The following is a 121896-nucleotide window of genomic DNA, read 5'->3' as shown; positions in this document are numbered from 1 at the left end:
CCCTCTCCCACTTTATCACCCACGCAGCCGCAGTCGGAGTGGGGGGGGGGGGGTCTATATTATTGGGACCGCGGGCGCTGGATATCGAGGTGGGTCACGCGTGAGATCATTTCCCTGATCCCTACGCGCGTTTATCCTTGAAAAATACTCACAATTTGAACTTAAAATATCTCCGAGATTCATTTAAAACACCCTAAGAGAGTGAGATCACCTTTAGGTGTATTTCCTCTTTATGGCCTCGTTGCAATAAAGCTTAAATAATCCCGTAGAGAATTATAGCTTCTCCGTGCGTAATACCTTGCTGTAATTCCTGCTGGATATTATTTTTCCTCTGCGCTGCAATAACACCGATGGCCAGCGGGCTCGGTGATGGCGCTGTTGCTCTTCCGTGGCCGGAGGAGCGTGTCTCCAAAAAAAAAAAAAAAGTGTATGTATGTATATGTGTGTGTGTGTGTGTTAGGGGGTTCTTCTTGAGAAAGGAGGCAGAATAGAGCACCGGGGAGCCCAGAGGTCCGAGTCTGGGGGCCCCATCTGAAACTCAGAGAGAAGGAGAGAGGAGGTGCTGAAAGGGACTCGATACCAACCCCCTCCTCCTCCTCACCAAACTGGAAGAACTGCGCTCCGCCAGTGCGCCCTGCCTGCCCGCCCGCCCGCCTGCCTGCCTGCCTGCCAGTCGGAGAATGGGTTTTTTTTTTCTCCCATTCATCCACGGCCCCTTTTCCCCCCTCCTCCTCCTCCTCCTCCTCCTCCGCTGCTCGAACAAGCCAGTCAGTCTGTCAGTGCGCTGCGAGCATTAGGGCAAAGTCAAACCAGTGGGATTCGGAGGCAGATAGGCGGACGAGATAACGAATGAAGCGCTTTCCTCCGGCTGAACACCGACGCGCACGGCTCTCCATCGGCCCGGCCTCGACTATCTAACGCGGACCGGCGCTCCAAACTCGCCTCACAAGTTCCAAGGTGGCCTTTTGTGCGATTTATCATTTCTGTTAGAATGGAGATGCTTTTCTAGCTCTTTTGGGTTCTTCTTCTTGAGTACCCCGCTGCGCGTTAAAACAGACTCTTTGGATTTACCGTTTTTTTTTTTTTTTGGATCCTCCGCTTTCTTTCTTTCTTTCTTTCTTTCTTTCTCGAACGCCGTCGAATCTGTTGCTCAAGGATTAGCGGATTTTACAACCCATGCTGAACCTGTCCTTATTATTTTTTTTTTTTTTAAATATTTTTTCCTGTCCACAGAGGGAATAAGGATTCTAGGGGCGCACTGACTGAGCGTCCACGTTCGAGGATGGATCCGTGGACGGGGTTTTGAAATTTAAAACGCTTTTTTAATTTATTTTATCTTTTATTTAATTCCGTGCCCGCCGTCCTGTGTCTCCAACAGCATTCCCCCCTTTTTTTTTCTTTTTACGCTCGGCCCGAGATGTTCTGAGGTGGATCTTCTTGCAGAACAAGGTAATGGGAGAGAGACCACGCACGGTCGGCTCGGAGAACAAGGGAACGTTGTCCTGGAAAAGACAATCGGGGCATCAGAAATAGCTTCTTTTTTTTCTCCATTATTATTATTATTATTGTTAATATTATTAAAAAAAAACCCGGCTGCGACAAATTTCGTCAGATTCGATTCGGTGGAGTTGTGTCTGTGAGCGCTGCCTGGGAAAAAAAAAAGTAGGACTAATGAGAAATTAATGGGAAAGTCATGGGATTGAAACAGTCCGGCTGTGGACGGTGAAAGCAGATTTTTTTTTTTTTTTTTTTTGGAGACCCTGACACACGGATTGAACAAGTTCCCCCCTCCGGTTAGTTTTATTTTATTTTTTGATGGTTAAATTCTATGATTTTTTTTTTTGTTCCCTTTTTGTGTGGGGGGGATCCACGCAATTGCACAAAGCGGGGTTTCTCCTCACACTCTGACTGAATACCTGTGAGCACCCACTCCACGGCTGTAGCCCACGGTCACTGAGCCCCCCCCCCCCCCACACACACACCCTCCCTCGACTCAGAGAATCTTTCCTGCAGCTTTTAAAACAATCATTTCTCCCCCAATGTGGTTACACGCGATGAGCGTTCGGGTGGAAATGGCGTGTCGTGGAAGTGGGAATGGATTGGTGATCTTGCTGGTATTCTTACTGGATTTACTGGGAACGACGGCCAGCAATATGGAGCCCATCTACTGGAATTCCCTGAACGAAAGGTGAGGAACACACACACACACACACACACACGCATCATCTCGTGCACACGCACGTACACTTCAACATTTACACTCCGCTTGGCTGCACCGTTGAACCTTCACTTCAAGCATGAAGGAATAATGAGAGTCATTTGGCGACTTCTAGCGTCAAAACCAAACTCCAACATGACATAGAAAGCAGAAAGCAGCAGCTGGAGACCTGCTCCCCTCACGTACAATGTCAACATTTAAGAAAGAAATGAAAAAATATATAAACTGAATGCTTTTCCCTCCTTTCGGTTGCTTTGCAAAATAGCATCCTCGTTGTTTTTTGCAGGAACTTCAGTAGTTTCGGTACGAACCGTGTCATTTGACAACCGTATGCGCTTCCAGTTGTGGCTGGTCGCTTTGTTTCACAGCTGGTCTGAATTTGTCACACTCACTTTGATTATTGAGGATTATTCCAGCTGCGGCTCCCCCCCACACACACACAACCCATCCCATCCCCCTATTACTTTATTAAGTCTCCTATAAACTGCGGGTAAACAGACAAAAGCTCTGTCGGTGTCTGCGGGATGATAAAGATTTGCCCGATGTCGTAATTGCTGTCGCCGTGTGACCTTGGTTCTTAGGAGTCCAGGCCTCCCAAACTGCCGGGGCGAGCGGCAAAATCCTCCTTCCTGTCCAGCTTTTAACAAAGGCGATCAAGGAAATGTCATTTTTTTTTTTTTTTTTTTTTTAAAACACCTCCTAATGGCTGACAGCATTCTTCTCACACTCCTGCCAATCTTTGTGTGCTGCGGGGGGTTGGGGGCAGCAAGGTGGCTTGTAATGGAGGTGACACCAGGGTTCAATTTTGGCTTCCTCGCTTTTTTTTTTTTTTTTTTTCTCCCCTGGACCAAAGGCTGACAGGTTTTATGCTAAATCGGTGTTCCCGGGAAGCCACTGCCCAGCGTGTTTTAGATGACTCTGCTCCAACACAAGCTCTGCAGAAGCCTGATAAGGACCAATTCATTAGAATTAGAATATGCAAGGCAGTAGGTTGAGAAATTGTTGGGTATCTCGGGGGTGAACAATGCCCCGTGTACGTCTTTGTTTCTTTTAATTCTCTCGCTTTTTGAACCGCGCTCTTATAAGGTACGAACTGCAGCCCGGAGCTTCGCAACCCCACCTTCTGTTTTGTTTCTGGACTTTTTTTTCGGGAGTGTTTCTTTTCTTGAAGTCTTAACAGGTTTTTTTATTATTGCGTCCGCATGCTCTAGGCTACAGCCTGCCTGCTTCATCCCCCCTCTTCCCGCAGATGTGACTGTGCGTGGCCCCCCGCTGTGGAACGAGGCATGAAACCCTTAATGAGGGTTTTTTTTTTTTTTTTACGCCAGCAGTGGGTGTATTCACCTGACGGGGGCGGGGTGGGGAGGAGAGGCCGGACACGGGAGGGCGATTTTCACCGAGAAGCCGACCGCCCGGGCTTTTTGAGGCCTTCTAGGTGATTCCACGCCATTGTTTCCTAATGGATTTTAGTGTAACATGGGTTTGGGGGTTTTATTGAACGGGCCTGGCTGGCAGTTAGAGAGGTGGAGGTTCTATGACGCCAGGCGCCAAAGTCATCTCCACACATATTCAAAGCCTATTGTATATCACGAGGCTTTTTCACGAAGCTTACTATTCATACTTAATCAGCTTAGTCGTTCTTCCAGTTTACTTTCCGTGTCCCTTTGGACACATTCATGTACTTACCCCTCTGTTACACGACGAGAGGAGTTCTTAAGTTCAGTTGTCTCCGGGCCAAATGCACCATTTTTTTGGCCCGAACGCCGCGGCTTTACCAGGAGCAAACTCACGAGCCCCGCACACATCTGGCGTGTCCTTCCGAAACGGAGCGTAAAGTAAGCGGAGGCAGTAGCCTGTATCAATCAGGTGCAGGAGCGCATGTACGGTTCACGTCTCGTCCGCGCGCCAAACGGACCGTCGCGTTGTTAACCCCCCGGACCCCTGTTGGTTGTACCGTTTTGAAGTTTCCGCCGTCCACCCGCAGCTCTTCGCCACCTTTGCACCTCTTTCCGCCTCCGCGAGCAATCTCCGGCTCCTCTTCCACGCCGTCCGCCCTTCTTCTCTGCAAACTTCTCTCCGTCCGTCTCGCTCTACCTTGCTCCGTCGAACCCCCCCCCCGCGCCCCCCGGCACAGTGACCAGACGCAACAAATTGGAAACATGTGTCGCATCCCGCCGCTAATTATAGCGCCGCAGCAGTGGCTGATGCACCCGAAGATGCGTTCGGCGCGACAAGGGTGAAGAGGAACATCGGGCACCCGAGGGTGCAGTGAAAGATGCAGATGCTTTAGAATCTGTTTTGCTGCCCTTTTATTTACCCGATTAACTCCCCCCCCGGAATGCACGATAAGTAAATCGTCAAGATGGCGCGGGTTACTGTAAAATCTATTATGAAAATGCTTAGAGTCATCAAGCGCTGCGCCCACCCTTTTATCGACCGCTCCATCGGTTAAAATTACCGTGCGCGGGGAGGAATATAAAAAGAGACAGGTGCTGGGATGTGCAAGAGAAACAGAAACGGGCATCGGAGCGAGTCGAGTTGGGGAGGACGGGGAGGGGATAGACGAAGCCTTAACCCTAAGTAAATCAATACCGGTTAAGTCTCAAGTGCCAATACAGGTTCTGCTTGAGGAAGAGCAAACTGAACCAGAACGATCACCTTGGAAAGAGCTTCTCCCCGCAGACATACATTATCCTTATCTTAGCATCTCCTATTATCGGCCTTACACGGCTGCCTTAATGAAAGATCGAATCTTGCATTACTGCTGCAGAGGGCGGAGCCTGGGAAGGGAGGCTGCTGACCCACACACACGGGATCAAGGACTGCGGGTCAATTATGGGAACACACACACACACACACACACAACACATAGACGCGAAACGGAAAAAAAATCAAGTAGAGAAAATGTTGGCTCTGGACACTCCCTCGGTCCCACAATATGGGCTTTTGTAGTTTTTGGCCCCTTCACAACTTGGGATTTAAGTGAAAAAAAAAAAAACCAAACAAACAAAAAAAAAAACCCCTCATTCAATTTTCTCCCTTTCCGTACTTTAATAATCGACTGTAGATTATTGTAAATGGCTGCTAAGGGTGGGCGTCCCCTCGTTCTGCGCTCGCGGTGACTTGTAATACAACTATTCCCCCCAAGATCCACATTAAAATTTAATCCCCCCCCTTCCCGTTCCTTAATAATTCATTAATCGCCAGCTAATTGGCGCCGGATAAAAGACTAGCTAAGTAGGCTAAGTGTTTCTGATACAAAAAAAAGGAGAGAATAGACTCCAAAGGAGGAGTGGGGGGGGGGATCATTAGAAATCTCGACGAAGGCATCCTTGGTTTTTAATGAAATAAGTGTCAGTGGGTCGGATGGGGTGTCATATCAAAGAAACAGCAATCCAACACCCGTTTATTGATTGATTATATTCTCAGAAGACCCGGCACCACCCTTATGGAATCCACCCGTAGGTTTCCCACTCATGAATAATTCATACTTTCCTCGGCTTTTCTGGGCTGTGTGGATAAGTAAGCAGGAGCCGAGTAAGCCTACATGCGTCCTTAGGCTAAATGATTACTGAATATCCATTGGGAAGTTTGATTTATTTCTTTATTTTGAGAAGAGCGGGTGTAAAAAACAAGAGCAAGAACCTCGTCGAGAAAGGCTGCTTTTTTTTTTTTTTTTCTCCTCGGAGAAGCGGGAGAAGGCTCCCACCTTCCCTCCTGCTTTCGGTGAAAAAGGAGTGTGTGTGTGTGTGTGTTATAGAGAGAGTTTATGAGCTGAGAGGAACAGGAGCTGTGAAAAGAAGTTTCAGCTGATGTGGCAGAACAGAAAGGCCAGGGGAAGGAGGCGGCGACCAATCCACGGCCAGAGGACGGCTTTTCTTATCGTTCCTTTTCTTTTCTGTGCGGCGCAGGCGGGCCGGCGGACGGAGTTAGGACATGCGGTTATGGAAATCAGACACGCGAACAGACGGATCAATTGCTTCCGTGCACTCATAACAGGTGCACACACGTGTATATATACTCACAAACGAGCCTCGGGGGGCTCGACCTCCCCTCCCATCTCTGTTGGACGTGTGTGTAAAAGAGCGTGTGGTCCTAATGTATCTCTTGTTGTGCGCGCTGGTGAGTGGAGCACACTCCGAGGGAAGATGTGAGCACGCACGCACACACACACACACACACACACACACACACACGCAATCAGCAGAGGCATGAGAAAGAGAGGGTGAGGAAATTGGCAGGCGTCACGGCGTGTTGTTCCACTTGGAATTCATTCATTATTTTATCACTCGATTATAAGTTTATTTGGCAGGGGCCGTGGACATTCATCAACATCATAACAGTCATAAAGCGGCGTTGTAAATGTGCTGGGGTTAGCTAAAGAACTAATTTACTTCCCCGGTCCCCAGGGGCTTTAAAAGTGACTTTGGGATTTTGGTAATTGTTAAAAGTGCTGATGATTAGGATGAAGGAGATTAGAAGCGTGTGGCTGGCTGAGCTAGTTCACAATGTTTGAACACAATACGGAAACAAGCAAGTTACTGGGAAAAAATGCACCACAACACACACACACACACACACACACTGGAGGCAGACAATACACACGTACACAGATTGACACACAAATTCACACGCCGCGGTAACATTAATCCCGGTTGGCCAGTCTGAAAGGGTCACATGTGTCCCAGCATCACTGGGAAGATTGCCCTAGGTGTCTGAACTCAGAGGCCCCTCAGTAAAGACAGGCAGACACACACTCACACACACACACACACACACACACACACACTGGCCCCTCATTAGCTTGCTTCACAGCACAGGCTGCCTAAGCAGGATCATCCAATCCTCCTGGCAGCATTTGGACTAGGCCAGGTCAATCTCCTCCGCTGGGTGAGGGAGACAAACACACTGGTTGGGTGGGAGGCCAGTGGGAAGGTGCACGGACGCACGTGCACATTGACTCCGAAGGCCAAAAGGAAGCGTCGTGTCACGGCGTCCTCTCTCCTGCAGGACTTTCCGTTCTTCTTCTCGGCCTTCCTCCCCCTTCGCATCCTCTTCCCCGTTTTTTTTTTTTCTTTGGCTCTATATCACAAGGCTCCCAGCTCTGCCGCTCTGCAGATCCCCCTCACCACTGGGCTGGGCTCACATTGCAGCAGCGACTGTGGCTTCGGCATCATTCCAGATAAATGGGATAGCAGCGGGAGGGATTTGACGCTGCTGTCATTTCATGTGTGTATGTGTGTGTGTGTGTGTGTGTGTGTGTGTGTGTCTGCCTGGATGGCGGAATGTGACAGAGGATGTTCTAGTGTTTGCGCCTTGAATACTAAACAGTGTGGAAATATCACCAAGATGTCCTCTGTGTGTCTAATGTGCTCCTCGAAAATCTCCCTGGCATCAGGCCTTGTCAGTCATTACTGACAGCAAAAGTCAATAAAAAAAAGATTTTAATGCTCATTAAGGACAGAAATGGCCTGATGATATGTATTGATTGTATCAGCAGCCTTGAACTTTGACCTCTAGGGCCCTCTTGCTGTTAACGTATATTGGTCCTCAGGCAAATCTAGATTACATTGTATTTAAATTCTTTTTAAAATCGCATGACCGCCTAATTTAAATGACAATTTTTTTCATTTATTTTCTCGTAACTTACGAGTAATTTCTTGCAAATAGAGAGGTTGTTACCTGCTTCCTTTCAGATCATTTCCTGACAGTTGTTCCAGACGGTCAAGGCTCTGTCAAAGTCACCTTTAATTTTCTTCTCCAAATCACAGTGGAGATTTTGAGTTGTTAGAAAAAAAAAAAAAAGGCTTCTATGTCCCTGCTCACTTTTGGTGCAGAGTAATGATTCCAGCTTTAAAATCCTCCAGTGAGGTTTCACTAAATAGCTACCGCTCAAATGTCAGAGTGTGGAGAGGGAGCAGGATTTTTTTTTTCTTTTCCTCGCCACGTTGCAACTATCAGTGTTTTTCCACTGTTCAAAAAAAAAACAACAAAAAACCCAACTACGGCTAACATTGATTTTATTTAGCGAAGTCTCCAGACGATTGGCTGACACGGGCGGATTCACGTTTTTAAAAAGAAAATGTAATAAAAAAAAAAAAAAAAACTTGAAAAAATATTCGGCCACCGTGGGATTATCAAGTGAACCAGAAGGGAATCGGTAAATTTGCAGCTGCTTGTTCGTATCAGCGGTGTGTATTTTCAGGGTGAGATTTGACGCCGGATTCGGTTTCCCTTCTTTTCAACGTTCGTGGAAAAGCGCCGTAATTCGGCGACGGGGTTTCAGGGGGCGGGGGAGGGGCGCGTGGCGGCGCCTGGGGACCTTGTTCGTTCTTTTTCCGGGCCCGCGTTTCTCTGTGTGTTCTGCGATTTCACACCTGCTCTCCCTCTAAGCAACATCAAGGTGGAGTCCTATTTTGCATAACCCTACGCTGATTATGTAGACCTTGTAAAATGCAAAACACAAGACAAATACTTCGCACTCTTATCTCCCGGTTTCCCCCCTCGGAGGCCCGAAATCCCTCCAGCTGTAGCCTTTGTGTTTTGTCACTCTCATCAACACTGAAACTCCATCACTCTCCCCTCGCCTCCTGTCAATGTACGTCAACAAGGCCCTCCGATTGGATGCCGGCCCAAAACGGTATTGTAACCGACTGTTAAACGGGGAGTGTGTTTGCACATCTGTGTGTGTGTGTGTGTGTGAATCCACACAAGAGAGATAAATGAGCGGGTTTTCTTGCGGACAGCTGTGCCTTGTCACTTGCTGAACTTCTGGCAAATATTTCGGGCCGGTATGAGCAAGAGGGCAGGGCTGGGAGGAGTGGAGGCCGTCGGGGGAGTAGAGAGATGACAAGGTCAGGAGGGAAGCATGAAGGACGGCGAGGGGAGGCGAGTTAAGTGAGAGATGGATAGTTTTGAGAGCGCGGCCCGGTTTGACGGTAGTGCCGGTTGATGAGACGGGGGGGGGGGGGCGGACGGAGAGAGTGACAGATGATCTAGAGGTCACCGGCGTGACTAGCCACTTCCTGCTCACATACAAGCTAGCCGTCCTCTCATTCCTCATTACTGACACGTCCCATAATATTTATCCCCGGGAAGTCCAGCATGAAACCCGGTAAGCTTTAAAGGAATTCATTGAATTTTGGGCAGAACGAGCTCTTTGATCAACTTAGCATGAAGCGATTAGACGACTGGCAGCTGTTTCCTCACTCTGTTTTCGCTACAGCTCCTATGATAATCTGAGATGTTTCATACACACACACACACACACACACACACTTACACACACATACACTGTTCTTTAAACTTCATACATGGTAGGCAGAGATCCCAGAGCTAGAAACAAAGCCACATGCCTCAAAGCAGTCCACTGGACTGATTCGACTTGATTTGCCAAAAGCAAAATCGATGCTTTTTTAAAGGAAATCATTACGGTTCAGTATTTGAAGTTCATTTCGTTCCAGGATGAAGTAACTCAAACTGCCTTCACCAACTGCGTTCGGATTTTCTGCGTTTCACATAAAAGCATGTTTGAAAATGAGAAAATGATTGAGTTACGCAGTACATCGAAAAAAGCGGGAGTTTTCCCTCGTTTTCTCTAAGATGTCGTCTGAACCGGCCGTCGAGGCTTCGGCTCCGTCGATCCCAGCGGCTCGACGGTGTGAGGGAACCTCCTTAAAGCCAACAAAGATTTACTGTTGCTGAGATCAAGCAAACTAATCCTGCGAACAAAAAAAATAAATAAAACACAGTCGAAGAAGGAAATAGACATTTGAAACACGAGGCACTCGACTGCACGTAAGTGATGATGCGGTCACGGGTGGAGTTTTCTCCAGATATCCCGGTTTATGTATTTGGCGTAAGAACCTGTTAGCCAGAGATTTGCAGGAACTCTCAGAGCCGAAAAAGTAAGCAGACCCGAATCATCCAGCCTGCAAGAGCCTGGTGCAAGTTAGTGCTCAACTTCTGAACGATACATCACGTTTGTGTGTGTGTGTGTGTGTGTGTGTGCGCGTGTGTGTGTGTGTGTGTGTGTGTGTGTGTGTGCCCATGTGCTGCGTGTATTATGGATGGGATCCTGCAGAGGTTCGTTTCCTGTAGAGTTGCAATGATTAATGGATTAATTAGGGCTGGGCAATAAATCGAAACGTATCAGATAGAGACTAACTAACTATGATATGAAACTTTTCTTCTTTTTTTAATTGTCAAATTGTGATACACACTTTTGCTTTCTACTTGCAATGATGAATCATTGTCCAGTAAAAATCTGTTTTTTTTTTCACCTGCTAACAGTTCTTGTCTTCTCTTGTAGGAGAAAATGATTTATTAATTCCCGCTGATCTGCCATCTATCCTTTAGTCTCAGTAAATGGACAGGGTATGGTTTCTAAATAATCCTGGCAAAAGGACACAAATATATCTGCAATTAACCCCCCACTGAAAAATAAAATAAAATCGCAATATTTTATCATACCGCAACCCTGAGTGCAGGATAAGCGGTGTAGTTAATGACTGAATTAATATTATTCAATTAAAATCCGAGAGAAAAAAAATCCGGAAATTAGCAGGAAATTACTTCAATGTTCATTAATGAACATTGTTAAAACCAACACCAAAGAAGATTTGGTGATTCGATCCCCGGCTCCTCCTGTCTGCACGCTCGGGTAAGATACCGACCCTCCCGGTTGTTCCCGATGGTCCGATTAGTGCCTCGCGTGGCAGTTCTGCTCGGTGTGTGTAAAAAAGGTGAACGCTGTTTTGCGTAAAACGCTTGGAAACCGTGAGGCGACGAAAGTGCTATATAAACGAAGTCAATTTATGGTCCGATGGATCGAAGATGATGACGATGCGAAGATGCTCCACCTGGCAACGAAACCCTTCCCTGAAAAAAAACCAGACGGTATTACAAACAATTGTATTGGCGATGCCAGCGAGAGCAGGCCTATCGCCGTAGCGCGGATCTTTTGTTGCCTGGTGTCTTTGCTTCCAGCATCTTGATTATTTTTCCATGCTTCATGCGCTCTCCTCTGATGCTTGTGCAAGAGAATGAGTGGACATGTGTGTGTGTGTGTGTGTGTGTGTGTGTACACGCACGTACACGTAGTTCTAATTAGGAGTTAAAAGACCTTACAGTGAGTGTAGCCCATCTGGCTTTGGCATTAGCCCATCGTAGTTAGTCTTTTGGGAAGCTGACCTTGGCTAGCAGAGCAAGGAAAACTCATGCTTACGTTCTTCATTAAATAGAACCTGAGTAGGATTGATGTTAGATTTGCAAGATTAAGATGGAAATGTAAGATTAAGATTAATTCTTAATTTTGGAATGTTCTGGCCGCATGTGATGGAATCAAAAGTTACCTGTGTGGTTTTTCGGAGATTGCTTACGGAGATGGAAAGTCCCTTTTTTTTGGCCCGAATTGAAAAGAAATAATAATGGGTAAGCACAGTTAGGTTAAATTTCGATTTTTTTTTTTTTTTTTCCGCTTATTCTTCTCACGGATGTTCAGCAAAGGTCACGGGAGAAACAATTTGATTAGTATGAATTTCGCCCAAAATAACTTGTACAATCATTATGGAATGGTTAGATATTTTGGGAATCATCCCTCATCAAGTTCCTGCAGCAAAGGGATGAGAAGATTAAATGAAAGCTTGATGAAAGGCCTGGCATTTGCAGTTATTACAGACCGAAGATGTCGAGTGTCCTCAGCAACAAATGCTGTATTAGGTTTCTGCGAATGAAAGCCAAACTTTTCCGACCGCCCCGGTTCCAAATTAAAAGCATTGATTTGGCACGAGATGGCTTTTATTATGAAGCGGTCACAGGAAATGCGATTGGTTTTCCTGCCATTTTCACCACTGCCAGCTATTGTTCATCAAAATTGCTCCCACAGTGGTACTTTTATTTTTTAAATTTTTTTTTCTTTTTTTCTTGGTCAGTTTAAAATATTGCAGGCCGTAATAGAAAAAGAACTTAAACATAACTTGTCTGGAAAATGGGCCAATTATTTCCTGAAGTCCGTGTCAAAACGAAAAGTGTCTTCTGCCACTGAATTCCAAACAAGTCCTTTTAAAGAAATATTTACTCCCACTTTTATCTTGAAATTACATTAGTTCAAACTATACATAATTTTTTGTTTCTTAAATGGTGTGAATTTGTGTGTGAAATTCCACAACATGAGAATTGAATCATTCAATAGTATTTCATTTCTGTAATTAATTTGGTTTAGGACCTTTAGTTTTGGTTGAAGTATCAACATTTCATTGATTTAAAAGTCTTTTTTCAGAGTCCGGTGTCGAAAGTAAAAGTAATAAAAGATATTTAGCATATTTTGGATCTAAACATTGTCATCGTACTGACGGTTGACGGTTGTTCGGCAGCTATCGCAGCCGACCGTTCAACCAAATATCAACATTTATCTTGTCCCGTCAGGGGATAAGTCACAACGCAAAAATGACAAGATGATTATAAATCTTTAAACATGCCCTCAGCACACGCACAACCACTTATAAAGTTGAAAACTAGCTGTAGAAATAAGTTTTCCTTCGCTAAAATATTGATGAGATAAGCTAACGTTAGCCGCTGTAAGCTATAAAAGAAAAGAAAAAAATCACACCTGCCCAAGTAAACCTGCCATACCGCAAATGATATGAGTGTACGGAACCGAGCAAAGCTTTTCCCTAAAGAGTTTAATCTGCGAGACGGCAAACTGCGCACTCAGTCGAAGCTTTATGCCGTTCTTTTTGGCAGATTGTGTTAGAAGAGGATCCAGCCTCGCGGGTTTCAAATCTGGATCGCGTAGACTCGAAAATGAACGCTTGTCATACTCAAACGAGGGTTTATCTCTCTTGTCCCGACATCGGACGCGCCCGACGGACCGTTTCACCTGAAGCGACGATTTAAGGCCCGGCCCGAAAGCAAAGATTACTCGGCGATGTTGGCGTTTGCGCGGCATACGGAGTCTCCAACTTTTTTTTTCGTCATCCCGGACATGGAGGTCTAACAATATCCATCTTACGTAAAACGTGCAGTGAAGTGGATCGGCTGTTGACCGTCTCCTTTTTTTTTTTCCAACCCTTCCACCGTGTCGCCCTGTCGCACAGTTAGCATTAACGCACTCCAGCAGCCGCGCACACACACACGCACACACACACACACACACACACATGCACAGATGAGAAATATTATTGCTGCCAGAGCTGGAAGAAGTCCAAGCAGAAGGTTGAGTTTCTTGAGCGTGCCCCCCCACACATCCCCACCCCCCAACTGAAGCATATCCCTCACTTCTTCTCCACTCTCTCTTTCACTTCATCCTCCTCCCACCGCTCCCCACAAACAAAAGAGCTGCCCTCCCAGAGCTTCCACTGAAAGCCCTCACACACACTCGTCTCTCTCGTCGTCTGTAAAAAAAAAAAAAACAACCCTCTTCTGCGCGCTAATCCCCCACTTCATATCTTTTGTCTTTCACGTTCTCTCGTGTCGCCTGCAACTTTCCTTTCTCTTATTATCATGTCACAGCTCGTCGTCAGACAGTAAACTTCATTGCTTTCTGCATTAGATCTCTAATCTAATGCTTTTTTGCCCCCCCCCCCCCCCCCCCCCCACACACACACACACACAACTCCTTTTGTTCCTCATCTTCTTTGTGGGTGGTTTTTTTTTTTTTTTTTTTGATCTGCTGGCTCCTCACTCGCTCATCGGCGTCCAGCAGTAAATGGGCTCTTCTGTAGTGAAGACAGGATGAATAATCATGATTGCACGTCACTGCAGTGTTAAAGTAATTTGCCAGTCACATGTCAAGCGGCGCGCCGACACACACACACACACACACACGCGCGTGCACATACACACAATCTGAACAGGGAATCAGGAAACCATTCCCCCATTATCCACCTCGTCGGCTCACTTTGAAAAAAAAACTTTTTTTATCGGCCTCCGCCGGAGTGCAGATGTACTGCAGGTCCTGGAGGGTCGGGGTAGGGGAAGGAGGAGAAGCGGGGATGGGGGTGGATCGAGCACTCTCCTTTTTTCCCTTTCTTTCTTTCCTCCATCCATTCGTTCCTCCCCCTCTCCCAGAAGAATGCTCCTTCACCAGGGGGGCAAAAGCCTTTCCTTTCAACAGCCTCTCTCTCCCCTGTGTTCTTTGGTTTGCAGTGATGGATGAGCGCTAGTGCGGGTCACTTTGCACAACATGTGCATTTGTCTTCTTCGTGGATTCGTGTGCGTGCAGATTTGGGAGGGATGCCTATTTCGGTTATGATAACTGTGTGGTCCTGTGTTTTGGACAACGTTTGTGTGTGTGTGTGTGTGTGTGTGTGTCTTCTCATATGCACACAGCTGCTATGCTTTTTGCACTTCACTGCTTACCTAACCCTGAAGAATGATGGATCTGTTCATGGAAAATACAGTAAAAAGTCCAAATATCCAGAGGTGTCATCTGTATTCATCGGAAAAATTTATTTTGAAAGAACAGGAAATGACCGAAGAAAATGAAGAAATTAATTCTCACTGTGTAATAGTTACTTGAAAATAAATCGGTCATAAAGAAAGAAGAAAATTCCTTCCAATTACCGAAATCGTGATTTTAAGGGAGCGCCACAATTGATAAAGGTGCAAAAAGTCAAGCTTTGCCATGCAAAAACAAAAACAAACCAAAATAAAAAATCAAAATAGTGATTAACTTTTTACACTGACATGAAATATGAACAAGAAAACCACTTAGAATTTTAGAGGAAATCTACCAAAAATCCCTTCATCACAGTAGTGGAAAACCATGAAATAATCTTAAAAAATATTGTAAATAGGCAAGTCTTCGCTTTCATAGTGCTTTCAAAATCACTTAACCTAAAAACCAGTGGGGGGACAATTGTTATTATTAATTAATTTATTAATATTAAATAATTACGCGGAACAATTTAAAAGCCTCCCGACAATTCGTTAGGAAACAAATTTAAAACAAGCAAATAAGTACAAAGCGTCCAGGTCGCGGTTGAAACTGACATGACGACGTCTTGGAATGTAATTGCAAGAACCGAGTGGGAACCTTTGCTAACCCATCTGGAGCCTCTGAGTCTTGGGTGGCCGCTGAATGTGTGTGTGTGTGTGTGTGTGTGTGCGCGCGCGTGCGTGCACCTGAGCACTGCGGCACGTCCAGTCGTGAATGTGTTGCATCCTGGCACTTTGTAAATCAAATGCATTATCTTTTCTCGGAGCTGCAGCGGAATCAGTCCAAACTATACTTCTCCTTTGCATAAGTGGTATGACTCAGCTATATTTGATTTTAAATCTCATTTTAATCAAAACGTTTGCTATCCCTTTATGTCCCCCGGTTAAATTGAATCACTCATGTGGCGGACAGCTAACTCTGTTAGGTGCCACTTAGCTTGCAAAAAAAAAAAAAAAAAAAAAGAATTTCTTCAAGATTTTATTTAAGTGCTTCATGATGCCCTTGTGTACTGAATAGCCGTGTATGTGTGTGTGCGCTCACTTGTTTGTGTGGCATGTGTCATGCGTGGGCGCGTACATTTGTGTACATGGCCTGCGTGGGTTGGCGTATCCCCCCCCCCCCCCCCCTCCTCCTCCCCGTGGCATTAAGTGTTATTCGCAAAACAACACAATCACGCCGCACAAAGCAAGTTTTCTGCGCGAGCGTGAAAAGAGAAGCGTAAACACAACAGAATCCGGCCAGCGCCACTTGACCCCGCCGAGGAGGGAGGGGTGGGGTGATGAAGTGGTGATGAGGTGGTATGGGGGGGTGGGGAGGGAGTTGTAAGCCAACGGGGAGATAATCCCTTCAGTCATGACGTTCCCCCCACCGCGCTGGGTCTCTAATGCGGCACGCCGGGCTGTCAATCACTCAACAAAGCTGTCTGTAAGGGGATTATGAACCAATAGACCCTCCCCCTCACCCCTCCTTATTCCGCCCATTGCCTTTTCACCCTCTCATAACTCATTCTTGTCATTTTCCCCTCGTTTTCTCCCGCCTTTGCCCATTTTCCTCCGTCGGGCCAACCTTGTCCCGCGTCCTCTCGCTACAAAGTCCGTCTCCCCACCAGCACAAATTTTGTTTTGCTGACTGAAGCTTAGTTTATCTCGGACTTTCCATCCGTCTTACATCCATCCACCCTCCGTTCCTGTCCTCCCTCTGTCCCTAAGCCCCTGTTTCTTTCTCTCTAAACCCCTTCTTGCTCTTACTCTATCTCTTCATGCCACATGTCCGTTATTTCTCACCGAGACAAGAGACAGGTGTTTGTGTGTTGTTAGAAAGGAGGTTGAACAGGGGTCCCACACACACACACACACACACACACGCATGCATGCACGCGTACGCAGAAAAAGTGAAGTTTGTCAGCACTTTCTCAAGTCTGTGTCAAAAGAGATGATCTTTTCAGTTTATTCCGGAGATACGAAGCACACAGTCCGTAGATCTGGCCCCCGAAAAACCTTATATATATGCAAACTTCTAAACTTATGTAATCAATAAAAAGATGACAAGAGGACAAAAAGTTATAGAAGTCACGTGGTTAACTGGCACTGGCTGTTTTATTTTAACAGGACAGATTATTTAAACAAAGTGGTGTTGAAAATGAAAGGACGAAGAAAATAAATTCAAGTGTGACAAATATTCAAGAACTGGAACGCATTTCATTAGATATATAAGAGATCACTATCCAAATTTGATTATATTGTGATTTTTGTCATTTTCTTTCTTCAACCAGACAAAGATCGGCGTTAAATTTCAAAAACAAAAGCAAAAAAAACAAGACTTGACATCGCTTGTTTTTTGTCATCCGATCACAACCTGAGCTTATTAACTTTTATTATTGACTAATAAGTTCACCCCTACCAGAGATAAACAACCTCGCATCCGCGTAAACACGGTTCAAGATTGTTTCTTTTTTTTTTTTTTTCTACAAACAAGCCACCATCCGCCCATTTAAAAACTTTTTGTCCTTTATCTCGGCTTTTGCGCCCTTACAACACACGGGCGCTCTCATCTGGCTAAATGTCACCTCTCCCACAAATGTGAGAAATGGCTGGCGGCCCGCTCTTATCTGTCCTTAACCACGCCACTTTAAATCAGACCGCAGCTCCCATTGGCTGCTGCGGGTGCTGACAGAAGCCCCGCTCTGTGGCGGCCTCCATTAATTCCCGGCCGACTATCTCTCCATCTCTGTCTGTTCAAAGTATGTTTAGTTTAAACGCCTGTCAATGTTCGGACCAGCTTTCACTCCTCGACTCCGATAACCGCTTCGCCCACCTGCGGTCCGGCTTTATCGGTCGCCTCCTTTTTTTAAATTTTTTTTTTTTTTTAACGTCACTCTCCAGCTTCGCTCCCCTCTTCTCCATCTCCCACGCTTCCTGGCTCAGAAAGGATCAGGACCGGTCGGACCAGTAGGTCGTGGTTCGTTGCAGGATTTTAACTGCTTGATCCGCCCCAATCCGTCGAATAATCTGGCAACTTTAATCTGACACCCCTGGGAGGAATGTGGCTCCATCTTCAAAGAGTCCGGGGGTTTTCACGGTTTTGGCCTCTTTATTGCTCAATTTGGAGTTGTCTTAAAGATTATGTTATATTCAAATTGGTTATAGCTTTGATTTACTATTGTAAATTCATTTTAATGCATAAAAGTCCTCTCTAATTTGGCATCAGGTATTTAATCGTGTTCTTTGGCAAAAGAGCGACTCTCTCTCTCTCTCTCTTCTCTTTCAATCTATTTTTCCCCCAGATTTAATTTTATGTTTTTGTACCACAATTTCAAATCTCATTTCATTTTGTCCGAAAGTGTTTTTCATGGCTCCAGTCGGGCTCCTTGTTAATGTTAATAACCCTGAAGGAGACTGAGATGCAAAGAGACTTCAATTTGGATGGGGAACAAAAAAAAAAAAAGAAAAAATAACAAGACGAGATGCCGAGCTTTAACAACCATTCATTTTACCATTAAGTCGGCAAGATTACACATTGACAGGGAGTAAAAAGCGAGGCAGAAATGGAAAGAGAGAGAGAGAAAGAGTGACTTAATGTGGGTGACAGGGTTGTTATCTCGCAGGCGGCTGATGGTTTTAACAGCTGTATTATCTCGTGTATCTCGCATTGGATTAAGCTTCATTCTCTTCCGTGCAAGGCACTGTGATTGACACCCCGATTAAAGACATCCACTGGCAGGAGAGTGACGCTGAGGGAAGGGAGGCGGGGCGGGAAGCGAGGGCAAGGAGCGGCGCTCGAATCGGGGCCAAAACTCATTGATACATCAATGATTTTCCCCCAAAGCGACCGGGAGGGGGTTGCAATTTGGTGTTGGAGGGTATGGAAGGAACCTCTGGAAGAACATAACACAGAGTGATCTCCTATCCAGATGGGATTGATATGGGGTAGATGTGGTGTGTAAAGCATTGGAGAAAGACAGGTTGGACACACACACACACACACACACACACACACACACACAAGCGTGCACACACATAAAAGGGAGAGGAGAGGAAACCAGAAACACAAGGAGGAGAATGACAGGAGGTGAGGCTGAATCTCCTGGAGGATCCAGATTCAAAACATCTGGAAATGGCACTGACAGCCAAGGTGCGTGTATGCACACACACACACACACACACACACACACACACACACACACACACAGGCGTACGACCACTCCGTTTTAGCCTGCGCTGCCACTTTCATGTGTTTCCTACTCAAATAAGCCACAAGGGTTCCAGCAAGCCTGTTAGCGAGCAAAGAGAGAGCTAGGATTTCTGCTAACACCTCCAAAGTTCTCTAACCGTAAAGTGAGTGACTGCACCGGAGCCAGCAGAAAATTTGTGCGCATGAAGCACTATTAATATTTTCTATTTCGCATCGGGAGCGCTCGCTGCGGAGCACAGACCTTTGCCAGTAGCGATGGCAGGTGGGGTGGGGTGGGGCGTGGGAGGAATGCTGTTTTTTTTTTGTGTTAAATGGATCTACCCGCAAATTTAAAATGTGTTCCTCCTTGGCTGGAGCTACTGGGGGTAATCCTGCTACCAGACAGAGCAGACATGGGTTGAAAACATAACTTTCTTGGTGAAGGTAATTATGGGTTGTTGTAGAGGAGATAGGAATTAGCAAAGGGGGTCATATGAGGGAAGGTTCAAATCGGGAAAAAAAGGTTTTCACTGTTATTAAATATATAACATAAAAAGTACGAACGATTTCTGCAACCAGGTTGAATGATAATTTTGGATGATATTCCTTGGATGAATTACAAGATCTTAATCATCTATATTTATGACCCAATTGACATTCTAAGCAACTTTTAACAGAAATTTATCAGAATTTATCATTAATCAGAATTTTTTTCAAAGCGGTTACATCATCAACTGTGGTCAGTATCTCCATCTCAGCACCGATATCGACCGATATTAGTAAAAAGACAAGGCTGTTCTCATGCCGGGATTGTAATATAACAAACTAATTGTATAATTTACACATATAATATGAATCAGATTTTTTTAGTGAGACATGATCAAGAAAACACCAGGAAAGACCAAAAGTTTTAAGTAGATAGTTGAATTTAAGATATTTTGGATATGATGGATAAAAAAGGACCAATAGTAAGTTTAGTTTAGGTTATCACGCCTCTGCATAGACCTCCCTCTCAACCCCCACCCTTTATTTTCTCCATCGTCATGTTTGCGTCCACCTCTTGATTTCCACACCCGTTCTCTCTTTCTGCTCTCACCAGCAGAAAAAAAAGAGTAATAAAAAAACTTGTCAAGCTCAGTTTGGTTTACATTCACACACACGTGCACACACGCACATACACACACACACACATATATACTATAACTCAAGCATACAACCAAGGGAATAATAGAATCAAGGAATACTCAGAGATAAAGCGGGGAAGGGGGGGGGGGAATAAAGGGATAAAGCAAGCTGAGCGGGATAGAGAGCTTCATATTATTAATTTAGTTGGAGAAAGAAAAAGAGAGGGAATTTCTTTCACCCCCCCCCCCCCGCTACCCAATCCACCTCACCCGCCGCTGCTCTATAGCAGCACACAATGGAGAGATTGGGGGAAGAGGAGGCGGTGTTGGGGGAAGAAACAGAGAGGTAGAGATAATCCATCCCGTGGCATTAAAGCATGGAGTTAACTGTTTCATAGCACCGGCTTGGCCTGCTTTTATTCCACTGTCATCGCACCTCCCTCTCCGGTTTCCATCTGTGTTTGCCCGTCTATCTTTCATTTACGTTTTCATCTGTTTCTCACTCCCTTCTTCTTCATCCTCAGCCACTCCATCCTTCCAGCAGCCCTCCTGCTTCTCCATCTACCTCTCTGTGGGCCCTTTCTCTAATCCCCCTACATTTCTTCCAGACCTATAGACCAGAATAAACCTGCCTACATCTAGCCAAGTGTGTGTGTGTGTGTGTGTGTGTGTGTGTGTGTGTGTGTGTGTGTGTGTGTGTGTGTGTGTGTGTGTGTGTGTGTGTGTGTATGGGGGTGGGTGTAAAGACACACACGAACATAAACTCGTACATCTATCCTTGTGAGGACACTCCTTGACATACATGCAAGGGCTTGATGGTTTGGCCTAAATATTACATGTTGTCATTCCATGCATATAAATTTATCCTTAAATTCTAACTTAACTCTTTCTGAAAGACTAAAGCACCGGTGGGCCATCGTTATTCTCTTAACGGCGATTTAATGGTTTATTTTGCAAAGAGGGATGGGATTTTGAGAACACTTTTCTGTTAAATTACAGCAGAAGAAAAAAAAAACTTAAGTTGAGTAACGTCCATCTGAAAAACACTTCAGTGAAATAAAAAAGAAAAATCAAGGAAGTATAAAAACTGGCTTTAGCTACATTAGGACAAGAGGTTTCTTTCCTTCAACTCTTTTACCGTCGGGACCTCCTTTGGAAAAGGCAGGAGAAAGTCATGTCTCACTTCCAGGCACACTGTTGGATGGTTCACTTGACCTTTGAGTGGGACGCGTTCTTTTGCTTTTGCCTCCAGAATGTGTTTTGCTTTATGTGATGGGAAAGAAAAAAAAAATATTCTTGCATTGCCACTCTTGCAATTGCTCTCTGTTTACATAACAGATCATAGTGACTTTATTTGTTAATATTAACCGTGATTGACATTGCGGGGAGAGGGTCGTCATAGCGCCGTATCCACCTCCGGTGAAACAGCTTTGTCACATTTTACAATTTTGTTGCGTGGTGGGCTGACGTCAGGGCAGGGTCCTGCGGTTTCGTTCGGACGCAGTGTCACGTCGGCGTGTGTGCACTTTTTCACCACAAATGCTCTCCGCTCCGAGAATATCGATACTTTCCATTTAGTATCCTCCCTTCTTGTCAAACTGGTCCTCATAAAAATAGCCTTTCGAGCAGACCACTACCACACACACACACACATGCGCGCGCATACAAACACACACACACATCTCTTTGTGTCCTATATGCACGCATCACATGCCAGTGTATGATCCCAATGTGTGGCTGCGAGTGTATGTTTGCATTTGGCAGCTCACTTGCCCGTCGAATTTGGCAGAATATCTCCTCATCTGGCACGGGAAGAAGGCAGGGCATCCCATAGCGAGGGATTACACAGACTTACACACACATCCATACACACATCTATTGGCACAAATTTCCACATTAAGAAATGCAAAGCCCCCGTGCTTTTTAGCCACACACAGGCATCTTTCGGGTGGCTCGCTGGTGTAGACACTAAGATATCGGTTTCCATCAATGTAGTAGAATGTATAATGACCTGAAAACGATTCGAAAGTCCCTAAAAATCCCATTATGAAGAGAATACATCCTCCAAGCTCGATACGTCGGGCGAAAGGGTAAATATTTTCATCCGTGCTGAGAAAAGGAGTCCCCGTTCCTTTATGTTACCATAAAGCGAGCCGTCTCCGCAGGATACGTCTGGCATCGCGGAGCCGGACGAGAAGTGAAATGTCAGTGAAATACATTTCCGTAATGGGTCCCGCTGACGGTGCACCGGCTGCAAGCACCGGGAGGAAATAGTCTCCAGGAGCCTGCGACTGTACAGTGTTTCTTTGTCTGGAAGGGAGGATGGAGGGAGCGGCGGCGGCGGCGGTGGCGGCGGCGGCGGCGGCGGGGGAACCAGACCTGGCCCCCTTTTGTATGAACCTGATTGATAGGTGTGTCTGACCTTTAGCACCTCTACAGAAATCCAACAAGTCATTCTCTCACCTTATATTTAGTCCCTTCTGTAACTGCTACACACACACACACACACACACACATAGACAGACACACACGTAGACTTTCAGACAGGCCCCGTGCAGAAACCTAATTCTGTCTTTTCTTTCTCTCCTTTTCAAAAACCCTCCCAATTACAGCCACTCCATTCTCCCCTTACCTTCCTCTCTCCCCGGTCTGCCCTCCCTCCTTTCTTAACAAGCAATCTCGTTAATGTCAGAGCGCTTCCCCCCCCCCCCCCTTCTTTCTCCCTCTTTTTCTCTCTCTCCTTTCAATGCGGACGAATACAGGGCGAGATGAAGAAGTAGAGATGGAGAAATCAGAGTTCAGCTGAAAAGAACAAGTGCTGAATGAGAGAGGTTGAGGGGAAGGTGTGGGCAGAGAAAAGCCAGCGTCTCTGTAATAACGGCCGGAGAAGTGTGTTAGATTACCGCCCTGGTTTCAGGGAGGGGGACGTAATTATATGTTGCACTGCCTGTCAGTAAGAATGAGATGAGAGGGGCTGTATTTAGTGATGCACCACTGAGAGATTGGCGAGGCGAGGGCGATGACTAAATCTTCACTACTGTCCAGACTGTCCCAGACCTGCGTGTCACACCGTGTGTTTGTGAGTGTGTGTGTGTGTGTGTGTGTGTGCACGCACCGGCACACATAAGATGAGTAATGCTAAGCCATTGAATTCTGTAAATTATTCAGAGGCTTCATGCATGGAAACAGTATAATTCCATGTTTGAGTGTGAATTACCCTCCATTTTGCCCCCAGGCGCATTTCTCACTCAACCCCGAGGCCTCATGGGAGATTAGAGGGAGTAAATACTAAAGAGGCTGCTAGACCGGCCTTCTAACCGCACCGAGCGTCCCGAAATCTCACCGGGATACGGTACCCTAAATGCGCCGTAGGGTCCATTGGAACTGAATCTTCGTGTTTTATGATCCAAATAAAAATAAACGTGTAAAGATAATACTGTAGACTTTATAAGGACCCGTGATGCCGCAGGGGTTCCTGTTGAAATTGGCTCCTTTTTTTTTTTTTTTTTTTTTTTCCACATTTTAAGGGATTTTGATGAAATCCCCCCCCCGACTCCAGCAGAAATTATGCATTCGAGATTCGAATTCACTGAGGTCAGCACAACCGAGAGCAGTAGCTGAGTCTCACTCCGGTGAACTAAGTTTTCATTTTCTAGATGTTTTATTAACCCATTTAAGGCCATGACAGAACTTTGTGATTTTCCTCGGGTCCGAGTGTTCTCCGGGCTTCTCTTGGCTTACCTGAACCTCGAGAAAAAGTGTGAAATCGGTCCAGTAGTTTTGGAGAAAAGTGTGTTTTTCCCTTCAGTGGACCACCACAGCATCGCATAAGGATTAGACTCCTCTCTCCAGGCGGAGCGGCATGTTGCCTGCTGTGGAGGAAGTGCAGGAGGTTTGCAACTTCCGGGTTAAATCCCTCCAGCGGGATTAAAGATTAAAATACTCCTGCAACCTGTTTTGACTTTGCTAACAGGTGCATTGGAAAAAGAGGAAAAAAGTCCCACACACTGTATGAACTCTTAGATTGTGCTGCGTCTATTGGACAAATGACAACGTTTTAATCCTCATGGATCTTCCTCAGGTCTGAGGGATAAAAAAAAACCTTGTCATTTATCCAATAAAACAGCGCTATCTGTGAGTTTATTCAGTGTCGGAAACTTTTCAGCTTTAAATGACAGTGAGAAACAGCTCCAACGCTTATTTCGAATCACTAGACTTGAGACGATTATATTATCATATATGTATGAATGTATGTAGATATATATGTATGTAAATATATTTACATACACAGACATATATATACAAACATACATACATATATGTGTAAGTATGAGTTTATTTTTAAATAAAAATGAAAATGTAACATGGAGAGTATGTAATATACAATTTTTTCATTCACTATTTATTAACAAGTTACAGACCTGTAAGCCTTTACTCTGCAAAAGTGTTTAATGAGATCAATCAGAAGAGATATTATTCTTTGAATATATCCTTTAGATTTATGGCAAAAAAAGAGTCAACCAGAGCCCAGGGTACCCATCATGAATGGTTAAATGGGCTTTTATTTTTCTATTTTATTTAATTCTTTTCTTTAACCTTTTTTTGCCCCTTTAATGGGTTTAAAAGGGGAAAAAAAAGTTGATCAGAACTGGTGAGTCACTACCCAAATTTCAGCATGAAAATCTCTCAAGCAATCAGAAACCCTCAAATTATGTGAATAATAGCAATGATTGACCTGAAAATTCTCAATATAAGTTTTGAATTTTGGCCTTTTTGCTAGTCTAATAATGGCTGAAGATAATTACATTAAAATGAGCAGGACGTGTTTTCAAAATTTTCAACATATTGCATGAATATCACCTGATGTTATTGACGTTATTCTTAGTGTTTTGGAAGGAACAGGAATCAGAGAGAAATTTCTAATGAACGAAACGGGATACGCAAAAGATCAGCGATGTCGTGTCTGACTCCTTTTATTAAAATCCCTCTGAGTGCGATGCTCAGCTGATGTCCAAAGCCCATTCAAACCCTTCATTTCACGAATACAGGCGCTGTTAGATAATTACCCCGCAAAAAGCGACAACTGCCTTTCATGACAATTTGTCCGACGCTGATTGCTTAATTTGACACAACACAAGAAAGTCCATCTGGGTTCGCTGGAGATATAAATTACAACACGACACATGAAACATCCCAGACTGTTCTCCTCTCCTGTGCAGCTGCTTCGTCAAACCAAACATATTGTCACCTTTTTCATCGCAAGCGCCTTCTTCTTTTTTTTTTTTTTTTTTTTTGTATTTTTCACTCCTTAGGATCAGAAGTTTGGATGAAACAGGTGTGCAAAGGCTGTGTGTGTGTGTGTGTGTGTGTTTGCGTATAAATGCTGGGTATGAGTGGGAGGTGAACTAGCATGTGGCATTAGTTCTGCATGAGCTGATGTGTTAATTAGCCAGCCGGGTGCATAGATAATTAATGAGAATCATGATTAATGACTGTACAGCGTGTGCGGCGAAGGCGGAGCGCAGCGTACTGATAAGGCGGAAGGAAGAGGCGGAGGAGGAGGATCGGTGGCTATTCACCCTCTGCCGAGTGCCCGGCAAGGTGTGTGCGCGCACCCGTGCCGGAATGTTTGCCTGGAAGTGTTTGCACATGTGACTATGTGGATCTGACCAGTGTGTGTGTGTGTGTGTGTGGGTGTTGCCAGGCGTGGGTGTGGATGCCAGTATGAGTTAGCAGGCCTGGCAGTCAGTTGGTTTAATAACAGACTGCAGTAGGTCAGGGGGCTTTTAACACTTCTAAACACACTGGCAGGGCTGCCCACCTCCGCCGGATTACAGGAAAGACTTCACACGCGACTAGACGACATGCCGAACGTCGGTCCGATGTTATTCCTCAGTCCCGATCCGGGTTCTGTGTTTCTTTCTTGCGCTCTTAATCTGCTTACCGATCTGGTTAGAGTACCCTACTCCTTTAAGGAATTAGAAAAAATATTTTTTTCTTGCTTCGGATGATTTGATTTGACGAATGAGAGCCGATACGTTTCTAAATAGAGTTTTCATATTGGAAACGACACTGGAAATATACAAGGGAAATTATATCGACGCACAAAGTTCTATATCGGTTTGTTGTCGGTTTATCTCTGTTCACGGCAGCTGATCAATACTCCTCGAATGTAAAACATAATATTATGGGCTTGTAGATGTGTGTGTTTGGGGGGGCGAGAAAACTGTTAGACCTTTTGTTTTGGGTTTTAATGTTACCCAATGTCAAAACATTTAACTTTTTAAAGTCTGCTTCACATAGAAAAAGCCGATGTTTGTTTTTTAAGACATTAAGTTGTGTAGTTAACTGACCAAAAATCCAAAGTGTCCTTAACCTCCTCACGTTAAACCTGCCACATTTTGAAGTTCAGTTTCTAACAGTGTTGATTTTGTGTAGATTTTCAGTCCCGGGGTGGAGTTTGTAGTAGAACTGGCTTCAATTTCAACATCTGTACAACATCTTTGTGATGTTAGATGAAAGTTTGGTGCCAGCTGGATCCTTTGTGTCTGGCCCCTCTATTCACTTCAAATGGTACTCGTCACTCAATGAGATAATACATATGCATATGATAGATAGAATACTAAATGAGGGCTTTTAGTCAAGTACTTATGTGCTTTCACTGAAAAAGAATATCAATACTTTTCAAGATTTTTCAAACTAAAAATCCTGTGTCAGTCTACCTCCCTGTTTTTTTTTTCTATTATTTTGAAATAAATCCACATGACATAAGGGACAGATTGCGGATTCAAATGGTAATTTTAAATTCATTTTTTTTTCCATCAGTTTTAAGGACTCAGTGACATAAACGTCTTGATCAGCTGGAGATCACTTATTGTAAATGCAACACTGGGGTCTGGCAACCCTTCTAATCCTACTCAAACTTATTTGCTGGCTCTAAACAGATTCCTGAAAGGTTAGAGGAATTAATTAATTTGTCACTTGACAGATCATTAATCTCTTAATCAAATTAAATAAAACTGCTGCTGCCTCTTCTAAGTGAGGATTTTCTCTGCTTCTATCAATTTCCCGTCAGTCAGCACTAAGAGTTTGGCCCGCTTGACCACGGTCGCTGTCTTGTTAACAGAAAAGCCAATCCCTTAAGTTGCGGTTGTTGGGTTGGAAGTCAGAGTATACAAAGTGTGTTTGCTTGTTATCCTTTTTTTTTAAAAAAAAAATCTCATTTCTAAATTTCCTGCCAGAGGGGGTCAGACTGATTAACTGAAATTAATTTCAAGTTTAACTCTGCCCAGATAACATTCCTCTCCCTCTTATTGGGTTTCAGTAGTGAATTGATTTGATATTATAGATCCACGAGTGGCACTTTGCCCCGGGAATCACTTAGCTGCATTTAATATGAACTCTGATCAAAGTGCATTTAAATCGCCGACATAACGGCGTGGGACGAGGGAGAACCAACACAACACGTCAAGACGCCCACGGCGTTTATCTGCAATTTGTTGGCTATGAATACTAAGGCCGCGGTGACATCACCGTCCCCGACAAGCGGGTGTTTGACCACTGACCGCACGCACAATCGGGGCCGTGACCTCCCATTGGTGCAGCTTGCAACATATGATACCACCTCACCCAATGAGGTTGAGGCCTGGGAAACGGGCTGCGAGGGGAGGGCGGTAAGGGTGACATACCGCCGCTCACCCCGGCTGTATGTGTGTGTTAATCTGCTTTGTCTGGTTCCGTGCACCATCAGCACTCAAGCGTGACCCTTGAACTCTAACCTCAAATAGTGCAGATGGGGTGGGAAGGTCCCCCCCCCCCCCCTCCGGACGCCTCTCAAAACCCAGCTAGATTCCCATTACCAGCGACTTAGGGCTATTTAAATGTGCGGCATGCCGAGGAGAGGCTGGTGGGAAAGCGAATCAAGATTGAGGAGACGAGACACAAGCGAGGAGGAAGAACAGCGTGTTCTGTACTTCGCTCGCTGCTTTCTGATGAGGAGACAAATGGCTATTGTCATCTAAGAGATGCCGGAGAAAGCGGCTCCTCCTTTCGCTCGCACTCACGCTGCCTTTGTCTCCCGGCTCTGTGTTTGAGATGCGATGACAAAGGCCATTTTCATGCTCGGCGTCTATCTCTGTCACCTCCTCCTCCGCCTTTCTCTCCTTTCGCTCCTAAACCTCTGTCCTCCTCTCCTTTTTTTTTTTTTTACCTCCATCTTTCACGCTGAGCCTGCCAGCTCTTTTGGTCATGGCTTCGCCTTTTCTTTCTTCGTCAGTTTCCCCGTCATGTCGCAGCAAGCGTCGCCTTCAACCTTTCTTCGACTCACCCCTCGCTTTCCCTCCAGTCTCCTTTTTTGCTCGACACACTCCTCTGCCGGGGGGGTCAGCTTAATTATTCCTCACTCATCTTTTCCCACCAGTTTCTCCCCCCCACGACTCCTCGACTCACACCTGTAACTCAACATGACTTCCCGCTTTCTTTCATCCCTCCCTCCCTCCCTCTTCATCTGCATCTCAGAACGTTCTTCGTTTAATTCGCTCCCGCTCGGTACGTGTGCGCTCATGTCTGCGTGTGTGTGTTTGCGTGTGAACGCGCGTGCGTTTCTCCCCGCTTCGTTTCTGATGTTGCACCTGTTTTACGCGCCGGCTGCCTGTCTTTCACGCCATCTTCCCCTCAGCTGTCAATCAGCAAGTTTTGTTTTTAGCCATGCGTAGAAAGACGGACCAAAATTCGAACCGATTGCACTCAATACGGGTTTCTGTCTTTGAAGACACCGGTGTTTCAATCCGGAGATTTGGCTGGTTGGAGAGGGAGATGTTTGTGAAAAAAAAAAAAAAAGCGTCTTTCTCCTCCTCACTCTTTCTCTCTCCCATTGTCAGCCGGTAGTCTCCCAGGAGTTCCCCTGAAACAAAGGGAGGGATAAAACAGTATTTTTAGACCCTTTTATTTTTTCATTACCATAATGATTTGGGCTTTGTAGAGTCTTTTCATGTATATTTGACTGTGTGTTTATGTTTGCGTGCTCAACAGGGTGTGCAGGGTATTTCTTTTGCAGCACCGCTGCTCTCCCCACTCGGGAGCCCAGAGGTTGAAAAAGAGAGGGCGTGCAACACACACACACACACACGCACACACACACACACACACACACACATTGCAAATCAGTCATACTCATCCCCAGCCGTGCCTCCTGTCTATTTATTCCTCGATTCATCCAATTCTTTATTTATTTTACACGCTGCTTCCTAATGCAAATAGGTTTGTCTGCTCCCTGCTGAACTGTTGAGCAGCAAGGGAGAGTGTGTGCTTGCTTGTGTGTGTGTGCGTATGTGTGTGCACAGGTATGTAAGTAAATCCATGTGAATGGATGGTTGATACAATAGATAATATATATATATATATACATATTTTATATATATATATATATATATGTGTGTGTGTATATGTGTGTGTGTGTGTGTATTGTGTGTGAATGTTTGTGTGTGTGTGTGTGTGTCTGCAAGACCCAGCGAGTAATAGAGCCAAAGTCCTTATCTGTCACCAGAGAGCTGCCTGGCTCTCTCTCAGCTGTCAATCATCCAACCCTAGAGACAAACACTCCGCTTCAAACACTGTGAGAGGAGAGAGAGAGACAGAGAGCGACAAAAAGAGAGATGGAAGAGGTAAAGGAGAGGAGGAGGGACATGGGGAGAAGAGGAGAAGGGGAATATATCCAGATATGAGAAAAAAGATGGAACGGAGGAGAAAGAGGGACGGGGGTAGCGGGAGGGGTGGAGAGGGACAAAGGAATAGAAATTACGAGGAAGGTGAAGAAGAAGCTGCCGGGCGTTCTCCCGGGTGCCGCAGGTAAACGGGGGAATGCGACTTTAAAACACTTCACCTGCATGAATTAGACAAGCCCCTTGAAAATACCCGGGCAACTTTTGAAAAAGCCACTCTATAGAAAATAAAGTGGTAGAGAAGAGGCGAAGTACGCTCACGGACACATTGAAGCACACACCCACATGCTGCCATGTGATTGCATGTGCGTTCACACACACACACACACACACACATGCATACACACACATTCCTGCTAAGCTATCTGCACTGGAATATTAGCGTGACATACTTCAATATCCTGACGGGAGTGAATAGGATTTTTGATGACCCGCAGGCTTTCACTATTAGCAGGTTTGATTGTGTGTGTGTGTGTGTGTGTGTGTGTGTGCGTGTGCTTGCGTGCACACGTGATTTTACCTAGATGTCTGCATTTTCAGAGGAGGCCCACAGCCAGTCCTAGACACCAGCTGTCCTACTTTCGTGGACTCTTCCCTTCCTTTCTTGCTGTTCAGACTTTGCTCCAGCGGCAGGATAACTGTTGATTTTACCGCGAGGCTCCACAACCCCCAGGTCGAGCCCGCACTGCCGCTCCAGCGCTTTTGCCTAAGCCCTTAAAGCTTCCATCAGCCAAGAATGGGAGGAGGCATTTCTTTTGGTTAGGGGTTTGTAGTGCAAAAGAAAATGGGGGGTAAAAGAGAGCAAGCGGCGGAGGGTTTGAACCCCAAATCGCTTCAAGATGCGTTCCACTGGAGTCAGAGTCGTAGGGAGTGTGGGAGTTGGGTAGCTACACAGGGCCTGTGGGGAAATGGAATGGAAGCCAGGTTCCCATTTCAGATGGTGGATTAAGCACCGCTGCAGATACACAAGGACCCTGCTGGGATACACACAGCAAACACACATCTGTTGACTTATATTGAGGTTTTTTTTTTTATTTAGCTAGTGTACTGCAAGCCTAGGAACTTGCAACCATAAAGTAATTTGGAAAAAAAAAAAAAACGTCATGCAGATGTACTATACACACTTTAAGTGCATACACCATAGAGTCTGTGAGAAAGGTGGGAATTGAAAAAAAACGCCACGAATACGCGTTCAGACAACTGGGAGCCCTTTCGAACACATCGCCATTCACATTACATTTGTTCAGAAATAAAGCGTCAATGTGAAATAAAGTGCTAAATTGCAAAAAATACCAAGAAATAAGGCGACGCAGACAAAAGACGTAAATTCTGAAATATAATGAATCTAAAAAGAAAAAGAAAATACTCTAAAAAACCCAGAATCAACACTGAATTATTGAACTGGTTCTGTAGTTGTGAACTGTAGTTCATGTTTTCTTATCAACCATAAAGCTCATTATGTAACAGATAAACACTTAATTAGCTGCGCTTTGAGTTACTTTAACCAAATGTTCCAGTGACTGGTATTTTTAGAGCATAACTGAGCCTATTTTTTAATGATATGACCCATATTTTAGAGTTTTTATCAAAACAGCAGGATCCCAGACTGGCCAGACTCAGACTACCGCATTGTTGGATTTGTACATTCATGCGATTCGTTATCCTTTAAAATCCAAATTGAATAGATATTTGCAAACAAGCAAACACAGACTCACTAGTTGCAAGCTTTTTTTTTTTTTTCACCCACACAGCACATTGATTTGAAAAAACATCCCAGGGGCCATGCATACTTGTTGGCCCCCTGGGACCCCCTATGGATTACACTGCTGCTGACACCATGGCCCGGCTGGGCTTGAGTTGAGTCACCTTTAGCTAAAGTTTCAGCCTTTCTGCACCCCTGTGGCCTCTCTGGTGCAGAGTTGAACGTGCACACACACACAGAGAGCCGGCCCTCATGGGTAACACAAGTGGAGAGGGGACCTCTGTGTGTGTGTGCGTGTGGATACGCTCAAACACACATGCATTGATGAAGGAGCTTTTGGAAATGTAGGTGATCCATGCTGGTAGGTCAGCATCTCACCTCTCTTCTTCAGTCCCAGTGGGACGACTATCGGATAGGTGTGTGTGTGTGTGTGTGTGTGTGTGTGAGTGTGTCTTAGAGTGGGAGAGCCACTCTAGAGCCTTGGGTGACCTAATTAAATTAGAGAGGTAGTTGGACTGAATGAGTTGAATCTAAGAGACTTCACACACCAGGTATAAACACCAGCTGCCACTATACATATAACCTTTGCGTGTGTGTGTGTGTGTGTGTGTGTGTGTGTGTGTGTGTGTGTGTGTGTGTGCGTGTGTGTCATTCTGAGCTCCATACTTAAACTCCAAAGACCTTACTGGGCGTTTTATTTGGTTTGTTGTAACATTGCTATGTGTGTGTGTGTGTGTGTGTGTGTATATGTGTGTGTGTGTGTGTGTGTGTGTGTGTGTGTGTGTGTGTGTGTGTGTGTGTGTGTGTGTGTGTGTGTGTGTGTTTGTGCGTGTCTCTCAAGGGTCTCCTCTATCCTCTGTGGGTAGGTATATCCATTTGTGGACGGGAGAATCTACTCAATCTGTTACTCACACACACACACACACACACACACACACACACACACACACACACACACACACGGGATCTGTCAAGACCAACAGCGCTCTGTCACCACACACCTCCACGAGACCACCTTAATGGGACCAATCCAGACTGCTGCAAATCATCCAGAGTACATGCTGAAAACTGGGAGAAAACGGAGGTGCTGGGAGACGGAGTGAAGTTACAGAAGTGGGAAGAAAAGTGGGAAGAAATGGTGGTTTCAAGGTTTAAGAAGGAGTGAGGAGAAAGAATACTTTCAGGGAATACTGTAGCTGTGAGGAAGGAAGTCAAAAGTATGATTTTAGGGTTGCATGACCACCCAGAGGATTGCTTTGGTTTCAGTGTGGAACAACACCAAATGACTCTGGATACTAAATGTCTCTACTGTGGCTTTGTGGCTGCTGGATTTTGCATGTCATCATATTCACGCTAAGACAGAATCATGAAACGCTGCCAATATTAACTTAACTGACAGATTTAAGAATAACAAAACATTTGAAGTCGAAATACCGCGCAATAGCTCTGGCTGCAGCCATTTCTGACAGGATCAATAAGTGTCATAATCAGTAATTCATTTTTAAGGGGGAAAAAAATCGTCACATTTTCTGCTTAAAACCTCAAACGTGAGATTTTAATTGCTTAATGTGATTTCAATTAAAGACATTTGGATTCTGTCACTTTGAAAAAAGTACTAAATTTGAAGCTCTGTAATGATGACAGTCCCTCCCTCCCCCAGGCTCATTTAATGAATATTGATTTTTAGGGTTTTAATCCAAAATTAGCATTTATAAGTGAAGACATTCTAGAAGTTTGGTACATGTCATGAAACGGTGTTTGAGTTTTTAGTGTCGGGCAGAACATCTCAGCGTAAAGGAATCATCCATCAATCTTCTGCCACTTATCGTGCACTCAGGGTCGGAGGGGCTGCTGCATCCTATCCCAGCTGTCATCGGGCGAGAGGCGGGATACACCCTGGACTGGTCGCCGGTCAATCGCAGAACCACATATACAGACAAACAATCATTCGCTCACACATTTGGGGCAATTTTCCCAATCCCAATTTTTTTTTTTCCAATTTTCAAAAAGTGCAGCATGTTTTTGGACCGTAGGAACCCACACAAATGCGTAAACTCCTCACACAAAGGCCCCCTTGTCAAAATTGAACTAGGGTCCTTCGAGCGGGGAGGCCAAAGCGCTAACCACTGCGCCGCCATGCCGCCCGTAAAGAAATCGATGTAGTGAAATCAATAAGTGAGGGATCAGTGGGGATCTGGCTCCACAATCTAGATCCGACTTGCATCCGCACAGTAAAACAAGGAGTAAATCATAGATGATTTCTCATTCATTGTAAATCTTTACCGAAAAGAATATACCGATCAAAAATCAAAAGGCAAATTGCAAAAAGGATCAAACTGCTTGGCAAAATAAATAAAAACAATGGTATCAATATATCTGATGCCAGCAAGAGAGAGGAGGACTTTGAGTGGTCTGTTAACAGCATGGATTCGTCTCCGGCTGTCAGTGTTCAGTTTCCATTTGGATGGAATTTTAGAAATTGAACACTAAGACGTGCAAATTAGTGTGTTTCCATCCAGTCGGCTTAGTTGGATTTGGCTCTTTTTCTTCCTCTTTTTCTTTTTTCTTTTTTGTTTTAGCCAGTTGCCATTTATGCTGCAGAAGAGGAAGAGGCTATGCACAAATTATGTGTTTAAAGTACAAGATTTGGTGCCCACACCTATTAAATATAACAAATATAGCATTCAGCAGTTTTATGTCTTGAAAACTTTCAAGTTTTTTTTTCCGCCCAAGTGTTTTGTCTTTTTATTTTTTTTTCCTAAGCACGATTAAAAAAAAAGTTCATCAAACTGGGTAAATCTTAAATCAGTGACAGTTTCGCTTTATTAGCCCAACTGTGTTGTGAATGTGTTAGTGTGTGTACCGTTAAACATATCCGAAGTAACAGGTGTCTCATGTGTTGCTTTTCGCGTGGAAAAGACGGCAGAAAGAGAGCAGAAAATCACCGCTGTGTTGCTGTAACTGCAGAAAGAAGGAGGAATTGATAGTTAACTGTCAACTAATGTAGGGCCATTTCATTAGTGTACCCTTTGCAGCGGAATACAAAAGCCAGATGTCAGGGAGTGTTGAAAGAACTTAAGAGTGAGACAAGTGAGGGCGACATATGGTTGGAAAGAGAGAGCGAAAGGAAGGATGGGATGGAGCAAAGGCAAAGGCTTACAGAGGTGGGGAAATGAGAAACAGAGCGATGGGGGAAGGCCTGGTGAGAGACAAGATACGGAATACAGAGCAGTGCTCTCTTCCAGTGACTTTGAGGGAAGTCGAAAAGAAGCCGTGAACGAAAATACTGAGCTTGGAGACGCAGGAGCAGCGACATAAAATACGATGAGGAAAAAGTATGTAAATGAGAAAGGCAATGACGACAAAGGGAAGAGGGAGATGTTTGCACAAGAAAAGTTTCTGTTGACCTGGATATGGTTGCGTTTGTTCAAACAGGAGGGAAAGTCTGTCTCCGCAGTTGGTTAGTTAGTTGTAGTTTCTTTGGCGGAGCTACAAGTTTCAACTTAATACGACACGCTCATCTGCTGCATTGTATCCAGTGGAATGTATTGAACCCAGCAGGAGCTCAGTGACAAGGGAGATGAAGGGTTTGTGCGCGTGTGTATGAGTGCGTGCGTGTACGAGTGTGTGAGTGCACGAGTGTGTGTGCATGCGCATGCTCCTGCATGGCCCCATCCTGCCTCTCTTGTGTGACTTATAGTGAATGTGACATCAACACAGCAGCATCCTTGGCTGCCCCTGGATAGCTGTGTATGTGTATGTGTGTGTGTGTGTGTGTGTGTGTGTGTGTGTGTGTGTGTGGATGTGGATACATCGGTGTTCCTTTTTATATTCCATGATGTCAGTTAACTAATTTTACTACCCTAACCCTAACCCTATTCTCTTAGCCAAGTACTTTCTTTGACATTTGTATTGTATATGTCCTGATTATTATTTTTCTATATGCTTATGAAAAAGTTCTGAGTGATCCAGTTTTTCAAACAGTCCTTTCAAATTTTATATGTGTAATTTTTACTCGTGTCATAATGATAATGTGATAACGAGAAATTGAAACTGTCAATTTTTTGGGGTCCCTTTTTCCATTTTTACAATATTCTGTGCTGTTGTAAGGCAGTTGTTTTTGGATGATTGCTTCTTTTTAGTAGATTCTTCCAATATTTGACATCAGTATTCCAAGATTTTGTTGATTTTCAAAATTCAACTTTAATTATTCATGACGTGATAATTAGAATTTGGAGCCGGTGGATTGACTACGGAGTAGAAGGGGATATATGTATAGGCAATAAAATGATGTGCTTCATCCCGGTCTCTCCACCTTTCTCTCCTCCCTCCCAACCCCACCGCCCCACCACATGGAAACTATTAGCGCCGTTGTCATTTCTCACCACCGACATTCCTGAGGGCTTTGCAGAGCTCTCTGACTTTACATCAACCTTCTGCTCTTCTCCTCTTGTTCACGCTGCTCTTCAAAGTTGGCGTATCTTTCATTCTCTCTCGCTTCATGATCCCCCTTAACCCCCTGACACCCACTTTTTCACGTTGAAGTTCCTTTTGAGTAGGTTTAAGGTCAGATATATCAACTTGTTCCACCCAGGCGGTATCATGGCCGGTCTTTTATTGAAGTTATATGATGTTTCAAACCCGAGATATTTTTTTGGCCGAAGGCGCTCAATTTCATCACAACCCATCAATGTTCAGCCTTATTTGGTATCTTTGGAAACTTCGATTTTTGAAAAATGAAGTGCAAGTTGAGCAGTTTGGCTGTGCCGCGTGAGTTTGTGACTCATCCACCTATGGGAATGCAGTCGAATAAGCGTCTTGCGAAAATCTATAAAAACTTTGCTGTTTACTTCCACCTTCTCTGGTGACGCGGATGGTAATTCACAAAACAGAAGTTCTCAGACGGAAACTTTCGCCGCCCCTCGTCAATCTCACATCCATTTCACTCGCTCATCCATAATAGAAACGTTTTGAGGTATCTGGGCCATGGCTTCTAGAGAGACTCAAACTCTCATCAATTTACATTATAACTCTATTTTTCCTCCTCTCTGTCTCTTTCGGTCCGCTCTTCGTCTCCCTCCATCTCATACAAATGTATCTCTATCCCGCGCCAGCTCTATACACACAGTCAAAGACCACTTCTGCAGTTCCTCTCCAGGGTATATGGTTCTTTAATGAAGACAGTAATAATGGTTATGGATATTTAAAACCGTCTGTCTGCCCTGCGCACTAATGGAAGCTGAGCTGCGCCCTCTACATGCAAAGGGTCCTGTCAGAAGATGCTGCCTTTCAAATAATTAAATTATGATCATTGATTATTTAAACAATTTAGAGGGAGAGATGTTCCGGCAGAAACGAGAAGACTTGCTCCGACTCAAATGTTACAGATGTACCCGGCAATCTGCCGGCTTTGAAATACGATTTCATTCGGTCGATTTTAGAAATCCGTGGCTCGATAGTCGAGGGACCTCACGCAGGGTGACGATGATGATGATGATGAAGAAGGAGATGTTTTTGTCTTTGTGAGACTCAATGAATTTCCCTAAAGGGACATTTAAGAAATTATAATAATGACTAAAATCTAAAAAAAATACGGAACAAAGCAGGTACCAGTTTGCAATGGCTCTGTGTTTTATTCAGTTGATCATTTTGCTAAAAGCAGTAACCTTTTCTCATGTGAAGTATCTTCACAGATTTTTTTCAATATTCATGAATCTTTTTTTATCAAGTTGTTTGGCTGATTTGCAAAAAAAAAAAAAAAAAGAAACAAGGAAGCACTTGTTGATCAGTTTGACGGGTAAAAATGTTATAAAATATGGCAAAACGTTTCTTTTGTTACTCACTATGTTACATTGGCGGATCCTTCAAGAAAAAAATGGACCAAAAAATATGGTTCAGTCAAATGCCAAAAACTTAAACGATTCTAAAAAAAAAACACAACATCAATTTCTTTTCCAGAAATCTTAACACAGCCGCTCAAGATAATCCCTTGACCATGTTCGCAGTTACATGTAGAAACTATTGGCTTTCAATTTAAATGATTTCTCAGAGAGCCTACACGAGACTGCTTGTAAAAAGTTAGTTACTTGGACATCATTTCTGGAAAGTTGAATTTCTCAGGCATACATTTGGGCTTCAACCACGGTAAGAAAGAATGAGAGAAAAAAAGCCATTCAATTTTATTATATTAGGATATTTCTAACACACACCAAAACGATGTAGCAGGATATAAAAAGCGCCACAGGGAGCTTTGGGATAAAATGTCTTTTTATACAGACAAGGGCCGACAGAGAAATCCCTCTCTGCTCGGGCCCGTCTTCTAAAGGTGAAGTCGAGGGAAACATGCAGATGAATAACGGTTTTATTGAGAAGCCATCAGACGGAGCGGCGGGGGGCGGTTGTAGGTGGGACGTCGGGTCAGTTGGATGGAACTGCTGCTCCTCAAATCCCGTGTCAGAGACAGATTGCACATTAATTGAATTCATGCTCTCTTTATATGGTTGCCACCATGTGTTTTACATTATATATAGCTGGTGTCTCTGTGCGGCATATAGGGGGACTGATTGCAGCAGCAGAAAGCTGGAAAGTGATAGCTACTGCAGCCTCTCGGCTGAGTGGCTGCTCTAAAAAACCTCCATCGTCGTAAGTGATTTAATCCAGCACAGAACCCTGAAATAATATTTTTCTTAAAGAAGGTAAAACAGTCTGTCAGTGGAGCGAGATAACTTTACATTTACCGTGAATCATTTGCTTCATGTAAAAAGGAGCATTTTTTTTCTCCAAAGTTTTCGACTTTGTCTAATGGGGAATTCATAAGAGTCAAAAAAAGAAAAAAAAACAACAAAAATGAACGTTAATTATGAAGCAAATTGGCTGAAATTTTCACTTGTATCATGTGACGTGAGGTTTGAAGATTATATACGAGCTAGGATTTCAGCTGAGTGTGTGTGTGTTTGCTCATTGTGGCCTTCTTTGGAAAGCACCTCTCCAATAAATGAGACCCAGCGGATTTACTTTGGACAGCTACTAGATGGCCTGCAGGTGTTGCGGCTCAGCGGGCGGGTGTGCGTACGTGTGTGCCTGCGCCCGCGCCTGTCCTAAGGTGTGTGTTCCACCCCGTAGCAGATCGGTTTGCTACTTTTTAACGTGCCTGCTCCCCTGCTGCGGGTCTGACAGTGTGTGTACATTAAAAGTGAGGAGGGATCACTCAGAACCCCTGTGTGTGTGTGATTATGCTGTGTATACCATGAGATTAGTGCAGACAGCTTTATGCGAAGGGACCATCATAAATCTGCCCTGCCACAGAATCGAATACCGCCCTCATTTATTATTCCCTAATAGATCGGTCCTTTCGCAGTTCCTGCTCACACCGGGTTGGAAGTTAGTTCAAGGACACAATGGTTAGAGGACAGGTCAAACTTGAGGTGGAGCTACGAGTAAATTCTCCGTCCTGGTTTCCTTTCACTTTGTGCAACTGTCAACTCCAGTGACCTCCTCCTCTACCTCCTGCTGGCGGTTTTTTTCTTTGAAAATTTTAGCCAATCTGTTCATCTTCATGCACTCCCGTTTGTCTTTAGGTATTTGTTTTGATGCCGTGCCTCTTTTCACCCCTCTATCCCCTCCGACTCCACATCTCGGAATCTCCTGTCTTTATTTGTCTTTTTCTACCCCCCACCCCCCGTTGCCCCATACTCTCATGTTCGCACAGACACACTCTAACACACACGCACACACCCTCCCTTGTCTCCCCGGCTGGCTGCACCTGTGTGCCCGGCTTTGGCCCGGACACAGCTCGGGTTGCCTCTGTGGAATCTGGGAAATGTTGGCGCCATCCAATACTCTGCTCAAAGTCAGGTACAACAGCAGTGCATATGCAGATGGACAAAAGAGAGGGTTTAAAAATGGTAGTTGATGGAGACTGTATAACAAATCTTTTTTGGCTATGGCAAGACTCTTGCAAGAGGGAGTTAGAGTGAGAGGAGGGGGAGCTGAGGGAAGTGTAAGGAGTTGGGGGCTTAGGTCAGGGAGGCTGACACTTGAGTCTTCTCAGCTTGGTGCGGGGGTCATGGCGGGGCAATGCTCGGTTTGAGAAAATGATGTTTCTCCCAATATAAAAGAGCTGCGGAGAGGAAAAGAGAGGCGGGCCGGTCCCCTTCCGACCCCCCCCTTCCCTGTCCTCTCCTCCCTCGCCCAGTGTCACCTCTGGCCCCCGACGCACCCCCCGCCGTCCCCCTCAAACCATGTTTCAAAGTGTGGCCACATGAATGGCTCTATTGTTTACGGCTGAGAAAAAGGGAAGGAGCGAGAGTGGTCAGCAAAGGAGATTAGGAGAGCCGAAAAAACAGAACGAGGGGAAAGGGTAATGGTGCTGGGGGGCCACGTCTGAGCTTGATTTATTTAGATGTGGTCACCAATGAACTCCACGAAGATGTTTAAAAGTTCAGGTTCTCCCCTTGTTTTTCATCTCTCTCGCTTATCTTTAGTTTCCTAGAAATGAGACTCAGCTACTTATGAGGCCACTATCCGTCACATTCACACCAGACCTTTTATGGGGGGATGAGGTGGGGCTCTGTACAAAATGAAAAATATAAAACTATGTAGTCGTTGTCTGGAGAGAGACTCTAATTTCAGGTAAAAAAAATGCAGTACTGATACATTAACATAAATAAACTGTAAATAACATAAGAACACCCCACTACTATGCTAAGTAAAAAAAAGTTTGAAATGTAGACCATAGATTGTGGAATCCCCTCCCCCCCGGAAAAAGAACACTTATTAATAAAATTTGAATAAGAAACTTCTTAAAGCTTAGCCTAACACTGCAGCTCAATAAACTTGCTACTCTGTACTGTTGACTTTCTGCATCATCCATGAAAGCTAAAATGGAAAAGGGAAATTTCAAGTATACGTGACACTGGTGACCTTGATCTAAAAGACCATCACAATTGATAATTCTAACTTTACGTTTCTCTTTAAAATTTTAATCGAATGGGAAATTTGATCTAGGGGGAAAAACACTAAAACATTTCCTTAGTACAAATATGACTGTCCAGTTAAGTAAGAGAGTATGCCAAGATGGCTAAAAGTGACCTTGCTGTCCCGTTGTTTACCTTGAAACCAGAAACTGGCCCTTGCGTAATGGTGTACCCAGCTATTTGAATGAAGTCCAGCTTTGTTTGTAGAGGGTGTTGCAAATAGATAGAGCAAAGAGATAATTTGCGGGAAACACGGTTAAATCGGTACAAGGTCTCGACATGGTCATGCTTACACTCCAAATGTTTAGTTAAACACACAAGGTTAACAGCAAATCCGACACCTGAGCCCATCAGGAAAAGCTCCCGTTAGTATCTTTCTCCTATTGCTCTCCTGGATTTTTTTTTCCTATTTTGTTTACCATGTTACATCTCCCCCCACCCCCCCCCCACCCCCCTTGCCCCACTGTGAGTATATTCCCTTTGTCTCACTTTTCTTTCTGCTGGCTCGCAGCATTTCTTTGTTGTTGCTACATACTTTGCCTGACATGTTCAATATTTTCTATTCCCCTCCCTCTCTTACTCCACCGGTTCCTCCTCTTTCTCTATTGCTCTTTTTTTCAGGCGCCACTTGCCCAGTGGCATTTTTACTTGAACGCACCGTCCTTCTCGACTCGCATATGTACACGCGTCTGTGTGTGTGTGTGTGTGCGTGTGTGTGTTTGCTTGTCTGCCGTTCTGCAATGCAGTTCGACTGTGACTCAGGGTACCTTCCAGATACCGCTCTTAGACGCATCACACAGGAAGCAAAAGGTGCTTGTTTTTATGTGTGTGTGTGTGCTTGCTAAATTGTGTCGGTGAGTTTCAGTGTTCATGTTTAGGAAACTGAACCCGAGTGTTTGGATGTGGGTGGATGTGTTTGGACAAACCTTTTTGTGTTTAGCAGGAGGGCATTCATACGAGTTTTGAATAGATTTTTGTCTGCGTGTGTGTGAAGACTTGGCTCGGAGCACATCCACCATGTTTACAGTTCTTACTGTATAAATAGGTGTATGCGCTCTCCTGTCTGGAAGGTGAAATGTGTGTGTTTGCATTGAGAGAAGCTGAGGGTTTAACTCTCAAGGCTAAGATAACCCCGAGTGACCTTGCTAATGAGAGGTGAAAGAGTGGCTTCCCAGCAGGCCTCTGGGTTCGCCTAGCCAAAGTTTCCCCCTTCGGTGGCGGCCCACGCCAACGGCCTGACACGCCACCGCATAAAGCCCATGTCTCCTGTTCTGAGTACTTGTAAGGCTGTTTGCCCGCAGTGCTAAAACACAGACTTAGCCATCATGAAAGGGAAGATGTCATCTGAGATTTAAAGGTACAACATGCAGACACTCAAAATCCCTCCGTCTCCTCCTTTTTCAAGCTCTAATAACTTGTCAAGTGAAATCACATTAAGTATTTTGTCGCATAGTAGAGGTATTTAAAACACTGTTGTGCTGCAAAACCCCCCTGAAACTCCCTAGCCTCATTGAAAGCAACCCATAATGCTTTTCTCACAGAGTATGTGATCTGTTCACATTAAACACATTACTTCTGTCAGCAAATAACTAAAGGATGTTTGAGACTAAATTATTTGATCGATGATCTCTGAATAGTGTATCATACCAAATGCCATAGGATAAAAATATAGAGAAGGGAAATTAAAATAATTTCACCCCCCCTTTCCTCTGATTAACTAGCATGACTGAGCTAACAAGCTAATAGTAGATGCTAAACACAAGACAGACTTGCGTCTTAATGCAACCTCTGGGTTTTTGTTTCAGTGAGTCAGCTTGTAGCTCTATCGACAAAGTCGAAAAAAAAAAAAAGTTACATTATAATACATATATAAGGTTTTAATTCCATCTCAATCCTTCAGCCTATTCAGTCCTTTTCTCAGACAGGCTATCATGACTGAGCTAACAAACCAAGAGGAGATGGTATACACAGAACTATTATGTCTTAACCCAACCTCTGGGTTTTGTTCTAGGCAGATTGCTTGTAGCTGTCGTGACAAAATGTGAAATAAATGAAGTTTAATAATTAATGCAGAACAAAAACAGAAGTACTAAACCTTTCTGCCAGACTATCAAGATTCTTTTGGAATCCTATGGACCTATCTTCGTGGATACTTTCTAATGAATACGTTTGTCACAGTTAATATCAACTCTGTGTAAACAGTGTAATCTTCTGCAGATTTGGAGATATTTGTAGTCTTTCTCCTGGGGGAAAAATAACCCAGGCAGCGCCGCAGTGATGCCGTGGATGTTCTCTCAGTTTGGAAGCTTTGCAAGTTTATTGGATGTGACTGTCACTAACTGGTTTGGCAAACTGGGTGGAATTGTTACCGAGCGAAGATGCTATGAAGGAAAGAAAAAGCAAACCCCCATTGCATTGATTTGCATTGATGGGAGGCAGAATCCATGGATTTTTTTTGGGGGGGGGGGGCTTTAACCACAATAATTCGCTACACTTCACTGATGGACTATCCTTTCAGTTTGCACAGCTGAACTTAATGAGAAACATCCATTAAAAGAGAGGTAATGTTTTTTTGCAGATAAAGGAAAAAAAAACCATTAATTACACAATGTTTATCTACACTGTTAATTGACACATATATCAGTTGGGTTCCAAATTACAGTGAAGCCCAAACAGTGATTTATACTATTTGTACAGTTGCGGACAGCAATTAGACAAATATCACCCGAGAATTCATTTAGTCTTTCATGGCAGTCGTTACGCAACACACCTAATAGCTTAGTCTGTTTGTGCTTTGCGATTGTTTAGTGTTTATTTTTAATGGACAAACAGTTGCCTGACGGCAGATGAAAGAGAATAACTGAGCAGGTTGGAGTGCTGCGACTCCCATGCGCTCCCGCGGATTTGCTGGAAACTGAAAGAGAATCTGAGGCAACGGAAAAAAACGGGCTGCTTAGCCTTACGCCGATCCGCTTCCTCCCACCTCTACATCAAAGTGTCACTTAACATTCGGCGAGAACGCTAAAAGTACAGAAGATCAGCCGCCAAATCTCTCTCTTCAATTGAACCATTACTACTATAAACATATTACCCCCCCTTCCCCTCCTCCCCCCGGTTCAGACATTTATTTTAACCTCGGATTAAGTCACATTATGTGGACCGCTTTGTGTTTTCCCACTGTTAGCCAAGCATGCTAGCATAATCACTCCTGGCCTCCGGAGCTAAAGTTGATAACTCCCAGTGTTTGGCCTTATCAGTGGGCAAGGACCATACAAGGGGGAATGACAGCTACTGAATCATATGTTAAGTTTATTCTCCCCAAACTGTTGCGTTCAATGTCCTTGGCCCCGCTGACAACTCCGAGTCGTACGAAACCCTCCCTCTGCCCGTTTTGACGCCATGCATCGAATATCTCATCAGGCCCTTTCAGTCATTTCACAGACAAATTCTGCACTGGAGGCAAGAATGAATAAATAAAGAAACCAAAACACAAGCCTTTTTTTTTAATCAGTCCGTTCCATTTGAATGACTTCAGGCTGCAATTTTCCCAGAGATGGAAGGTGTCAAATTGTCATTTAGACTATAAACAAACAAAACTGCACACCAGTCTGATAGCAAAGAAGCATATCAGGAGTCTTATAGACATCAAGACAGGTAATTAGCAAAGTAATTAACTGTACATACCTGAAATCTGGCATCAGTGATGTTGTTCTGCTGATCTGTCATATTTCTCTGCCTCACTGACATGCTTCAGTTCCTGGGATCAAAAAGTTCGATAAGAAAATTAACATTTTGCAGATAAAAAAACTTTTTTTTTTTAAATAGTCTCTTTGGTGTTTGCAATCTTTTGACGTCTTTGTCGTCTAGCCTTCTGATTTTCTTATATTTCACTGTGCACACATGAGCATCCTTTGTTTGCAGTGACGCCTTCTTCTCAGTTTGGCCTCGAGCGGCAGAAGATAAAGACAAAGAATTGCGCTGTAGACTGTTTTTCCCCAAAAAAACCCCAAAAAAACGTTAGGGCATGATATTAAGGTCAAATACATCTTTCTCTGGCTAACTTTGTTTTCCTTACTTATGCTCAAACACATTAAATCGTAAGAATCTCTTTGACAAACGCATGCATTAAAAGCTAAAAGATTTCGCTCGACACTAATTTCCTTTATACCTACTGACATAATTTCAAATTTTCTTTGGCAAAAGTAGGAAAATTTATCATCACATAAACCCTTAGGCATTGAACTGGAAATCATGTTTAAAAATAAAATAATTTTAAAAATAAAAAAACCAACAACCTTAAAACCTAACATGCAATTCAAGTTTCGCCCACTAGGGAGTTCATGATTGATCTCATGGCTGCAAGTCAGGAGCAGCTGTTTTTTTTCTCTTCTCCACAGCTTCCTCTCAAAAAACATGTTGTTTGTAGTCATGTTTTCCCTCATTTCTGTAATACACACATTTCTGCTAGTTTCGACTGGTTCAGAGCAAGACAGCCAGCTAGTTGTGTTCCGGTTCCACTCAATTTACACGGTACAGGATCAGTCTACTGGAACTCAGATCGGAAATAAAAGGGATACCTTTCCTTTTATACATAACTCAGTGGTCCATCAAAATAGAGTTGCAACTATTACTTTAAGCTAAAAATATGGTATGATGCTGCTCTAATGGCTGTTTAATAATACCTTTGGTATTGTTCATGTTCCAGCACCGCTGCCTGAAGTTCTCTTTGCTTTGTATTCAACTACCGAAGCAAATGTTTGATATTAAAATGTGTGAAACATCTTATACCTGAAAATACTATATGAGAGGAGCTGCAAAAAAAAAAAAAAAAAGGAAAAAAGGCATAAATCTTTTTCCAATAACTGAATTCTTCTCGACTCGATGTGGGTATTTATTTTCCCAATGTGGATCATTAACTGGTGGTTAAATTTTCCCTACACTTTTTCCTCACTGCTTTGGGTCAGCAAGGGAATGTGAGTGCTTGTGTGGTGGAAAAAAAGCTGTTTGTGCTGCTGAATATAAAGTAGTTCCTCTGTAAAGGCACCTGTTCACTGAGACGAATGGAAAATAGGAGCAGAATAAGAGATATAAGAAAGCTGTATTCTTATCTAGCATGAATGGCATGTTTGTCTGATCTGCTTGGTTTGATATTGGAAGATTTAAATCCATTACTAAGATAAAGAAATTAACATAATGTATGTTTTTTCGTCTTCTTTTCAGGTTCAGGGACGACAAAGGCTATGTTCTCTACCCTCAGATTGGGGACCGGCTGGACCTGATCTGTCCCCCGCTGGACACAGTGAGGTCCACGCCGGAGTACGAGTTCTACAAGCTCTACCTGGTGTCATCACGGGAACAGGCGGACCGCTGTGAGGTGAAGGGACCCCCAAACATCGTTCTGACCTGTGATGAGCCCACCCGCGAGCGTCGCTTCACCATAAAGTTCCAAGAGTTCTCGCCCAACCTGTGGGGTCACGAGTTCAAGAGCATGCACGACTATTACATCATCGGTGAGTCCACCAAGTAGAGCGAACTCTGGATATGTCATGTATGAGTTTGTGAATGTGTGTGTGTGTGTGTGCCTGCCTGTGTGTCTACTGAAATGAGCATCATTTCTGTGTGTGTGTGAGTGAGAGAGAGGTAGGGGTAATGTTGTTGTGATTGCACGGTGGATTTCTGATTGTGTTGGAGTGAGTTTGTTTATTCGATTGATGACACTCATGATTGTCTGGGTTTGTTGAGCATTATTAGCTTTAGGGACTTGCATGTGACCTTGTCTGCTGGCTGATGCGCTTCAGGACAGACAAATCAAAGTTTTGTCGAAGTTAAATTTTAAACTAAATCACCTTCATCTTTTAACAAATGGCTATAATTTCTTAATTATTATTAAAATGTTGTACTAATTGTTTTTATTTTTAGAGCCCCTAAAACTTTTTTTTTTAATCTGTTGCAAGATAATATCATACTTGAATTACTTTTGTGAACCGCACATTATCTTTCGGTAACACATTACACTCATTTGGGAAACGTTACATAAGTTATAACTTCAACTGGAATGGTCAAGAGTATAGCTGAAAGTGCTAAAATATATGCATATGATTTGGAAAATATACCCTTTCTAGCATTTGTTATTTCAACCTGTTTTTTTCAAGGTTCAACCGATGTCAGAGAACAAAAAGTCAGCTGCTGTGCGTCCATGGATTTGTCCTGCTTTACTACTTATGTGGAATTTTGTTATTGGGTGTCTTTTGAGAAGGAGAGAAGGCGTGTAAGTGTGTGTGTGAGTGTGTGTGTATGTGGGTGTGTGTGTACTGTGTCATTACTTTGTCTTTGCCCTGTTCAGCTGCTGTGCCTTGGTGCCTGTTTGTTGTTCCTGCCAGACTCGTGGTGACCACAAATGGCACAGCACAGTTTGTTATGGTTTATTCAGAAGGTTTGTTTGGAGTTAGGCAGTGTGAAGACCTCATGAGGTCATCAAGGTAAGCCAGGCCAAGCATTTGTATCAGACAGAGCAATCGCCAAGTAAAGGTCACGTCAGATGAAACCTGTGGGTTGTTTTTAAACACGGGCCGAGCGGCGGAGCCAAGAGAATTCCGCGCTTGCAAGTCGAGCGACTCGTGCAACGGGCGCACACATAAATGTTGAAGGGGAGCGTGCACACATGCACCGATGCACACCCACGTGTTTTTCGTACAAACACAGGCACTGCAAAAACACCTCAGGAGTGAGAGAGTGAGCGGGATATAGACAAAGCTGTTTGACTCCCATAGCTCTCCGCCCACGCACCTGTGAGCTCTATTCACTCAGGTGTGCAAATGCTCTTTTCGCATCTTTTCATCTGCCTGTGGAAAAAGAAACCCTAAAAACGACAGAAAAAGCAGAGGCAGGAGGAGTAGGAAGCTGGGACGGAGATGGAGAGACTCAAAAAGGGAGACAGAAAGAGACAAAGAGAATATAAAATCTGTCAAAGTCAGTGAAATCCCTCTTGCCTCTTTGTGTTCTATATTCGGCCACTGGTTTCAGGTGTGTTCGCTATCGGTCCTCATACTCGCCTTGTCTGTGTGAAAGGGGTGAGGCACCCATTTCTCCCGCTCTCTGCATCATTATAAGCATACAAGTACTTCATAGATTAGATACGAGTAGGCGAGGCAGCATGCAGTGGTGCAGTTAAACTTTCGTGCGTATGCATGTGTGTTTACATACGTTGGATGTGCACCCATGGATTGAGTAATTTCAGTCTGATAAGTAGGGAAGGGAAATTAAATCAATCTGATACCGGATTTTATGACTGACTGGTTAATGCAGCGAGAGAATCTGACACCAACAACAGAGTCCCCCGAAAGCAAAATTAAAGCTATGCACGATCGTGTATTTATGTAGAAAACTCTAATCTTTTAATATTAGTGCAGTGGAATTATGCCACTGTGCTAATTCTGGCTATATAGTGTTTTAGAACTATATCCCAGGGAAGCATTAGTATGCATTTCTAAGTCCATTTAATTAAATTGGCGTGCTGCTACTGCAAGGCTGCATTGATGGCTGCTGTGAGGTATAGGACTTCTTAATGTAGCCACCCAACATAGCTGTCAATTTCTCACTGGCACTTGAGATTTTTAAATAACAAATGCCGTCGAACCCATTTTTACAGTCATGGGTTTGAAAAGGGGCAAAACTGGGTCTGAGGCCATTGAGATGATTTAAGCGACAATCTCTTCGCACTTTGGACCTCAAGACCAACTCATCATCTGTTGACTTGGATGAATTGTTTGGGTTGATACGTCCTGATCAGGATTAACAAAGGTGAATAAGAAAATTGTACATTTCATTTTTTAACACCACATGATTACCTTTTATTAGCATTTATGCCCTTGAAATCAATTACAACATCACAGTGGTATGCAATGTCATCCTTTTTCTTGTGATGTTTTTTTTCTTTTTGTGGGCTATTGGGTAATTGTTAACTCATCATGTATTTCCCTATTAAATATCAGTGAGTGAACTTATATCTTTTGCTTCATCAGTGACATAGCTGATTAAATCAGCCTATGAATAGACACACACAAAAGATAACTTCACTGTTAACCTTAGTCCTTGAGTTACAGATTAAGTGGGGTTGTCAGTGTTATCCAATCCAATATCAAGTCATGGTAAAGTTGTCATACTTTTTATGAAAAAAACGGCCTCGATGCAGTCAACAGCTATGCATGAGACAGATGTTGAAAAAAAAATATTGACGGGTAATTCAAGGAAGCTCAGTGGATTTGCCCAAGATAGGCAGTTGACGGGATGTGTCTGACACCAGTCACTAACTAGGCAAACGTGTGAGATGAGAAATTCAACATGACCGGATCTTGATGGAATGCCGGGTGAATTCTTGTCAGGCTGACTCATTTGTGGCAGACTTAAACACATGACCCCAATTTGTCACAATGAAACAAACACAATCTCTAGATGACTCAGCCTCAAACCTGTTGTTGTGTTTATCTGAATTATGGATGCCTGAGAGGGAGGATTTCTGTAATTCTTGACAAATGCTTATGTTTAGCTTTGCAGAGATTGTGATATTTGCAACAAAGTGTTGCAATCAGATGTTTGTATTCAACTATTTTGATATCAGTCAATTAAATACATTTATGTTGAACCCTGTGGGGGGCGAACTGTAAAAGTAAGAGGCCCAAATGTGAAGCTCAATCTCCAGTTTTGAGCACCACATTTGAGTCGCTCCACCTGGTAACTGGAGTGTCCAGAGATAGAAACACCTTTATCTCCACGCACACAGACCCAGACCGATCGATCGACAGCTCCCGCCAAATCAATGATGACTGTAGCACTAGGTCACACACACACACACACACACACACACACACACACACACACAGTCACATATATTCAGACTTTAAGAGGTGAAGGGACAGGGGAGTAGCTTAGAGTGGAGAGCATTTAGAGCTGATAACTTACTGAAAACTTCACCAGATAGCCTGTGTAGTGTGCATTTTAATGAAGAACGCTTCTTGTAGGCTCTTGCTCGAGCGTGTGTGCACTTAATGAGGCTGCAAGATAATTAATAACAGTTAATCTGACGGCTTGTTTAGAGCCACATATCTACTAAGCTGAAATGACCACTTGAGAAGGATATTAGACAACTCTGTTGAGTATTCCGTTCCGGAATTTAGTCACTGCAAATGTATATTTGTTCATGTGTGTGTGAAGGCGCTGGCGTATGTGCAGTCTTGGGGGAAATATTGTTTTAATTAACCTATAGCACAGTGCGGTTTAATTTGCACACTGCGGATGCACAGCATATACGCCAGGAGCATGTGCGCAGTGAACAGCAGGAGGAAGCAATGCAGTAGAGAGTAGAGGTTAATTTCAAAGTTAAATCCATTACAGATTAACGCTAACTTGCTTAGAGTCCACGGGGTAATCTGTTTGCCACTACAGTGTGTAAACTGAAAACCTCCCTCTGATGTCATTGTCATGCTCCACTGTGTTTTATCACCATTGACAGATGGAGATCATTGAGATCAAATCTTGGGAAAATGACACATTTCTTTCTGAATACTTTGTTTTCACTAGGCTCAAATGCATCACAGATGCCCCTGCTTTGTAATCAGATTACTTGAATCCCATTAAAACTGATTCTTTTCTTCCGAGCCCTGGGGAGAGAAGAGAAAGAGGGGGGAAAATTGATTAGTTATACTCATTGAGTGATGTTTTCATTCATAACATAAGGTCAGAGTTTATGTAAACCCATTTCCCTGTCACACACTCATGGTATCTGGTTTGGCTGAGCCCCCCATCCGCCACCCCACGCCCAAACCCCCCGCACGCAGCGCACTAACTCAATCCACAGATCAAGTCTTTCACTGCTTTTAATAAATCTTTTAATGAATGAAATTTGAAATCAGATGCCTGTACGTGTAATACATACCCATTGCACGCGTGCATGCACAGGCACACACACACACACACACACGTTCACCACCATCAAAGTATGGTTTTGATCTGTCTTCTTTAATGAGAACTGAAGGAGCCCATGTCCAGCTGATCTGCCCTAAATGCATAAAGAGAACAGAAGTGTTTTTGTCAAAACTGGGCTGGAATCAGCTGATCTTCAAGGGTCAGCACAGTACTGGTATGGAAACCTGCGGATCATTTTTCGATTTAAGCACCCTGGCGTAAGACATTTTCCTCTGCCCCCTACATCATTGTTACTGAAGTGATTTTGTTCACGATGCATGTGTGACTGCATCATGTGACATGGCGTGCATTGAATTTCACAAATGGCACGAATATCCTCGGTGAAGGTTCTGTCTTTGATTGTTGTGACTTTGTGAATGCCTTCCGAGTGTCAGTTGACACACAGATAGTTTCTTTCATCTGCTGTACGGCGCTGAATTCAGTGGGGTCATTTGCAGTCACTGCTTTTCCTGTCAAGGGAAGGCAACATAAACATAGACACACACACACCCATGCATGCTTGTACACCAAGTCATCAACCGACACTTCCCCAAGTGCATAGTGACGGACTCAAATTCTCCACACATCTATACATTTAAAGCAAACACACAAGCACTCACAATATTCACTCCCGTTAACATATGCAGGCTCACACCACCATGCACAGGGGCATTCTCATGAATATATGCACTCACACACATTGGCACACAAGAAATCTTGTGATTGTAAACACACTCAAAGTAGGCTTAACACACACACATACACACACACACACACATACACATAAAGTTGGTGGGATGTGTTGTCATGAATGGGTCAGTCGCAGAGGGATGCCAGTGTTGTTGTTGTTCCATACTGAGACAGATGGCTGAGTGTGCGCACGCACAGATGCAGGTATTACGCAGACATTGTGCGGTTGATGATGCAGCTGGCGTGTGCATGTATGGTCGTTGGGTGGACATAAATGTATTTTCTATGTGAGCGCATGAATAAGTCCCAGTGGTGTGTTTATGGAGCAGGGCCCCCGGGGCTTTGCAGAAAGCCTGGTGCTTGCCGTCGCACAATAGTGGAGATAAACAACCCCTCCACCCCTTACTAATATGAATAATACAAGAGCTGACTGGATCCTAGAACCTAGCCTACCTTGAAAAATAGCTCAACATGTTAGCATGGGCAAGTCTTTGCAGGAGCTGATGGGATTTTGGAGAAAGTTAAAAATGTGTGCATATGTGCTGCCTGCTGGTTGTCATTTGCACACTTTTCAACAAACTCTATTTTTCTTCCAGCTGACAGGCTATTGTTTCCCTCCTCCCTGGCTCTGTTTGTCTTTTTCTGTTCAGTCTCATTTGCAATTTGCAAGTTCAGTTTTCACACATTTATGTGTACATTCAGGAATCCGAGTGTCGCGCTTTCCATTCCTTGTAACATGTCGGGTATCTTTCGTACATCCATGTGCATCCTTGAACAAGGTGTGGCCTGTGTGTGTGTGTGTGTGTGTGTGTGTGGTCTAATTGTTCGACAGCACAGGTCGGTGCAGTGCGTGCAGACAGCAGTGTCATAGTTTTAAATAATGCAGAGGTGCTTGCTGGTTTATTCATTAGGGTTAAGCTGAAATAAATGACACAGAATCCAGATACGACGGGAGGCGAGGGAAGAGGGAAGAGAGCAAAAGAGGGAACAAAATGGTGAGTGACAGATGAAGAGAAAGATGGAGCGCGACAGCGAAACCAAGAGTGCAGTAAATGAGAGAGAAAAGACAATGGAGGAGAGGAAGCGGGGAGAAACGCTGCACTGCAGCCGAAATGAGCTGCACCTCTCCGCCACTCTGCGTTAGTTTATGATTCTCCCTGTGCATACTTGCGTAGCTGTGAGTGTGTTTATGTGCATATGTGTGTGTCTGAGTGACAGCGAGAGAGAGAGACAGTCAAGCTAGGGGCTGCAGTGAGGGAGGAAAGTGAAGGATTTCAGCAAAGGACAGACTCTGAGATGGAAGGATGGAGAGCAGCAGGATGGAAGAGGTGTGGGATCCTGTGAGTGTGAGAAATCTATATCTGCTGAATATTTGAACAGGTTTAAGCCCTCTGATTTGAGCCTCCTGCCAGGCTCTAAAGCAACCTCAGGCACAGGGGAGAGAAAAGGAAGGGCCACAGGAAGGAGAGAGAGAGGAGATTGAAAGAGGGAGTAACAAGACAACCACAGTCAGGGACAGGGGTCTGTTCTTGCACTAAAATCTCCTCTGAAATGGAATTAATATGTGCGACTGTATAATCCATCATTTTGTCTATCATAGATAAAGTCGTACATCTATAATACCAGACATTTGTCTCCTATTATCTTATCTTAGCGCTGTTAAATAGCAACCACTTTACAAGCAGATGCTTCTGCACGAGCTGGAAAATTACATAATGAAGCTGAAAATCAGATCTGAAGCAATTTAAAGATTCCAAACATTTCCCAATTTTGTCCCTGTTATATTTAGAGCTGCAGGTCAACAAACCATTAGTCAGTAAGAAGAGTCTCATGCTTGCTTCATGGGTTTCAGAGCTTTGGTTAAAAGACTGAGCTGAAGCAAATCGGACTAAATATCTTTATCCATTTTCCCAAAAAGGGAACAAGACTTAGTGAAACCAGCAGGAGGAAAACTGTAATAACATGAACCATTGCGCACCAAAGCTGTTGTTTATGACATCCTCTTTTAGAGTGGAAAACTTGTCGCACAGTCTTTGTCACCAATTATGCCACCTGCGAGGTGTGCACATGAAAAAAAGAAAGGGTTCGGAAACCATGCAGATGATTGTGTTGTACACAAAAACAAATTTAGCATTTTGTTCAGGGAACCAAGCTTGGATTGATCGCTGGAGGTTAAAAAAGGAAGTGCAGCTAAGTCATTCATTAAGTCAAGGAGAGAAAATGTTTACATGGTTGGGCCTTTGACTTATTAGACAGAACATATGTAGGGCAAGACTTCCAAAGTCATGTTAAGAGGATAAGGACAAGCCCATGGAAGTGACATGCAAGGGAGGGCACTTTATCTTTTAGTTGACATCAATCATGAATTACAGATCGTCCTCGTAACTGAACATTCCTGGTTCGATACCCGGCTCCTCCTGGTGTGTTTAAGTGTTGTTGAGCAAGACACTGGACCCCCAAATTCTCCCCTGGCGCTGATACACAGCGGCCTCTTGCTCGTGGTTCATCCATGATGGGTTAAACGCAGAGGGATTTTCCCCACGAGGAGTTAATAAAGTATAAGTTTTAATAACAAAACATAATTGTGCTTTAGCCGCTTTGCATGACCACTTGCTCCGGTGTTAGATCACGTAGATAAATATGCCTTATTAGGCTTACCCAACTGTTTCTGAAGACCCAGGGAGCTAAATCACCAAGCTCACTGCACGGCGAACAACAACTGCAGAGATGATGATTCAGCCACTTCTTCCTCACACTCCACCCAGGTAAAGTCACTAAAAACACACAAGAGTAGATATTGCTGTCTTTGTGGGTACACGGCTTTGACAGTGCTTTATACCATTAAATCCGAACAGAGAGGCAAAAAACCCTATGTATCAGCCCCACTATTAGTGGGTTAGTTTTGGACCCCTTAGATAAAGACGCACACACTCGCAAACACACACAGAAACCTTCAAGAATGAAAGGGAGAGAGACATTTCTGACAGAGGTAATTGATGTTACACTTTGTTGAAATAAATGAACAAAATGTTCTGACAGTCTGCTGGCTGGTGTCTGGCACATTCCGAAATATTTACTGCTTTAGTTGCAGCGGCACGCAGTGTGATTTTAAAATGGATTTCTAAAGGCTCATTATTGTAGTTTTGGATTTAACACAACCGCTGTAAAGGTACATGTTCACTAAATCTGTGGTTCCATCAGGGATCAATGAAAAAAAGTGTCTTGTAAGGCATTCTGTTTCCATCTCATTGCATTAACATTGCATATCCATTGTATTGGGCGCTTTTTAATTTGCAGGCCTTTGAATCTGGTAACGCAAATGTTTGGCCATGTGATGCAGTAGATCTGCAGGTAGACTGTGCTGAAGGTGATTAAATACAGGTTTCAAAACTGTGTGCCATCTTTCTATTCAGAGATTTTTTCAGAAAGACATTTAAGAGAGAATTTACTGCTGCAAGACCAGCCTGGTGCTCATTCAGGTGTAGCCGTGATGTGTTATGTGCTTGTACTGACCCCCCTCCCCACCCCAACAACCAAACAATAGCTGGATAAGTACAATGCCTCTCTTCATAAATCAAGCCAATGGACATGTTTCATGGTATTTTTTTTCCACACTGTCATTCTGTGATGCCTTCGTGAACTGAAATGAATTCATTCATTAACTTCACCGCTTATCCCGCACAAAGGGTTGGAGGGGTGCTGGAGCCATTCCCAGCTGTCATTGGGTAGAAGGCGGGGTTCAACCTGGACCAGTTGCCACTCAGTCACGGGTCACAAAGAGAAACAGAACAACCCGGTTTCTTATTAACATCTATAGATAATCTCGAACCTACTGTATTGGGTTTTGGACTCTTGGGAAGAAACTGGAGAACCTGGGTGGACTCAAATAGGCACTTGGAGAATATAAGGACTTGAAACATGTCCATCCGACAAGGGACTTAGTTATAAGTATTTAGACTAAATTGATTGACTCAGCGACAACAAGAACAAGAACAAGAACAAGAACAAGAACAAGAACAAGAACAACAACGACGACAACAACAACAAAAGGACTCCATTCATTGGTCAGTCGGTGGCTTTGAACGTCCACCAGTTAACCGTGAAACTCTTCAGCTGGGGGAAAGACGAGTGGTATTCAGATCAACATTCTCAAAAAGGTCTAACTTTGCTCATTTTTCCCTCAATATTTACCTAAATGAAAAACAACGATCTGGACTGTCAGATACTTCCACCCCCATTATTTAGTCATGAACCGCTAGTCGGCACATCTTCATCATGATGTATGTGACACGGTGAACTATTATGTATCCAAGTCGTTAATCTTGCTTAAGTTTCTGTTACTGCGCACCTATATCTCTTGTGACTTAATGGTGTGGAAAAATCCATGCAACTTTGAAACAGTTTATTTTATTCATTCAAATGAAAAATAGGTCCCTTCCAGACCAGAGCCTCCCCTTCCAGACCGCCATGAATCTTACTGTACAGCCTGACATACATGTAAAATTTCGAGGAGAAAAAAAAAAAAAAAAAAAGCAATTTTTTTTCCACTTCAAATGTGTTTAGGCTTTCACTTTCCCCGCAGCTCTCAGGGGACGCCCCCAGAGTTCACTGGAAGCCGGCCCCTGACAACTATTTTGAGGTGGACCCAAGACTGCTTTTTTAGCTTGCAACACATTTTTCACACTTCGCCAAACACATCGAATTCTTGAGGCAACTGCCTCTGTTAAACTCTCATGTGTGAAAATAGCCCCAAATAAAGTGCAAAACTGGAAAATGGAATAGAATAGGCCGGCAAAGGTTTGGTGTGATGGCTCTGAATAATTTCCCTTTTAGAGCTAAAGTTTATCTGCATCTCTCAATTGATAAGAGAAACTAGAGGAAGGACGGCTCCTTTAAAAGCGTAAGAGTTCAATTAATTAAACCGGAGATTGTCCTGTGCTCATTATCATATACATTGAAATGTATGAAAATATTTCATGCACATCACCAGGAAGTGGCCCCTTAAAATTTAAAGCTATGTTTTTTGACACCTAAATTACACAATACAAATGAGGCCATGGCATTTCTGCTAAAGATAATAGGAGAAGGGAGAGAGACAAGGATGAGCTGATGTAAAGTGACATTGGGAGAGAGGGGGATTATTTGGAGAGGAAAAAACGAGAGAGAAGGGGAAGAGAAAGGGAGGATAAGATGAAAAAAAAAGATGTGTGCTGAGTGTGAGTAAAAGAAAGTGACAGATCGCCCGGCCGATTTAGGTCAGCAATCAGAGCTGTGCTACTGTCTGCGAGAATGTGTGTGCTTTCTGGTATGTGTGTGATGTTGGCGGGGAGCTCGTGTGTATGTGGGCAGAGGGCGCATTTGTGGGTGTCGGTGTGCGGTTGCGTGAGTGTCATATCTGACTCTTTGTGTGGAGAGCGGACAGTTTATTGGAGTTTTTGTGTGTAGTCATGTCGGGGGGGGGGGGTTGAATGCGTGAGTGAGAAAGTGTGAATACATCTCTCCTCTGTTAAAGGTCACACAAAAAGAATCCCTCCCTAATTGGATTGGGGCTGGTTAACATTGTATGATTCATTTAACCTTCCTACACTGTCTGTTTGTCTGGCATATACACACACTCAAACACACAACTTTTTTCATTCCCATCACAGCTCGACAGACAAAGGCATCATTGTGTTGTTGCCTTCTGCCCGGGAAACTTTTTGCAGATGGAGGTGTCTCCCGGCTATCAGACATGCGGGGGGTGTTCCGAACAAACGCACCTCTCGGCTGACCCCTGCCATTGGTAGAAAGCATTAGCTTGCTAATATAGCTTTTGATTTAGTGTCCGGGTTCACACAGACGTGACCTCCGATCAACATAATGAGCAAATTGGCACGGACAGATGGGTAGGAAAACACAGGGATAGTGACGTGTGTTCGAATGCACACGGAACAACGCAAACGTTGAAAACACAATTTTCACATTCTCTTTTTTTATTAATAGTATTTGATTATTTTGAGAATACTTGCTGTTTTATTGTATTTGTATTAGCGGGATAAAGCAGAGCTGGATTAAGGGCATCTTTATCTTGGTCTAGTTGAGCACAAAGGCTAAGACGGGGCATCGGCCTGGCTTATTCTGTTTTATTTTACATGAGCTTGAACGAACCCTCGCTCCAGGTATCATCTCAGGACACTGTCTGAAAAAAAGCCTTTTTAGATAAACCCTAGTTAGATGTTAGACTTGGTAATGTTTTAGCTTGACAAAGCTGAAATGAATCCATTTTAGTTTCCTTTTTTCTGCTTTTTACTGCTTTTATGCAGTGCATGTTTACCATTGCCTGTTTTATCACAAAGCCCAAGAAATTGCAGGAGCTACAATATTTATAGTCCTAGCATAGCATAAAAAATGTAAGAATGCTAGCCCCATCTGAAATGAGAACACTAAAGTTAGCTTTTCACTTAAATGTTTTAGTTTGTGCGACACAAGTTTTTACTCAACTTATTACGCGTTGGCGGTGAGTTATTCCTATTTTCTGATCCCAGTAGGAGAGTGCCGTGATGTTTTTAGCCCAATATATCAATAAAAAAAGAATTTACATTTTGTTTTTATTTGGAGTTTTCAGAATGTGTAACTCAGAAGTGCCCACCAATCATTAATTTTAATTTGGCACTTGACAGTGGATTTTAGAAGTCTTGTTTGGTGTACGTTGAATTCTTTGTGGACAAAGCCAAACCAGCTGCTTACATGCTCACTTCGGCAAAGCATATCCTCACTCTAGCACCGTATTTATCAAATTAAATTGGTATCAGCTTTCTCTCTAAGTACGATTAAGATGACAAATGAATTATGTTCCTCCGAAAGAAGCGCCCAAACGCAGTCTGTAATGTTTAGGTGATGAGTTTTTTTTTTTATAAGTAACAGGCCATGTGTGAGGGAGATTATGGTCTTCCCTGTGACGGATTGAACCCAGCAGCTGTTGAGTAAAAAAAATGGAGACGAAAAGGGAGGAGCCTGGAAAAAAAGTAAAAGAAAGTGTAAATTAGAGGGAAACGGACAAGCAGGAATAATTGATGCATGTGGAAAAAGGAGGAGGGAAGATAGGAGGGCAAGCGATGGTCGACTGCGGACAGGCTGATGAAAGGATTTTTGTGTGCTGTGTGGAGACAGTAGAAAAAGACAGTGTTGACAGTCAGTGGAGCAAGAGGGCCCACAGCTCAAAGACACAAGGACAAACAATCAGCCTCAAATCCTTTTTAACCACCATTTAAGCGGCCCTAATTACCCCAAAAACTCCACAAAGAACATCATTACCATGGGGTGCTCGTGCACCCGTGTGTTGCTGTGCACGATCTCTGCTTGTTTATTGAAGAGAGATTCATTAGCGGACTCACTGTTTACTTGTTGTCGACTAATCGACATTGTGGTGAGATGCTTTGGATGTGTTTGACAAGTCCAATGAGGCATTTTTTTGGTAACCACACCTCCTCTTACCGTCAAATGCTCCAAAATCTGCCCCAAAACACACACACACACACACACACACACACACACACACACACACACACACACACACACACACACACATATTCCACCTTCATCAGACAGAAACCTGCCTCTCTTTACCAGCATGAAACTCTCCTATCTTGAGTCAACCAGCGCCAGTAAAAGCTTAATATGTTGCATGTTGTCCACTCTGTAGAGCCAAGGGTTTAAGGATTTTTTTTTTTAGTATCTGCAAATCATGTGAGGAAAAAAAAAAAGGACAGCACAGGAATAAGCGACTCTAACCTAACTAACAGTGATGATGTTCTCGTGGTCGGCTTGTGAGGTTCAGCGTTGCCACAGGTTTCCAGGCTGGGGCGGGTTGTCGAGAGCCGGGCACATCTCGCAGCACCGAGCGATGCGGCGAAGGTTTCAGATGAAGACGGCTTTGAGTAGCTCGTGTAGTTCCACTATTAATTTGTTTGGTTCCCTTGAGGGGTGGGGATGGGTGGCTTATCAGCCATATTACCACACATCTGCTGCTGCTGTATGCGCTGATTATATATTGATGGGGGTGGGATGGATAATTGAATAGCTTCATCACGGTGGGGAGTGCACAGGCTCCACTTCAGACTACCTCAAGTGGATGGGGTGGGGGGCAGGTTTGTTACTTTTGTGTGTAATACCCCTTTGTGCGCCTTAGCCCACCCCTCTAGTTCCAGCTTTAGATCCAGACCCCAACCACCGTTCCAACCCCGCTAACCAGTGGCTTAATATATGCAATTAAGAAGCTAATTAGAGTAATTAATTCAGCCAGGGCCGGGGCCCAGCCAGGCTTCTATTCACAGCTTTGGAACTGCCATAATCCCCCACCTTCTACACACACACACACATCTACACACACACACACACATCTACACACACAGTCATATTACCCGCACAAAGAATAACACACACTCAGACACCGCTACGCTCTCATTATGAGCGGGGTCTTTGTCTGCCTATGTGTGCGGTGCCAGAGAAGTCGGAGATGAAGAAAAGGGCGTAAATAAAGACAGAGAAAAAAGTGAGGCAGTCAGTCCGGTATAATGAGTGAAAACAGTGAACTAATTCATTGGCACCTCCAGACTCGCTCAGTTGCTCCCTTGGTGGCGCTGCGAGAGAAGAGAGCCCCGTTGTGGCATATAGTGTCTTACCTCATCTGCAGCAACAGTCCTGCCGTCTTAGCCTCTGGAGGCCGGCCGACTGGAGGCAAAGACAAGGTTTAAGGGAGAAAGCCCAGTCTGTTTTATTGGTTTAACCTCTATTTATCCAGGTTTGTCCCTTTTGAAGATTTAAGAACTGTTACAAGCCTGACCTTGCCAAAAAAGCACTATTAGATACACCAGGTCCATTTCAAATTATTTAAAGCTTTAATTAAGAGGAAAGTCTTGTTTTTATTCGAGTTTTACAGTATAAAAGGGCAAACGGGGCAGTTTGTGAGTCTTCTGTGATTCACACGCGTGCCATAAACCTTTTGATAGCAAGCATTTGGCCCAGTTCTCGCCGTAAAGAACGCAAGTTATTCCAGGTTTGTTATTTTGGGAGTGTAATTAGCAACTGTGCGATGAATTGGAGATTAGAGCAACAGGACAGATTTACTACACTCGGAGCGCTCCGTTTTAAATGGATTACCGATAAAGTAATCAAAGAAGTTTGGGCGTCGGGAAGAAAAGGCTGCGCGAGCCGCAAATATGACACGGTGCGACAAATTAGACACCGTTTATTTTGGAGTGGCACATTATATGAGACTCTAATATGACTGTCACGTTTGCCGCAGTGGTATGTTTCATTCATTCTTTCTTTTTTTTTTCTCCCCCCAACCAGTCTTAATACGAAACTGATATTTTTAGCCAAGTGCTCTTCTTTGAAGACACTGAAGTGCACTCTGTTTTGCTCCCAGAGTACATCACTTATATCAATACTTACATTTTCACCAAATCACTTCCTGTTATGTGAGGTTTGTCAGTCAGTCAAGGGAAAATGTCTCCCATCTGCTGTGTTTTGGCATGCCGCTGCTTTTTTTTTTTTTTTGCAACCGAGGCTTTTAAAAGAACTGCGAGCAGTCCTTGGAGGTAGGAGTAGTGGGCTTTTGATCCTTTGGGAGGAGTGTGTGCTGTTGAGTAAAAATATGTGAGTGGCACATTTAGAATGTGAATTAGCCTGGGCTGTTTTTACACCACAACCCCACACTTGACCCTGTTAAAAGTTTCAGTCAGGTGAGTAACTCGCTTTCTCTTGCCCCGGATCTTTCACAGTCGCTGTTTCTGTCATTCTGCATGGATGTCACTCTGTCTGCGACTCCCTCCGCACCACGCACTCTTTTACCCTTTTAGATGCTCCACTCTCGCCTGTTCCCCGCTTTGAGTCAAGGCTGCATGAAAAAGCGAGCGGTGCAGAGGTGCATGCACTCCTCTCGCCATCAGATATATGGAGAGAAAATAGTTTTCCACAAGCAAATTTCATGCATGAACCAAAAGATGAAATCAGAAAATGAAAGCTATAGGTTATTTGAGATTGAGGCAAAACTGAGTATTTTAATCAGATGTTGGCGTCAGACTCATCGGCAAATCAGAAATGATCAGCTCTTGCTAATAAATGATGCTGCTTTGCCTCTGATTTTTTTTCTGTCATTAATTTATCACTATTTTAGGAACACCGTATTTGGCTGAGATGTAAATTACATGAAAATAAATCGTGTTGATATTGCTCGGGAAGATGTTAATCTAACTAATCATCGTCTGGTAAATATGGGAGTTTTTAAAATCCTTTTCGCATTTATTCAGTTTGCAATTTCTCTCTGAATATTTATCGGATGCTTCCATTTCAATGTACATGGCTAATTAGCACTTTGAAAGATTACCTTAAAAGCAGCAAGAGACTCACTGAAAATGATAATTTGAGCAACAAAAAAAAAGGTCAGTAAAAAGACCTTGACAAAAACTAAAAGAAAATGAAATAACTCGCAAGGTATCGACCAAAAGTCGGTAAAGCAACTGGAATGCAAAACCGTCTGCAAGAAATAACTTTTAAAAATTGGAATTTGTGAATTAATTTCAGATTATTGCTCGGGTAGTAAACGTTTATATTTATTATTTTCCATATGGCCCGGTCTGTAAACGACCCTCCTGGCGGTGGTGCCTCAAAACTGGACTCCGTGTTTTTCCGGCCTCAGAATCCTAAGAAGCAATCAATCAATTTATCTTTACTGTCAATAGAGGGTTTGGCTTCGTGTCTTCCCCGACAACGCCTTGACTGAACACGAGCCTTTATTTTAAGGCTCAGTGACTCTTTGTATTGAATGTGTTGTTTATTGTCAAACCAATTCTAAAATCCCTCAGTTACTTTGTTATAACAGGTGTACATGTGTGAAATATTTCTGACAGATTGTAATGCTGCGGTGAACTTTAGTGCAATTTACAATTACCGTTTGTTTTTATCTGCCATGACAGACTTTGGTATTTGTACTTTTACTCCGGCAGTGTGAGAAGGATCTTATCTGTTAATAAAGCTTGTTGAACTTGAAAATGAGGGTGTCAGAAACCGACAGACAGACCGATATCTTGCAGTTGCCAGTTGAAATAAACTTAAATCAAACAGAAGAGAATGCAAACAAACCTAATGAACTTCACACAGACAAGCGGGCAACCCCCCCTCCCCAACGCACACAGGTTTTTCCAGTCTCGCTTGCACCCGAAATCCTAGGATGGTTTCACTTAGGCAAACTCAGAGATTAGATGTTAAAACACACATTTAGGGCGGAGATGCAAGCAACCTGTATGTGTCAACATCCAAGATACTCTCATGATGTTCAAATAAGACAACACACACACACACACAGCCACCTAAGCTTAAGGCAGACTGTGCAAACACACTTACAGTTCCGAGAAGTGGAGACAAGTAAAAGCATGCACGCGCGCGTATGCATGCAAGCACACAGACACACGCGCTCACACGCACACAACCACACACACACACCATGAAAACAGACAGATCCCCATATTGCCAAGCACACAGCTTCTAGCAGGCTGCTTTAATCATAGAGGAGCTAAACAAACACAACTGTCATCACTCACTTTCTCTTACTGTTGCTCACATGCAGACACACATGCAGACACGCACCCCCCACCCACCCACCCACACACACACACACACACACACACACACACACACACACACACACACACACACACACACAGTATATAATTGCCCTGTGCTTTCTGCTGTCCATCATTTTACCCTTCATATTTCACCCTTCTTCTTTCCACTTTCTCTCTCCCTCAAGCAGTATGCAGGCACAGATGTCAAGATGTATTATTTCGGCTGACTGGCTCTCATGTTTGCTGTGTGTGTGTGTGTTTCCTTTGCTTCCCTCTTTTGGAAACAATAATGGCAGTGAGGAAGAGAAAGCAGGCAGCACTGCTGAAGATTAGTTAAACATTTCTGAATTCCACTGTATACGCTTGTATAGGCGTAAGTATATAATATAAAGGACGCGGGAACACACACACACACACACACACACACACACACACACACACACACACACACACACACACTCGTATACACATGACTCAGTATTCATGTATCACAGTCATGGTTCAAGGACATTTAAGGCAAGCAGCATACACACTGGCGCATTGTACTGCAACAGTGTTGATCCATTAGAAGGACCTACATGCTCGTCAGGATGGTGTTATAGCCGAGTCTTGGCTGGTGAATTTATACACAAAACTGAGCCAGGTTTTTAAAGTACTTCTGTGTGTGTACGTGTGTGTGCGTGTGTGTCTGTGTGTGTGTGTGTGCGCGCAGTACCTACAGTATGTGACATAGCCGTGGGTTGAAGGATTGGCATTTAATGACAGCGGGAATTTTGTGGGAGAAAGAAAATACTGTTTTCTATAACTCCACTGGTTCTTGATCTGTGAGTTGGAACCTTAAACGGGTGGGTGGGTGGGTGGGGGGTTATTGTTGGAGAGTAAAATAATAATGGTATTAGTAACAGAAGGATTTGGTAGATACAGCAGTAAGAATTCAGGTGTGCCTGTGTATGTAAGAGAGACACTTTATACTAGGGAAAAGTTTTATTTAAGGAGCAAAGGGCTATTAATCATTTAGGAGAAGCTGGATTTCGAGTGGTTCGACAACTTGAAATATCACTGAACGTCAAAAAGCATATCCTGATACAAGAGAAATATTTTGTACTGAAAAATCGCATTTGACAGCTAGTCTAGTCACGGCTGAAAGACAGCGTCACTCAAAGAATCAACGTATGAAAAGTAATGTGTGACTTTACTTAGTTTCTGTTTGTGTAAAGTATTCGGTTCCACCACTCTCCATTTATATATACGTATATGTTTCCCCAAAAGAACACTTGGATATGTGGCACGTGCATTGATTTTGGAACCCAATAACTGACAGGATTATTTGAATAGTAACCGTCACAGATTACATGACTAGCGAAGAGACCAGTGAGGCCATTATCTCAGAAATACTCCTCACCAAATACCAGTGAGCTGGTGGAGAAAAACACCTCCATCCCAGGTGGCCGGTTGTCCAGGTACATCCAGTGGAACAGATTGGTGACTTGACAACGCTCGCGCATGTTCGGCTTGGCAGCAGTTTCCCCCCTGAGCTAAGTGGAAAATGTTGTAATTTGGCTGAACTGGCCTGCAACAGAGGATGTACTTTCAGCCATTATTATACATGACTGAGCTCGCCCACCCAAACTCTGGCCTCGTTTGATTTCAGACGCCGCTCGATTTTGGCTATCGCTCTTTATCGGCAGGACACATCGACATTTTTCCAGTCTTTAAGTCCAAGTTATTTTTCTCTACCTGTGAAGCCAAAAGGAAATTGTAGCCAAAGGTTTTAGCCACCGAGCTTAATGATGTATATTGCGTAGCGGCCCTAGCTTGTGAACTTTTGTTAAATCTTAAATAAAAGTTTCTCTTAATGGCAAATCCAATTGATTCAAAGGTCTCTCCTATGAGTCCAGTCACGCTTCTGGAGTGGGCAGGACTTAAACACTTTATCAACACAGACGCCTGGGCAGAATTAATTAGGTGTGTGTGTATGTGTGTGTGTGTGTGTGTGTGTGTGTGTGTGTGTGTGTGTGTGTTACAACGGGAGATGAATTGACCCTTGCAAATATGCAAGCATGAGATGTTGGACCTGAAAGCAGCACAGGCTCATTAAAATGTTTGACTGGCTTGATGTTTGTATGCATGTCCTTTATTAAGTGCATCAATTATCACACACACAAACAAGCAACGTGTTTATAAAAGCTCAAAAATACTGATATCAATTTTCCCCTGGTGTTACATAAGGAAGATCTTCTTTCATTTATTTTTTTTTACTTCCCAAGTACCTCCTCAATAGCGGCCAAACCCCAGTGCTGTGCCCGTGCCCCGTATTCTTATTTACCCGTAACCAACAGCGTGCACAAAGCTTCAAAGACACCGCTTCTAATTAAGGGCTGCTGTGTTTATCAGACACCGATGGCTGTGGCAGGAGTCGAAGATGATGAAAAACTTGAACGGCACCGCCACAATTATGGCCGTCTTGTGTACTTCTTTGAGATCGAAGCTCCAAGGCCCTCTGCAGGAGAACTGCAAGTCCTCTGACTGGAATGAAAGTGAGCTTGCCACTTAGCAGCAAACATCCTCTGCACCTTTGTCAGAGGACACTTCTGGCACATATCTTAATATATATTTTTTTCAGTTATTGGTGCAGTGGTTTGCGCTTCCTCCTCACAGCAAGAAGGTCACCGGCTTCATTTCCAACAGGGGGATTTTTTCCGTGTGTGGGTTTTCTCAGGGTTTCTCCGGCGCTTAAAAGAAAATATGATGTTCATTTGAGACCCGAATCGGCCAGACATGTGAGTGAGAGATTGAATGGATGCATGTCACATTATATGTGCCCTTGTGTTCAACTGGTGGATGTACCCTGTCTGTTGCCAATCCCAGGGGGGATAGTGATATCGCGATAGCGATAGCATCATGGTCGTGATAGTATCATTCTTAGTCACGCTCCAACCCTCCAATGCTATCTCTACACAATGTAGCTTCTTCGCTATTGGCATCTGAAGCGTCAAGAGCGTTAAGAATTTGTAAAAAATGTGTTACTGTGTCTGAAAACATTAATTGATTGATTGATTATCTACGTCACTTATCCTGTAGTATTGGGCTGGAGCCTCTGATATCCGGGGAGAAAATAGTTTTCACGCATGCAAATTTTAGAGGGATAGGCGGTACAGGGTACCTGGCATCCAGGTGCTGATTTACTATGCAAAGTATCACAATAAAAACATTTGTTTTGACCGTGAAAAGCTTTAGGTAACAGCGATAACGCGTGCGTCTTTCGCCACAGGTAAACGACACAAAGAGTGTCTTTTAGGCCGCGTTAAGGGTCAGACCATGTGATTCGCCGGGTTTTGAGGTTTGAGGAATTGTCGGAGCAAACACTCAGTGGCTGTGGCTTTTTGTCCTTTCTCTGCTCCCCTGGAGTTCATTAAAAGCCTTAATTAGACTGACAGTTATGTGTAATTACAATCTTTAAGATGTACAGCTTCTCTGCCATTTTGCGAAACCCACCCTGTCACTGCCTCCTTTCAGAAATAAATGTGTGTGTGTGTCTGCGCAGCCATGCATGTGTTTGTGAGTATTCAGAGGTCCTCACCTCTGGTAAGTTTAGAGTCTGACATTTGCCATTAATATTGCCCAGAAAAGTGACATTTATGAGGCCCTTTTATCTAACAGCTCCCGCCTCCCGCAGATCTTTCCTCCCCCCCCGTCTTTTCTCTCACATTTCCACCCTCACTTTCTTCTCCTCCTCCCTCACACCCTTCTTCCTTCTTTCTTAATTTAGAACCCCCCCCCCCCGCCCCATTGCCGCCGCCATCTTCCCACTTGCTTTCACTTTCTTTCTCTCCTGCTACATGTCACAGATCGTTGTCGCGTTTGTCCCTTCAGACCACTGACCCAGTTCCCTCTTTTTTTTTTTTTTTTTTGCATCCCTCCTTCCTTCCCATTCCACCAGACTTTTGTCCTTCGGCTGAGAATCTTCTCCCCCTCCAGCAACTCAATTTTCCCAATTGCTAATTTACCAAACGACACATAACCTACATATAACTGCACATTTTCAAGCGTTTTTTTTTTTTTAACTAATCTTAAAATAACTTTGCCTTGTCTGTAGGTTTTTTTTTTGTGAGTAATGACAACAGGCAGTGTTGTCCCTCAATATGATAGACGTGGTGCATCTTCAAAGTGTGTGTTTCAAACAGTTTCATCAACTCTGTCATGCTTCGACTTAAGCGGAAACATTGAATCCTACGAATTTGTTTTGATTCTAAAAACAGTGCACGAAATAATATCGCATTATGTCGCCGAGTTAATGTATCCAAAAATAGTCGAAGGAGGATTCAATAACCGAAGGGGTCAAACCATATTCTCGGTATAATATTGAAGCGATATTGTACCGATTTTTTTCCAATAAAATCAAAAACTCACCATCAGCTAAAAAGTTGACTCAAAGTCACTTATAACAATAAAGAAACCTGACAGCTCTCCTTTCCAGCAGGAAGATTCCACCTCAGATATATACTCAGTGTTTCATCGGTTGTTTTTTTTTTGAGTCGGGAAAGGGTTCATATCCCGTGGCGGAGTGGGACACATGCGGCGAGGGTCGCCTCCTCCGCGTCTTGAGCATGTTTGTGGCTTGCCGCCAACGCTGTAATCCTGCAATGACAGACAATGTCACAGTTCTGCCTGAGAGGAAGGCGCACAAAGAGGTGGACGGCGGGAAGGCTGGGAACATAAAGGCTGTAATTGAAAGGAGAGGGAGAGGGAAATGTTGTCGAGGAGCAAGAGAGAGCGATTGCCGCAACAGACAGATCCCCCTCCCCTCCCCCCGTGTGATGAAAGTGTGACAAAGTGACAGGAGATGTGACACTGGAAGTTAGGCGTCGACTGTTTTACTCTTCGCTGCACAGAATTCACGCCTAAATTGAGACAGTATATCAGCGTAATGTGAGACTGTGAGATTTTTATTTAGGGATTGTGCGCTCTCGCAGGTGTGTAAGTGCTCCTCCCTTTTGTGTGTAAGCGCGAATGTGTGAGCACTTGGGTTTTTTTTTTTTTTTTTTGTGGGTGGGTGGGTGGGTCGCGTAGCCATTATGGGATGTCATGGATAAAGTGTGGAGGAGCTGAATTACTGGCCCAAAAAAGACAAGCGGATGAATGATGGAGGGCTTCATGTAAGAGAGCGGGACATCCCTCTGGTCCTATTAGTCATAACTAACGCCTCCTATTACTTTGTGTGGCATCGACCCCGCCGACTGTTTTTTGCGGCACGTGCGCTTGAAAAGGGTCGCATTAAGCCTCACAACACCGAACAGAGGAACAGGATTTTTAATGAGACATTTCACAGTGACTTATTATTTTTATTAGTTCGGCATCGAGACTGACAACATGGCAGATTTGTACATCAGCATCATTGCTAATCATAACACTTCAAAACAGCTCATGGCTTCTTTAAATGTCAAGAGACAGCAAATGTCTCACCACACATGGGAGCTCATCTTGTTTATTTCGCAAATTAGTCTTATTTTCTCCTCGGAGCATCTGATCCAGGGTTACAAAAACGCAAGAGTTTGGTTGGTTATGCAGAAAACAATCAGAGAAGGAAGGTGCGAGCGACGGACGGACTTTGTGAGTTTAACCCAGATCCAGGTCACCGAGGGAGGGGGGGGGTGGACAACCGGAGGTGTTTCGATTTTTATTCCGGGAGCGGCTTGGGAATAAGAGGGACTGGGGAAGAAAAAAAAAAAAAAAAAAAAACAAGAACCAAAAGCAAGAGAGACACTGGAGGGACGGTGAGGCTGGCGTTGACCCATTTCTCCAGGCCTCCAATCTAGCGGCCGATATAATGGAGAATGGTTACCCACATGCGCACGTAATAGGAGGGACAGTCATGGCCTCACACCAGCAGACCATTCCCACACATGGAGAGATTGCCATCTTAGCTGGCACCGGGAAATATCCGAGTCACACGGGACCACGGCACTCTGTTACCTCAGCCTCCTCTCTGCTGGCCTGCCGGCGCTGGGAGTGTGTTTCATACCGAGCTGCATCTTAAAAGGCTTTTCATGCCTTTTAAAAGCCTTGGGAAAATAAATCAGTGCTGAAGAAGTCACTCAGGGATTCGCTGATAAGTAGTCATTGAAGTATTCATTCAATATGCAACAAGGTCCACTCAGAGCTGCACTTGACAGGGACTGCAGGGATAGTAGTTTGGAGCAGGTTAGTGAAAGTTAACATATCAGATACTCGACCCACACACAAATAGACACACACACACACACACACACACACACACACACACATACATACACAAACACATACACGCACAATGCCCTCGCTGCCCCAGGATGGGAACATTGACCCAGTTGTAAGGAACATTGGTCGTGACTGTCCTACATGGCTAGCACTTTACTAACATTACACAAGGCTCATCCGCCCAGTCACTAGACTTCTTTTTAATGGCCCTGCTCCTTCTTTTCTTTTTCTTTCCTTTTTTTTTTTCTTTCCACCCCTGTCCCTTGCTTTGTGCCCCACTGTTTCTTTTGGTCCATTATGCACGTCTACGCTCGGATAGTCGTATTTATTTGGCCAGGACTGATTACCTTCGCTTGGCAACGATTTGTTTCTCATCATTTCATTAATGTGAGAACGGATGGGATGAAATCCACCTCTGTGTTTATGCTGATAACCTCAATATACCATGGCCTGTTCTCCAACCCTCCAACCCCACATATATATATATTTGTTATATATACAGTATATTTTATATATATATATATAAATATATATGGACCTCTTATGGAGGCTGTAAGCAGCTTTAAGGGAGATGTGCACACATTTTTTATTAATGCACCAAGATGATTAACTGAACACTATCTCATCCACATACGCACACACACACTCACATTGACTGATTCATGACCTTTGCACACATATATAAAACATTAGATGTAGAGGAATGCACAAGCAAGGTCACAGTTACTATGACAGCACCCTACTGGATTAGTATGGCACTAGCAGAGCTGTCTCATAAATCATGATATGGATTTAGTTGAAGGGAAACAACGATGTGACAGAAAGCACCAAGCTTTTCCAGGCCTCCAGCAATGTTTTTGTGTTTGTTTTTCTTTACTGCCACCTCAGAAATAAACCATAAGATGGCAGTAAATATGTCACGAGCAATCAAACCATCCGTCTCGGTGCCGTCCCGTGTTTGTTTGTCTGATTCAGGAGAGTCCCCGTCACCAGCGGGCCTGTTTTCTACTCTTAAGGCGGAACTTTCTGCGCCGTGTTCCGGTTCATTCTGTGTTGATGGGACTGGAAGTTGACTCACGTTGCCCCGACGTCGAACGCACTGGGTCGCTGAAAGACAGGAACATGGACGGACAGCTTGACTTAAATTGACATGACGACCAGCTGCACACAAGCAAAGACACTGAGATCATTTTTCCTCTGTGTCCCCTGTGTAGGCATGTGTGAAACTGGCTGCTTGCGTGAGATTCCCCTCTAGAATTAATTTGTGTGTGTGTGTGTGTGTGTGTTTTGGTCAGCATGTGACATTCCATGTGATTTTTAACCTGTGACCATGACTTGGCTCCAAACAGTCAGTCCCATTCGCACAGACTCATGCGGCAAGGCTTGTGAAGAAACAGGTTAGATGCAAACAATTGAATTAATTCCCACCCAAGCTTTTGACTAAAATGGCATACCTACAAAATCAAATTATCATGGAATACAAATGATTTCCATCAGAAATCATCCAATTGTGTAGCGAGCAGAAATGAGAAATGCGGTTCTAATTTCATAATACACTTTAGGTAGATAAGCGACTTTCACTGCTGGGCAGGGTGGATGTTGAAACAGCAAAAAAATATTATAATTCAAATTAGATTTTTTTTTTTGATAATAAAAATCATCACAGTATCCCCTTGGACAATTAAATGTCTGACACTTAACACAGCACTAAAAAAAAAACTTTTTGGGAGGGCTTATAATCTCCTACCTCTAGGCCCCTTTTTTGCTGATTTCAAATAATGCTCTAAATTGGTTTCCAAGATTTCATTTTCAAGGTAATTAATTGAAATTATATATTTGGCGTGTTTCCCACTCTCTTATCCCTGTTGGCAGGCAACCACAATTGATCACAGGAAGAAATTGGATATACAGTGATATATCATCCAGAATGAATTGCCATTGTTTTTTAGTTATTCATGTTGAAACAAATCAAAAGAAGAAAACAACTTCAAAAATGGTAATGGGAGCCACGGTGACCTTTTTAACTTTCAGGGAAGTAAAAAAAAATCTGGCAGTTTGATTCAAACTAGATAAAAAAAAACAAAAAAAAAAACAAAAAAAAAAACACAAACCAAAAAGCCCAAAACGAAACCCATCAAGATTCTATCACACATATTTTCCGCTCTCTTGCATTTCCTCTATTGACACGCATGTCATTCTCTCTCTGTCTCTCCCGACCGCACACACATACCATCCTGTTTTGATGACCGAGGCGCCAAACATTGGGCGTCTGTCTTTTCTACTTGTTTGTTGCCGGGTCCCGATCATGGATCAAGTGCTACCACAACACCATCCACAGAGGACCTTTGTCTGCAACAATAGAAAAGAAATCCTGCACCCTTTGCAGAAATAAGTTTGGAAAAAATGCTGCGATGGAAGAAGTGGCGGTGTTTGGAGGTGGAATGCGAGTGAAAATAATACTCCGCTGAAGAGTTTATTTATTTATTTATTTTATTTTCTGAAGGGGGGGAAAGCTAAAATAAAGCTGGTTCTGTTTCAGTACACAACTTAATGCCTTTTCTCCTCCTTGCCACCGTGGCGAGGTAATGGTTTGTGATAGCTTCGTTAATGCGTCACAGCCAGGTTATAAAAGCGCCAGGAGATTTATGAAGACGTTTTTAGTTACAGGAAATTTCATTGGTGAGATCCAGGAGAGGTTATTTTTTTTTCTCTTTTTTTTTTTTTTTTTCCTTTTTTTGGGAGGCAGGGAGGTGTTAAAGGGTGATATGGGATGTGGAGAAGGAGTGAAAGAATGAATCCTTCAGCTTCGCCTCAAGGGAAAGCAGATCAGGTGATATGCTCTCCATCATCTAGATGACACACTTAGAGCTCAGAAGACCTCTGAAGAGTGAGGGGTACAAATTTAAACAGGAAGGCAATGGTAAATTTTACCCCTGAGGCCTCCCTGCACCCACTCACACACACACACACACACAGACACACACACAGACACAGCTTTTCCAGTCCACCCAAGTTACAAACTTAGTTGGCCGGTAGATTTTCTGTTGGTGCTCCAAAAGTGGAACAAGTGGAACTAAAATAGGGATTTTAAAGGCAAAGCTGCTGTGAAGCAACACATTGGTTTAAGGTTGACTTACACAGATGGAAACACTCTGCACACACACACACACACGGCCACAAGCACACGTACACACTCAAATCACTCCAGCTTAGGTATGCATGCCAGTGCACTAGGAGCAAAACACCCATTTGAATTTTTGTCTGTCAACTTGTGTTCGCACTCGCGACTATGGCTGTCGCCATCCCAAAACACTCGCGGTACGGCTAACACGGCGCAGGCCATCACAGGTCCGACGCCGAGGTGGCGAGTGAACAAGATTTGTTCATCTTTGAGCTATGTGTATTCTGTTTGTTGTTCCACCCAATCTTTTGCTTCATTTAATCCAACTGACTTCGGTAGGGATGTTCCAGCCAAGACTCGTGTAGCAACTAGCTACCACAGTATTTTGATCTCTGCCTCACATAAAGTATTTATGTGCGAGCACTTAGGCAAACCCGCCCCCTTCCCGCCTATCATAAAGAAAAACCTGCAATGTGAGTGATATTAATCGTCCAGGAGGCCCCGGGGGAGAAAACGGCGAGTCCCTCCTTCCTCCCTGTGCATTATGCATACTGTCATCTTCGAGTAAAACATGTTAACCCTTACAAGCGCTTCGAGTCTCATCTCTTCCAGCATCCTCGCTCGAATTGCCGGCGATGTTTTCGGCAGGGACGGCTCCTGTATCAAATAAAAACAGCATGACTTGACCTTTGCGACAGTGCCTGCTCATTGCCATGAAATATTGGGACGATGTTTTGAGAGTGTACATCAGATTTAATCACACTTGCAATCATGCGGCAATTTCCTGCAACCCTCTCTGTGGGCCTGACATTCCACCTCCCCGCCCGAAAATAAAAACCCAGATAATACACAATGTAATTGCTTGTCATCGCAAAGCGTCAAAACTTTGTTGTCATGTATACGTTTTTTTAAATTGTTGACACCATTATGGCTGACAGATCTCCCTGAAAGCATTTATGGGGGGATGCATGAAAAACCAAATCAGTCCGAGGACACAAATCTTGTTTTCCACTTGATTTTAACCAGAGCTTTACAAATCATTAAAATAAGCACAAAGTCATAATCTTAAAAGTTAAACTCAATATTCCAAAGAATATGACCTGCGGTGATAAGATATAGATTTGTGGCTGATATATACATATGCGTGATGCGTGTGTCTGTGTATCCCCCCGTTGTCTTGTGATTTTTAAGCCACGAGCAGTGAGTCACATTTACATATCTGCATAAATAGCTTCGGAATTAGCAAGAAATAATCTTGAGATTTGCATGGCATTACCCAAAAATTAGGCATAAATGATCATAAATTAGCACAAGTCTGTAGTATCAAAGTATCAAAATAACTGCTTGAATTAAAAACGTGTAATTACTAAATGAAGAATTCGAATAGATAGGTGACGGCGAGTCCGACGCTTCGTGTTGAATGTGGAAGCAAAATATTCTGATACATCATGATTTAGAAACACCTCAGAATATTTTCAGACAATTTCTTTAAGCAATAACTTGGATTCTCGTAATGTCTGAGAGGAGATAAAAAAGTGAGTTGTGTCCTCAGCTCGGGAAACAACATTAGCATGCAGACAAATTTGCGTCGTTCATGTCGGAGCGAGAGTTAGGCTGCAGAAATCCCCAGCAGGACGGCCAGGAAATAAGAGTGGGAGGAAGAAAAAAAAAACAATGAGGTGAGGTAGATTCACAGAGAGAGAGAACCAGAACCAGAAGAGGGACTGAGATACCGTCTGACGAGGCATTCGGGTCCCGGATGAGTTTTCGAGGCTTAACGTTCAACGTTACCGTCCTTCAGACAACCGTTAGCGTGCGTCCATTTTTAAGAATGGAGCCCACTTAGTACGTTGTGTTGGAAAACAGCTTAAAAAACAAGAAAATAAGCTCAAGTTTCTGATCATATGGCTGAAGAGTGAGTCACATTGCCCTCGCTCTCATATTCGGATTATTTTTAATTCTTGTTCGGTCTTGTGCGACTTTGCTCCAAGTCACGTCACCCTGTTGAAGGTGCAACATGACTCAAGGAGTAACATGCAGTGTGATCCAGTTGAGCCGTTTTGGGTGAGATGTTTTGTAAACATTTGTGGCCTGGCCCGGTCCCACCTCGGTAACAGGACCCCCCCCCCCTCCCCCCCCGGGTGGGGGCGCAGTCTTCTTCCTGTCTCCAATGCTGTGCCATCTGATTGAGGTTGACTGCGGTATTATTTCATTGATTAAGTTTTTCCACTTCCTCCACCTCTTCCTCCTGTCTTTATGTTGAGTGGGGGCGGCGGAGCGACGCCCTTCTTCTCCCCCCCCCTCCTGTCCTCTGGCGCTTCACATCCCGCCATCACTGCTGATCATTGTCTCAATTACTCATCCCTTCTCTCCCTTGCCGCTCTCCCAGCTTTGCCGTTGCCCCCCCCCTCCCACTCCCCCTATTTTCCTCTTATCTCATCCCAAATTGCTCTATATACTCCTCCCCACTCTTTCTTCTCCCGAAAGTGAGGTGGAGGAAGATTTGCACGCACGCCGCTCCAACATCTCGTTTCTCCTCCCGACTCTGTCTCTCATCTCGATTTCACAGATGATCGGTGATTATTTCCACCTTGATCTGGTGATACCGCCCCGCCCCCCCCCCCCCCCCCCCCCCCCCCCCCCCGAAGTGGGTGAAACATTTCCAGTGTTTAGTGGGTGAGATTAGGAGGGAATATTTTTGATTTCAAGGACAAAACTGCAGCGATCTCTTTGTTCGCTTTTCTTCCCATGAAATTGGGATTCGCGGAAATAGTGACACCTGTAACACGACTAATGGATTCAACAGAAACGGCCTCGGTGATATTTGTGACCTGTTGATTATGATGTTAAAAAAATAGCTTGCATTTGCAAAATCACATTCGCGGTGGCTCTTCTGTCTCTTTTGTGTCTCGCTGTCCTTTGTATCCATTACCGCTCCACTTTTCCATAATGGAGACATTAGTTTTTTTTTTTTTTTACCTCCGCTGCTATCAATCACATCACTTAAACTCTTTCTTTACTTTCTGTTTTTAACTTCTCTGACCCCTCCTCCCCTTCCACTCCCTCTGCCTTCCTCTGTCCTCCGGGTTCTGGGTCATCGTCTCGCATCGTCTTGTGTCCCCATCATATCACCAACAGCATGTCACAGGCAATCAGCCTCCCCGCCTCACTTCTCCACGCCGCCGCTCCGTCCTCACCCCGCTCGCCACCCCCCGCTCCGCTCCTTTCCTCACCCTCGTCTCCCCTCACCTCCCTCGTCTCCCGTCACCTTCTTGTCCTCCTTCTTGTGTCAGGAGTTATTATGCTCAGAAATCATAGTCCTCCCTGTGTCTCTCAGGCCAGCTTGAGGTGTTGACTGCCCCCCCCCCCCCAACATACACACACACACACACACACACACACAAATACACACACAGACCACCACCATCAACACCCCCGCAGTGCCTTTTAATCAGTTGTGCTCAGTTTTAGCCCTGCAGCCCATAAGTTTTCTGTTACCCCCCCCAGTCCCTTTCAGGCGTGTAGCAGAGGGAAGATGTTTGTAATTAGAGATGTATCAGCCTCCAACAGATACATTCTGTTTGTAAACTGTGCAGATAAACATTATTAAATGCAGAATTTGACATCGTGTGTCTTGATTCTTCGCCCCCCCTCCCCCACCCATGTCAGCGATGTTTAGATGGGTTTGGATGTCACTGTGAGGACATCTAAAAAGAACCACATCATCCAGAGTTGTGGCTGACATGGATGATGACTTATCTTGACTTAAAGTAGTAACTAAAAAGTAACATCTGCCCAGCAATTACATCCTGCTCAAATAGCAGCCAAATAAATTATACTAGATTTTTTTTTTAGCTCTACCCCTCTCTAAAAATGTCAATTGTTCAGGCTCCACCATAATTTCGTATATTATAGATATGCTGATTGATATTGTGATGTATTAAGTCACAGTAGGCAATAAAACAAAATATACAAAAGCACCTGTCAGAACCAAAGATAATTCATGATACTAAGTTGCTCAATTAGTGTTTTGTTTACCATATACATGCAGGACAGCACACATTTGTCCACCTATCAGATGTTACAAAACTATCTAACACTAAAAGCTTACCAAAAAATATACAGTAGCCAATATCTTTTTAAATATAAACAATCTGAGGGGTTAGCCTCAATCAAAAATTAATCGATTATGCACTTTGTGATTAATTAATCTATCGAAAGTTAATTTTTTTTATCATAATCACATATCAATATTTGACATGAGAAAAATAGCATTGCAATTTTCTCTGATGAAAGAATGAATTCAGCGATCAACAGTGATCCGTCTCGGCAGTGGACTGGTGGATTTATGCAATATGCACTTGGATGTTTTGTTTCTGAATTCGAGCTGCCACCTGTGGGCGAATGTTAACTAATGGCACTCATACTAGCGATGCTGTCATACTCCGGGGCAAAGTTTACTTTTGCCGATCAGATGGCGGGCCCCAACATGTTCTGTGCTGTGTTGGTAATGGAGAGTGGAAGTGCTCCTGTGATACATAAACACCTCCTAAATAAAGTCCAAAGATTTTTTTGTTCCATCTGGAAGTTTCTTAAATTGTAATTCCCCTTCAACCGGCATATCTCATCTGCCTCATCCATCATGCTAACACGCTGCTCATTGGTTGAATCATTTGCCCGTGCATATAATGCACTGAGAATTTTTACGAAGTGAAAATTAAAGTCCAAACAAAATCTCTTAACATGTTATTTTTTTGGTAATCAATTAATCTAAATGAACATGTTAAAAGTCCCAGCGCGAAAACAAACACTTTGAAAGACTAAGCCAATGTCTATTTACACAAGTTCACAAAATGCAATTTGATCAGTTTGAATGATCACAAAAGTCTGTATTTGATAAAATTGGAATTCACAACATATGCGCGCCTACTTGAATCACCCCTTCATTCAACCCTAATCGACTAACAAAGATATAAAAAAACACATTTCTTGGACAAAGCAAAACCTCCCTGGTGAGATATTTGGTTCATTTCTTATTCATCAAACCTCAGTAATATATATTTTTTTTACTGTTATAAAAATATTGAAATTATTGTATTTTGCTTTACAATGGTAGAAATACTCTTAAAAAGACAACATAATAGAAAATCCTGTTCTTTACTCAGTGTTTTACTCAAACATTCTCTGTCCCCCATGTCACAGTTTTCTCCACCAGGCTGCATCTCGCTGTGACCTCCTCCTCCTCCTGCTTTCACACTCTGCTTCCTTTTAGAGATGGAAGGATGGCAAAAGGGAGGTGTTAGAAGTAAACCTGTGCCTTTTTCACACTTTTTTCCATCTCGCTCGCCATCCCTCTGCTCATCTTATCTATGCCACGCAGGGGAGAGTGATGGTATCGATATAAATATCAGTTCGACGTTCGGGGAATTAAAAAACAATTTCAAAACGCCACGATTCATCATTTCTCTGTCCCTTTTTCCCCCCTCAATGACAACAAACCAACAAACAACCAAAAAATCCTGAAGAAGTTTCCTCACTAAACATGTTTTCTCAAGGTCAGTAAAAGTGGCAAAATAATTAAAAATGTCAATTGTTTGAATAAAAAAAAAGCATGATATACTTAAGAAAAAGACATGAAAAGGCAAAAAAAAAAAAAAAGATTTAAAACTTTGCACATTACCAAAAAAAAAGTTCACTATCGTGTTGAAATCGTCATTGTTTTTTTTTTTGATTTTTTTTGATAATAATTTTAAAGGTCACATCTGACCAACCCTTCTTACTGTCTCTTTGACGACCCCCCTGGCTCCACAAGTCACCCTTTAAGGACAAACACAAAAGGGTGTTAGTTTGACTTTGAGTGATGAGTTTTACTGGCACTTTTCTTATCTTCACCCCTCAACCCACCTTCCTCCCTTCCTCTCCCGTACCTCCCTCTCAGCCACTCGTCTCCCTCACTGTTTCCAGCCCTCTGCCCGCGCTGTTTAATCCCTCCATCCCGATTCTCCCTGTGCTCGCTCCTCCCTCGCCCTCTGTGACCTGCAGACTGATGATCTTTAATGCATTCACTGCCATGCTTTATGTAAGAAGTCTACCAGGAACTGGTGTGTGTGTGTGTGTGCATGGACAAACGCACGCGCACACACACACACACATGCGTATACACACGCACATGCATGCACGCATACAATCACAAACTCTGCTGTTAGCAATGCTTGACCTCCTTAGGCTGCTTCATTTTTCTTCCTCTTTTTTTAATCTTCACCACAGTGACACTTGTTTGATTCCTGAAAAGATTATCATGTTTATTTGATTGAAACACTCCAGGGTCAGGAGGCTGAGTGGGTGAACAATTCATCAAAATTAAATGTTTCAATCGAAAATTATTGATAATGTTTAATGACCTTATAATTTTCTTTTTTTTAAAAGAAAGGTCAGGAGAAAAAAAGGTAGAATAGTATTATTGGTCATCACAGGGCACAAAGGCAACGGTGATCATTTGAACATATAAAAAAAAAAAAATCAATGTTTTGCAATCAATATAAGTAAAAACATGAAAAAATGATCTCTGCTTTATTCACATTTAATCAGCACAGCAAGTACCATTGATCAGTAGTCCATTGTTAATACGTAGAGAATTAGAAGATGTGATAAACAACATGCATTAAAAGTAAATCAAACATTATATACCAGATCTTAGTATTTAACACATTATATATGCTGGATGATATGGAAATATATGTAGTGTTATGGTATTCATAAGATATGTATTTGAGATAATTATTTGTCCCTCCAGTCTGGATAGGTAATGTGTGTGTGCATGTGTGTGTGTGTGTGACAACTGCTCTTGCGATCAACACCTTTCTGTCACATGTTGATGCAACCAAATCCTTGTCAGGGAAGTTTCACCGATTAACAGCCATCTTGGTAGCGTTTCTAGTCGTTTCTTCCCGTCCACCAAAACCTGCGTCCAACCCCCGAGGCAGCTGCCACCGCCGCTGCTGCCGCTTCATATCGCCAGATCTCAACGTCACACTGAATATTTTTCAACGCATGTTAAATCCATCAGCACCTTCAATTTCAGTCCCCCCCTTTTTTTTTTTCATAAAAGCTCGCTCGTTCACAGCGGTACGAGGATTAATCAGGTCCAGTTTACACAAAGGAGTTTTTGTCTTCGGGGCACCATTTTATTTCATTTGTGCCTTTGATTGGTTTCCCCTCCTCCAGGAGTTAATCTCAACCCCCCCCTTCCCCCCCACCTCCTCTTCCCCCTCCCCTCAGTGTTTCTCCAGCCTGGACAGCCACTACTGCTATCTGTGCACGGGCGAGTCCACGCAGGGCTGCAAGGGTGTTAATCAATTCCAGCTAACTGCTAAATGAGGAGTTATTAAATTGCTGCGGCCTTGTGGCTTGACATTTTAGAGTTTCTGGCAGAGTTTTAAATCGCTGCCTCTGCAAATGTCACTTGCTGGACGTCTCGAACAGTTGACCAAATGAATAGGAGTTATTGTTGGCTGTAGATTGAAAAAATGACTATGTGGTTTATGGAAGATAGTTTTCCTCTCTATGTATTCGTATACCAACGTGCATCTCGGCTAATTATGTCATTGTGTTTCCATCCCTCCAGCTACGTCAAATGGGACGCGCCAAGGCCTGGATAGCATGATGGGCGGGGTGTGTGTCACGAAGGGCATGAAGGTGGTGCTGAAAGTGGGGCAGAGTAAGTCCTCCTTCCTCTGAATCTCACTTCCGGCTGTTCTGTCTGTCACACATTCTCTGCACCCACACGTACTCTCACCCATCTGTCCACTGCACATGGAATCTGTTATGTGCACTCTCTCCCCTCACTTATAAACACACAAGCGTTATTATTCATGCAGAACAATCGCTCACGTACCAAATAGTATGACGCAAACACACTGGAACGCATCCACTGCGTCTCACATCATCTCCCATCTGTACAGTTTACACTGGTCCCTTATCTGACATGCAGCCTCTTTCCTTTTTCTGTCTTATCTCACACTATCTCTCTCTCTTGCTCTCTCTCTTTCACACACACACACACACACACACATGCACTTGCACACACACCTGCTTTCTTTGTGAGAATGTGTTCTAACTGAGCATATTAGGGCTTGTTAAGTGGTGAGAACAGTGTAGAAGTGTGGGATCAGTCAGCTCTAATGGGGCCTGTTGACTCTCCATCTCAATGCCTTTAAACTCCCACCGCTGGATACACACACACACACACACACACACACACACACACACTCACACACACCCACTCACACACACACCGATTGAATTCTCAGGTAAATTCCTCAGAAATTCCACCCCAATTTGCCTGGTTTACCGACTGCAACATTAAAAATGTTTTTCAGGTATATTTTTTTTGGTATATATATGGAAATGACAATCTTTCCCCTGAAAGCTTAAAAGACAATAAGAACATTCGTAAAAAAAGTCATTAAAAATCCTTTCAAAATTACATAAAAATAACATTAAATTCTGGTCAGCATACCATATGTGTGTTGTTTGTCTCACATGTAATTTTAATCACAAAAGATAAAGAAATTATATTTGCATATAAAAAAATTCAACACACACACACATATATATACATATACATGCTGATTCCCAGTACTCTCAGTATTCCAAGTACTGGTGTTGTCATGCTTTGCAGGCTCTGACGGGAAGTCAAGCATGCAAGGACAGAATCACATGCTGGAAAGAGACCAGTGTCCATGCCTGGAAATTCACAACTACACCAGAACACACGTTTGCCTGCACAGCAAACCGCTATACAAGAACGAAATGACTCCATTCGGTGTTATAATTACGCAGTTAGTGATTTTCTTTTTTCTTTTAATGACTCGTAGCCACGCAATTCTAATTTGCTCTGAAAATATTCTCAGGTAATGACCCTTGTATGCTGGCTTCTCTGAAAAAAGACCCCTTTGAAGCATTTTCACTGACCTATGCATCTCCACATATAATGGCCAGCTGTCCTTCATGCACCCCTCACCGCACACACTGAAAACAGGCTAGCCTATTCCTACATCTTTAGCCTATTTGCTGTTATCTGGCTCTGTGAATTGTAGGTGTTCTTCAGCAAAGAGCCAAGTGGCGCTGCTGTGACTCTATCTGCCTCCAGTATCAGCATAGTCAGCTCAGCTCAATACAAAAATACCACAACACACGCATGCGCGCGCGCGCACACACACACACACACACACACACACACACACACACACACACACACAATTTCCATTGGTCTTTCAGATCATGGGCAATGAAATACTTCCTCCTTCTCAAAAGCTACTTTCTTTGTCTTAGCTGAAGTGTCTCATCTCTGTCAATATCTTCCTGTCTATCTGCTGATTTTCTGTTTTTTTTTCATTATTTTAACCCTTTTCATTACACACTTCCTTTTCAAAGTCCCTCGCTCCCCGTCCTCATCACCTCCCTCTCCCCTTGCATGCTCGGCCATCTCCTCTCCCATCTCCCACTCAATCCCCTTCTGTTATTGTCTCTCTTTCCCCCTGTCTTTCCATCTTATCTGCCGTGTGTCTGAAAGGTCACGTCTGTGTTGTTTGTCATCTAAATAAGCGGCATGCAGCCTGCCGGTGATCTCTGATGAGATATGGCTCCGCGCTCCAGGGAACACGCGCGCACACTCGCAACTCGGCCTGCTCTCGCACACATCGACCCGTCTTTTCTTATTTTATTCTTTATCTATCTCGGCTGCCCTCCATCTTTGTCACAAACAGACACTTGCAAACATGCGCCTGTTTTTCGCATTCCCGACGACCACACAGCCGCCGCTATTGATTCACCCTGCTCCACCCCTGACCTGTGTTTGGTCATTCGTCATCTGGGAGCCATCATCCAATTGCCTTATACTTCTCTAAATGTCAGTATGTTTAAGTTGAAGGTTGTGCATATGCCTGCAGTGCACCAAGGAGTAATACGTGCACACCCTCACTCATAAACAATCCTCTTGAGATTTCTGCTTATATACCATAATACTCTTCTAATATGATGTCACAATTTTCTTTTACTTAAATGAAAAACCTATGTGTTAACACTAAAAACACTAAACACTAACACTAAAAAGTAGGATTTTACCACATCAAGTTTTTCTTTTTAAATACATTTTCTGACTTGTCCTTTAAATTTTTTTTTTACGCTATTTGGGGATATTTAATGGCATTTTCAATATTTTTAAACTGATTTTTCTTTGCAAAATTAGACCATTAAACAGCTGATTTGAAAAAAAGTCTGTCCACCAATATTCAGCCTCATTTTTTATTTTATCTTATTTCATTTTATTTTATTTTATTTTATTATTTTTTTAATTTTATTTTATTTGGGTCATTGCCAAACTCTAGTTCTGGATCCTACTGCTCTCCAGATGGCTTTAACACCGAAAAAAAAAAAGAACCATATCTCAGCGATGAGGACTGTCACCTCCCCAGTGGCTGTATCCATGAGTGCATGCACATGTGTACACTTTGCATGTGTCACATAAAATGCACTTTAATGCCATTGCCATTACCAAGGGCTTGCAAGACAGATGGCCTCATTTAGCGGCTACAGATCACACGTTGTTATGGCCTTCTGTAAATTCACTCCAGCCAACAAAAAAAAACCCTCCATCTCTTTATTTTCCCGTTCAAACGAATGGAAAAGTGCTTGTCTAACACCTAATCAATGAGTGCTCTGCTACAAATGGGCAGCAGTGAGAGAAGCTTTTATTAGTTACAGAAAGAAATTTTTAGTGAATCCCCCTATGATGTAATAACTTTAATAACATGCAGAATATTTTCCCACTGAAATTACAACATATCTCTTAATATGGATGACTGGATAGAAAACTAGCATAAAAGGTTTTGATATTATTAGCACTGGTTAGTATAATGCGACTGAATCGAGTAATAAAAAATCTCATTAGTGGACTTGGGTATATGCAACACCTCTATGTTGAGGGAAAAAAAGACTAAAATGCTGATGTCATATCCTGTTTAAATTGAAGTGTGACTGTGAAAACAACCGATGGATGCTTAATCTTGGGGCAGGCGTTCTACTAAAATTTGAAAATGTAAAAATGAAACTGATCTCAGCTGGTCCAAATTTGTTTTGGAAAAATGTATAAGTTTAAAAGTATACTTTTGTTTCAAATTTATAACAATAAAGTTGAAATAAGAAAACAACACAAACAGCAAGTATTTCCGTAATCATAATGAAATTAACTTTGATATAATTGATATTTAAATGAATGGCTATCACGTTCTGTTGTTTTCTAATACCGCTTCATCTCCAAGCTAAATTATTTTTCTTTTTTTTTGTGAAAGTTAGTTTTTTTTTGTTTAATTATCCAAAATTACATTCGGACTTTTTCCACCAATGATTTGTAGGTTTTTGTTAACTTATGTCATCTTTTAACATATTTTTCATATCCATTCAATTCAAGATGATTATTAATTATGACTTCTTACTCATGAGACAAAGGAGCTGTGCCACCTGACGTTTGCTAATTTCTGATCTCCTCAATCCGATTTTGTTATTGTCACGTTGTTTATATATTTTTACAACTGAAATATATAACTGGAGGGAAATACAACAATAGGTCCACACATTCAGGTTTATTGTTTTTTAAGAAAGACAAAGAAGAGGAAGAGGAGATAATAAGGAGAGCCAGTGAAACGCAGTGGCCACTATGGTTTAATGGAGGGAGAACGAAAGCCCGAGGAGAACAAGGCAGCGCAATCCATGTCCAGTATTCATGCTTCTCTCTCGGCCCAGTGTGACGGGGGTGGGGGGGGGGCGGGAGATGCACGGTGTTTGCGTTAGCTGGTGCTGAGCCAGCTAACCTTCAAGACTTATTTCAAGAATAACCCTGAGACAGAGAGAAGCATGTTGTGAGGAAACAGACGCGGGAGGAAGACAGGCGGGGGGAGACGGAACGTGATGTGTGCCAAGAATAATGATAGACCAATCCAACTGCTTTATGTAGCAGGAACTAGCATTACTGGCCTTAACTACTTGGCTACGCACAACCACACGACCTCACACTTTTCTAAACACACACACATTCAAACAGACACACAACTCTCGGCCATCGTCCACCTGCTGGGTTCTGACCCGACACCCTGCTGAGAAAATTGCAGGCTCTGAATCTCCTCGGTTGCGGACGGACACACAACAGACAGACCGGGGAGCGAACAGAGAGGAAGAGTGCGGTGGACAGTTTGATAAACAGACAGGAAGACAGGCGAAGCATGATTCTCATCCCACAATACTGTAGAAAAATAATTCTTATTGGTTTTGGAGGTGTAGAGTGAATTTCAAAGCAATTCCTGAAGGTCATTAGCTTTAGCGGCTTCCGCCTCATGGCAAGAAGGTCCCCGGTTCTATTCTGGGGTGGGGGGTGGGGGTTTCTGTGTGGAGTTTTTATGTTCGTCTCGTGTCTGCATGGGTTTCCATCGGGTTTTTCTGGTTTCTTTGCTCACCTCGAAACCGTTCATTCGTTCATTCCTCATTCGCTATCACTTATCCTACTTATCGTCATGGGGATGCTGGAGCCCATCCCAGCTGTCATCGGGAAAGAGGCTTGGTTCACGCTGGACTGGTTGCCGGTTGATTGCAGACCAACATATAGAGACAAACGGCCGTTCACTCTCTCTCTTCTCGACAATTAAGCTAAAAAAACATGTAGAAGGGTAATCGGAATGCTAAATTGCCCATATATGTGAATGAACGAGCGGATGGTTGGATGACTTTATATGACAGGTGAATGAGAGTGTGAATGGTATGCCTGGCAATTGACTTGCGACCTGTCTAGGGTGAACGCCATCTCTCGCTCAATGACAGCTGGGACAGGCTTTAGCCCCTGCAAACCGGAGTTCAAGAGTAGTGGTATAGATATTGAATGATTTTTCAGATCCTTCGCCCGCTATATTGTATTTGTTTTTATTTGTTGTTATTTTTATATATATTTTTTTAACGCTCATATTATGTTAAGGGTCAATTTGACCCATTGGGTCAATGGGTGAAAAGGGTCAAATTGATCCTTAACATAATAAGAGGGTTAATATGCATCATTTATATATTATTTGTTATATATTCTTTATATTTTATATTTATTTTATTTATTTTTGGATTTATTTGGTGATTTTCAGGTGACTGTTTCTTTGGTCAATGAAAGTTGGGGAATTTAGGAGAGCATCTCTGTGATTTTAGTGTTAAAGGTTTCTGACATTTTTTTTGTTATGACTTTACACTTTTGATGGATTTTTTTGATGATAGATTGAGGCTGCATGATAAACGGACAGACAGGAAAGCAGGGGGACGGCGGTCAAGCAGGCTGAGAGCACGGCGTGGTGGTCAGAGTATGGCGGTCAGAGCACAGCGGAGAGCTCTGCTTCATGTGGCTGGCTGTAATGCAAAGTAAATATAGTTGTTAAGGTTAGAGAAACAAGAGTTGTTACCTTGAAACACACTGCGGCCCGCAGGAGTGAATACCCTGCTCTACACACATTCCTCTTCGTTTTTATAAAGCGCTGCCCTCCACTTCATCACATCAATAAAGAGGCCGCATATCATGTTTTCCTGGATGTGCTGCATTCCGCCATGGCGGGCTTTAGCATAGCATTACTAGCACCATTACTCATGGCAATGCCGTGGAGACGCATGTGTCTGTTTCACCCGTTCAGGGAGTCTGTGAAAGCAAGTCGTGTTATTTCTCTGGTATTTTCACAATGATTCATATGTAAGCTCTCAAAATCCAGAAAGGGGCTCATTTTTATTTTTTCCTTCGGTATTTCAAACCTGAAAAAGGTCATTTCGACATCATTTTTGTTGGCTCGTTTGATTGGCAGCCGTAGTGGTGTTGTCGTTTCATTAGTTAAGTCATTATTATGTTATTACGTTAATTGCTGTTTGGTTGGTAAATTGCTAAGACATCAATCAGGAATCCAAAATTACAGTCAAGTATGAGTCAAAAGTTGTCGTAACATTAACTTTTCACTTTCTAAGTCGATCTCGCCTCAGGTGTTGATAGCGATCTTTGCTAAATATATACGTGATTTGTAACAGTTTAATAAGCTTAAGAGTGTGTCAAGTTGAAATTTGTTGCCATTTCTTTTCAGGCTCCACAGGAAACACCACCCAGTCCAGAGGACACAACACCTTCAGAGGAAGTGAGGGCGGTGGGGAAAACGGGCCCCTCCAGCCCTCCAACATCGCTCTCATCGCCGGCGCCGCCGGAGGCTCGGCCTTCCTCCTGCTCGTCACCGCCGTGATCTGCGTGGTGTGCTACAGGCGGCGGCACGCGAAGCACTCGGACACCCACCACCCTCCGCTGTCGCTGTCGTCGCTCACCAGCCCCAAACGAGGAGGCGGCGGAGGCATCACCAGCTCCAACAACAACGGATCGGAGCCGAGCGACATAATAATCCCCCTGCGGACATCGGACTCGGCCTACTGCCCTCACTACGAGAAGGTTAGCGGGGACTACGGACACCCTGTCTACATCGTGCAGGAGTTGCCGCCTCAGAGCCCGGCCAACATCTACTACAAAGTATGAGAAGGCCGACCGGACACACCCGCCTCCCTCCACCCGTAATCAACCAAACCCCCGCTCCAAACGAAGCCACAGCTAAGCTCGCCGTCACAGCTCCGACCTTGAACCCCTTAGTACTATCAGTATTGTCCCTCGGACACCCTCTCACCGCCCCAAGAGCCCATGACCCCGGTCACAGTTGTGTTTTCTAGCTGAGTACCCCGCCCCCGCCCCCTCCCACCGCCATACAACCGGGCCACTAAGAGTGTGAAGGGCAGCCTTCTCGATCAGGCACTCGCATCCGGGCAAGAGCCTCTGAGTGCCCCCTCCTCGCTCCCTCGGAGCGAAACCAGCCCCGCCACTTATGAATTAAAGAGTTGTCCCCGAGATGCCGGTGTGTCTGTTTGTGCGTATGTGCGCGCACGTGTGTGTGTGTGTGTGTGTGTGTGTGTGTGTGTGTGTGGCGACACGCTCTTTTTCTAGGAGTATGGATGCGGCATTTGGGACTACTGTTTTAAAAGAGGAAAATAAAATAAAATAAAAAAAAACATCAAGAAAGAAAAAGGACTACGGAAGAGAGGGGAAAAAAAAAAAGCCCACTTTAGAGCCGATGAACTCCCATACGCCATACCTGCCTACCCCGCCACCCCGCCCCTTAGAGCGCCACCTGGAGACCGGCCCCTCCCCGCCACTAACTTAGGAGTCCAAATAGTCTCCTGAGAGAACAGGGGACGGGGGGCGGGGGGGGCCTCGGACTCGCCCAATCAGCAAGCCGGGGTCGGCGGCGGTGGCGGTCGTACGACCGGGCCCGGGCCTGACCCATCGAGTCATGGTGACACTCAGAATCTTGTATATTTTAATAATGTGTGTGTGACTGTGCGAGTGGATAATAATTATGGCGCTGCTGCTGCTCCACATTAGACGTGTGCGTGCAGTGGGTGTGCTTCAGTACAGCAAGTCTGCATCTGAGTTGGCATATGCGCGCAAGTGGGGGGGTTTAGTTTGCGTGCGCTTTCCGTGGGAGTGATTGTGCGTACGTGTGCTTTCTTTAGACTTGTCTTAAATACCAAAACACAAAATAGTGAGCGAATATCAAAAAAAAAAAAAGTGAGATTTTTTTATCGCTATCGACACTTATAGATTATATATATGAATATCCAGTAAATAGATTTTCTCTTTTCTATTGTTTTATTATTTTTACCCACTCTGTTAAACGACACTTCTGTTGCTAGACATTTTTTAATCTGCTGTTTTCACAACTTAGTACAACCTTCCTTTCTCCTTTTTGCGTTGTATATTAATTTAATCCTCTTTTAATTTTGCCGGCGAATAGAGGTTGTTGCCTTCCTCTCTTCTTCCCTCTCTCATTCACTCCCTCCTTCCCCCTCTCCCTACCTTCTTCCCCTTCTCCCTCCCCCTCCAGGGTCTCTGAACTCTGTGTATATTTTTATAGCTCCTTGTACTATGCTGTAGTTTTGAAGTTTAGACCTCGTTTGTGGAAGTGTTGAGGTAGAACCATCTATGAAAGATTTCTTTTTTTCTTCTTTTTTTTTTTTTTTTTTTGGTTTCAAACGCTTTTTTTCTTTCTTTTTTCAGTTTGAAACGCAGATGTGAAAAGAAGCGAGGGGCGGGGAGAGCGATGGTGGGGAAGAAGGGGGGAGGCAGGAGGAGGAGGAGGAGGAGGAGGAGAGGGGACAGAAGAATAAAGAAAAAGAACAGGGTGAGAGAGGGAGAATGCTGTCTGGGGAGAGGAGGAATAAAGCGGCGTCTGAATGCAGAACTTTCAAAAAAAAAAAAAAAAAAAACAAGGGAGGGGGGGGGGAAGGAGACGAGGAAAGACTGAAGGAATTGCACACTAAAGGAGAAGAAGGGGAGTACGGTAGCGGCAGGAGTGAGAGATGAAGGATCCCAAGGAAGGGATGATGGAAAGAGCGGCCGGAGAAGGAGGACAAACCTTTTCTTTGAGGCTACGGACTGACAGCCGAAATGGATTTGTGAAGGAGTTGAACTCTAACCATGGAACGGAGAGATTTCATCACACACACACACACACACGGACTCACATACACACCTGATGTGCGACCGAGGCATACCTCAGTCACGCTTAACGGGAGGTGGCACATTTCCGATTTGCTCCTCTTTTTCCGCCAAGATTTTTGTGTTATTTTTGTGTACCACACGCATTTATAATAAAGGCACACACACACACACACACACACACACACAACCAGCCGCGGACACACAAGTGAAATCCCCCCCCCAGGCAGTCAGTACACTCTGTTCCTCCACACACACACGCACACACCTTCCCACACAAATTTCACACCTTTTAATGACTGCCACAAATGCCTACTGATTGCATTGAATAACATACCTTCTCTCTGATGGCCGCTCCTGCTCTGCGCAACAGATTCACACACTCTTTATACACACCCCAGCAAAATGGCCGATTGCTTTCATATGACTCCGTGATTAAGACTAACCCAATGGACATGGGAGAGATGAAAAGAGCGATTGTGTGCAATGTGTTTTCCTTTCAAACACACACACACACACACACACACACACATACACACACACACACTCATCTGTGCCCCGGCACCTCACCCCTTGAAGGGCATTGACGCAGTGCTGTGTTCAGAGGTGCAACGTGTTCACATGCGCACACTAAAAGAAGCTGTTTTGTGTTGCGCAAACATGTTTATGGCTTACGTGTAAACCCGGGTGGCAGCGGAGAGCTTTTGTTTTTCTCGCACACACACACACGCGCACGCACACACAGGCGTGCACGTACTCGCACGCACGCGGCCTGCTGGGACGTAGCCACGTCCTCGTCGTGACAGCAGCATCTCTCAGCTGTTTTGTATCAGTATCTAACATCATATATTACGATATGTTTCATAATCAACCGTTTGCGTTCAAAGTGACTCTGTTGGAAACATGACGATGATGATTTTATACCACAGTTAAGTTCGGATTCTATTTGAATCAAAATTGATTTCGAAGGAAATATTTGTCGGGGTTAAACTCCCCTGGATTCTTCTTTTTGGACAACTACCGACGTTTTTTTTTTTTTTTTTTATGTATGTTGTTAAGTCTATGTCTGTTTAACACATGCTCAGAGTACCTAAAATATCCTCCAAGCCAAATGAAGTGTCTATAACTATCTTCTGCAAGTCCCTGGAGTGGTCCCATCCAAAATGACAATATTGTGGTCAAAAATGGCAGCCGCCACGACGGAGTTTCGGGGGGTAAAACAAAACTGACTTTTCGGCGTCGACTCCTGACAATGAAGCCACTGCCATGTTTTCGGTCCATTGCTCGCTCTCCCGCTCCCTCTCAACAGAATGTCAAGAATCTCTTGGACTCAAAAGTTTTTTTTTCATTTAATGGTTGATTTTTTTATTTTTTTTCCTGTCAATGTTATTTGAAAGTTTCGTCGCTGGCTCTCACTGTTTGTGTTTGACTGGTCAAGTCGACGTGTTGGCTTTTCTACAAAACCATGGACTCAGCCTCTGGTTGTCATTTTGAAAAAGAGAAAGAAGAAAGTGCTGTTTCTATGGAATCTAGGAGGGGGGGGGAGGAAAAAAAAAAAAAAAGCAGCTACCGCCTAGCTCCCTCACCACTCGGTTGGTGAAAGTGTGTGCGTGTGCGTGTGTGTGCGTGGGTAAATGTGTGTGAGTGTGTGTTTCTTTGTGCCAATAGCCAGTGAGTGGAGGCCGTGGAGCAGGACGGCCATCATATGTGACGTGTTAAGACTTTGTATTTGGGACACCTCAGTGTGAGAAGGTTTTTTGTGTCCTCTCCTCCTCTTCCTCTCTCCTCCTAACCTACTTGTCTACTCATCACCTTTACTTCGTACCCCCCGTCCCCCCCCCTCCCCCTCCCCGTGGCCCCCTTCTCCTCTCCCCAGCACACCTCTAAAGAGAGGAAAAAACTAGTACATTCCTGGTTTGGAAAAAAAAATGTTGAATAAAAAAACAAACAAAATGTTTAAGCACCACTCTTTGGGTCCTGATGTGTGATTCATTATTGTGTGTTGCGTGTGTGTGTAGGTTTGGGTGTATGTGTGTGTGTGTCTACCGCGGAGGCCCACTGGTTACCCTTCCTTTTAACAGAAGGTCTTTTGCCTTATCTCGGCCATGGACTTGTCTCAACAGGGTTTCTTTCACTGCCTCTGCTAATAACATTGTCATTACACACACACTCACTCAGTGGATCTCCCACTGGTTTTATCAACGAGATATCAAACCCGGCTTCGTTAGAGTTCAGGGTTGCTTGGCAACGTATTGACAGACCCAATTTTGTTCTTCTGTCTCCCTCTCTCCACTCTGCTTCCTGCTCTCTAACCCCCACTTATAGCTTTTTGATGCATTTCCATGGTAACCGTGAGCGCGATTTGCCTTTCCTCAACTTTCTTCGGTCCATCCGGTTGCATGCGTGTGTCTTTAAGGTGACACCACCTGGGTGGGCTTTGGCGCGATGACCAGGCCTTTGATCGACGGTGTGTGAGAGTAGATTACATGCCGCCTCACACACATTCACTGACCCCCGACTACACAAACAGCGCCGCATGTAAGTGCACGAATGCCGTTGAACGCACTGCTACACACAGACACACAGTGGCGTTGATCCTGGATAGACGCTTGTCGCTGCCTCTGCCATGACAACCCACCACTGTAACTGGAGCCAAGAATGACAAAGGTTTAGCAAACATTCACTTTGGTTTTATTCTTGGATACTTTTTGGTGAACCCTTGACTCGGTTACAGAGCATCAAAGAGTTAATTTAGCCCAAAGAGCAGCTTCGTGGGAAAGGAACACGCTATAAATAATAGTGTGACATGCTTGACATAACAGTTAGCGCATTAAAACCTTCAAATGGCTGAAATGGAGCACACTTTGCCAGGTATGCCCCTCTTTAAACTGTGTTATCTAATGTTGCATTCGGGATAAACGCGAAAATATATATACCATATCCTTTTCCTTGTCCATTAAAAACTTTTTAAATATTTGCTGTGACTCAACTCATTCTGAGACGCTTACAGCAGTTCATCCGGTTAACTGCGTCTAAAACAAAGTGTGAGGCCTCACCTCTCCTTATAAAACCATTGCTTTGTCACGTTTGCAAAAATGGTTGTTTGAACACCGAGCGAATGGAGAAAATGAGTGCTGAGGTACCACTGGACACAAATATTATTTGCGATCGCTTGAGAAATGGCTCTGAAAAATTGTCCCTGACCACTTTTGCAAAAATAATTTGAATTAAACCCTTTTTAACGGTGCATTCCTCCAGTGTTCAGTTTTACTGGGCATGAGTCACAGCACTGAAATCAGACATGCTAACATCTGTTTCAAGCGGGCCTTTAAATAGCTACCCGGGATTTATTTGTAGTTTGAGAGTGCCAGAATGTATTCACTGAAAGCATCTACAGGCTCGCAGTGATCGGAATAGTAATCCGAGGAGTTGCACTACCCTTGTGTACTTCTTGGTCGAGCTGCGCAGAACTTGCTATCTGGTCGTTTCTTGGAAAATCGTCACGGCTTCGGCTGAACCGACCACAAAAGTATTCGGCGAAAAAAAAAAAAAAAAAAAATACAATACAGGATCCTGGAAACGCAACTAATTCTTGCCTTAACGATGAACATACATCATTTGACAGAGCGAAGGTCAAACATTCAGCCGAAAGGAACAAGAAGAAAAACACATATTTGACTGAAGGGAGTCTTTAAGGTTACAGCTCCTTGGCCGGGATTCAATAATCCGGGCTTGACTTTCAGCCCGACGTTTTGCTGAAGGTAGCTGCGTTCACCCCGAGTCAGCTGTCGTCCGCCGCCAAATACGAGCCGCAGGAGAAGTGACCTGAGACCAGATGTGGGCGACATCTGTGCCAGACATTCTTCGCTATCTGTTAATGTGCATCCGAATGCCTTCGGTTAGCTTTCCGCTGCAGCTATTTTGTCATTTCCCTCGCTCCTGTCCCCGTTTAACACCTCCGTAGGATGTTTTTCAACCATAATCTCATAAACCATAATCATAACCTCCTCGTACGCAGAATGGTTGACTTGGAATTTGGATTTAGGGCTGCTTTCTAATTAGACCCGGTCCAAACTTAAATCTGTTCCTGTCATTTCCTGTAGTGTATATTTATCTCTCACAATAACAACTCGTGTTGCAAGGGCCTTTTTCCATCGCAGACGTTCCGACTCGTCCGACCTGAAAAAAAGTGTGAGTATTACTAATAACATTTACATTGGTTCTTTTCCACTGGAGTGATTCAATAATCCGTGTCATTGCAAACCAGCATGAGGGATAATAGAATATTTAAGGGAGCTAAAGTGAGTTTGACTGGTGTTTGTTTGATTGATGACATTTGTTTAATTGGTGCGACCCCTCAGGTTACGGGAGGGGCCGTATTAGTTACTGTAGCTGCCTTCTACAGTAACATTATTAAAATAAAAACATTGTTTTTCACCATGACGCTCACTTTTCAAAGCATTAGGAGCATTGGGAATGGGAGAGGTGTTGGTGGAATTGTACTAATTTTGACTCACCTAAGAATTTAAAATTTGAAATGACGCACCTGAGAGGGATTCAAGAGAAACTTGGTTAAAACCTCAGCTGAAAATTCTGGTTCTGGTTTACATTCAGGTGTAAAGCACAGTAAAAAAAAATCACAGCATGAGTGAGTTGACGTGTCTGCTCAACAGCAGCGAGTTTATTTTTTTCTTATTTTTTTTCTTTTGTACCATAAATGTGTTAAAAATATATAAATATTAATTTATGGTTACTGCGGTGTGGTATTGTTGTCTTCAGCTCAGTGGGTTTTAATAAAAACTGGAGGCGAACGCTGAGAATTTTAGTTGAAAGAAGGCTTTTATTTTGATAATTAGTCCCCGCTGTTAAAATCTAGGCTTTTACTGAGAGGAATCTGGAACCAAGCTGAGCTCCGGAAGCAGCGGTCTGGTCCTCCGCCAGCCTGGCCTCAAACCACACCCCCTCAGGTGCGGTCAGGCCGTTCGGTTCATCAACATGCGAGTCCGGCCTTGGTCGAAACCTGGTAAACAGTTTGACCGCTCGAATGTCGGGGGAGCGTTTGCGTTCATTACGATTATTCCGGGATATTAAATGTGCATTCTCGATTTCAATTCGGTCGTTAAAACATCTGGTCACATTGCAGCTACCGTAACATCCAAAAAAACGGCTTTACCATTTGCGCAGCTGCAGAACCTGAACTTCTTCGCCCAGCTTCGAGGAGGCCGAGCCGCCGGACCCACTGGACCGACAGGAGCCAAAATCCGAGCAGGCGGACTGACAAAGCGGCAGTAAGTTATAATTTGGAATACAGGAATAAAACGAAGCATTCGGGCTGGAATTCCTTTCTGTGGTGTCTGCAGGAGAGAGTCTGGCCTGTTCGGGGGGGTAACTCCAAAATGTCAAAGGGAAGTTCAACGTTTGAGATTAAGATAGTGTTTATTGGCATTAAACCAGAGAAAAACAAAAGGTAAGGACTTAAGAGATTTTTTTCCACAACCATCCTTCAACTGATCTGAGACGTTACGCCGAAAAATAAATCAGTGAAATGTTGTTTTCGCGCATTCCCTCGGACGAATGGTGCCTCTCCCCTTTTTTTCTTCTCCCCTGAACTTGATGAAAGAAAGTAACACTGGCGGAGAAAGTAGACTAGAAAAATAAAAGTGCGGCGTTCTGTTGAATCATCTAATAATTGTAAAGATAAATGTGTTCGAGACGGTTAAGTGAAAGGTCTGGATGGAGGGAGAAAAAAAACCTTTATGCCGATTATGATTATGCAATGACTCTGCTGTTCAGTAGAAAGAATCGGGTTAAGGAGATCGCCGAAAAGAATTCAGATGGATGCAATAGCGATATGTTTGTATGTCTATGTTTATGTCATGTGATACATCATTAGCCTCTCTTAGACAGAAAAGTCCAAAGAATAATGTTTTTAGAAACTGTCCAGTTCAGACTTTGTTGATGGAGCTAGCCTCCCCAAAAGGAGGATCTTAGTTTAGCATCGGCACTCAGGGGCCACGGTACGGACCATGGACGATCAAATGGGTTTTCCACGTATGTGAAGCTTACTTGGCACTTATTTTGGCATACATGTGTCATGTTCTGGGCGCCATCCGCCTCGCAACACGGGGAGCCGTTCTTTATGCCTCTTTGCTTGTTCTCCCCATGTTCGCCCGGGCTCCTTCCTTCCTAAAAAATGCAGTACGTTGACCGTAGACCCGAAATTTCCAGTCGTGTGAATGAGAAAGTGAATGTTTGTATATCTCTATATCTGGCACTGCTATTAACTGGTGACTGGTTCAGGGTGAACCCGACCTCTCGCTCGATGATAGCAGGGATGAGCTCCAGCATCCCCGTGACCCAGAGAGCAGGATAAGCGGTATAGATAATTGATGTACGAATGGTTGAATGACTTATGTTCCGCTCCCTCTGCGGCACAGCTGGCCAGAAGGGATTGGACCTCTTTGTCGGTCCATTTCTTGCCGGTTCCGTCCATTTTGGCAAGTCACGGGAAAGAGGCAGACCGATCTTGCTTTTGCGGTCTCGGTGTCGGAAAGAAGCGTCCGATAATAGCCGCGGCCTACGAGTTCCACCAATCACCAAGCGCCCGAGTCGCACGTGCTCCTACGGAACCGGAAGACGCCTCAGAGCAGAAACCAAAATGGCTCTGGGAACTGAGGTCCATAATCCTTGGTTCCTGTACCGTTTCTACCCACGATGAAACATCCTAGTTCCGGAAAAGGCTGCAAAAAGTTCAAACAGTGCGAAAGAAGCCACGGTCTCGCATTATCCATAAGATCTTTCGAAAGATCATATTATTATTCTCCCCGTTTCCACCTGGGCGGGCTCTGACCCGCAGACACTGATGGAGGGAATCAGCAATAGGAACAAATAACTTTGCTAAAGCTGCCAAATCAGCAATGATAGTATTTCATGAATGGCTCACCACTGTTGCTAATCCATAGAAACCCGCAATATTCCCTTCAAAGAGGAACTAATTCTAATCTAATGGCTGTTAAGCTGTAATGAGTTTGCTTCTTTCCATTCGGGTTTAAAGGAGGCCTGTTTAGACGGTCGGGACTGCTGTGGTCCCCCTTATCATTACAAGCTCATCATTACTCCTGCTAATCTGTTCTGCTCAATGCACACACAGATGAATATTAATGCCATAGAGGATGATAGCTGAGCGTGTGTGTCTGTGTGTGTGTTGCATGAGCGCACAGACAAGGATGCAAATAGGCGGCAAAAGTTGGAACGGTACACAAAGAGGAACACACTGGCGCACTCTCCATGCGTTGCCAAGTCAGACGGATGAGCCTCCTCATAAGTCCGTGAGGAAGCAGAACGCGTTGCGTTACGCACACACACACACACACACACACACAGAAACTCACACACATGGTTGACGTTTCCTTTCTTGATACTTTATCACAGCGGCAGAAGGATGGAAAGAGAAAAGAATCAGTTTTAAGTGAAATCAATAGAGAGATAATCCCCTAAATTAGATTTTGAAAAGCTTTGCCGCTGATGCGAAACTTAAAACCAAGGGATTGGCCCACTTGACTTACCAACGTGACAATCCTTGAGTGAGAGGCAGTTACCATAAGAATGACTGAAGGTCAAGGATAAGAGTAGAGCGAGAGAGAGAGACGACGCTCTGCATCAAATGAACACATACCCAGGAATCTGCATTTGAATCGGGATAAAACCGCTGTTATTACAATGTCATAGTGATTAATGTAGTGTAGCGTCCCAACACCCCGGAGGAGGAGGGGCGGCGGCGGTGAACGGTGGTGCGAGGAGGCTCGCACCTGACAGACCTGAAATGTCACGTCACGAACGGAGACGAGACGGAGAGGTTGAAAGGTCAAACTGTCCGATCGGATAGGTCTGGCCTGACCCCCCTTTCCCGGCCGGACGGATGGATCTGGCGGAGTGATTAAACCGCAACAGATGAAGAATTATCAGTCGAAAATCCAGGATTCCGCCGCTCTCACGCTGGCAGCCCTCACCGCCCGTCTGGAGATTCCGGTTTCCCTCCTCTCTCCCTCCGCCGTCTCCTGTTTCGCCACCTGACTCTCGGTCCCTCCCCCCTTTCCCACCTCCCCCGATTCTGTCGCCGTCTCCCCGCGTTGCAGGGCGGGAAAAGTGTTACAGTTAATAACGGCCCTGATGACAAGTACAGCTGTAATCTCCCAACGCCTGGGCTGATTGAGCGAGCGAGGGGAAGCGACAGTGATGGAGAAAAATCGGTTAGCAAATCACTGGGGCGGGGAAATGAACCGCGTGGTATTTCTGTGTTTGGCTCGAGGATAGAGGAGCGTTAATTTCATATGTTTAACTTGTTAATATTCCTCGCGGACGGCAGCCTCGCCAGCCCTTGTTGTCGGGAAAAAAAAGTTGTGTATCGCCTCCGTTTGTCACGCGGAGCTCCTCTGATGTCCCCGACGCCATGCGTCACACACACACTTACTGTACACACTCCATTATGCATACACACAACCGGTGCTGGAGGAAAAAAACAAAGTAGTTTGTGTTCAATTAAAGAGCTTAGCCTCTAAATTTGATCCCCGGCTGCTTTAGAAAGATCTCATTATGCCTGACTGCTGACTGTTGTTTATTTTTATTTTGTCTCTGAGCACATAAAGAGTAAACCCAGCACATTTATTGTTACTGTTATGTCATCAAATCGACCGTTCACCAAATTACTCCCAGCTAAACTTTACTTTTTTTTTTTTTTCTTTTAGTTTTTGTTTAAACCCCAAATCCATTTCTGAAGGATCATCTCCAAATTATTTTCTCTTATAATGGGAAATAGCAAACAATAAAATATGAATGGGGAGACACGCTGGCACAGCTAATAAGAAGGTGAAGGTCACTGGTGCTACTCTGACAGGGAGCCTCTCTGTTTTCTAGCTCTCCATTTTTTTCTCACAATCCAAAAACATAAAGGTGATTTATTGGAGAACAGGTCCAATTTTTTTGTATATTTCCAAATGTGAGCGACAGGCGACCGATCCAGGGGAGAAGCCGGCATCTCGGCCGGCGACATCAGGATAGGCTCCGGCGCCCTCTGACCTCTGACCCCGAGACTGTGTGAGCTCCGTCGATAATGCGTGAATGAATTAATGTAACATTTTCATTTTCCTCTCGTTCAATCGGCAACTAATTTACTAGCGAGCACTTTTCTTACGGTCAGGCCGTAAATTAATTTGAAGTGTGACTTTAATTGCTTATTTAAGACTATTTAGATTCCTCTCAATTGTGAAATCATAGCTGAGAGGGACAACGACTCACTTCCCCGTTGCATCTCAACATCATTTCTGAGATCTGCAGATCCGATGGGGTTTCCTCGGTAACAACCCGATCAAAGTCCTTTTTTCAGATTTGCGTGCTCGTAGTTGCTTGTCAGTGTTTCAGTGCTTTCAGTATATCAAAAAAAACATAGTGTTGAGTCTCCTTAGGGCTAAAAAGAGCTGTTTTGGTTAGTAGTTAGCGTAGTGAGTGAGGATAGTTTTTGTGTGAATTTCACATTTATTAACCACCTCCACATTTTGGGATTTTGGATTTTGCCTGTAAAGCACTATGAGGGTTTCTTATATGTTTTGTTTATTACTATGCAAGAAGATCATGTTTTAATATTCATGCCTTTGGTGAACTTCTCCTATAACTTTTTAAAAACAGTGGAAACCTCTGTTGCTTTGTTCTAAATGTTTACCCTTATGGATGATTTCAATATTCATTTCATTTATTTATTTTTAGTGTTTTTACAGTGTTTGTGTACGTGCGCTTGTGTGGAGGGAGTTAATGTTAATTTAAAAGCCGCTTTGCTTCAGAGCTCTTCAGATCTTTCATTGTACGAAAACGCAAATACAGTCAAAGGCCAGAACTCCAGCTTGGAAATGCAAATCTGTTTATTTTACAAAGTGTCTTTTAACGTCGCGAAACGCCCGATGTGAGGCTTCGCAGTCAAACGCACAGCTCGCACCTGTTACAAACAGACCTCACTTAAACACGGAGTCAGGTGCTTCGCGTCAACACTTGGAATTAGCTTCAATTACATAACGGGATCTGATATGGAGATAAGAAGTATTAATTGTTGACCCGGTGATTGCGGTTTAGCTTTTTATCCGGCCCGTCTGCAATTTAAGTTTTGGAAATACACCAAGCTCAGATACCTATTCGTATACTCACACACTCTGTTCTCTCATTTTTGCAGGTTCCCAGGGCTTGCGGCTCGATCCGCTGCGGCGGTCCACCGTTATTTCTTTCACCAATATCAAAGAGCCGTGTAGCTGTTTGCGCTTTTTTAAAAAATTTTTATTCGTAATAGAGCATTTGCGCTTTTGACCCCGACTGGTTGAGACAGAAGGCCGCCTACATTGCGCTCAGATCCGTCTAAGATTTCTACGCTGGTAAAAATCAGTTTTTCCTCGCTGCTGTTGCCAAACGCTTGCTCATGAGGGAATGTTGGGTTTCTGTAAATCATTTAAAGAGTGCTGTCCACACCTGCTCTGCAACTGTGTTGGGATTTGGCGCTACATAAATACAATTTTACTTGACTTGACACACGATGGGTAGTGTAAGCCCAGGTTGACGCAAACCTTATGAACACGTGCACTAATGCTGACAGAGGAAGGGGCTGATGAAGCAGAAGAACTCTGGGTTGTTGTTTTATAGCCTGAATGATCATGTGTCAGCAATTACGGCGGGAGAAAAATGAGCGTTTGAACAGGTGCATGGCAACTGTTACTATGGGAAGAAAGGCTTAATCATTTGCTTATTAAGCTAGAATAAGTCTTAATGAGAACATCGCAGATGTTAAAGGTAATAACACTTTCCAAAATGTATGAGGATTTTTGGTATTTGTGTCTCTCCTGTAGTCAATTAATTCTAGTTTGTCATTTGGAGGATTGTAAAACTAATCTCTTCACAATAATTCAAATTAGTCAATTGTTTCTGTTTACTTGTTATCCAGCTAATGTAACAGATAACTCTGTTACTCTCGCGTCCGCGCTTGGTTGTTTGTATTGTGTCCGCAAAATACTGGATGATATGCAAAAATGTTTTCGCGAGGAAGTGAGAAGCTACACACCGCCATCGCTCCGCTAATTTATTCATTTTTTGTAAGTTTCATTTGATTTCTGTTTAACATTGATAAGTTTGTCTCTCAACACAGAGGGTGTTGTTTTTCCTCCCCGCTTTGCACGCCCCCCCCCCCCCCCCCCTCCTATTTTGTGTGATTTGTTCACCATAATTCCTTTTTTGGCCGCTTTCTTGCCAGGTCTGCCCGTTCTCCATTCTCATTAGACCTGTTGAATTTTAGTTCTCCTGATGGAAACGGCTGTCGTCAGCTTGTTTGGTTTTTGTTTTATGAGAAATTTCATTTTACTGTCCTTTTTTCTTGTTAGTCTGTTGTTTTAAAACAAAGTTCTCAGCTCTTCAGTTCCTGGCCAGTCCCTTCGTCTGAGCTTTTAAAAGCCCCCAGTAACACGCGTGCGCGCGCGCACACACACACACACACACACACACACACACACACACAAGCACACGCGCTGTAACCCTGGAACAATACACCTCTCCAGTGTGAGATATTGAATACGAGTTCATTCCGCATTCTGCATTCCGCACAGAGAAACCCAGAGATCAATAAAACAGAGCAGACTTTACATAAACCGCATTCTCTGAGAAATTCCAATCTAATCCAACAAAACCAACTCCACGTTCTGCTGCGCGGGTGTGTCTTGATTGAAGTATATTTCCACCCCCCCATTGTTTCTTATGCCACTTTAGCAGGAACCTCATTTACAAGAAAAATGACTTGGATTTCAAGTTCATTGTGAAACTGAGGGAGCGCCTCTGCTCACCCGACAAAGAAGCTGTGTTTCTAGCGTCAGGGTGGTCTCATGGCAAGAGAGTGCCATAGTTAAAGGATTTCTTCGTGGCTCTTAACCCCCCAAATACCCCACGGCATCTGCTTCAACCACAGTAAAAGGGAAACGCACTAAATTATCGAATCATTGAGTGTGAAGAAATCTCCTCCGATGTCTGCTGTCTTTTACTTTGTTACACAGCTATTGCACAAACCTGTCTTTGTTTTTTTGGAGTCACCGCTGCTCTCATTGCAAAGAGGATGAGATTTATAGTAAGGGACGGGAAGCCCGGGGAGCCGTTAGTCACAAAATGATGAAACATCGCTTCGTCACTTAATATGCTGCAATTTTTTGGGGCCAAAATAAATACCTCGAACTGGTATGGCGGTCAAGGTTCGAGCGGTTAGACCGCTTGTCTGTTTATGCAAAGCGGTGACCTCGGCTTAAATGTTGCGAGGAATCCCAGCTGAGGTTGACGTCCACTTATATAATACTATTGTAAATAAGAGCGGGTGAGCTGCATAACAACCATAAAATAATGATTTTACTGCACAACAGTTTGTTGTCTGTTTGTAGGGCGGAGCATCGGTACAATGGTTAGCGCTTCTGACTGACAGCAAGAAGGTCCATGGTCGGAGTCCAACAGTGGGCCTTTCTGTCTGCTTGGGATTCTTCTAAGTTCTCCAGTTTCGTCCGACAGTCCACAAACATGTGTGGTTGATCAATTGCCCAGATGTGTAAATGAGAGAGCGAATTAGGTGTTTCTATATGACTTGTGAGCAAGGGAGTGAATGGTTGTTTGTCTCTACATGTGGATTGACCGGTGACCTCTGCAGGGTGAACCCTGTCTCTTGCCTAATGACCTTCAGGATGGGCTTCGACCCCCCCGCCCCACGCCCCTCATCCCCCGCCCCTGCCACCCTGACAGCTGGATAAGTGGTTTAAAGAATGAATGAATGAGTAAATAGTTTATTTTTCATTTATATCATCACATAAAAATGTTAATGACCTCGGGCCTGTTGGTACGTTTAAGGTTCAAGAGAAGTGAATGTCACTCTTGGTCAGTTTGGCTAAATTCCCCTTAATATCCTCTTATTATTCATAAAAGCACATATAATATTTAGCCCTTGGTTTATACGAGGCTGTCTTTGACACAAACAAGCTACAGTCTCATTTTGGATTGGTCTCTTTTCTATTTCTCTGTCAGGTAATTACAGCACTCTCCATTAATGCAGCAAAGTAAAAAGCAGACGATTTCTCTTCAACGTTTTGACAGGTAAAAATAGAAAGTTTTACAATTTAAAAAAAATATATAAATAAAAGAGAAGGAGAATGTTGAAATGTGGTTTTTGGTGACATTCACATACCGTTCCCTCACCTCAAATGCTACATTACATTTGAAAGGTTGCATTGGACTTAAGCCGCATTTTAAACAGCTTTACCGGGGTGAAGTCTACGTCAACGATAGCGGGTGAGTAAGAGGGTGGGGGATGGGGAGACGATGGCGATGGTGGACGGCGACGGTTCGGGGACAGAAATGGCTTTCAATCCTCGATTCTCCAACCGGGTCAGAAAAAAAAAAAAGGCTCCAACTCTACCAACGCCAGGGCTTTTGCGGGGTACGGCTGCCAGACGTGCTGGATTAGTCTTAACAGCTGAAGCATGCAATTTGCTTTCGCGATTTGGTGATGAAGGGAGATATTTGGATGAGCGGCACCCTTCTTCGTGGCCTTATTTGTGCCCCATTTGGATGCAGGAGAAGAAAAATACCCATGGATAGTTCAAGCAAGTAAAAAAAAAAAAAAAATTCCAGGTAACACTTGGTCCTTGCCGGCAGAGTTCATTGTTTTGTCAGGACCCGTGAGTTGGGACCTGTGAAGAAGAAGTGTTGCGGTCTTTACCTCTTCTTGTTTGTTATTTCTCAGCGATTTGCTCGGAACCTCCCAGGAACCCGTGTGCCGTAAAAGCCGAACTATTTACCAATAAAAAAAAAGACCACTCGCAAGAGACGCAGCATTTTTCATCATGCCAATCGTCGGATGTCACACCTATTTCTGGTCTTTAATGCATCATCATTGCCCGTGAGGGAGTGTGTGCATAACAAGATGAGAGGTTTCGCGTCGAGCTCGGGAAGTTTTTCATGTTCAGTTTTCAAAGTTGAGGACTAACCGAGAGAACGCCGGATTTCTACCTGCACAAATTTCCACGATCAAATTGTGTCATGAGACCTTTTTCTCTAAATGATGCCCGGGTAGAGTTCAAAGCGAATTCCTGTTCAAAGGGAATCTGATTTAATTTTCACTCAGTCGAGTCTAAATGTGATCATACCAAAGTCATCCTGGTTAGCACCACACCCTTTGAGATGCTCAAGAAGGTGAGCGTTTGAATCCCTAAAGACACTTTTCAATCCATCAAGAAGGATTTCACACCACTTGTGCTGTGGCAGCCTCCCATTAGCCTTTGCAGCTTGTAGCGGTTTCCTGAGAGTCCGAATTTATGTAAAATGTCAATCTCTCCCTTCACAGCTCACTAGCTCATTCCCTGCAACTTGGACAACTACTGTGATCCAAAGCCAGGTGTCTTCAAAGATACTTCTTGATACTTAACATCTGAAATCAGATATATTTGACCTCCTGTCGAAAAAAACGAGCGCCGTTTTTTAGACGAACCCAGACTTCAAGTAATCATCATATACCGTTATGATGTCTATCCACGTGTGAATATCGCTGCCGTTAATGAGACTTTGGATCAGATGGTAGAAATTGCAACTCAAAGAGCGGGTGGGGCTACAAAATCACAAACTTGCAGGTGCTTGCAGTATGCCCTCTTCTGCAACATCCTGAAACCTCCTAGCACACACTGACGCAACTGGATGAGACAGTGTACGATTTCCACAGCAATGACTCGCCGCGCTTCCATCCTGACCGCCGTTTTCTCGGATCGCTTGTTAAAACAGGTGGCGCGTCTGGTGTTGAAAAACTAGCTGCTGGTAACGCCTCGGTTTACTCCGCCGTTTGTTTTACCGTTTTGTAACCTCCGTATCGAAAACACGGACCGGCTTCAAAACCATTTACGTAATACCCAGTCGTTTTCTGCATTTGGTTCAGTTGTATGGAGGTATTTCAGTCTGACAGTGAAGTCTTTGTCAGGGACCCGAGGCTAAGAGTTGATTCGATTAAGTGTGGTGGGACTGTGCCGGAGATGTTGAACCGTCCTGGCCGAACGGACGGCATGATTTGTTTAATTTGTTTTTAACTGATTAAGAATTCGGTGACAAGCTGCCTTTTGATCCATGAACGAAAGTCTATTCTCGTCGAGGACAGATCGTCCCATTTGATGCAAGTAGAGGACACAGTGTGTGACTTGTCTCCTCCGTTGACCCTGAGTTACTTTGTTGTTGTGATGTAACTAATTGACTATGGGATGTGTTTGAGGTGGACTGGTGTGACCGAATCTTAAGGGCATTAATCGACAATGTAAGAAATTGCAAAAAATCAATTCTGGTTAATTTTCATTTCTCGTGATTTATAACCTTTTTATAACCTCTTACATAAGACAGCTCTAACCTTCAGTCTGTGTACTTTGCTTTAACATGAGCATACTGGAGTTCCCTTCAAGAGCACCTTGAATTCTCTTGGGTTCTTATCGCGGAACAACTGTGACCACCTTATATATATTTTTTTTTTCTCTGTCTTTGAGGGCCTGCAGGGTATATAGGGTATCTGTTTTTTCCTCCTGAAGTGCAGTGACAGAAAACAATGTGTAATACGCTTGTTTTTTGTGGATGCAAGGAAACATACGCCCCTGTTTAATCACTAATAAATTTGTGGAACCACTGTCCATTATCCCTTCACCAAGAATGCATGTAGTATGAACACATACATACCCATATATTAAAAGATAATTATAGTTAATAGATTAACCAAAACCCACTAGTTGCACAAAATCACAAAGGTCCAAAAAATGTAATATCCACATGAATAGTGATTGAGTATACTGTATGTCTGATATTATTTTGTAACGCTTTACCGCTCCCCCATGTCTTTCATAATTTATTTCGATTCAGCTGGCATACCTTAATGGCAACACAATAAAGTACCTGTAATATATATATATATATATTTTTTGTGAGAAGTGTTGTCCAAGTAGTAGGCGAGTCTGGTTACCTGTAGATGTTAACATGGATTTATCACCCTTATAAATCTAGTATTCTATCAATCTCAAAGGTACTGCCATGAATATATGTAATTGCAAAAAATATAGTTAGGGCAAGTCACGCATTTTTCAGCATATCGGGATCAGACACACTTATTTTAATTTATTCATGTACCGGTATTTATTTTTTTATAGAGAGCATTGTGAGTTTTTGCAGAAAAGTTTTAATTACAAAAATGAACAATAGATCTGTTATAATGAATGTTTCCTAGTAAAGCATGACAGTGCATTGAGTCAGCGTGCAGAATACCCTGAAACTCTCTGGCACAGCTTAAGGAAATCCAGCCAGCGTTAATTTTATTATTTACACATCTGCCTTTTTTACCGTGTTGAAATGTCTTCAATTGAAAAAAAAGCCCTATGGGGAAAATTAAATCATGCATCTCCCAGGTTTTTTTTTTTTCAGATGGCTCTCGGGCAATTGTGGTCATATCATATCCTTTTTATGCCAGGATGGATCACACACCTGGCTGCTACCTGATATTGAGCAGCCCCGCGTATCAGGCCGGCTCCAATACCCATACAGCGACGGAGCACTTTGTCCGGTGGCCAACGGTAGATCCTGCACGTCGGTTGTCATAAACACAAAGAAGACACAGCCAAGGATTCCTTCTGGTAAATAGCTGTAACCAACCGTTTGTGTTTACATCTGCTGCAGCCAAACAGAGTAAACAGAGTGTGAGAAAGCAGTACAACAACTGCCATTACAAACCATACAAAACAAGCCGAAATCGAGCCAATCCTACCCTCCCATGCGCACACATATACACAATAACCCACAAAATGCCCCTGACAAACTTACTCCTTTTCTGCCCACTGTGGAAAAGGGAGCTCCCCCCACCATCTCTTTATTGAGGCAGCTGCACCCTTTGACCTTTACGCTTGTGGAATGTGTGTTTGTGGTGTGTGTGTGTGGATAGTAAGCCCCCCCCCACCCCACCCACCCACCCACCCCCACTACCATTACCGCTGGTGGTGGAGTGGGGGTGAAGGTAGGCAAAAAAAAAAAAAAAAGAGGGGGGGTTACGGAGTTGGTGAATGTGAGAGATGGGGACTTTGGTAGGAGAAGGGAGGGGAGAGGTTGCTTTTTCTCCCGACTACAAAAGCTGTCAGGGGGAACAATGAGCATGGAGAATGGTGTGTGTCCAGAGAGGCACTGAGCCGTGTTAGTGTGCGAACTGGGCAGAGAGGAGGCATAAGAGAGAGGGAGAGAGGAGGCAGAGAGGAAGACAAATGGAGGCGGATGAAAGGAGATGATAGGACGATAGAGGAGAAAAGGGCGACGGAGAGGGAGAGAAAACATACAGATGGGTAAGACATCGGGGGAGATGGAGTGATATGAGATGGAAGTGAAAAAGAAGGTGCCGGGGACTGTTTGTTTTGTCTAGCAGCACTTTTAAATAGTGAACTTCCGCTGCCAAAGGAAGCAGAAGACAAGGCCCACTATCAGGACGTGCATTTTCTGAGCGTGTGTGTGTGTGTGTGTGTGTGGCCAGTTTACCAAAGGGACCCAGCCCCGCACTGTACCAGTGACATCAGCGCAGTCAATGCTTTACATTCACTGCCTGCTCATTAAGTTTATCTGCACCAATGTGTGTGACTGTGCGTGCCGTGAATTCAAACTATACATATTTAGACTGCACACCGCGCAGCTGTCTGCAGACAAAGGTGTCCGCCACGCTCTGTTTCAATGATGCGGGTGCGAGGGCGCACGAGTGTGTGAGAGTGTTTGAACAGTTGCAGGGGCGGAAGAGAGCAGGGGTTTCAGTAGGTAATTGAGTAGAGAGTTTTAATGTGGGTGTGTGTGTGAGTGTGAGAGAGAGAGAGAGAGAGAGAGAGAGAGTGAGAGATAGAGGGGGTAGGGCGGTGGTCAGTGTTGTATTTTGTTTTGAAAGCAAACTGAAGACCAGTGAACATTAGCTATCACTAACACACACACAAGCGTGCGGAAGGTAAAATATTGATTTTACAGCCAGCCTGTGAGGTAAATGGTTGCAAATGGCAGGAGTAAAGTGTTGTGAAGTGGTGCAGGTTAAGAAGTTAGGCTGCTGGGATGGAGGGAGCCTTGATAGGATGAGATGGCCGGGGGGTCACGAAACACTCAAGTTTCTCTAAATGGTTAAGCGGGACGTGAGATACCACTAAAAATGAAACAAAGCCTGTCCAAGTTTCAAAACACAAGGCAGTTGATTGGATGAACTATCTTATCTATTGCATTCTAGTCTACAAAGAGTTCCTATCATGAAAAGCTCTCTTTTTCTGATGAAGAATCCCTTTCTGCAGTTCTGCTGCAGCTGATGCCACAATGATGACGCTACTCGGCCGCCACTATTCTTACTTCTCAAAAAAAAAAACAACAACCAGCCACTTCACCAAGATAACACGGGCCGTCTTTTGAAAGAAAATACACCGGTGTCTGAATTGATGACTCTGAAACACCTGAAACGTTCGAGTTGCGTTGCCATCTCTAATAATGAGCTGAGAATGAAATGGTGACGCTTCACTTCAGTCCCATATCCTGGTGGAAAAGAAAGGGGAGAACCAAGCGTTTGTGCGTTAAGGGTTTAAAATCTGGAGTTTGGACATGAGGTGAGTGGATTGAAAAGAAAAGACTCTTGTCAAATCTGAAAATATCTGAAATTCAGATGGAGGCGTTTTTAATGGGATAATGAAACTTTGCGAGTGGCTGCAGCTAACTGTTTTTTGGTGTTTATGAATAATTAACGTCTATCGGTGTCATCGCGTCTTGGCGAGCCGATGTGCTTGTTGCTTTCTTTTTAAGGTTTTGATGACAAGTGTTGAATGAAAATATGGAATACAATCCAAGCACTCCTGTTTCAGTGATGGACTCACAGATCTGAAGGCGAGCAGGATGATGGGAGGCGGGTATACAGTGAGGGTTTCCTCACACCCCCGTCCCGAACCACTGACAAGTTAACAATACGGGGACCGAGTTTGGGTAAAATTGCTTCGCCAGACAATGGAGCTCTGCTCGGTCACAACAGGTTTGAACATGTTTGTTGGAGTAAAGTGCATTTTTTTGTGTATGTGTGTGCGCGAGGCCTTTTCACCGGCACTCTACTGAAGGAACACAGTGAGCTCATTCAGATATGAGAAGGCCTGAATTTGTTTGGTGAAAGGCTAATGTTTGTCTGCCTAATAGTTGGTCCAGGCTTTGAGAAAGCAAGCGGCATCAATTTCCACAAAATTGTTGATAAAGGAGAAGGAGTTCTGCAGAAATACTGAATCAAGTTAAAAAAAAAAAACACGCTTTAGTGTTTACAATGGCCTTTAGCAGATGATGCCAAGAATCGTCAAAGAAAAGCAAAGACATTATCTTGTCTACAGATTATGACATCGAGAAGGGCGACTCAGAAAAAGTGGGAGTCCAAGAGGAGACTGGCATCGACAGGCAGCATGTAGAGAAAGTGTTGGGAGCCCAAGACATGCCAAGTCAGATTTTATTTTTATAGCGCCAAATCACAACAGAGTTCTCTGATGACACTTTCTATATAGAACAGGTCTGGACCACACTTTGAGATAATTTACAGAAACCCAACATTCCCCCATGAGCAAGCACTTGGGGATGGCAGCAAGAAAAAGCTGCCCTTGACTTGGCAGAAACCTTGTGACAGATCCCAGCTCAATGCAGGCGACCTCGACCTGTTGGGGCAGAAAGAGATAGAGTGAGAGAGAACGACAGAGATAGAAAGCAAAATTGGGAAGAGACTGGGCTGCTTTGAGGGTTTGGAGGGACAGGCATGAGTGATCTCAAACTACTAATAACAACAGCACTGCTAGCAGCGACATGGTTCTGGTGACGTGATACAATAATGGCTTCAATATTCATGAAAGAAATATATAGTTGCTCGGCAGGACTGCTACGGTAGATCAAGCCACGCCCCCTGTGAACCTGCGAAATGAGTCATCGGGCATTGATGAAGGGACATAAGTGCAGACGGGATAGGAGGAGAAATGGGAAGAACAGACGGAACACCAAAGAAGTCCGATGTCAGGTAAGAAAATGAGCTCTGGTATTCCGAATTTGAGGACTGCTGTATGGAAAGGTGACGATGATCACTGCAGTTGGGGGTATTTCTCAGAGATCGGGGACTGCTAATTGGACGGCGTTTGATAACTTGTCCCTTCACTGTTACACGCCAAAAAAGGGAAGTTTGGCAAACGACTTTGGGCCCGGCTGTGGTAAAAGCGCCAGGTGCTTTTTGCTGGCAGCAAACTAGTTAGCAGGAGGGGAGGGTAGAGCGCACAGGTGTCACTTTGTGTTGAGGAGAGTTGGGAATACTTGGCTCAGATGAAAAACTAAAAAAACTTTTTTCAAACTGTCTTCAAAAGTCCGGAAGTCTTTGGAGTTCATTTAACCTTTTTGGGAAATGGGAAGCATTCGGATAGCATAGCAAACAGGGAACACGGACCTCAGCTCGTAGAACTATTTTAGTTTTGACTACGAAAAAGGCCTTCGCGATCCCATAGAATGCAGGTACATAATTATACATAATTGAACCATCTCAGTTGGGCTTCTCTGACTGTATTTCCAAAACATCCAACACTTGCTGTCCCCCTGGTAGACTCATTCCTGATCCTATCCATCCTCATCACCCGCAAAGAGAACCTCAACATCTTCATCCCTGCAACCTCTAGCACTGCTTCCTGTCTTCTCTTCAATGCCAATGTCTCTAGTGACACAGCATTAATGGTCTCACAACTGTCTTGTACGCCTTTCCTTTAATTCTGGCTGCTATTCTTCTATCACATCGTATCCCTGATACGTTTTTCCACCCGTTCTTATCTGCTTGAACCTGTTTCCCTACCTCTTTTCCACAGTCTCCATTGCTAACCCTAAGTACTTAAAATCCTCCACCTTCTTTATCTCCACTCCCTTGCAGCTTCATTGTTACACCTGAGCCCTTCTCATTCACATACCTTTATTCTGTCTTGCTGCAACTAACCTTCATTTCTCTCCTTTCCAGAGCATACCTCCACCTCTCTAGATTTTCCTCCACCCTCCTGTTCGCTGCTCTCACAACAGATCACAGGTTCATCTGCAAACATCATGGTCCATGGAGAATCCTGTCTAACCTCATTTGTCAGTCTGGCCTTCACCACTGCAAACAAGAAGGGGCTCTGAGCTGATCTCTGATGTAGTCCCACCTCCACCGTGAACTTCTCTGTTACACCAACAACACACATCAACACTGTCTTGCATACGCGTCTCACACCAATCTAACATATTTCTCTGCCACTGTAGACTTTCTAACACAATAATATAGTTAATCTCAAGGCACCCTGTTGTATTCTTTTTCTAGGTGTACAAAGACACAATGACACTTTCTCTGTACTTCGCTACCACTATCCTCAAAGCAAATACTGCATCTGAAGTACTAGTTCCAGGCATGAAGCCATAATGCTGCACACAAATGCTGACTTCTGCTCTTAGTCTAGCTTCCACTATTATTTCCCATAACTTTATTGTGTGGCTCATCAACTTTATCCCTCTATAGTAACCGCAATTCTGCACAGCTCCCTTATTATTAAAAATGGGTGCCATCACACTTCTTCTCCATTCCTCAGGCGTCCTCTCACTTTCCAAGATCCCGTTGACTAATCTAACCAGAAACTCGACTGCGGCATCATACTTCCATACCTCCACAGGCGCAGGCACAGGCATGTTCCTGCCTTTTCTAAAAAAAAAACGTATGCACTACAGCCAATTCCACCATTCCACCAAGTCTAGTACCATCTGTCCCTCTGTGTTCCTATCCCAGATACCAAACCTGCACATCACTTCTTCATCACCTCTATAAGTCTAGATCAATTACCACTCCCACCTTTGGGGATAGTCTGCATCACTTCATCGAACTCAGGCCAGAAATTCTTCACGTCCCACCTGTGCGGCATAGCCACTAACAATATTGAGCATCACATCTTCAATCTCCAGTTTCAGACTCATAAGTCTAACTGACACTCTTTACGCCTGCCAGAATATTCCGACAAAACTCATCCTTCACGTTAACTCCTCCTCCATTTCTCTTCCTGCCAGTACCATGATACTACATTTGAAAGTCTGCCCCTAAGCTTGTAGCCCTGCGACCTTTCCACCTGGTCTCCTGGACATATAGTATATCAACCTTTCTTCTCTGCATTACGTCAATCAGGTCACTAGCTTTTCCTGTCATAGTCCCGATATTCAAAGTCACTGCTCTCACTTCCAGACTCTTGCCTTCCCTCTTCTCTCTCTACTTCTGAACCCGCCAGCCACGGACATTGTTACTGTGAGCTACGCAGTAGCCCAATTTCCACTGGTACCGTGCGAGTCATCGGAACCAATGGCGGTTGACGTTATCCCAGACCTTGACCGATCCGGTATGAGATTTATAGGTTCGATTCGCATAATTGGTTTCGGCATAAGTTTCACGTCGGATGCCTTTTCTTACGCAACCGCCTTCACTGGCCTCGGGACTGGCTTAGAGAGACACTGGCTTGTGCTCTCCTGAGGCTGAATTGTGCTAATTCACTAAATCCAATTTGGTAAAAATAAAAGCACTTCACATCTGCTCAGTTGAGAGTATGCTTTATGACTAATATTTTGATGCAATATATTGAAAACATTTACTCTTCTCGATATTAGTCTCTCTTTTATAATTTAATATATATACCGGTCATACAGCATTCGTGGTCACGAAAGGGTCGGGGAGTTGAGCCTATCCCAGTTGTCATTTGGTCGGCGGTGGGGATCACCCTGACCCACAGGAAACCCAAGCAAACAGGGGGAGATGATGCAAACCCCACACAGGGAGGCTCCATGCCAGAATCAAACCAAAAACCTACTTGCTGGGAGGTGGAAGCACAAACCACTGCACCAACGTGTTGCCTGAAACATTAAACTGTTGACCAAAGTAAATATGGAGATGTCTACAGTTAAGTCTATGGTTATTTTTCTGGTCACGCAGAACATGAACACTGTAGAAACTATTACTCTTTATGTTGCATGTGTCTTCTGTGTTGTCTGTCTTCATCGGGACGGTTTGTTTTTGAGTGAGATGCCGAAAGTACACCTTGCAGGTGCTTGCATCGAGCTGTTCCCCGCTATGGTCCCTGGCTGTGAGAATGCACAAATTCAACGTTAGTGTAGGATAGTTCCTAGAATTAAATTTGAGCTGAATAGTTCTCAGAACTTTTCCCATAAACGGCTAAACTGTGCTATTTTAGGCAGGAAGCACTAACGTTATGTAAAGTAAACATTTCTATCGGACCCCCTGTATGCCGCAACGTCTGGACAGGTCTGACATCTCAGCATGACTAATCCACTCATCATTTCATCTTCAAAAATCTTAATCAGATTTTGTGGTCTTGCCGCGTTCACCATAATAAAGAACATCAAATCCTTGCACCTTTGAACCATGATAACAATTGCTCATTTGTTGCTGTGGCTGCTGACATTAGCAATGCTAATTTGGCGCTATCCTCCCCTTCGCGGATGAGCCTGACCTCTGATCGGGAATCGCCGTGTCAACATTTCCTCACGTATCAAGTCACTTCCCCTGCACTCCAATTGAGTTGGGAGTATTTACAAACGCTTTGAAAAGACTCGAAGTCTTAATTTTTGCCTAACAAAATGAGAGATCTTATCAATATGCAGTTCGAGAGGAATATTTTGCACAATGCAATCTAGCTCTCTTTAATTACCACATCTTTTGGGTGATTTGAAACAATCAAAACAGAGACAGGCAAAATCTCAAAATGGGAAGACTCGGTGAGCATTCATGTGTACCGTTGTTAGTTAAGGAGACCAGCATCAGTTAAACGTTGTCATGGTGCTATAATTGCATGTGAATAACATCCTGGAGATCTTTGGTGTTTCTGTCTATCTCGGCCATCGTACCCTGTTTTGTTTTGTTTTTATATCCGAGATGAAACAGGTGGTTTAGGATGCTTTTCCCCTCCGATGCATTTGTGGCATCTCCCCCTGACCCCCCCTTTGGTTTCCCCCTCTGTCCCTTCCTCTTTCCCACCTCCCTCTTCCCCCGCCCCGCATTACACACAACAGCTGCCAGTGCCCTTTGGAGGAAAAATGATGCGTGTCCAAAACAACTGATCTCTCTCACTCTCTACTTTTCACCCACCCTCTCTCGCCCAGCTATCTTCTGTGCAGTCACTCACCTACCCTCCTCTATCGACCAGCTTTTTCCTTCCTTCCTTCCCTCGGCGCCTGCTCGATCTTCCTCCCCCATGCAGTTGAAGCGTGTACCGCATTATATTCAGGCAGGCACAGAATTGCGGCGATGGGATATTTCCTGTCTGCCAGGCGTGCACATGTGAAGGTCCCCTGGTTGCCTTCATCAACTTGCCTGACAGATACACTGATAGAGCCCCGGTGCACAAACTCTGTCGAAAACACACATATAGAGACACAAACTAACACGCTCCTACACACGCACACACAGCTTGACAAACATAACCGGTGTGTTCACATGATGAGTGGATTCTTCGATTGAATGACCAGGTCAGAGAGATGAGCCTTTTTCCTGCACTTTCATTTTCAGACAAAAAGTCCTACCACAAACATTGTTTTTGCAAAAAACACAAGCACACATGAACACACACAAACGCACACACATACACACTTATCTGAATCGCACCAGGTGTGAAAGAGAATGCCATTTTAGTGTGACACAGAGGAGAGAGGATGCACTCGAATCTAACCGGCAACGTCAACGGTAGCTATAGTTCTAAGAGGTGAAAGGTACAATCGACATTGTGATGGATAAATGTTTGAGTGTACGTGGGTGCGTGTGTACTTTTGTTGTATCCACCAAGGTGTTTAAAGGGTTTGTTAAGGGTCTTGTTTTATTTTGTCCTCTGCGGCAGTGTGATAGAGGGAATTTCATTATGCAAATCTATGTCTCTCTGCTGATGAGCATGCCCTCAGGCTTCTGTCTCACACACAATGGCAACACATACACACACACACACACACACACTCACGCATATAAATACCCTCATCCATGCTGTCTGTGCCTCCTTCACCCACACACACAGATTCTCAGACACACATATGCAGATACTCGTGAACACATGCGTGACTGTGCCACACAGACAGTCACGCATGTCTGCTGCTGCAAGCACGACAGGGGAGTCTGCATGTGTGTGTGTGTGTGTGTGTGTAATGTCGGGGGATGGGGGTCTAACAGTCTGTGGGGTGACAAAGCATACCCCCGAAATCCCCTTGTACATGGCTGATCATTCAACTCATTAAACTCAAAAATAATATGACTTAAAGATTCCAGCAGCCACACGAACAATTTTTTGAAAATATACCGACATTAAAAGGAATAATAAATAAATACTTTATTCATATTATCATTATTATTAAGAAAACAGCAAAAAAAACTCAGAATACGAGTATGTGAAAGGTCAAAATACACATACACGCACACACACAGAAACAAAAGGAGAGTCCCCCCCCCCATGTGGATGTGACCCGATGACCTTGCTGTCATACATATTGCCCATCTGCCACAGAGAAACACAGAGGGCGGGGACCAGCGGGGGTGGTGGTGGCTGTTGCGGGGTGGGGGGGTGGGGAGGCACAGGGGACGGTGCGCCCAAGCAACTCAGGACAGAACAGAGCGAATAAAGAATGTGCCTTCACGGTAAATTTCGAGCGGAGTTTCGCACAGATGTGCTTGTGTGCGGCGCACCGTGAAGATTTTAGCGGTTTTCCGACCCCCCCCCCCCCGCTCTTCTTTTCTATTCTCCCCCTTCACCCGCTCCCAACAACCTCCTGGACGGGCAAAAAACTTTTTTTTTTTTTTTTTTTTTTTCAGGCGCAAAAATGTTATTCTTGTTAGCCTGAGGCTCATCTATCCAGAACCTCCTTGTCTGCTTTCTCCTTTAAACTGGTGCCGTCTTAGACCTCCTCGGGTAAATAAAGCAAATACTCAGGGTAGCAGGCGGACTACTGTCCTGAATGTAGAACAGATGAGGGACCGGGAGGGAACAAAGACATGGGGGGGAGGGGAGTGAATAAGGGATGGAGGGACACACTGCTTTAAACTGCGCGACTGCGCTGACTCCTAAACTTCATCTAATGGGGTTACATCAACCTCATTCTGCTGTCTTCAAAAAAAAAAAGAGAGAAAAAAAAAACCTCCCTGGAATTAAACCGGCAGCCTTTTTGAATCCAGATTGTTTGTTTTCAGGGTGAGGCCGTATCTCGATTTCAGACGAGGAATGCGTTAATAACAAATCAGTTCGTCAAATTTGACGTAGAAATAATGTTATCGCGCCAGACGGGAATCGCTTAACAAGCCCCGTCGCGGTCGGATAAAAGGGTTCGATCTCAGGCCTGATATTTATTGCCCTCGAAAACACCCCGTTTATACGTTTTATGCCTGTGTTAGATTTCGAGAACTTTTTGATTATAAATGAGGCAAACAGACTTGGCAGGGCTTTGCAGTCCGACCTCCAAATAGAGACGTGTTTGTGGTCGCGAGCTAGGAAGACATTTGATCGTATCTGCAGTTACATCCGACGGTTATAGCTTTTTTATTGCATGTCATATATTGGCATCCACTGCCAATACGACGGTAGTTCCTCTCTGACCACAGCAGCCTGAAAACAGCCTGTTAAACCCGCAATAAAGTTTTATTTTCTCTGCCGACTCTGTTTCATTATTTTATTGTCGAGTTATATTTTCCAAATTAATTCCTCGTTAAGCGGCCGCCGTAACCGCACAAAATATAACATGCTGATGTTTTCGGGCTGAAACGCATATCTAGGATAAGATATAACAGCCACAAGGATAGACAGCAACGAGATACTTTTTCTCAAGTATCGTATTTGAGGTATTTGCACTTCACTTTATTTCACTACTTTGAGCAGCAGCTTCGTTCCACGAAGAGAAATACGAAAAAAAAATCTACTCAGTATTATAATGACAGTTGTAATTACTAGATTATGACATTCATCCACTTGCTTTGCAGTCAAAACCACGGATCTAAATAATTTGTGGATTACGAATACTTCAATAGTTCGGATGAAGTGACATTAGTAGTGTATTTTGAGCTGAGAAAGTATTTCTTTTTTAATTGTTTTCATACATACCCCTGGAACAGCTGGGAAATGCTTCAGCAGAAGGCTGGTACAGACTCTCTCTCTCGCTCTCTATCACACACATACACACACACACACACACACACACACACACACAGACACACACACACACACAGATACACGTTCACCACCATCAAAGTCTGTAATTCCATTTCATAAACATTAGAAGTGTGTGTGTGTGAGCGCTTATTTGCCACAAACATTTAATTTGTCCATCCGATTTTGTTGAAATGAGTTGAGCCCCTCGGCCCGAAAGCCTTGCGAATCTTTTACGCGTCTTGGAATCGACCTCTAAATCTGTTATTTTTCAGTTTGTTCTCACTCAGAGTAAGCTTTTGGCAAAATGTAGCACATTCTAACCACCATGTTCAGCCATAACCGTCTCTTTCCTGGGACCAAATACAAAGTACTAAGCTTTATACTCCTTTATTTACGATGGGATCAGAACGATTGATCATGTACCTAACAATAAATCTTCGATATTTCACTAAAAAAGTCTTTCAAGAACTTAAATTTAAATACCTGATAATTGTAAGCATCTTGCTGTATGTCTAGAATTAGATACAGAACATGAAGATAGAGTTCATGAAGGTAAAAATCTGGGGAAAACAGACACTTGGTGTTCAGTGGACAGCAAATTGTATATATGTTACATCAGCTGTTCACCAGTAAAATCCAATAAATATGTTATTACAACAGTACTACAATCAAATAATTATTGCAGTTGTTTTTGTTTACTTAGTATTTTTGGAATCTAAGCCACTTTGTGTTACTTTAACCGCAGCAAAGGCTCCGGACATGATGATGGAGAATGATGTGTGGAGGAGGGGGACTGAGGGGACAAGGAGGGTGAAATCGGGGAATAAAATGGCTCGGTCTCCTCCCCCGGAAGACGGGGGATGGAGGATGGGGAGGAGGAGAGCCAGGGGCGGGGGTGTGTGAAAGATATCCAGAGGGGACCAACTGTGGTGTCAGACGGGGGCGCTGCCAGCGCACGTCCTGCCAAAACACACACACACACACACACACAAGCGCACACGGACACACTGCCTCAAGCATGGCCTTAAGAGTCTGAACAACTCTGCCAACTGTACCCTCACCCACCCGCCCCTTTGCACCCTCCCACTTTCCCCGAAGACCCAATCTGGAATGGGTCGACAGCAACGGCTCCGATGCCAAGCCTGCCCTGCTGCCGGCTCCACTCCTGTTTAATTCACTGGTTCTGGACACAAAAGAGCTACGTGCTGAGAGGTTGGGATGTTGTCTGAGGCTCGGAATTGTCTGAGCAATATCTATATTCCTTTTCGAAAATCAATCTGCGTTTTTCTCAAAATGCCGCCGGCGGCGAGTTGAGAAGTGATTGTTTTCCATGGGCGAGCGTTATCTTTGGGTGAACCTGTGTGTATACACCCTTGATTTATTCGCTCCCAGGGGTGGAGTGGAGGTTCATCACTGTGGCTGTGGATTTAAATTCCACTCGCAACCTTTGTTGCGTGTCAGCCACTCTTTCATTCTCCCCTGTCTGTATCCAATGAATGCTCAGAATGCCTAAAAAAAAATTGTTAAAAATCCCATAATGCATCTTAAATCCAGCTCGCAGCCCAACCCCCGCCTCTAAATGACAGTAACCCTTAACCCCCTTAATTCTCTAATCATGTTTATGTAAATTATATTTGTGTGTAATATGTGTACATAATGAAAGCTATTATCACCTATGGGACCAACAGTGCGTACACACACACACACACAAAAACACAAACACACACACACACACATACACACACACACACACACACATATATATATATGTATATATATGGTAGTTTCTCTATCTCAGAGAAGCATATGGAGTTTGCAGATGTGTTCTTTTTATTTTTTCACTTTTCCAACAAGCTACCATCCCTAAATCTGATTATGTAAAGACTGTAACCTGGGGTGCCGTGTAGACTCATAATCCAAGATGGATGAGCATATAAATCATACTCCAAGTGATTTAAATAAACTATCCCAACTTGCGACTAACTCACTGTAACATTTTCAGAGGGGTAGTTTTGAAGGCGCTGCGAGGTGTGTTGCAGAGATATAATCCAGGTAATAGTAAATAAAAGATAAACAGTGGCTGGCGGAGATGGCAGAAAGCAGGGACGACAGTTGAAATGATTTAGAAAAGGGATCGAGATTACATGATTGTTTATATAGATTATACTCAAATGACAGTAAAAGTAGACGAAGAATCATTAGTCCATTAATCTTTAATCAGCAAATATAGAATACCTGATTCGAGGATTCTTTTGTTTTCAAGAACTGAGTCAGAGTAAAACAAACAAAAAAAACTATGTGTATAAATGATCAAGCCTCTGATCACGTCACTGACTAATTTATAAAAAATTGAACTGATAAATACATTGATGACGGAAATTATATATATTGGGGTTTATAATTGAATTTTGCTATCAAACAGTAAATCTACCTGTCAGGCCCATTGATTTGGGGATGTCTGAAGCCTCATCACTATACTACTATACTATACTATAATATACACTATAACTATACTTTCCTTTTCTTTTTCACTATTTTTGGGCTTAGTATTAGCAAGTGGGACAAATAAAGCATGTCCTTTGATAACAATAATAAAGTATTTATAATAATGATCAAAAAAAAGATTTTACTGCAACAAAACAATGATAATTACTGGGCAGCACGGCGGCACTTCAGCCTCTCAGCATGAAGGACCCTTTTTTCGGTTCTGACATGACACCTTTCCGTGTGGAGTTTGTAGGTTAATCAGAAAAAAATTGGAAAATTTCCCCAAATGACTGAGTGAACGGTTTTCTGTCTGTATATGTGGCCCTGCGATTGACTGGGATTGGCTAGGCTATGCTCCAGCGTCCCCCAGGATCCTGAGTGCAGGATAAGCAGCAGACAATGGATGGATAATAACAATAAAAGTAATAATAATCAAGTCAAATGTAATTTATGTAGCGCAAATCACAACTAATACCAATACTAAAAAAAAAAAAGATAGGGTGGTGCTGTTGGTTTCCGAGATTGGGGCCTAGGTGGTGTTTACATGGTCGTCCTCCCACTCCAAATCATAAACATGCAGTGGGTTGATAAGATCAAATGAGTAAATGAACAGTAAATTTTCTCACTATATAGTGGCAAAATAATTCATCAAGCAGTTTATTAGTAAATGTGACAGAAACTTATTGGCTCACTGAATAAATGTGAAGCTACAAAAAAAAAAACGGTGACTCTGCACGTACTCCATATTATCTCAGTGCTGGTAACTATTAGGACTTAGATTTATGAATTTTACATATCTGTGTTGTTGTGATTACAAGGAGTGACTCATTGTCAACATCTCAACAACATAAATTAACCTTGAAAATCAGTAGATGTGAACTTTACAATGAAGCCAGTCATCTCGTCGCAGGGATTTTTAACCGCCGGCATCATTAATTCTGTGTGACTACGTCTCTTCCCGAAAGTGTTTGTGTTCTTTGATTTAAACAACAACCACTCAACCTATTCTTTCTTAAAACTTGGCTCATGCACTGCTGAGGGTTTAATGAAGTGCAGTGTCAAATTTAAAGTAATTTGAAGGAGACATTTGGGAGAACCAGAAAAAAAAGATGCTCATTGGCTTGACTCTTAAAGAAGCCTCTGTCTGAGTTAATATGCTAGCGCAAGGCGCTAAATATCCGCCACTTGTTTTGTTTGTTTGCATTTCCTGACCCAGGAGGAACTGGACGGACGGACCATGTAAGACTGAGAAAAATATTACTTCCTGCAAGCTCTGAATTCTATTATCCGGAAGAAGAATCACCACCCAAACACACGTCATGCAAACAAGATGCACACATACACACACGCGCACACGGAAATGCAGGTGCGCACAGTACCACTTTGATCACATATTTCTTGTAGTTATTGTAATGGGCAGATACTGCTATTTTTATATATAGCGAGTAAACACATACTGCGCCGTCTCCTGCTGGCACCTATGTTATTTTTTTTTGCTGTTTTATTATCTCCTCTATGTTTTTATTGTCAATTTTACTGTCGTATTATTCTTTTTATGGTTACGCCGGATGAAGAGATGTCACCACAATTTTGTCGCATGAATGTATAATAACAGTAAAGTGCTCTCTCTATCCATCTTTTTATGATTATTATTCCATTTGTTATTTTGCAGACAGAGACTACTTTAAGGCCCAATGACAGTGGCAGATTGCGACGTCGTTTGAGCCTTTTCCCAGGAAAACAGCAGCAATCATCTAAAGTGCAGGAATATTTTTTACAGAGAGTCAACAATATGGTGCTGCATAAGTTCTTCTACTTGGAAATGGAATCCAAGTTGGAAGCAGGCTTCAAAGTAGTGCCAGGGAGACACTGGAATTCTGCAAATGGGACTTGGGCTGAAGTTAAATAATAACCTCCAAGACTGGACAGTAAAGCCAAGAATTTTTTTTGTAAAAGATTTTGATGTTAAGATGTAAGCTGGGGATATTAACAAGTTGCACATGTGGGAAATATAAAGCTCAACACAAGTCCTAACATCTGTCAACTTGACATCCTAATTTAACTTTTCCTGAAGCTGAGAGTTTGGTCTTCTGACATTGCAACCTCAATTTAAAATAAATTTCCCTGTATTGGCAACACTTGGTGCGGTGTCCATTCACCCCATTTTCAGTTTGTTGAAGAAAATGCATCAAAAAAGGACGAAAGAAAAGAACTTCTCAAATAAAATGAATAGCTTTGTTCATTGACTAATGCTAAAGAGGAAGGGGGTCAAATCCACTGAGCAGCAGAATATTTGAAAATGTCTTCTGATTGAACAATCAGACATGTCTGGAGCGTTCAAGAGAATGTTAACTTTCCTGAATTTACACAACGGAGGCGCTTCTGAAGGAAAAATAGTAACACAGTGCTAAACGTTACTGAAAACTTTGAAGATGGACAGAAAAGGTCTGAGAATTATCAAGAATCTGTACCGGCAAACCGCTGCCATTGGGTGCTAGAACAAGCGCAGGCAGGCAGTCAGTGACGATAAGGAGAGAAGCCGGACAGGGATGTAACTCATCAACAGATTTGTTCTCCCTACACAGCAAACATATCCTACAGGAATTTGAGAGGACCGCCTTGAATCGGCATTATAGAGCAACATCCTCCAATATGCTGATGACACAGCGGTCACTGCCACAACTGAGAAAGAACTGCAAATACTGTTTGACATCACTGATGAATAGAGTGAAAAGGCAGAACTGGGGCTCAACATCCAAAAAACTGTAATTACGGTAATCTCTAAGAGGCAAAATGCAAACTCAAAAATGACACCTTAAAAAAAGTCAAACGCTTCAAATATCTTGTCTCTAACATTGACGATTGAAAGTCCATCAATGGGATAAAAATACGAAAAGCGTAGGCAAAGCTGTCTTTCACGGACCTCTCAAAAATCCTTTAAAACCAATAATCAAGTGGTAAGTGTCACATCAGTCCCGTCACAAAATTCGGCAGTGTTACTTGGAGCAACGGCCAGATGGCTGTGAAAACCATCTATGTAGTAGAAATCGAGTACCTAAAAAGATGCAAAGAATATCTTACTCTGAGACAGACAAAGAGGGAAGCTCTTTGATTACCTGAATAACTGTCTACAGGGAACACAAACCAGCATCCTGCACATTGTGAGCTACAGAAACAGATATCAGGCCTCTAGCCATGGCAATTAGAAGAAGGAAAATGCTTGCTAACCTTGTATTTTCATGACGTCATCTTTGTGCCTCGAGCGCCACCTTTTGCTTATCCTGGATTAGCTTTTTTTTTTTTTTAAATTAGGGGTTAAAATGTGATGCGCATGGTTGAAAACCCAATCAGGCGGTAGCGACATCTACATGTATGCTGGGCACTAAAAAGCAACACAGCGATCTGACAAACCAAGGTCGAATGAAGGGTTTTTAACAAAAATGCTCCTCAGCTTCTGTGTGGGTTTTCTCAGGATCCTTTGGTTTCCAGTGCTATCACTCCTCTGTCAGGCCTCCTGATCGTGACACTATTTAAACAACCCATAACAGCTCCCCGGTTGCCTCCGTCTGGCTGCCTGCTACTCTGTAGAGGGCACCT

The 121896-nt window shown here is 43.7% G+C and overlaps 1 protein-coding gene and 1 long non-coding RNA gene across 2 annotated transcripts in view; one reads left to right on the top strand and one right to left on the bottom strand.

Moving 5' to 3' along the window:
* Positions 1-685: 685 nt before the first annotated feature.
* Positions 686-88355, top strand: efnb3b (ephrin-B3b). The gene is made up of 4 exons (XM_086165425.1): positions 686-2188; positions 45568-45857; positions 79583-79675; positions 86106-88355. Exons 1-4 carry the CDS (start codon positions 2040-2042, stop codon positions 86540-86542), a joined length of 969 nt encoding a protein of 322 aa, XP_086021551.1. The 5' UTR covers positions 686-2039; the 3' UTR covers positions 86543-88355.
* A 24530-nt stretch (positions 88356-112885) lies between these two features.
* Positions 112886-121896, bottom strand: part of LOC147223734 (uncharacterized) — a 33592-nt gene continuing 24581 nt past the window's right edge. Inside the window, exon 3 of the long non-coding RNA XR_015107632.1 lies at positions 112886-113043. This is a non-coding gene — a long non-coding RNA (uncharacterized LOC147223734). The remainder of the gene's footprint in view (positions 113044-121896) is intronic.

The sequence above is a fragment of the Fistularia commersonii genome, chromosome 19 (genome assembly GCF_037954325.1).
Source record: "Fistularia commersonii isolate RoL2024-O1a breed Wild chromosome 19, RoL_Fcom_v1.0, whole genome shotgun sequence".
Classification (NCBI taxonomy): Eukaryota; Metazoa; Chordata; class Actinopteri; order Syngnathiformes; family Fistulariidae; genus Fistularia; species Fistularia commersonii.
Note: the sequence above shows the minus strand (reverse complement) of the source record. Positions and strands in the feature narration are given on the sequence as shown.

Excerpts from the sequence above, each read along its gene's own strand:
- efnb3b (XM_086165425.1), top strand. The coding sequence starts at position 2,040 with ATGTGGTTACACGCGATGAGCGTTCGGGTGGAAATGGCGTGTCGTGGA. Across the intron at positions 2,189-45,567 it reads TGGAATTCCCTGAACGAAAG|GTTCAGGGACGACAAAGGCT; the intron begins GTGAGGAACACA and ends TCTTCTTTTCAG. Across the intron at positions 79,676-86,105 it reads GGTGCTGAAAGTGGGGCAGA|GCTCCACAGGAAACACCACC; the intron begins GTAAGTCCTCCT and ends ATTTCTTTTCAG.